The sequence below is a fragment of the Equus quagga genome, chromosome 2 (assembly GCF_021613505.1).
Source record: "Equus quagga isolate Etosha38 chromosome 2, UCLA_HA_Equagga_1.0, whole genome shotgun sequence".
Lineage (NCBI taxonomy): Eukaryota > Metazoa > Chordata > Mammalia > Perissodactyla > Equidae > Equus > Equus quagga.
Genome location: NC_060268.1, coordinates 71505315 through 71649493, shown reverse-complemented (window position 1 = coordinate 71649493; position 144179 = coordinate 71505315). Strand labels below are relative to the sequence as shown.

At 40.9% G+C, this 144179-nt stretch overlaps 2 protein-coding genes and 1 long non-coding RNA gene across 7 annotated transcripts in view; 1 reads left to right on the top strand and 2 right to left on the bottom strand.

The window, feature by feature from the left end:
- LOC124235404 (uncharacterized) overlaps positions 1–16974 on the top strand; it is a 75059-nt gene extending 58085 nt beyond the window's left edge. Inside the window, exon 4 of the long non-coding RNA XR_006887463.1 lies at positions 14805–16974. This is a non-coding gene — a long non-coding RNA (uncharacterized LOC124235404). The remainder of the gene's footprint in view (positions 1–14804) is intronic.
- Positions 9127–44493, bottom strand: FAH (fumarylacetoacetate hydrolase). The gene is made up of 14 exons (XM_046653299.1): positions 44284–44493; positions 39894–40004; positions 38601–38722; positions 38042–38091; positions 33877–33967; positions 28942–29039; positions 28774–28826; positions 26209–26308; positions 25332–25462; positions 23356–23431; positions 21136–21182; positions 19158–19259; positions 18253–18370; positions 9127–9325 (listed from the first exon to the last, which is right to left on the bottom strand). Exons 1-14 carry the CDS (start codon positions 44362–44364, stop codon positions 9246–9248), a joined length of 1260 nt encoding a protein of 419 aa, XP_046509255.1. The 5' UTR covers positions 44365–44493; the 3' UTR covers positions 9127–9245.
- A 14412-nt stretch (positions 44494–58905) lies between these two features.
- ZFAND6 (zinc finger AN1-type containing 6) lies at positions 58906–137109 on the bottom strand. 5 transcript variants are annotated; one of them, XM_046653301.1, is made up of 9 exons: positions 136951–137108; positions 97049–97209; positions 80881–81004; positions 72911–73081; positions 71568–71676; positions 70580–70680; positions 64489–64533; positions 61205–61318; positions 58906–59823 (listed from the first exon to the last, which is right to left on the bottom strand). In XM_046653301.1, the coding sequence occupies exons 4-9, from the start codon at positions 73062–73064 to the stop codon at positions 59675–59677; spliced, it is 672 nt and encodes a 223-aa protein (XP_046509257.1). In that variant the 5' UTR covers positions 73065–73081; positions 80881–81004; positions 97049–97209; positions 136951–137108; the 3' UTR covers positions 58906–59674. The 5 variants fall into 5 exon arrangements, with proteins under 5 accessions (XP_046509257.1, XP_046509259.1, XP_046509258.1 ...); XM_046653303.1 differs by lacking the exon at positions 80881–81004 and having other exon boundaries at positions 136951–137109; XM_046653302.1 differs by lacking the exon at positions 97049–97209.
- Between the last annotated feature and the right edge of the window lie 7070 nt (positions 137110–144179).

Genomic DNA, 144179 nt, shown 5'->3' with positions numbered 1-144179 from the left:
GAATATGGTACCTCCAGGAAACACATCTCAGCTCTAAAGACAAACAGATGATCAGAGTGAAGGGATGGAAGATGATACTCCAAGCAAATGACAATCAAAAGAAAGCAGGTGTAGCCATACTCACATCAGACAAAACAGACTTCAAGACAAAAAAGATAAGAAGAGACAGAGATGGGCATTATATAATGATAAAAGGGACATTCCAGCAAGAAGACATAACACTTATTAATAGATATGCACCTAACACAGGAGCACAATCATATATAAAGCAACCATTACCAGTCTTAAAAGGAGAAATTGACAGCCACACATTAATAGTAGGAGACCTTAACACCCCAGTTATGTCAATAAGGACACATTGGCTTTAAATGAAATACTGGACCAGGTCGACTTAATAGATATATAGAAACATTCTATCCAGAAACAGCAGAATACACTTTCTTCTCAAATTCACATGGAACATTCTCAAAAATAGACCATATGTTGTGAAACATGGCAAGCCTCAATAAATTTAAGAAGGGTGAAATCATATCAAGCATATTTTCCAACCATAATGCTATGAAACTAGAAGTCAACTACAAGAAAAAAGCTGAGAAAGTCACAAATATGTGGAGACTAAACAACACGCTACTGAGAAACTGTTGGATCAATGAAGAAATCAAAGGAGAAGTCAAAAAATATCTGGAGACAAATGAAAATGAAAGCACAATATACCAAAACCTATGGGATGTAGCAAAAGCAGTACTAAGAGGGATGTTTAGAGTAATACAGGCCTACCTCAAGGAAGAAGAAAAATCTCAAACAAACAATCTTACACCCTACCTAGAAGAACTAGAAAATGAAGGACAAACCTCAAAGTCAGTAGAAAGAAGGAAATAATAAAAATCACAGCAAATAAACAAAATAGAGACTAAAAAAAAAACAGTAGAAAGGATGAATGAAACTGAGAGCTGGTCCTTTGAGAAGATAAACAAAATTGACAAACCCTTAGCCAGATTCACTAAGGCAAAAAGAGAGAAGGCTCAAATAAATAAAATCAGAAATGAAAGAAGATAAATTACAATGGACACCACAGAAATACAAAGGATTATAAGAGAATACGATGAAAAGCTATATGCCAACAAATTGGATAACTTGGAAGAAATAGATAAATTCTTAGAATTATACAACCTCCCAAAACTGAATCAAGAAGAAATAGAGAACCTGAATAGACCAATCACAAGTAAAGAGATTGAATCAGTAAACAAAAACCTCCCAAAAAACAAAAGTCCAGGTCCAACAGCTTCTCTGGTGAATTCTACCAAACATTCAGAGAAGATTTAACACCTATCCTTATCAAACTCCTCCAAAAAATTATAGAAAACAGATCACTTCCTAACTCATTCTATGAGACCAACATCATTCTGATACCAAAACCAGACAAGGACAACACAAAGAAGGAAAATTACATGCCAATATCACTGATGAACATAGATGCAAAAATCCTCAACAAAATATTGGCAAACTGAACACACAGCAACACATTAAAAGGATCATATAACACGATCAAGTGGGATTTATAGCAGGGATGCAGGGATGGTTCAACATACACAAATCGATCAATGTGATACACCACATTAACAAAATGAGGAATAAAAATCACATGGTCATTTCACCAGGTGCAGAGAAGGCAGTTGACAAGATGCAACATCCATTTATGATAAAAACTCTCAATCAAATGGGAGTAGAAGGAAAGTACCTCAACATAATAAAGGCCATATATGACAAACCACAGCCAACATGATACTCAACAGTGAATAACTGAAAGCCATCCCTCTGAGAACAGATGCCCACTCTCACCACTCCTATTCAACATAGTATTGGAAGTTTTAGCCAGAGCAATTAGTCAAGAAGAAGAAATAAAAGGGATCCAAATTGGAAAGAAAGAAGTGAAACTCTCGCTGTTTGCAGATGACATGATCCTATACATAGAATCCACCAGAAAACTTAGAAATAATCAACAACTACAGCAAAATTGCAGGGTACAAAATCAACTTACAAAAATCAGTTGCATTTCTATACACTAATAATGAACTAGCAGAAAGACAACTCAAGAATACAATCCCAATTACATTCGCAACAAAAAGGATAAAATATCTAGGAATAAATTTTACCAAGGAGGTGAAAGACCTCTACAATGAAAATTATAAGACAATCAAAAGAAATCAAAGAAGACATAAAGAAATGGAAAGATATTCCATACTCATGGGTTGGAATAATAAACATAGTTAAAATGTCCATACTACCTAAAGCAATCTACAGATTCAGTGCAATCCCAATCATAATCCCAATGGCATTCTTCACGGAAATAGAATAGAGAATCCTAAAATTTATGTGGAATGACAAAAGACCTCAAATAGTTAACGCAATCCTGAGAAAAAAAGAACAAAGCGGAGGCATCACAATCCCTGACTTCGAAATATACAAAGCTATAGTAATCAAAACAGCACAGTACTGGCACAAACACAGACACACAGATCCATGGAACAGAATTGAGAGCCCAGAAATAAAACCACACATCTATGGACAGCTAATCTTGGCAAAGGAGCCAAGAACATACAACGGAGAAAGGAAAGTCTCTTCAATAAATGGTGTTGAGAAAACTGGACAGCCACATGCAAAAGAATGAAAGGAGACCATTCTCTTACACCATACACAAAAATCAACTCAAAATGGATTAAAGAATTGAATGTAAGACCTGAAAACATAAAAGTCTTAGAAGAAAATATAGGCAGTACTCTCTTTGACATCAGTCTTACCAGCTTCTTTTCGAATACCATGTCTACTCAGGCAAGGGAAACAAAAGAAAAAATAAACAAATGGGACTTCATCAGACTAAAAAGCTTCTGCAAGGCAAAGGACACTATTAACAAAACAAAAAGACAACCCACCAATTGGGAGAAAATATTTGCAAATCATATACATGACAAGGGGTTAACTTCCAAAACATAGGAAGAACTCAGAACTCAACAACAAAAAGACAAACAACCGGATCAAAAAATGGGCAGAGGATATGAACAGATATTTTTCCAAAGAAGACATACAGATGGCCAACAGACACATGAAAAGATGTTTGATGTCACTAATTATTAGGGAAATGCAAATCAAAACTACAATGAGATATCAACCTACACCTGTCAGAATGGCTATAATTAACAAGACAAAAATATAACAAACGTTGGAGAGTATGTGGAGAAAAGGGAACCCTCTGCTGCTGGTGGGAATGCCGCCACTATGGAAAACAGCATGGAGATTTCTCAAAAAATTAAAAATAGAAATACCATATGATCCAGCTATCCCACTACTGGGTATTTATCCAAAGAACTTGAAGTCAACAGTTCAAAGAGACTTACACACCCCTACGTTCACTGCAGCATTATTCATAATAGCCCAGACATGGAAGCAACCCAAGTGCCTATTGATGGATGAATAGATAAAGAAGATGCGATATATATCTATATTTATATATACAATGGAATATTACTCAGTCGTGACAAAATCATCCCATTTGCAACAACATGGATGGACCTTGAGGGTATTACGTTAAGTGAAATAAGCCAGAGAAAGACAAATACTGCTTGACTTCACTCATATGTGGAAGATAAACAAACACATGGATAAAGAGAACAGATTAGTGGTTACCAGAGGGGAAGAGGGTTGGAGGGTGGGTGAAAGGGGTAAGGGAGCACATACATATGGTGACAGATAAAAATTAGACTATGGGTGTTGAGCACAATGCAGTTTATACAGAAACTGATCAATAATAATGTACACCTGAAATTACACAGCTATAAACCAATATGACCTCAATAAAATAATTGGAAAAAACCCAAAGAGGCAATATTGCCCTTATGCCTGGGTGAGGGGTTGGCGGGCAGGGGGTGGGGAGACCTTCCCTGGGATCCATGCTTCAGAGGGCCCAGCATATCACAAACACACAGACACAAATTAATGTATTCAAGATGAGAGGGGCCCCGCTATACCTTGGGACTCAGCCTAGTAAAGCCCTATGTATCCTCTCTTATGAGTAATACTATCCAGGCCTCAGGGGGCCACCTCTTCCCATCTCTGTGCTATGTCCTCAAAATAAAAGTGACCGTGAATGCTATGCAGGTCTGTGGTGGGTCACTGCCAACACTGGAGATGGGCACTCCTCCTGCAGGGAGGGCACAGCAGTGGAATTGCTTATGTAAGAGAAAAGACGGATTAATTAACTCATTAAATACTTCCTCCTAGCATGAAGGCAATTGATTCTTGCCCAAACCAGTGTCATTTCTCAGTTGTACCAGATATTCATTTGCTTGCTCATTTTCCAATTTGTGGTTCTGGGAGGTACTCAAAAATTAGCGTGGTATGCACATATACCTGCACATGGCACTTAGGGCACATTTTGCAATATTAACTAATTTCTGTTAATTTATATATACATAGATCTCAACATAGCATAAATGAACAGGGATACTAATTCTTTCCTTCGGCAACTAGACGGGCATGGAACACCAGGGTTATGAATCACCTTATTTTTATAAAAAGTATTTAATGGGATTTAATTAAATTTTGAAAAATAAATTCAAATGTTTCAGCTTGATTTAAATAATGTGGGTATGAAATGTTAATGTTCTTTAATTAAAATTTTATCTTGCCTTTTAATTTTAATAGATAATTTTGAATATTGTCAAGGTAACTCTGAAAATACATATAAAATAAACTTAGTTTTTCAATTTTTAACATTTAGAGTTTGATGAAAATATTTATATTTTGTATACTTTGAGTATAATACAATCTACTTTTTAACCATTTAGATTAGTGTCAATAAAACCCAAATTATGTGAAAAGCTTAAGACAGGATAATCAGTGATTCTAATGAAATTAAGGCAAAAAATAAATTTAAAAAATAAAATTTAAAAATATATAAACCAATTCATGAATTTGTAAGTCATCCTAACACTCTTCAAGTGCCACGATAGTTAAAAAGTTATACTTAATATTTTGACAATTTTCAATCATATAAAAACCATAGCTGTGCAAATATTTTTCTTTTGTAGTTATGAAAACACATATGTCCAGGCAGGAGAATAGAATGTATTTTATTTAACAGTCGACAGTTTGACTTTCTATCTCTTAGATATTGACCCGTGAGTGGGCCTCCACGAGTAGTCTTGGCTTAGGCCCACAAATATTAGGGGTGGACCTACGAATATGACATAATCCCTGTCCCCAGTGATGTCCCAGATCTCCATTCACTTATTCGACAAATATACATTGAGTGCCTACTATGCACTAGGTAGGCGCTGCGCAAGGTACTAGAGAACTTTCCATGAGCAACAGCTGACTCTGCCTCAGGAGCTTAAAACCTAGTGAAGGCAGACCCTGCTCAGATCATCACAGACGACAAGGGTCTATTTATCTCCCGGATCAAGTCCTCAGTAGACACAGAGATACGCCATCCAGACCCTGCTTCGAGAAAGGACTCAGTGTTCCAGCTTTTGGGTGATGCTGTTGGCAGACAGTCTCAAAATAAGACTGGCCCCAGTCTAAGAGGAGAAAAAAACAAAACACACTCTTCAGGCAAGCATCCACTTGTCGCCCATCTCCCATAGGTCAGTGGTTCCTTGAGTCGCTTTCTGCCTCTCTGCAGCGGGAGGGAGAGCACAGAGAGAGGGATACTCAGGAAACAACTTCGTGCTGTGGAACACAACCCTACCACATTAATTTTTCCGGGGTTGTTAAGTTTCCTTCCAAACTAAAGGAAAAAAACCTAAAAATATCACCACTTTTGAGATCCATTTTGGAGTCAGGAATCTTTGAGATAATATTAATTATGATACTTAAAATCCTAAAGTTCCCTTGTCCTCAAAAATGTTGTGTTGACCCCAGTTTAGCCTCACCCTCCGTAGAGCTGTACACACGCAACAGGCGTTTCAAAGGCAAACCAATGTGCGCGGGTGCAGGGGCGGGGGAGCCCCATGCTGGAAGCAACGAGGCTCCTCTCTGCAGCAGAGACGGGGCTCCTGGCCCCTGGTCCCCGGTGCCTGCCCGGCCTAGGGCAGTGGAGTGCACCTGTGTCCAATCAGCTCCCCTGATACCCTCCGATATAACCTCCAGCAGGCCCCATCCTGCCAGAAACACCTCCTGCTGGAAGGGTAAAGCTTACAATGAATTCTATTCTCGATTGCATATTCATCCATTTATACTCATCACGGCCACTGGTTAACGACAGGAATCATAAATGAAACATGAATTAATAAGGAAGATATAATGATAATTATGGCCAAGGTGCCTTGGAATGCTCATCACCAGATCTGTCAGTTCCATCTACCTGGCCAAAATGCCTCTAGTTCTTAACATACCACTGTTAAAAAGAGAAAATTAGGCCATGAAAGTCATTTTTTGTCTATTTTATATCATTACACACAGATAGGTTTCAATAAACTCGGTTCCCAAACTAAAGACCATTAAATTCACTTGTCATCTGGGGCTGGCAGTGGCATCTCTGGAAAACAAACAGGCTCATGTTGGTGAAGGTCAGGGCAAGTAATTGTTGGAGAAAGCCCAGGCTGGACCCCTATTAACATCCATTACTTTAGTCTCTACCTGTCCTGCATGTGTCTGACTCCAGGGCCCAATCCAGTGGGTCTTCCCAGCATCACAAGCCCCATTAAGCGTATTAAATGCAAAATGAGGGGCTAAGTGTGTGATCTCAATAGCTGACATCAGCATTCTCTGGTGGCAGTGGGGCCAAGTGGATTAATAATGACCAAATGTCTTTGCCCATGACCCAGACACCTCTAGTGAAGCTCTGCTGTGTGCAGCAGGCTTTTAGCCACATTTAGGTGAGGGCTTCAAGGAATAGCAGATGGGTGACTTGTACACACTGATGCCGGGAGACAGATGTAAGGGAACAATCTCAGAATGCAGGATGGAGAACCAGGATTACAGGGGAGTCAGCAAAACAGAGGTGCCCTGGGAACAGAAGCCCCCAGGAACTCAGAAAAACTCCAGAGGCAGCTTTAGCCTTCCAAATTCAGAGAATAAGTGTCTAGATCAATCTTATCTAGATAGTAGGAGTCTGGGAGGCCCTGGTGACACCTGCACTATAAGGATTTCCACTGAAATCAGGAAAGCATTGGAGAATATGGCCCAGGGCACAGCTCCATGAAATAAAGACAGCTGTGCAAGAGCAGTTCAGCCCCAGAGGGCCATTCTTCCCAGCCTGTGTGTGGCAGAGAATACTAGTGCTCCCCAGTGTTCGTTCTCCCCTTCTTTAGCAACCAATCTCAGATGTTAACTGGGGAACCAATGTGTTCAGCTAAAAAAAATACATTCCGAGTCTTCCTTGCAATGAGGTGTGGTCTTATGACTAAGTTCTTGCCAATGAAATGCAAGACGAGTGTGGTACGGAATACCCAGGAAGGCTGATTATGGGACCTAACTCAGCTGATCCTTCTGCTCTTCCATCCCTCCAACCCGTATCTCCTTAATATCTCTTTCTACAGGCCTGGAACTTGGGTGTATTGGCTGGAGCTCCAGCAGCCTTTTGTACCACGAGGTGACTTTGAGAATGAAAATCATGTGTTGAGGATAAGGAGCCTGGATATTTAATGACACTGTGGAGTTGCCATACAAACTCCAAACTTCCTGGCCCCAGGACGCTTTTATGTGAGAAAGAAATACCAGCCTCCTTGGATATTCCAAGAAATGAGAAGCATGTTCCATGCTCAGGGCTTTGCACTGGCTGGTACATCAGCCTGGAGCACTCTCTGCTCAGGTGTCAGTCTGGTTTGCTCCCTCACCAACTTCAACTCTCTGGCAGAAAAATACTAAGAACCTAAGGCACTAAGTCCTTCTCTGACCACCCTATATATGACGACATCCATGTCCCCAGTGGTCCAGAGAACTTATCACCATCTGTGACACTGTCTGTCTTTTCCTTGTCCGTTTTCTTAGTATCTGTCTCCTTCCTCTAGAGCAGAAGCATCACAAGGGCAGGGGTTTGGGCGATTCTTTGCATTGCTGCACGTTCTGTGCCTAGAACAATGGCAGAGAAGGCACTCAGCAGAGATTTACTGAATGAAGGAATCGTGTAATCTGCTGGACAGGCTCTGTGGGCTCAATCATCCTGTCAAGCCCTGGCGAGGGGTCCATCAGATCCAAGAAGGATCACTGGGCACCCTCTCCTTCTGTGGTCACCAGGAACCAGGCTGGGACGAGGACTGCCTGTCTGCAGTGAGTGTGGCAGAGGAGAGGGGACAGGGCTCACTCTCCTGACTCTGGAGGCTTGCAAGGGGAGCAAAGCTAGCCCCCGGGCCCATTTCTGGCCACTCACAGTTCAGCTGTGTGCAACCATGACTCGGGGGCCCTGCTCAGGGTTTATAACATGCTAACACAGCTATCGGGCCTTTGAGCCAAGTCTGTACTCCATGTACACCCAGCAGTCAGCCCTAAGAAATACTTGCTGTATGGGATACTGGGATGGGCGATTTTATGTGTCAATTTGGCGGGGCCAGGGTACCTGGATATTTGGTCAAACATTATTGTAGATGTTGCTGTAAAGGTATTTTTCAGATGAAATGAACATCTTAATTGGTGGACTTTGAGTAAAGCAGATTATTCTCCATAATGTGGGTGGGCCTCATCTAATCAGTTGAAGGTCTTAAGAGCAAAAAGACCAATCTCCTCAGAGGAAGAGGGAATTCTTCAGCAGACCACCTTTGGACTCAAACTGCAATTCTTCCCTAGATCTCAAGCCTTCCAGCCCACCCTGCAAATTTTAGACTTGCCAGCCTCCCCAGTCACAAGAGGCAATTCCTTAAAACAACTCTCTATGTACACACATCCTATTGATCCTGTTTCTCTGAGGACCCTAATTCTAATACAGATGCCATTCTTCTTCCATATTCCAAGGAATACTGGGAGGCCTGGGATATCTGATGAGAATGCCCCACACAGACCATCAGCCTCACTAATAAAAATGAGTAAACAAATTAATGAATGTCTCCCAAGGAAGCAACACACACCTTGACTCACTGGATCAAAGGAAGAACACACGTGGACATTGCACACTACAACAGCGCAGGGCTCAGAGCATGGAGACAGAGTATGATGGCTTTATTTATTACTGAATGAACCAGACCTACAGACATAGAGGGGGTCCCTGGTCCCCCAGGGGGGCTTGAGCCGTTCAATTCCAGGACAGCAGAGAGATCTCACACTGGCAAGACAGCAGGTAGCACTTTTCCAGCACACTGGCCAAAGCCGATGCGGTAACCGTCCCCCTGGCAGTGCCCTAGAACAGAAGAGGACAGGGGTCAGCCACGAAGCTGCTGGGCTCACTGGAACCAACACCCAAGTGGCTGCAGTATCAGACAGCACACAGCTGGGCCCGAGGCAGGAAGGCACCATCAGAATGACCACCACATATTTTAAACAGAATAGCCCTCCCAAGAAGGTAGGCAGAGCCACAGGGCACTTGAGATGGAGCTCTGGGCCAACCCTACGGTCAGGGTCCCTCGGAAGCACTGCAACGATGGCTTGATGGCTTTCCTGACACGTGGTCAACTCTTCCCATGTGGGTTTGAGTTCAGATCCTAGGTGTGCTAATTAGTCTGAAGCCAGACTACATGAATTCAAAGCCTGGCTCCACCACTTACTGACTCCACGACCTTGGGTCCCCCGAGAACTCAGTCTCCTCATCTGTGAAATGGATCTAACGATAGCATCCACTGTGTGGGACTGTTGCAAAGATGATATGAGAGAACTCCAAGAACAGTGCCTGGCCCATGGTAAATGTTCACTGAGTGCCAGCTCTCACGACAATTATAAGCTGGGTGACTGGGGGCAACTTGTTTAACTTCTGAGCTCCGCCTCATCATCTGCAAATGGGAATAATAATCCTTATCTCCCAGGCTCGTGAGGATTAGATGAAAGATTTGGGTGAAGCCCCCAGCATGACATCTCTCACAGAGGAGTTGTTCAACAATCGTTAGTGTCCTTCATTCATTTCCATCTCAACAAAAGTGATGGAAAGGTAGAGAGGAGGAGCTTGTCCCTGTCTTTGAGGAGGGTCCACATAGTGGGAGCAGTTGGTCTCAACAAGAGTTAGAGAAGAAATGTCTCCAAGGTGCTGGGAGAGCAACATGGAGGAGACAGGAGAGAAAGGAAGGGACGTCCGAGCTGGGTCTTGACAGGTGGGTAGGAGTTCACCAGGGAGGACACAATGAAAAGGGCATTCAGACAGAGGGAACAGCATGTGCAAAGGCATGGAGACCCAGGCAAGACATGCATTTACTGCATTTGTTCAGTGAAGCTGTCATGCAGGGTACCCTAAGAAGCCATTAAGGAGTTTGAACCTGATCCTGAGGGCACTGAGGTGTCACAGAGGAGTGTTCAGTAAGACAGTGAAAGCTATGTTTTACAGCTATACTTTAAAGAGAGCTCTCTCTGGTGGCCCTGGTGAGAAGACAGATAGAAAACACACAGGCTTATCAGTGTCGGATGCTTCTCAAGGGCCCTGGGCCATGTGGAAGCTGGTTGAGGTGATGGCCAGGGCAGTGCTGAGGCAAGGGTGACCAGGCCCACCATGGACACGAGGGACACTGCAGGGGAAGGGATGCCCATGACCTTGAGTTACATGAAAATGCCACCAGAGGGCCAGCCCCGATTGCCTAGTGGTTAAGTTCGGTTGCTCCGCTTTGGCGGCCCGGATTCAGTTCCTGGATGGGGACCTACACCACTCGTCTGTCACTGGCCATGCTGTGGTGGCAGCTCACATACAAAAAGAGGAAGATTGGCAGAGGATGTTAGCTCAGGGTGAATCTTCCTCAACAACAAAAACAATACCACCAGACTCCCTCATCTGCCGGAGACAAGCCCTAAATCTGAAGCAATGCCTTCTGTTACCCACTGTGAAGAGGAAAAAACAATGAGATGCAAGACTCCAGCAACCAAGAGAAAAAAATCAAAGCTCACTACTGAGAAGACTCGCAGCCACGAGAACACTGAGACCAAAGGCAGATTTGTGAGATAAGGTCAGTGACATCTCAACAAGCCCTCCCAGTCAGCAGAGGGACAGGCTGTCTTGGGGGCCCTCACAGCACCCCCATCTCAGCAGCAGCTTACTCCACCCGTCCCCTTCCTCCACTCCCCCACCTGCTCAGTCATCTGACTGGTCCTGCTCAGGCTGCTCTGACCACCGGCCTTCTGTGGGAAGGCAGCAGCTTGGACACCACAGCAACATCCCCAAACCAGCCCCTCACCCTCCCGGGCATTGCCAAGGTGCATTCCTGTGCCCGGGGCACTGACTCTCAACACTCAGGGTCACCCTGGGTCCAGAGCAACATCCTTGTCTATTCTGTTGCTTGGTTTCATTATTTTTCTGTCAGTCACTTTTGAATCCCAATGCTCAGAAACATCCATAACCCTGGGCAGAAAAACCCTATTAAAGCAAAACCTGGCAGAAATTCATTAATCTATCAAAACGACTAACTCAGAGCTGTAGCATTTTTATAATAATTATATTATTATTATTGAGGAACATTAGCCCTGAGCTAACATCTGCCACCAATCCTCTTTTTGCTGAGGAAGACTGGCCGTGAGCTAACATCGTGTCCATCTTCCTCTACTTTATATGTGGGATGCCTGCCACCACATGGCTTGACAAGCAGTGCTATGTCCGCACCCGGGATCTGAACCCGCGAACCCCGGGCCGCCAAAGTGGAAGGTGCGAACTTAACCGCTGCGCCACCGGGCCGGTCCCTGCAGCATTTTTAAAGAGCCTTCTTTCCAGCATGCTGCAAACACTGATGGGGTGTCCTCTTCCTCCCCCACAACACTGGGTGCTCTATCACTCACTACTGCTCCTTCCTGCCCTGGAGTTACAATGGCATCACCACTGCACCTGCCTACTTCCTGAGTACAGACTCAGGATTACATCATCTCACTTCCCAACCAGCCATCCTGGTAGGTAAACCTGGCCGCTGTTTCCTCATTTACAGCTGGCAAGGCAGATGGCCTAGACAGGGTTTCTCAACCTCAGCACTAGTGACATCTTGGGCCAGACGATTCTTTCTCATGAGGGGCTGTCCTGTGCACTGTAGGATGTTTAGCAGCATCCCTGGCCACCACTCAGGGACAGGCAAAATTGTCTCCAGGTATGGCCAAGTGTCCCCTGAGGGTCAAACCCGCTCTGTTTGAGACCTCTGGCCAAGAGGATGAAGGGAGCTGTCCCCCTGCACCCAGCTGAGCAGGGGTTCCAGACTCTGCTCTCCAGGCTCGGGAGGAGAAGCCAGGGGACAGGTGCATTCATGCGGGGACAGAGAGTCCCGAGAGGTCAGAAGACGAGGAAAGTCTGCACCCAAGTCAGAGCATGTCACTGAGCCCTGGACAAAGGGGAGAGCCAGCTCCTAGCCTCTTAGGTTGGGCTCCATCAGCTACGGAAATGGAAAGTATAAGTGTACCCACCTCCTCTGGAATATTAGCCCCACCGTCCCGATGTCACCGCCCCTTTCCTGGAAACTGACCTTCACCCTACTCCCCACTCCATCCCACCAATGGGAATGAGAATCCAGAGCTACAGCCCAGTTTCCAGCTTCCCAGACTGCCACACCTGCAAACACATCAGGGCGCACACCCTCACCTCACAGGGGGAGGAGACCTCAAGGCCAGAGACATGGGGCGAGACCCAGGTGAGTCAGTGGCAAAGCCAAGCCTGAAACCAGGGGTTTCTGTGCCACCAGAGCTTCAGGGGAGTCCCAACTGTACAATGTCACTAAACAAACTAAAGGAAATGATCTGGGATTATTTGGGGAGGTGAAGGTGGTGGGCTTTGCATCCCAAAGGACTTGATTGCATTCCAAGGATACCACCTGCTAGCTGTGTGACTCTGGTCCAGCTACTTAACATCTCTGAACCTCCAATGGTTCATCTATAAATGAGAAAATAGTACCATGGGAATTAAATGTGATAATGCATATAAAGTGATGTGCACAGTACCTAGCACACAGCAAGCACACAGTAAATTGCTACTGCTGTGTTACTATTATCTTTATTGTGGTTTTTTTGCGTTTCAGTTAAAAATTACCGGTCAGTAGGTTTAGGTTAGACTTCTGGTCAAGGTGGGGATCTGATTCCACACATTAACTCTTTCTTTCTCTTATACTCCTATGGAAATGGTCAAAGAAATATAAATACAAGCGAAAAGTCTGTAACAATACTAAACACAAGGAAGGAGATCCTAGAAAGATGGAACTGGTGCTGGGCGTGAGAAGACATGGAGGATTAAGACAAGGGGGAAGGGCTGGAGGGCCTCCAGGCACCAAGAACAGCAGGTACGAATACCCAGAAGTGGCAGGAAGCTCTGTGTCCTGTAGATGGAGAAGGACTCCCTGCCCAAAAGGTTGGCCAAGGTTGGAGCACAAGAATAGATACCATTCGTTGGGATAGGGGGCAGGGAGGGTGAGCAGGAGTTGAGAGAAAACAGAGACCCACAGCCTGAGCCTTTGGGGCCCCAAAGGGGTAGTGTGGCTGAATTAATGGGGCCAAGACCCCTCCCCACAGCCACATGGGCCACTGTCCACGGTCCTGGATGAGAAGGATCGCTGCTTCTATGCCCTGGGATTCCTGACCAGCCTTGCCCAGGAATTCTGAACCAGCCAAGGGAAGCAGTGATGGTGGGGAGAAAAAAAGGAGGAGATCTGATGGAAGATGCCACCACTGAGAGACTGCAGAAGAAAGGGGAGATTTTTGTTTGGATACTGTTTCCAAATAATTTCAGATACCAAGAAGAAGCCACAACTACCTACAGCTACCAATACATCAACTATCAGAAGGAGAGCGAGAAATGCACGTACGGAGCAGTGCTGAGCAGTGTAAACGTCTCTGAGAACAAACACATTCTTGCAGGTCCCAAGCTGAACACCAGATGGGGAGAGAGTGAGACTGGGGGACGGGTGGGTTACATCAGAGTGCTCAGAGATTTTTGTTGGTGTTGTTTGTTTGTTTATGTCACCTTCTCTTACTGAAGATTTTGTGGTTTTTGGACTCTCAGAAATGAGAATCACATTGCACCACAGAGAGACGAGATGACCTGATGGTTTAGGGGCAGGGACTCTGGAGCCCAACCTCCTGGGTTCAAATTCTGGCCTCCACCATTTATCACCTATGAAATCCTGGGTAAATACGAATTTTTCTTGGCCTCGGTCTCCAGATTTGAAAATTGGGGATAATAGAGAACCTTCCTTGTAAGGAATATAAAATGTATTACGTGTAAAGCACTGAGAACAGTGTCTCAGAATAGAAAGTGCTGCATGTGTCGGCTGAGGTCAGTACCTCTGAAAGTTCTATCACATTTCCAATGGTTAGAAATTGATCTGAATAGTCACCAACGAGGAGAGAACAGGGAGATGATATGGTGGCATCTGAGCAGGTACAGTCAGAGAAGCAGGACAGCCAGGAAAGAGCTGCAGAAACAAGTGTGGCTTTCAGCAGGAAGGCGACTCAGCAGGGCCAAGTGCCCAGAGAGGTCATGGAAAGTGAGGGCGCAGCACTCCACCAACTCTGGTTACCTCACTGAAGGTCACACAGCTGACGTATGGACTCCATCTGGCCGTTTCCCCACTAACCCTCTCCTTCTCACAGGTAAGCAGAGCTCAAATCTCACTCAGAGTTTTCAGTCATCCCCTTCAGTATGAAATCTCTCTTTTTTCTGTTTATTAATATAATTTATGGCTCTTCTATTGCCAACTTACAATTCTTCATTCTTGTTCCAGGGGATTCCACCAGACTATTCCCATTTCCCTCTTCACTTGCCAACATGTGCTTCTTCAGATCCAAGGAATTGCCTTTCCCTGAATGTCTGTCTCTGCCTGGCCTCCATAAATCCTTCTGGAGCAAGGCATTGTATAAACAAACAAACAAGTAAGTGGCTCTCACAGCATCTCGGCTCCTTTCTCCTACCTTCTCTGGTTCAAACACCAAGAACACACGTGAATTTCATCTGCCCAAGTTATCAGCCTGCTTTCTTCCAGGCCCTGGACAGCTGCTAAGTATAGAATGGCTTAGTTGGGGCCTACATTACAGTGACAACAGAGAGCTCAAGCCACAGTTTTCTCCTCAGCCATCCCATCTCCTTCCTTCCTTTCCTCAAACCAAAACTTCAGAAAGTGCTTTCCCTCAATCCATAGAAGCATGACTTACGGCCTGCAGTAGGTCTGTCAAGCACTGCAGAAACACTGGAAGCAAAACTAGCAAGAGAATCAGAAGGCCTGAACTGCATCCTGGCTTCATCAGTGTGTGACTTTCAGCAAGTAACCTACCTTCTACCAACCGAAGCTTTTTACTCTAAAATCAGGGCAATGATACCCTACCCAGGGGCCATTGTGAGTATAAAATAAAATAATGGAAGTGGACATGCCTACAACATGGTTGGCCCCTAGCAGATATTCAGTAAATATTAGTCAAACTGGGATTAGAAAGGGTATGATGAGGCTGCAGAAATGGCAGGGGCAAAATGGGTACTTATTGATTAATTCTGGGTATCCTTTGCTGCTGTCTTGAGCTCTGCCTACATCTTCTCTACCAAATCCACTTTGTTTAATCAACCAACTAACAATCACGCTGAGCACCCACTATGTGACTGGCACACAGTCAGACTGCAGAGGGATGTAAGGCCTGAATCCTGCCCTCCAAAAGCTCTGTGATAGGCTGAATGATGGCCCCCAAAGATATCAGGTCCTAACCCCTGAACCTGCGAATGTGATCTTATATGGTAAAGCTTCTGCAGATGTGACCAAATTAGGGATCTTCAGATGAGGAGATGATCTGGGTGGACCCTAAATGCCATCACAAGTGTGTCATAAGAGAGAGGCAGAGGGGGATTAGACAGACAGGAGGAGGAACAATGTGAAGATGGAGGCAGAGATTGGCGTGATGTGGCCACAAGTCAAAGAATGCCAGCAGCCACCAGAAGGTGGAAGAGGCAAGGAATGGATTCTCCCCTAGAGCCTCTGGACGGAGTGTGGCCCTTCCCACACTGGAGTTCAGATTTCTGCCCTCTAGAATTGTGAGAGAATAAATTTCTGTTGTTTTAAGCCAGCATGTTTGGGGTTACTTGTTACATGCACCACAGGAAACCAATGCAAGCCCTTAGTCAAGCATGAAGACAGCCACGCATACAATTAACCAGGATTCGGTGTTCTAAGTGAGTTGCTAGTGGAGAAGACAGGCAAACTGATTCTACCTGAGTGACCAGAGAAGGCACTATTTGGGCTGACCCAGAGTTAAGTCCAGAGGTATGCAGGCAGCGGAGAAGGCAGGGTTAGGTACTAGAATGAGGCTCAGTGGTATGGCCGAATCGGATGAGGCAAGAGTGTGAGGCAACAGGGAGCCGTGAGAAGATGTTGAGCAGAAAAGGAACAGCAGGAAAGCAGACCTGAAGGATGATTTTCCAGGTACCATGAGCAGGATGATTGCAGGGGGCTGAGGCAAAAGCTGTTCTAACAATCCAGGCATGGTAGGATGGTGGTGTGGAGCAGGCCAGCTGCACAGACATGGGAGGATGCTTTAAAAGGATGCTCAGCAGGCTGTGCAGATGGAATAGGTCCAAGGTTCCACCCTGCACAGCAGATAGTCAGTGGTACCAAGGGAGGGTCACGGAAGCAGGGGTGACAATAAGACATACAAGGGGAGATTTGCGGTCAGCAGGGAGAGAGCAGGACATGGAATGTGAGTGCAGAGGACAGGTGCTCCCTTGCCCTTAGAGGGCAGACAGGTACCACTGATTCATACAGTTCATGTAGGGACCCCCATTAAGAGGGGCTCAAGATTCTGGGCCTTCTAAAAAGTAGGGTCTAAAAACAGCAATGACAATAAAGAAAACAATGGGCCAGCCCTGTGACACAGTGGTTGGGTTCAGTACGCTCCAACTTCAGCGGCCCAGGTTCACACATTCCGATCCCAGGCACAGACCTACACCATTTGTCAGCCATGCTGTGGCAGCATCCCACATTCAAAAAATGGAGGAAGATTGACACAGATGTTTGCTCAGGGTGAATCTTCCTCAGCAAATAAAAAATAAAAATAGGGGGCTGGCCTGGTGGTGTGGTGGTTAAGTTTGCGTGCTCCAGTTCAGTGGCCTGGTTTCACAGGTTCAGATCCTGAGCGTGGACCTACACACCTCTTGTGAAGCCATGTTGTGGTAGCATCCCACATACAAAGTAGAGGAAGACTGGCACAGATCTTAGCTCAGTGACAATCTTCCTTACCAAAAAATAAAATAAAATAAAATTTAAAGAAAGAAAACAAGATTGTCATCAATTTTAAGTGCTCACAAGGTAACATACACTCTATTAGGCACTTTAGACAGTATCAAAGAATCGGGGTTCTGAAGATAAGCTGCCTAGATGGGAAACTTGATTTCATTACCTACTGGCTGCAAGATCCTGGGCAAGCATTTAAGCCCACTTGGCCTGTTTTCTCATCTGTAAAATGGTGCAGTAGTGAAAACTGGAATATAATTCCAGAAGTTCAGAGATGGCATTTGTCTTGTTCACCACTGGAAACCCTCTACGGGACCCATAGGAGGAGCTCAGGAAATGTTTACTGAAGGAATCCACTGGTTCATCTCATCCTTACCACTACAGTGTGAGGTTAAGTATTGCACCATTAACTCCATTTTAAGGAAGAAGAAACTGAGTCTCAGAAAGGTTAAATAACTTGATGAAGGTCACACAGCTGGTGGGGGATCTGGGAGTCTAACTTGAGTCTATCTGACTCAAGAGAGGGCTACCGACTGTTAAGGTCCCTTCCTCTCCAGCAATAATATGTGGTAGGCAAAGTGGTCCCCCAAAGGTGTAAGGGGTGCCCTAGCCTCCTTGGAATGGGCTGCTGGGAAACCTCAGTCACTAAGTCAGCCCAGTCATAGGACACAGGGTCTCTGCACTAGAACAAAGGGAAGCTGCCACTATTTTATAATTTCACCCAGGGAGAAGGAGACAAAGCAGGACTTCTGTGATCTTTTTGGTCCGGGGAGACTCAGATTTAAAGTCCCTGGTGGCCAAGGCCGTGGTGAAGGACAGAACAAGCAGACACAGACCTGGAAATGCCAAAGTGGGGATGATTTAGGACAGACGGCTTCATGGCCAGATGGAAGCCGCACAGTTGGAAGAGTGCACAGCAGGCAAGGAGAAGACGATGCCCACAGGGTTTGGCCCTCCTCACCTGTTATGATGACTTCATCCCCATCCAGCAAAAACGTCCTGGTATGTCCATTCCCCAGCTCTATGACTTTTGTTCCCTTCCAGGACAGCTCCAACATGGAGCCAAAGCTTTCTGGCTCCTTTGTAAAAGGAAAGGGAGGAAAGTATCATACGTATTTATGTGTTGGTGAGCTCCGATGTGGACAGTGCTTAGCAAGGCCTGGGAGCCCCAGTTTGGGGCAGGGGACCTTCATGCCCCTCAGAGACCCTGCCTTGGTGAGACCACCGCAGAAATGCTGTCGATGCTCTGTACCCTGCCCCTGTTCACTTTGTCAGGATTCGGGGAATGTCAGACCAGCATGGCCAGGTCCCTCTGCCAGGCCCCTGCCACTCCGGAGGATGCAGTTTACCCAGATACTGTTGGGCCTGACCCCCTCCCACTGAGAAGAGATTTCCCATCGAACAAGAGGCTGCAGTTAGGACCTTGCAGGAAGTGAGTGATACATGTGCCACCCCAAAGTCATCATCTCTTAAGGTTCTGAGACTACCACGGGCTTTCAGTGGCACGAGGTGGTAGGGAGGAAGGGCCTTAGCAGTGGCACCATCTCATTCTGGGAGAGTGCAGTGTGAGACGGTGACAACGAGATACTAGGGTCGTTTCCTGACTCTCCCCCACACATCATTCTGACCCTCCTCTAAGTAGACAGTCATAGCCTCCCATTCTTACACCAGTATCTTTAACTCTGAATTTGGAAAAGAAGCCCGTTCTGCACCCAGAGATGGATGAACCCATGAGTAGGACAGAGTTGGAAGATATCCCCACCTCAGGCTGGACTCCCTTCTCGAAGGTGAGCTGAGGGCCCTGTGGTCTGGGTGGGGAGCAGGCGTGCACTACATGGGCAGTTCCCAAGGCAATCGGATACTCACCGGCCCGCTGATGGTTCCAGAAGCCAAGAGGTCCCCGGGCCGCAGGTTACAGCCATTGACAGAGTGGTGAGCAAGCTGCTGCAGCATTGTCCAGTACATGTGCTGAGGGCAAGGGACACAGAGGTGGGGACGAGCAGTGGCGGCCTTGTCCCTGTCTCCCTAAGGCAGCTCACACAGCCTGCCCTGCTCACAACAGCCTTCCTTGAGCTTTCTCCCAGGCTCCCCCAGCTGGCTCTCCCAGGTCCCGTAATAGCAACAACAAGCTATCCCCCTGCAGTTACCCAGGGACCTTCCCCCACCTCTCTCCCAGCCCCTCTGCTCCTTCCAGCCCTCCCCTACCACACCTTCTCCAAGAAGCACTCCCTGAGCAGCTGACCTCACTGCTCAGACACTCGATCTGCAACATGCACATCTGTCCATAATTATACTCTGCCCAGCGAATACCCTTGAGTCCTAAGTTGACATGGTTCCAGTCCTCATCATAGCATAGCCTTCTCATGAGCAAAGACCTCACTTGCATTCTCCCACCCTGGGCCTTGGAACAGACATTGGGCAATGGATCCGAATGATTCAAACAGGATGTCAGAGCAGGCCAAGGAATGAAGGAGCACTAAGGGAGGTCAGGCTATGGGGACAGGGGGGACAAGGCCCATGTGCCCATGGAGAGGCTCAGACGAACGCACGCCAGCGCCTCTCCAAGTCCACAGCTTCTTACATCGGCACTCCCAGAGCTACACGCCCAGGTGAAGGAAAACTTAAAAGTGGATTCTTGCCCAAGAGCCCACTCCAGGAGACCCCTTTATTTCTTCTTACTAGCCTAAGAAACCCAGAACAATGTTGAATTAGAGGAAAACTAGAGGAAATAGGAATAGATTGATTCAGAGGATGTTCGAATGGTCAATAAACACATCAAAACATGCCCATTTGCATTAGTCATTAGGGAAGTGCAAACTGAAATCACAATCTCCCAGAACAGTTAAAACAAAAAAGCAAACACCACCATGTGTTGACCAGCATGTAAAGCAGCCAAGCAGCCGAAATGCTTATACACTGCTAGTGGGAGTATAAATTGCTACAACGCCTTTGGAAGTACTCCTAGGCTGAGCATATACATATATATACTCTATGACCCAGTGATTCTCTTCCTGGATATCCAGCCAATAGCCATGTGCACATATATATGCACCAACAAACGTGGGCTAGAATGTTTACAGTAACTCTACAATAGCCAAAAAATGAACACAAGCCAAATGTCCATCAAGAGTAGAATGAATAAATCAGCTGTGGAGTATTTATACAATGGAGCACAATACAGCAGCGAGAAAAATGAACTGTCACTACAACCAGCGACATAGCTGAATCTCACAAACAGAATGTTAAAAACAAGAGAAGCTACACAGAAAAGAATAGGTACTGTATGATCTCATTTCTGTAAAACTGAAAAACAGAAAAAATTAATGTATGGTAATAGAAGTCAGGCGAGAGGTTACACTTGGAGAAAGTGATGAAGTGACTAGAAGGGGGCATCAGCAGGTGGCTGAGGTCCTGGAAATATCTCATTTTTTGATCTGGGTGCTGGTTGCACAGGGATGTTGACTTTGTGAAAATTTATCAAGCTCTACACTTATAATTTGTGCATTTTCATCTATGTGTGTTTGAATTAAAAGTACACTTAAAAAATATAAGTCACTCTGATCAATCCAGCCCCTTGGCAGGACAGGAAAAGCCAGAGGCTAGACCCTTATAGGGAAATCTATTATTCCCTAAGAAAAGCACTGGCCATGTCTATGCAGCCTTGATCTGGAGGGGTCTCTCACCTCATGGTGTCTTTGGGAAGGAACAGGGCATGGAAGTTCCAGGCCCCCATGCTGACCCACCAGCATATCCCACAATGAATGCTACTCCCCTGTTCCTGCCAGGAAGAAAAATCTCCCTCTCTCCCTCACTTCCAAGCAGTTTGCCTAGCTTCAAAGCTTACCTTAAAATTGGACCTGCATATGGTAGCCGGCTGGCTCATTCCTTCTCCTGTTGGAAAGACAAGTAACACTGACAAAGAGACTTAAAACCATATCAAGGAGGAAAGAAAACCCAACCTGTAAGGTGAATTGTTTTGTGGCCTAAGCTTCCAACATGATTTCACTCAGAGTACATGAAACAACAAGCTCACAGGCCATCAGAACTGGGAGACTTCCACAGAAATGATCTAGTCCAGGGGTGGCAAACAGATGCACACAAGCCATCACTTTCTCCTCCCACACTCATGGCAGACAGCATGAATTGATCATAGCACTTGTTTCCTCTGAATTCAAATGTAGCCTCAGAATCCTTCTTAACACAATGATCCTGGCAGCCAATAATCAACTAAAGATAGTGCACAAGTTGAAACCTATTTGCCATACCCACAGGAACCCTTTGCACAGCTGGGGCCATCTGTCCCCTGCCAAACTCCTCCAATGATGGGCAGTGTGCTCCTTCACAACTTATTTCAACAATATTTATTAAACACTCACTACTTGCAAGGCACCAGGCCCCTGCTGTACCATTTCTGAACAGTGCTAATAATTAGAAATCTCTTCTCCCCCAGAATTGGCCTCTCCACTTTGGCCCTGGCTTCCCCTCTGAGGCTGCACAGAAAAGGTGTGCTCCTTGGCCCCATATAAGCTCAGAGACCCCAAGACTGCTCCTGCCCATATGCTTTCACTCAGATCCCCACTCGGAACATCAGAACTCCACATTCAGGACTAGAGCGGGGAGGAGGCCTTAGAAACATCCCTGCACTTAGTCCTCCTTCTTCTAGGTCTTTCTACATCTCTGGACACTGCACTTTCTCGATAATCTTGTCCCTCTCCCAATAGTGCACAACCCTGGATGCTTCCAGGTTTCCAGGCAGGAGGAAAACAAGACAGAACTGGGCTCCAAAGAGGCATTTGTGAGTGTGAGGACACTAGCCTAGAACTTAGGACACTTGGTTAAAGTCTCAGCCTTGCCATTAGCAAGCTAAGTGACGCAGGATGAATCTCTTTTCCTCTTTGAGCCTCAGTTTCCCAAGCTGTAACATGAAAGAGTGGGGCCAGCACAGTTTTCCAGAGGGCACGATGGCAGCTATGAGGCTCTTTCTCACAGCCCTTTCCTCTATGGAGCATCCTGCTCCCATGGGAGACAGCTCCTTCCTCCTTCTGGAGGACACTGAGCCTGCTTCCAGGAATCACCTCCATGAAGGGCCAAGACGCCGGAAGTGGCAGTGAGAAAGCCACAGCAGAGCCTGATGTATAGACAGGACAAAAGGAGGAGAGAACTCCAGGAAGGAAAGAGACTTGGCCAGAGTGCAGCGCAGGGGCATCTGTGTGGCCCCCAGGCAAACCACTCCCTAGCCCTGAGGGTCCCCATCAGGAATGGAAAGTGACACCTGACTCTTCCTAGACACAGGTGCTGCTCTGGACCTTTACGCGAGTCGACTTCCTTAACCCTCACAACTGTGCCATGACATCAATGTCATCATTATCCCATTTTACAGACGATCAACTAGGGCACAGACAGGTTCAGTAACTTGCCCGAAGTCCTAAAGCTGGGCAAGGGCAGAGCCAAGACTTGAACCCCAGCCACAGCCTGCAGAGCCAGGCTCTTTATCACTAATGCTCCACCGGCCTATTAACTGATGAGCTAAGCAGCCTCCGGGGGATGTGGGCCCTGTCTGCAAGGCTCTCAGAGCTGACCCATGGTAGGGTAGTGGGGACTGGGAGTGCTGGCTCTCTGTGGCCCCAGAGGGCAGCACCAGGCTTCCTGTGGGCAGGTCCACAAAGACAGGCTTTCCAACAGGCACTGGGTGAAATGTGCCACCCAGGAGGTGAGGGGTCGGTGGTGGCATGTGAGCAAAGGCTGGGTAGACCCTGGGTGGGGAGGCTGGAGAGGCCATTCAAGCACAGGATCCATCCAGAGGTGCCCACTCTATGCTTTCTGGCCCTAATAGTTGAGAGCTCAGTGATACAGGGGTAATGCCTTGTGGGCCCAGTGTGGCTCCCTTTGAGTGCAAGGGTGTCCCTTCCTTCCTCTTTCCTTTATAAGAGCATCACATGTCTCCAAGCTGCAGCTGGCGACACCCATCACCCACCCCAGTAACTCAGGGGCCATCCAGGCAATGGCACCTGGGCATATGTGCCCACCAAGCCCTTGGACACATCCTCCAACTCCATGACAGTACCTTTCAGGGCAACAGAGAGGTTGATGTCGAATGTGTAAGGCTGGTCATGGCGGAGGTATGGCAGGGGTCTGGGGTCCTGCAAGGGCAGAGCACAGCACAGAGGGGTGCTGACAGGTGGGCTGAGCTGGCCCAGGCTGGGCCCCACAGCAAACCAGTTAGGCCTAGGCACGGAGGACCCAAGGTAGAAGGAGTGTTCCCTCTCCAGGGACCTAGCACCGTGGCCCTGACAGTACAAGGGGAGGGTGGTCATATGTGCCAGGCTCCAGGAAAAGAAGCCAAAGGAGGGGCATCAGCAGGTCAAAGGCAGGGCCAAATCAGAGATGTCCCAGAAAGACGGGGGAGCGGGGTCGCTGGGGAAGGTGGGCAGGGGGAGGACCAGAAATGGGGAACAAAGCAAGGCCTGTGGGGAGAGGCCTCTGGGGCAGCAGAAAGGGAAGGCGTCCCCCAGAGGCCACAACCCTGCCCCGTGCTGGGCCCAGCTGTGGAGGCAGTTTTGATGGCTAGGCCAGAAAGTCTGCACTGAGGGAGGCCAAAGCAGTGTTTGCCCTTAGTGCAATACCTGCATCACTAGTGGTACATGAGATACTTTTGGTGATTTTATTTTAACAGTTATGTGTTTCTTTTTATGATTAACTTGGTGGCTACTGATGCCAGGAGAGATATAAAGTTCCTTTTCTAAATACATGATTTGAGTATTAAAACGGTAGCTGCTTGAAAGAAAAACATTAAATAATAGTTCAGAATTGGCAAGAGTAGAGAAGGTTGCACATAAATGGAATTTGGGAAGGGCTGGGAAAAAGGGAGAGGGAGCCCAGAGATCCTTGGCAAGGGTAAAGCAGTGCCCCAGGGATGGAGAAAGACCCGGAGGGAGGATGGAGCCTGGAGGGGACGAGCCTTCGGGGTGCAGCAGCAGTCCAAGTGGTCCGTGGGCCAGACAAAGCTGTGAGGGTGGGATGCAGAAGAAGTGACAGGCCTGGACTCACCAAGAGGGAGAAGACTGAAAATGATGGGAGGTGTGCTGTGGCAGAAGTGTGAGAACCCCGCAGCAGCTTCATGAGGAACTGGTTTGTGGGAAACGAGTCCGAGCTTTTAGCACAGCAACATGAGAAGACAGTAGGGCTGAGGGGTGCGGAGGGGAGTGCGGGATGTCTGGGTGCAGGAGACACACATGAGATGGGGATGAAGGCCACCAGGGAGGTGAGATGCTCAGGGGACGGTGTGGAGGGAGAAGAGTAGATGGCTGAGAACTCGGCTGGTTCTGCCGAGTTCTGCCCCCACATGGAGGACAGAGTCAGACTGGAATATCACTGGGCTCTGGGAGACATAAGAGAATCGGAAGAGGTCACATGCCAGAAGCCAGGGGGAGAGAGTGCCTCAGAAGAGTAGGGGGCGGCCAGGGGGTCCAAGATGAAGAGGACATGAGGCCACAGCAATGCCCAAGGTGAAGGGCAATTTGATGAGATCACTGGCGGTGATGGGATGGGGGTAGCAGCCAGATTGTGACTGGCTGAGGAGTGACGGGTTGTGAGAAGCATGGAAAGTGGTGCAGGGAACAGGAGGACCAGGGACCAGCACCCAACTGGTTGCCTGGCTCCACAGTGCATTCTATAAGTTGGGCTCCAGGGGGTGCCATTCACACAGAACACAACTTGATAGGGACCCAGGAAGTTGTGCCATGTGATGGTATTAGCAGAGACCCCTCCTTGTGCCAAGTGGCCAGTGACCCTGGCCTCAGAGGTTTCTAAAGGTGACAAACTTCTGTGCTTTCCCCAAGAACTGCACAGGGGGCAGGGAAAGCACAAGGCAGAATGATTGACCTCCATGTCTGCCTGGAGGTCACGGCAACGAGGACCCCCAGCACGTGGGCATGCTGGAGGCATGGAGCTCCCCTCCAGACAGTCTCCATGCTTGATGAGCAAGCAGCCTTAGAGACAGAGGGGCCTGGGCTTGAACGTTCCTACAGAGGGCGTGCTTACCTGCTCCAGGTTGGGCACAGCAAAGGGCATGAGGGCATCCATGGGTACCACCCATGGAGAGATTGTGGTTCCAAAACTCTTCCCGAGGAATGGCCCAAGAGGGACATACTCCCACTTCTGAATGTCTCGAGCTACAGGAGAAGGGCAGAGCACGACTTACAAAGGCTGACCAGGGTCTCACCCTAAGGCTCCCTCCTCCCCCTGACCATGAAGCATAGACATCCAGCACAGCCCTCCTCCACAGTGCTCTGGTCCCAATCAAGGTGCCCCAGGACCAAGGGGCCACAGCATTCAATGCCAAGGACAGAGGTCCTTTGAGATCACTATGCCAGGTTACAGCAAAGAGGATGACCAAAGGGCATGCAGGCTATTTCCCCATGAAGGAGCTGGAAGCTCATCCTCAGACTTGGAGGCAGACACTTCCTGGGACTTATGGCATGGGGTTGATGCAGGCTTGGAAACTGGGCTGTTTAGTTTGAAATTTTAGCTCAGCAACTAACTGAAATCTCTCTGTGCCTCAGTTCCTCAACTGAAAAATGGGAATAATATTACCAGTACATTGTAGGGATTCAGCACAGGGCCCAATACATAAGTGATCATACATATTAGCTATGACGTCAGTCTTGTCCCTATTCAACTTGAAGAAAACTGGAGCTCAGAGAGGGGAAGTAGCTGGCCCAAGAGCTCAGAGCTAAGAAGTCTGTTTAATACCCATGCCCACAGTCTCAGCCACTGTACCACCTGCCACCTTTGACCAGCACCAGACCCAAGAAACCATCCACGGCTTCTGGGAAAGTGTCCCAAATATCCAGTCTTCACCTAGAGCAGAGCGTTCACAGTAAACTCAGGCTCAGGATGCCCAACATCCCATAATTACCACTCCAGTCGTTCATAAGGACCATTCCAAAAATGTGCTCATGGGCCTTGGAAATGGGGATCGGCTCTCCAAATTTGTTCCCAGGACCTACAAAGAAAGCCTGATGTGCAGAAAAGTTGATTAAAATCTGGGGCTGACCTGCTGCCCCAGGTCACTTGCTTGGAGGGCAAAAGTCAGGCATTTTCAAACCAGGGCCAGGGACCAGGACAGCCACAGGGGGCCTGGCAAGGCTACAAATCCACTGCATTTCTAAGTCATGGACTGCCCCCAAGTGGACAGACAGCCATCTTGGGAAGGTGGTGAACAGGAGTGTGCCACTGCCTGCCCAAGGCCCTCCTCGCATGTCCCTGAACCCCACAGCAGCCGCCTCGCCTTCCCACAGCATGTCCCACGCCACTCTGCTCTTTCCCCTTCCCCTGATACAAGCTCTGCATTTTAAGATTTGACAGCTACCTGAGGCTTACGAAAAATGAAAACATCGGGGTTTGTATTCACAACATGAAAAATCAAAGGCTGCCTCTGTAATATGGCAAAAACAGCCTGATGGGGCGTACTCCACACCCTAATCCCCTGCCCGCCCCACTGCCTCTGAAGAAGAACATATTCACACAATGTCCATGCACCAGGAGAATATCTAGACATCACTGGGGGGAAAACTTGGGAACATAACTGTCAAAAGGACACAAAATCCGCTATGACATTTGCAAAACGTGAGTCACAGTTTTATTTGTTCTGTGACAGTGTTTAAACGCTGCTAATTTTTCATCAAGGCAAAAACAAAAACCCCCAAGGGCACCATCAAGTGCGGATTACCCATGCTTTCCACCTTCACCGTTTCTCCACACTCCGCCTTTCTGTGTTGTCTTTGCCCGCCCCTCTGCACCCCAACAGGAAGCAACGTGGGTGAGGCACCTGCCTGCAGAGTCCTAAGTTCTCCCAGAGAGAAGGCCCTGCCCCAAACCAGGGCCACCGCCCCACTCTGATGCATCTAGGCTGGGAGACCTCCTCTCAGGGCGCATGTGGTACCCTCCCTAAGGAAGCAGGAGGCAGAGGGCTGGCTGGAATGCCCTACTACTGGGGGACTATTGGCAGTGCCCACCCATTTCCCTCCTCTGGACTGAATCCAAAGAAATCACCGGGCAGGACTGGAGACAGGAAGCTCCTGCCTGCTTCAAACCAACCTGGATTCCCACTGCCACAGCCTAACCAGGTGGCACACGGCCCCTTCTCCTCCAGCTGCCACGAGGAGACACTCAGTGCTTCCCGAGGCATCACCTAAAACCACGAGTGCTGACTGTGGGAAGCCCCCTCCAAATCAGCCTGCTGGCACTTCCCACACTGGGCCTGGCTCCACTATCCGGCATCCGACGACCCAGCAGAGATTGAAACACTGCTCATGTTTGCAAAGTCCTCCCCTCCAGTTCAGCTCCTCCTTCCTATCACTTTCCTGGTCCCCTCACCTTGGGGGCTTCCCAGAGTTCAGCATCCCTCTTAAAACGCAGCATAAGGGATCCTGGAGGTGATGGAAATGACTGGATCAACGTCAACATCCTGGTTGTGATACTGCACTGTGGCTATGCAGGATGTTACCACTCGGGGAGACCATGTGAAGGGTGTCTGGGATCTCTCTGTATTATTTCTTACAACTGCATGTGAGTCTATAATTATCTCAAAAAAATTTTAATTTTAAAAAATGTGCAGCCCTGAAATAACCAGAGTTCTGAGGCTGTGTGGACCCAGTCACAAGTGCAATGGGGCTAATATAGTTGATTCTTGCTATTAGTAACAACTGTATTCTATAAAGTCACCATAAACAATGAATTAGCAAATACAGACCCATTGCTCCTAGGGGAAATACAGGGTGAGGTTCCTGTGAGCCCCTGGTCACATATTTACAGCAAGCGATCAACCTATAACCTTGTTTTATGTGTGTTTGTGTTTAAGGACATCCCATTTAATACACATTGCTGATTCATTAACACAAACTGACAGCTACCAGCAATGTAACTCATGCCTGAAGGAAGCTTATCTAACACACATATTTTCTGCCAAAGGGCACATCATAGCCTTCTTATGCTTATGAACACTACACAGCACTTAAGCACTATGCTTGGGGGGCATTTTAAAGAGCAAAATCACCAACAAAAAGAACCAAAATGCAAAATAACATAGCACTAAACAGACAGAGAAAAGGACACGTGTTTACAGCATGAGAGCTGAAACAAGAAGGCAGAGGACGGCCTTGTTCCACTTCAGCTGGGAACACACACACAGAGTGATTCAAATTTTGTGCCACTCTTCACATGTGAATGACCCCCCAGAAGCTATGGGAGTACTGACTTGGAGGTTGCAAACTGACTTTAGCAAGTAGGTAAATTCACAAATACAGAATCCATGAAAAAGGAGGATCAACTGTCCTTCCAAGGGCCACGTGGGGACACAGAGATGCCATTAATGTGACTAACAGGGGAATGGTCCATTGTTCAGGGCAATCATCCGAGAGAGCTCTCCTTCTGTAATGTTTATATAGATCCCATGCCAAAAAAACACTGAGGTACAGCTTACCATTTCCAATTCTATGTCCAAGAGTTTGCAGGCACCATATACAGGAGGCTTAGCTGGAACACCAGAAAAAGAGGCTGTTTTGTCATGTTGTGAGTATCAGGCCATGGAACTCACTGCATGGGGACACAGAGCTGGGCACTGGCGGTGCCTGGGCAACAGGGCACTTACAGTCATCGGGTCTCATCTGTCCCACGGGCCTTCGGATTGGGGTACCAGACACCACGACAGAGGAAGCGCGGCCATGGTAGCCCACTGGCAAGTGCAGCCTGATAGAGGAAAGTGAGAGAAGGCAAGCATCAATGCTGTTACATGTAAAAAAATAAATTTAAAAAAACTTTTTAATTAAAAACCAAAAGGAATCAATATATATACATCGTTCAAAAACTGAAAGGTACTCCCCAAGTGTCCATCAACAGATAAACGAGTAAGCAGAATGTGGTGTATACATACAATGGAATATTGCTCAGCATTAAAAAGGAAGGAAATTCAGACACAGGCTACAACATGAATGAACCTTGGGGACCTTATGCTAAGTGAATAAGCCAGTCACAAAAAGACAAATACTGTATGATTTCACTTATATGAGGTACTTAGAGTAGTCAAGTTCATAAAGACAGAAAGTAGAAGGGCAGTTTCCAGGGGCTGGGGAGAGGGGGAATAGGGTTATTATTCAATGGGAACAGAGTTTCATCTGGGAAGACGAAAAAGCTCTGGAGATGGATGGTGGTGATGGTTGCATAACAATGTGGATGTACTTAATGCCACCGAACTACACACTTAAAAATGGTTAAGATGGTAAATTTTATGTTATGCGTATTTTACCACAATTTTAAAAAAATCAAAAGGTACTTCAACAGTGGCAAAAAGCCAGACTTTCTCCCATCCTTGTCTCCAGTACCAATATGGTGCTGAGGCAAATACAGGCAGAATAACAATGACAGTTACCATGCACATACACAGCACTTAGAGCACGCCGGCACCACACGGGGTGCTTTTCCTATTGTTTCCCTTTTAACACGCTCTTCACAAAAACCCTGTTCAGCAGGTGTTATCAGCCAGCATTCAGCAAACTTGGGCTCAGAGAGCATCCAAGGCTTGGCTGAGGTCACCCAGCGTGAAGCACTGGTGCTGGGATTCAAACCCACGTCTGTCTGACCCATGTCTGCCGCTTTCCTCTGTAGCCCCCTCCCTCCCTACTACAATGGGACCCTGGGACTAGGTCATAAAGCTCAAACCAGAAGAGCCACCCAGGGCAACAGGACACTGCCAAGTGCTCTGTTTATCACACAAACATGGGAGAGGAAATGAAAGAGAAACGCATTCCCAAATATCAAAACACATTATAAAGCAATTTAAAATAGTATGGTACTACTAGGAATGGGCCAACTCAACAAACTGAGACCCATGGTAGGGGAAAACTTAGTACATGATCAATAAAAATTGATAAATGTTGTTGCACAAGATAAGTCAGACCCTGGAGTAGGCTGAATGGTGGTTCTCCAGAAGACATGTCCACGTCCCAACCCCAGAAAATGTGAATGTGACCTTATTTGGAAAGGGGTTAAGTTAAGGATCTTGAGATGAGATCATCCTGGATTATCCAGGTGGGCCCTAAATCCAATGACTAGTGTCCTTATAAGAGACAGAAGAGGAGAAGGCCATGTGAGGACAGAGGCAGAGAGTGGAGTGATGCAACCAGCAGCCACCAGGAGCTGGAAGAGCAAGGAAACAGACTGTCCCCTACAGGCTTTGGAGCGAGTGAGGCCCTGACAAAACCTTGATGCCAGCCTTCTGTCCTCCAGACCTGTGACAGAATAAAATTCTGTCGTGGTAAGCCACCCAGTTCATGGTAATTTGTTACAGAAGTCCAGGAAACTACTACAGACCCACACCTCACATCATACAGGAAATTTCAGATGGATTATAGATTGAAACTTTTACAAAGTAAGGCTATAACAAGTACTAGGGGAAAAAACCAAGAAAGAACACTTGGGATGGAGAAAGACTAAGCAGGACATAAAAGTAAATGTCATAAAGAAAATGATTGACATGTTTGACTTTATAAAAATTTAAAACTTCTGTATTAAGAAAAACAGCAAACAAAGTAAAAAGATGACACCCTGGGAGAAAATATAAGCAATGCATTACAACAAAGGGTTAATTTCTATTAAATATAAAACACTCTTCCAATTAATGAGAGAGAAATGACTGCATAGAAACCTGGCAGAGAGTAGGCAAGAGGACCTGTGAAAGAATATCAAAAACCTAGTGATGGTTTTGCCCCTGGAAAAGGGAATCGGATGAGGGGACAGAGTAGCAGGGTCGTGCTTTGTTCCCACTGTTTACGTTTTGAAATAAAGGCATTTTGTAAATGCCTTTTGAATTCTAGACCATGTGCATGCACTGACACTTTTTGTTGCTTTTAGTTTTTAAGATGTTTGAAAATTTATTTTGCAATATTTACGGTATACAAAAAGATATAATAACACAAATAACCACACAGCACCAACAAGCTAAGGAAATATCTTTGCTAATCTGACGAACTGCCCCTTTCATCACCCTCCCTGATCCTTCCTTCTGCTTCCCTCTCTTTCTGCCCCTCACCCCAGAAGGAGTCACCATCTGGAATTTGGTATCCCTCATTCCTCCATATATCTATACACTGTTAGTATTGCGTAGCTTTTTTTGCATCTTTGTAGATAAACGGCAATTTACTATGCATTTGCCTTGTATTACCTATTCAAAATAATTTATTTTGCAAAAGACTGAGGTAGATTTAAGTTTATTTACACAGAGTTATGTCAATGATAAATCGAAGTGAAAACAGCAAATGCCAACATGGTCATGAGTATGTGCACATAACCTGCAGAGCAGTGGAGGCGACACGGCCAACTACGGTTTACAGTAAGCGCCTCTAGTGAGTGAGCCCTTCTCTCCCCCTTTCCTTCTCTTTATTGCATTGTTATAAAATACGACTATAGACAATTACATTACACATAATTATTCAAACAACACAGAAGTTAGTCAGCTCTCCCCAGGCAGTCACTCTCCCGAGGCAAGCACAGCTGGTCTGGAGTCTATTATTTTGCACCTTTCTCTGTGTTCATACCAGCCTATGCAAATATGGTGTGTGTATGTGTCCACGTATGTGTGTAGATGCATGTATGAGTATGTGTGTGCCTGCATGTGTGTGCACACGTGTGTGTGTGTGTGTGTGTTAGGCTGAATAGCCCCCCAAAGATATCCAGGTCCTCATCCCTGGAACCGGTGGGTGTTACCTCCTACGGCAAAAGGGACTTTGAGGATGTGATTAAGTTAATGATCCTGAGATGGGGAGATCAGCCTGGATTATCCAGGTGGGCCCTAAATGGAATCAAAAGGATCTTTGTAAGAGGGAGGAAGAAGGTCAAAGGATGAAGTGGGAGACGTGATAACTGAAGCCAGAGGCTGGAGTTATTTGAGAAAGAGCTCATAAGCCAAGAAACATAGGAAGCCTCTAGAAGCCAACAAAGACAAGAAAATGGATTCTCTCCTGGAGCCTCCGGAAGGAGCCAGCCCTGCCAACCCCTTGACTTAAGCCCAGGGAGACCGATTCTGGACTTCCGGCCTCCAGAACTGGAAGAGAACATATTTGTGTTGTGTTAAGCCACCCAGTTTGTGGAAATTGGCTACAGCCACAACAGGAAACTAATATAGTGTGTACATGCATATATATTTTTTCTATCTTTTTATAAAAATGAGAACTTGCTTTACATAATACCTTCACTTAATATATCCTGCACACTCCTTTTGATCCTAAATCTTTCTTCAATAGCTACAAAGCATTTCATATTGTGAATAGACCACAATTTTTCAGTATTCCTTCACCAGTAAGCAGTCAGATTGCTTCCAGCTTAGGGCCGTCAGAAAGACTGCTAGTCAACATTGCTCTTGAATACAGACATTATTTCTGTAGGACAGACGCACGAAAGTGAGACTGTGGGCCAAAGGGTATGAATATTTTAAATTCTCAGTGTTTTACTTTCTGTATTTTCTGTTTGGGTTAATCACAATAAGCATATATTACCTTTCTAATAAAGGACATACACACAGAGCAAAAACGGCACAGCCGAGGCACCTTGCATCAAATGTCACAAGAGAAGGCCTGTTTGCCCTTACCCTGCAGAAGGAGATGGGCTGCAGCTCCCCCTGTTGGCTGGGAGCCTGCACAGGGCCAGAGTCTTGAATATCTGCCCACCTCCAGGCCCAGATTCAGCCCAGCCCTGTTCTGAAACCTTGGCCTTGTTGCTTAACTTCTCTGGGTCATAACCTGCTTTCTCTCCCCTTCTTCCTTTTGGTTGTAATAGGCATTTTCCCTCCTGGCACAGCCTATCTAAAACACTCACCGAAAGAGGAAAAAGCCTGTCCCCCAGCCCAGCTACAGCATGTGGCTGACAGCACCAAGCCTAGGGTGTGCACCTGCCACTGTGTTCTCAGTAACTGTCACATCCAGAGGATAGCACAGAAGAAAGGGGCAAGGATTTCAGGTCTATGTTCTTGGCTCAGGCAACGGCCCTGACCTCAACCTTCTTCTCTGAGTCTGTTTTCCCTCCTGTGAAATGGGGCTAGCAGTCATGGCCTTGGTGGCCTCACAGAACTACTATGATGATCAAATAAATGAATGTATGCCACATTTTGAGCAGACCACATTTTGAGAGATATACAGCACTGGGAAGCACACTTGAGGATTCTCATTCACCAGGAAATGCTAAGTGTAGAGAATGCTAGGATTTAAGATTTACAGATAGAATAATAATACATGGCTTACAAATGAAAGAATCTGGAAGAACCTTAGTGACTCAGGGGATCTAATTCCAATCTCTGTTCTCTAGAGGAAGGAGTTTAAAGGGCTTGTCCCATAATCCCACAGCAGGTCCAGCACCAAGCTGAGAAGACCAGAAGCTGAGGTCGCTCTGCCTTCAGAAGTTGTAACATCATGGTCATTACTGTTTTCCCCGCCAGTTTACTTTAACCTAAGAGGGACTTGGCAGTTCCTAGGACAACATGCTGCTGGAAACGGAAAGACAGACTTTGAATTTATCCATACGGTGGTCCAGGACATACCAATTTGGCACCAATGCATTTTCCTTGCCCCTGAACATGATTCCGACATTTGTAGCATGCTGCCAAGAGGAATAGAAGTCCGTGTAGTCACCTGCAGAGGAAAAATACGAGATCCCATCAGTGACCCCGATGCCTCAGGAAGGAGATGGCATGGTTCCAAAGATTGGGGCAAGAGAAACAAGGAGGAGGAAGCAACAGTGCAAGCTTCTCCTGCATCCCTGTGCTGGGGGTTTGGCAGGCAGGGGCCATGAGTGCACACCCAACAACATTCGCACTGTTCAAAGCTTGGCACCAAATGTAACACAAATGAGCCTCACTAAAGATTCGATTTTAGAACTCCCAACTGAGAAACACATAAGAAATAAGGAAACAAGACTTTCTGAAACAGACAGTGGAATCTGAATATGAAATGGCTGATACCTCTCCCCTTCCTAGGCTTCCCACTTCACCACATCCAACCTATGGGCTCCACTTATCACACCTTTGCTTTAGCTGTGCCTGCCACCTGGACTGACTTCTCCCTTGCATCTGTGTGTCTGAATCCTGGCAACTCTTTGAGGTCCCCTCCTCCATGAAGCCACACGCCTACTCTCTCTAGCAGGATCTCTCCTCCTCCGAATCCCCTCATCTGATTCCTTCTTGGGGCAGTCTTCATGTCCCACTGGTGTTCCAGTTATGTGTGTGCGTATCTTGACTCCTTTGCTAAACTGTAGCCACTTCAGAGCAGCCCCAGCTCAGGCCTCATTTTGTTTGACTCTCTTTCAGTGCCAAGAACAAGGTCTCAATCACTGTCTTGATTATGAAGAACGAACTGAGAGGTATGCAGGCTGCAGGCACCATCTCCCATAAGGAAGTGAACTACTAAAATATGCAAGTTGGGACAGTTTGTCTGTTTATCCTCCTAAATCTCTCCTCCAAAAAAATGCAGGGCAAGCCATACCAACAGTCTAGACTAGCAATGGAAGCGGTGAAGGATGAAGAAAGAAGGAAAAGTATGGAGTCGAGTGGAGCAGGGAGCACCCTGAGCCTTAGTCGCTGCTTCCCATCTTCAGTCCCAAAGCACAGAGATAACAGCTGTGATACTTTTTAGAAGAATAAATCCATAACAAGAAAACAAGAAAGGGTGCCATCAGCTAATCAGAAATTATAAGAAATCCCTGAAAGACAACCGGCTTGCCAAAAAAAAATAGCAAGCCTCTTGATTGCTAAAGAGGGAAGAGTGGCTGAGACAGTGCAAGGAATTCTGCCCCCGCCCCGAACCCCTCCCTTTACCCAGCTTTTTCCAAGCAGCCAGCAGCAGCAGACTTCACCCAGGGGGAAGAGCCAGTCCAGAGAGCAGACACAATGCCTCCGGAGGGGGGCAGCCCTCAGAAGAAAGAGCAGCCCCACAGCCAGGAAACAAATACCAGAACTGCCCACCAGAAGCAAGTCCTGCACCTTTCCTGGGGGCTGGCTACAGGAAAAGCTGCATCCACAGACATGCAACGGAGGAGTTTTGCAGACAAATAAAGATGAGCACAAAACCCAGAATCACCAGGAGAGTCCTCACCGTAAGAGGTGCCAATTCAACTCAGGAAAGAAAGGAAACAGAATTAATGGAGAGACCAGAAGGAGCTAAAAAGAAGCACACTTTAATGTACTTAATAAAAAAAGGATGTTGCATCCATGAATCAAGAACAGGTCCTTTGTGAAAAAATCACCTTGTATCTTGAAAACGAAAAATGGAAAGTGACTAGATTGTGCCCATCTCAGACTCAGGGAGGGAGGTCCTAGGCTCCTGTCTGCCCTCCTCCCCAACTGGGTCAGCCCACCTCGGTTCCTGACATTTGATGCTGGACATATAGTCCCCTCAGCCCTCTTGTAGGATGGAAAGCATGTAAGACTCAGAAAATCATTTACAGACACCTAGAGAAAATGAAAAAAGATCCTGTGTTCTAGCCCCTCTCTTAAAAGCAGAAACATAAAAATGATTGGGTCTTATTTCATTAAATCATGGATCTGAGGGCCAGAAGGGGCCTGGTTTAAAACTACACCTTCAGGTAGATAATTCATATTGTTCTCATTTCATAGATGAAGTGAGGCCCAGAGACATTAAACAACTTGCCCAAACCTACATCTGAATTCTGACTCTGCTGTTTCCAGGCTGTGTGTGGCCTACGGAAGGTCTCTTTGCCAATCACAGGCATATCATCACAGTAAGGGAAATAAGATATCTAAAGTACTTATCACAGTGCCTGGCACATATACGAGGTCCAAAATACAATTCCTTCCTTTGCCCCCACTGGGAGTCATGCTGCAGTTCCAGGGCTATTTCAACTCAATTTCTCTTTTGAGAGGAGCAAAGCAGACTCAAAGATTGAATCTTTTTCAAATAACAAGCTTTCAAAAAATTACAAGAATGTGTCCTATAAACTACAAAGTGCAGTATAAGCATCTATCACTCCAGCATTTACTTCAGAACAACACAGGGCTGCATTTTGTAATAAGACCCACCTGCCCCGGCGGGAGCCCAGGGCAGAGCCAACACAGCATTTCAGAGCATTCCTGCCAAACTAAAAAAAAAATGTTACAGTTTCTGCCTCTGTTGAAACATACACGTTTTCAATATATATGTACAAGTCTCTATCATGATCACTTAAAAGGGGTTGGAGAAGGTGGTGTCCAGGCCAGGCTGTGAGGCAGAGAGAGAGGAAAGCCCAGCCCCTACCCTGGACGTGCTCACAGACTAGCTCAGGGGGCAGGGCATGTTATTCCAAAAGACTGAAAATGATGTGGTGACAATGTTGTGTACTTGACACCATTGAACCGTACCATTAATATGGTACATTTTACATTATAACTTACCACAATTTTTAAAAAAAATTTTAAAAACCTCCTTAACTATAAAGCTTGTTATTTAATTAAAAAATACACATATGAAAAAATAATATAAGGGAAAGAACGTAATATTGAGGGGCAATACCAGTTGAGATAGACACAAGAGACTTACATACAGCATGATTCCATTTGTATGCCATTTCTAGCAGAGGTAAACCTATGGGGATAGACAGTGGTTGCCTAGGGGTGGGAGCAGGAACTGACTGCAAACAGGCACGAGGGGACTTTTTAGGGTGATGAGTGTTTTAAAATGGGATTGTGGGGATGGCTGCACAATGTGTTGACTAAAGTTCATTAAACTGTATACTTACAATGGGCGCAATGTAGTATATGGAAATTCTATCTCAGTAAAGCTCTCTAAAAGGACGGATGGTTTAGAAAGAAGTTGAGAAAACGAAGAACACAGAGAAAGGAGATGGAAGGGGAAGAAGAAAGGAAAGGAGGAGCAAAGTCCTTCGTCAGGGAGCCAATTGATGCTGAGTAGAAGGCAAACGATTCTTGTCATACTTGGGTTTTGACCTGAGCTATGTGCTTCTGAGCACAGCATTTGAACTGTTTCTAATTCTCAAACCCTTAGACGAGAGTCAGCAAATACTGAACCTGGTGTCCTTGTCTTTTGGAAGTAGATTAGCTACAAGGAAGGCCTCCGGAGGCTGTTCTAGGATAAGGACCACAGAAACGGGGGCAGAAACAGCAGGAATGCCTACCAGGACCCTAGCCAGAAATCCTGTCTTCCCAAAGGGGCTGTCAGGACCAGCCAGCCTCTCAGCACACATGTGCCCAGGAAACCAAGCAGGCAAGCACCCCGGGGGCTGGTGGACAAGGAGGGAGGAGCCTTCTGCCTCAGCCTGATTCTGCCTCTCTCTGCTCCGGGCTAAGAGAGTTCGGACAACTCCAATTTCCTGACTGAAACTCCAAATAGACACACTGCCAAGGGCTCAAACTGCGGCTCTTGGGACCCTCTGGCCTCTTCAAAGCTGCTGACTCATGGACTGAGCTGAGATCACTTTCCCCACAGTCTTTTGGGAAAAAAGAGTGATTTGCTGTGCAGGGAGGCATGTAGCCAACCGCAAATTTGAGCAGCCAGCAACTACCCTCGGTGAGAGGTCTGGCCTAAATTTAGACACGGCCTGAGTCAATGCCTGGGTCAGTGATTGGGAGGGGGTAACAGCTCCAGAACCCCTCCTCTGTCACCTCCCCCACCAGGAAGCAGGAACCAAGCCAGCTGGCCAGCCATCCTAGCCCACTAAGCTGCTCCGTGCATGTCCTAGTATAGAGATGTACTCACCTATGGTGGCTGGAAGATGCATTGTGGCAGAAGCCTGGGGGGTGAACGCACTGAAACACAGAACCAGGGACTTCAAGGTCAAGCAAGCGGCAAAGCAGGGTCCCTGCCCTGGTTGCCCACCCGCAGGTTCAGCCCAAACCATCCCAGAATCCTGCTGACAATCTCCAGTGAAAGCTCCTGGCTGGCCTCGGGCCAGGGCTGGGCTGACTTGGGCCACACTAGGGAGGGTGTCCACCCACGAAATCTGAGATGCCTCTTCTCTGCCTCTATGTTTCACTCTAGGAAACGGGCTACATTACTCCTACTCTAGAAACCAGACAATGACACAGACGATGCTGATGAGGAATGGCTGAGAGAGTAAGGGAGTGGGCAAGTGGGCCTGACCTGGCCACTCCAGTCCAGGGACAGAGGTAATCCCAGTCAGCCCAGAGCCCTCCCACCAATATGCAGCCAAGGCAGGGGCTGGATGAGGCCAAGGCAGCCAAGTAGTGACTCAGAGCAGCCCTGACGACCACAGTGTCCTCTTCTCCCCGCCCACCAACATCCACGTGCTCCTCACTGCTTCCGAAGCTCCGTGTCATCTCTGAGCCTGGCTTGGCTGGCAGACAGCAAGTTCTGCAAGAATCCTCTTGCCTCCTTCCAGGCAGCCTGACCCAGGCCCATGAAGCTGTTGAGAGTTGGCTAGGACCAAAACAGGAAGAAAGAAGACAATGCATGGGAAAGCCCTGGGCAGAACCCCTCCTGTCAATGGGAGAAAGGCTGGCCAGCAGGCCAGAGCCCCTGTCAATCATCTCCAGTTCAGTCAAACTGACAGACCTTTGCTCCTTAGTTCTGTCATCTGTTCATCAAATTGAGGAAAGGCATCACCTTTCCTGGCGGGGCTTCATTCCCTCATGGACTTGCAGACAATTGACAAAACCCAAGAGCTGCTATCTGAGAGAGCTCCCCGGTTAAGCTTGGCCAGGCCTGCAGCTGAAGGTGGCTGCGTTCCTCCAGTGGAGGCACACTCCAGTCTGCAGGGCTATCGTGGCCTAAAGCGATCCCCTTCAGATAAGTTAAGAAGAGGTTTCTTAGGCAGAGAGGCATGGCAGAAAAATCACCTGTGGATTCTAAAGGCCAGAGTTCCAGCCCCAGCTCTTCTAGCCATGTGACCTGGGAGAAGTGTGTCTCATTTCACTGCTCAGGTCCTAGTCTATCTAAAGAGGATTCCAATTCCTATGCCAGAAGGTTGCTGAGAGGACTGAAGGAGAAGATGTGTGTAAAGCTCCTGGCACATAGGAGGTGCTCAATAAATATCACTCTCCCTCCTGACCCAGGGAATGGGAAGACACATATCAAAGCACCTGACCATTTGCAGGGAAGTCAATTCACGTCCATCCCACGTGGACGTGTACTTCAGGCTGACTCCTAAACGGTGGCAACAGAGATGACACTTGGGGCAAGCTGTCCATTCCTCCCAGGCTGTATCCAGGCTGGAGTGCCAGGCACATGCTCCTTCCCTCAGAGGGCCCAGCAGCTGCCTCATACAGTCAGACGATCAGAGTTTAATGAGGAAATTAACCAGTTCTTGGAGCCTTGTCTCAGAGAGGCTGGGAAAGGCCCAGGACTGCAGGGAGATTGACACTCTTTCACTCAGGAACCGCCCCCCACCCCCCAAGGTGTCCCAAGGCCACCTCCTGTCCTGGTAGACATCTTGTCTGTCTCAGAACAGCCCCAGCCTTATCCAAGTAAAGTCTCTGAGACCTCTGAAGGCACTACCTTTATCAGAAATGGAAGGCAAAGAGCTTTTTTTGGGTGGCATTTGCAACAAATGCCACTGAAATCTGGGGCAAGCCATGTCACAATGTCCTACCTGATCGAAGACATCCTGGTGTTTGGAGAGGACAGGCCCAGTGAAGAGGTCCTTAATGACACTGAGGTCCAGGATCTGGTCACCAATGGCCACACCAATCCTCGGTTTTGGCTGAAGGAAGACGGCATGGTCAGCACTAGGAAAACCCTTGGACTGGAATTGGCTGATTTACACAGAAAGTCTGTCTATTTAAGAGCCCATGGGTCCCCCTTTAGATGGCCCTCTAGGGAGAAGGACTGAGGAATTGGATCCTTAGCATCATACCCTAATCCCGCTCCCTTTGCCTCCCAATGGGCTTAAATTGGCCCATATTCTCTGCCCAGGCAGAACCTAGTGTTATCTCTGCCCCTAGGATGAGAAGGAAAAAGAATCTTTGTTTGCTGAATGGGAAATAAATCAAACACCCTTTGGAGTGCGGAAGGTGTAGGTGGCCTAGTCCAAGCCCTTATCCAGGCAAAGTCCCCAGCAAAGTTCCTCAGGTCTTGTTAAATGCCTCTTGTGATGAGAAGCTCACCACCTCACTGTAGCTGGATTATTTCTCAGACTTAACCTAGGCCTTCATTCAGGGCAATTCTTTTGCATAGCAGAGCAGAGAGGGCCTCGTGCACAGTGCTGAGGGCCAGGGGCTTGGATTAATGAGCTCTGCTGTGGCTCAAACAGAGCAGAGCTCAGGTCATGAGGGAGCACAAAGCCAGAATTCTCAGAACGTGCAGGGAAAGTTCCTTTCTGCATCATAAAATCCCAGCTTCAGTTCTGACTATGAAGATGTCTCAAATATTTGGCAAAGCCGAGCCTGTGCCCCCATGACCCTGAACTTTGCTCGTCAACAAGGAACCTGAGAGCTCGTCTGCAGACTTGACCTCTTGGGGCTCTGTCTTGAGCCTGCCTTCTAGCTCTCCTGAATGACCAGCTTTGCCATTTCAATTCCAGGGAGCTTAGATGTGGGATTAGTGACTGGCCTTCTCTCCATAGGCTGCTCATTTCTGCGGGCTGAGAGAAGATGGCCATCTCTCCATGCACATCAGCCCCTGTGACCAGGAGTAGACAGAGCCACACCTCCACCTTGCCCTGGGACCCCAGGCAGACCCTGCTCTAGGGGAGCCTGCCTGGAGAGTCTGGCCACTCACTTCCAGCTCTACTGCTCAGGGCCTCAGTCTCCCCCTCTGGAAAATGGCAACTGCTGTGAGGCACAAGGAACTGGGCCACCTGGACCCCAGAGCTGCTCACTCAAGGGATACGCCAGGCAGAGCCCGGGCCATTTTTCAGACCACAGCCCCCACACCAAGCAGAAGGCAGGAAGGAGCCACTGCCACTGAACAACCTCCAAGACCTAGTCACTAAAGTGGCTGCCTGCTTCCTCGGCTGCAAGCAAAGCCGAGAAATAAAGCCAAGAAGACGCCTTTGTGCTCCAAACGGTGACCTGAGGACCCCGAAAAATAGTCTGTCTGAGAGTGTGAGTCCCTCTACTTTAAATGTCGGAAGTTATTTTCTTCAGTGCTAGACGAGAAGGGGCTCCCGGCCAGCATCCAGCATTCCTGAGTTCCACCTGCTCTGTCACTCACCATCCTATCACTTTGGACAAGTCCCTGGCCCTCTCAGGGCCTCAGGTTCCCATGAACAACTTGAGTGAGACAAACTAGGAGAGATACCCCATTTGTCTAACTTTAAGAGAATAAATGTGCACTGCCTCAGTTCTATAACATTTGGTCACATCTGATAGAGAGTTGTCCAAAGGAAAGCTTTACCCAGCTCCAAGCTGGACAAAGAGGGAAAAGTATCAGGCTTGGATGGTGACAAATGTGGAGTACAACCCCAAATCTGCCTTACAGGCTGTGAGACCTGGAACAGGATTTTTAGCCTCTCTAAGCCTCAGTTTCCTCATCTGTAAAATGGGGACACTAACACAATGGCAGGTTTGTTGTGAGAATTCAATTAATCAACATCTGTAAATCCCTCATCACGAGGGTAGATATTTATTCAGACAAAACCATTCACGGAGCACCTGCTCCAGCCCGGCCACACATGAAGGCCACTACAGCGCTAGGGACAGGAAACAACCAGGTTCCCGGCAAAGGAAACGTAGGGTGTGGTGACAGATAACGACCATGGCTGGGGTGTGGGGTGGGGGGGGGGCCTTTGGTGAGCACGCTTAGTGGACATCTCTGAGGAGGTGACATTTAAGCTGAGTCCTGAAGAGTGAGAAGGAATCAGGTATGTATAGAGCAGAAGAAAGAGTATTCCAGACAGAAGGAACAACACATGCTAAGGTCCTGAGGCAGGAAACTGCTCTTAGAATATTCTAGAAACTGAAAGGCAGCCCCAGTGTGCCCAGAGAGGGCAGAGAGGCAAGAGGCAGAGGCAGGGCCAGATCACAGAAACTTTAACAACTTGGCAGTCAGCTACAGACTACCGCAGTCCCTATATTTCAGAAGTCATTGTCCCTGTCTTCACAGAGAGAGCCATTATACTTTCTACCAGTCCATGAGCAACCCAAGATGGAGGGAGGGTGTCTCTTGTGTCCTTGATCCCCAACTCCCAGCCCAGGGTCTGACCCAGAGATGGGGTTCACAAGCACTTGCTGAATAAAAAAAAATGAATAAAGTGATTGCTGGATTAATTCACTATTGTTCCACCCAAATTATAAAGGGCTGGCTGCCAGCATAGGGGACGGGGACGCTTTGCCTTGGCAACCAGACCAGCCTGAAGAGGCAGACACCACCCTTAGGATGTCCAATACCTGCAATGACAGATTCAGGCAAGGCCTGTTCTGCTTGAAGGCCCTGAGCTTCTGGAATGCCAACAGGGCCAACTCCCCACTCCCAGCACTTCCTTCGGCTGGCAGTAGGAAGGGACTCTCTCTCCCAGACCTCCCTAGTGGCTGTTACTAATTCTAATATGACACATTCTAATCACCCTCTAATACGAAAACAGCAGCAGCACCATGTCTGAAGGTCACTAGCCACACTCTAAGGGGCATTAATTCCAGATTCCTCTGGGAAAGCAAGCCAGAGCACCCCACCAGGCTCTCACAAGTGTTTTCATCTAATTGCTTTGTACTCCCAGGAAAGGTGAGGACACAAGTGCTGAGTGCAGAGTGTTAGAGTGCAAAGGGAGGGCTGCCAGCAGAGAGTGGTTGGTTAACACAGGTTAAGGTTTAACTTGTCTCTTATTTGTATCTGTGTCCCTCTAGGGAACTGAGTGTTAATTTTTTGTGTGCTTCCAACATCTGGTCAGGACTGGCAGTTGTGAAACCACACAGAGAGTCTGCTAAAACAAGGTCTTTTCTGGAGCCAGGCCCACAAAAGGCCAGCCAGTTAGGGCCAGTGATCAGCCATGGGGGCAGGGAACCCCCTCTCCGGGAAGGGGAGGACTGCCAGGAGCTCCATTTAGCAAACATTTCCTGAACACTGGTGGGTGCAAACAGATTCTGAGGTTCTGTGGTTTACAGAGCTGAGTGAGGAGTGCACCTTTAAAGTTGGGAGCAGAAATCTAAGCAAAAAATACCACGAACAAATCCAAGGGAATCTGCTTTCTCCATCCAGGGACCTTCTTATACATTTGTTGATAAATCCCCAATTTTCAAAGATTTCTTTTTACCAATCTGACTACTAAGTGAAAGTACTAAGTGAAAGTTCATCTCTCTGCCCAAAAGGGCTTCTTCTGATTAGCAAGGGAATGCCAGGGATCCCACACCAGGAACTGAAAGGATTTCAGCTGCAGGCAAAGAAACTTGCCATCTTAGATCCCATAGCTCTACTGCCAGCAAAATGTGCTCATCCCTCTAAGCTACTAAAAATACTAGGGTCAACTAATACTTCCCGGGTTCTAGGCTTAGGAGCTAACCTGAGAGATGAACCAGCCATAACGTGGTGTCTTGTGGGAAGGAAACACCCCAATAACTGTGGAGTAGGCAGAAAGATCGTGCACTTCAGAAACTCGTCGGTAACAATAATCGAATTTGCTCTGCTTGCCTGGAAGGGAGATTTACATATTTCATTTCATTTTGCACTTAATTCTCATACAAACCTGCAGAAATTAAGGCTGAGAGGTTCAATAACTTGCACGTTTAGGAAGGTACCGGGCGGTATTCAGACCCACACGTCCTCTCCACCATCGGCTCAAGAGAAAAATGGCCCCTGCCTCCGCCCCGCCCCCATCGCACTCCTCAGGGCGGGAATACGAGGCGAGGCTCCCCAGGCCCCAAATGACACCGGGGGTCTTCGCGAGAGGCGTCTAGCAGGGAAACGACGGGCCTGACATCCTACTCGGTCGGGTGCTGGCGAGAGGCGGCAGGGGTAGGCGAAGGCCCGAGGAGGGGGAAGGTGGAGTGAGGGCCCGGGGGAGGGGACGCCCTCCCTCCCCGCGCCCAAGGCCGAGCGCAGCTGCTCACGTTGCTTTTGGTGGAGAAGACGCCGTAGGGCAGGTTGTGGATGGGGAAGTCTGAATCCGCGGCCACCGGGACGAACGACATGCTGGCAGGCACGAAGCAGGGCGGCGGGCTACAGGCAGCGAGCGGGACTGGACTCGGCCGGGGCGGCGCGTCTGGATCGCGACCCCTGCAGACTCTGACCTTTCAGGCCCGCCCGTCTAGAGCTCTCTGGGCGACAGAGAAGGACCCGGACCGCCCCCTCCGCGGACCCCGCCCCTCCGCGAGATCCCGCCCCTCCACAAGACCCGTCCGTCTTTGAGCGCCCTCTTCCCGGAATCCACCTCCCGGGAGACTGTCCAACTTCCACTGCAGGACCCTCGGTCCTACGGAGAGCACTCCCCAGCTTGGCATTTAAGGCTCTGCCCTGGGTGGACTCCAGCCTCTTTTTTTCCCGGCTGCGTGCCCTGCTTTTCAGCTTATCAGAATTTTTGTCGATTTCCTACACATAGCAGACACTGTCACCCCAGGCGCTACCTCCCGGGCTCGGAAGAATACTTCCAGTCGCATCCTTTCTGCCTTCATAAACCATGCTAATCCGTCAGCTATGACACTTCCACCCTATCGGTGAAAAGAACAATTGTACCTGTTTGGAAGGCTCAAATGAATGAGAATTAATCTTCTAATATGTATAACCCACCTGTTTATTCCACATTCCAGTGTTAAAATGACGTTGACAAGCTATTTGACCTTGGGCAAGTTACTTTATTTCTGCCAGCCTCAGCTTTCTTCTCTGTATAATGTTGTTGATAATAGTTCCTACTTCACAGAGTTGATAGGAGAGTTGAATTAATTGTGGATCGCTTGTGCCTGGCATACAGAAACTATATATGTTTGTGTGTAAAGAGAGAGGGAGGGAGAAAAGAGAGGGACGGAGAAAAAAAGGAAGGAAGGGAGAGGGGGAGAACAAATTTACATCTTAATCCTCTTTCCAATGCACGTGGTTCTAACTAAATGGACGAAGATTTAAGATCCACCTCTGGCAGTAACTGTCTTTAGCCTTGGATAAGTTAAAGCTCCAGTTAGGAGTTTTCTCATCTGTGAAATAGAGGTAGTAATTAATAATACCTACTCAAGGATTCCTGTGATGGTCAAATAATGCCTGGCACGGAATTTGTGATCAATTAACTATATTTCCCCCAGGGACATGCAACAGAAAGTCAGCCATTCCTTTGTTTCATGGTTTTGCTTTTCTTGATGAAGAAAATCAAAAAAGGAGAGAACAGCACTATAAAGGTAAAGCAGTAACCACTGATTGGAAATAAGTTTATAATATAAATGCAAATTTCTTAGAAATCTAAAAATTATTCTTGTAAAATTATAAAAGTATAGGCTGCACAATGCCTACCAATACACGAACCAGTATTTGAAACAAAGTTTTGATTAACTCGCTTTAGTCATAAGTTAATGAATTAATGGATACACAAGCAGAGCTGACTGAAAATAAATATGAAAACAAATTTAAGCCAACATCCTGGAAATTATTCTTTTTTTTTTTTTTTTTTGGAGGAAGATTAGCCCTCAGCTAACTACTGCCAGTCCTCCTCTTTTTGCTGAGGAAGCCTGGCTCTGAGCTAACATCCGTGCCCATCTTCCTCTAGTTTATACGTGGGACGCCTACCACAGCATGGCTGCCAAGCAGTGCCATGTCCGCACCCGGGATCCGAACCAGCGAACCGCGGGCCGCCGAGAAGCGGAACGTGCCAACTTAACCGCTGCGCCACCGGGCCGGCCCCCCTGGAAATTATTCTTAAACAACATTTGAAAGGTTGCAGAACCATCCCAAGTTTGTAAAAGTAACCCTTTCCCTTCAAAACATTTTTTAATGAATAACAACAATAAACAGGCAGAAAGACCTAAAACTAAATAAGTTGCAACTCCTTTGCTGCAACGTCTTGCCTCATTTCACCTCTTATCTGCTGTCCTCCTCCCTAAATGTTTAAATCATCGTCATTCTTCAAAGCACACATTGTCAACAACCAATCCCAAGTCTCCAAGCAGTTCCTCCCTATCTTCCTTCTTCTGTCATCACCTCTAGGACAACTCTGCCTTTTCAACAAGATCAGCAGTAAAGTGTGTACCAAATAATTTGTAATTAGAATACAGTATTAAAATTGTGAGTGACTAATGTAAAGAAGAAAGAGGAGGAGGAGGTGAGGAAGGAGAAGGAAGGGAAGGGAGAAGAGAAAGAAAGAGAATGATGGGGAAGGAGGGAGGGGGAGAGAGAGAAGAGGAGAAAGGAAGGCAGGAAAGAAGGGAGGGAGGGAAAAAGGGAAGAAGGAAGGGAAGGAGGAAGGAAGAGAAAGAATGTTAGGGCCGATTCAAGGTGTTGTCTGTAATGACTCATGTCCCGTCAGCTGGACTTGTTTGAGCCGATGTTGCAGCCAGGACGCTGGGAACACACATGAGAGCACTGTCTGTGTGAGTGCTTCAGGCACACTTTTAACCAGCTAGGATGACATGGGATCCTAGCATAGCTGGAAAAGCAGTCAGCAGTTGGGCAAAAGTTCCCTGACAGTTCTTGAGGAATGGCCCAGTGAATGCAGGGTTAGGGAGGCTGCCCTGCAGTTTGGCTTGGAGAGAGGAGAGGCTAGAATCTGGCAGGATAACATGAGATTAAAGGGCCTGAAACCAGAAGGCCTGAGATGTGGGATATTGCAAGTAGGGCAGGCAGCTGAGCTCCACTTTCTAGGCCCTGAGATGACTGAAGCTGACCAGTGATCAGCCTATAAGGGGCTCAGTCTTGCCCAGTCTCTTGACTCTCATCTCCCGTCCTGAGTGGCCCTGCCAAGACTTCAGTTTTGGTTAAGTCTGCCTTGGGGAGAGAAGGAGGGCAGTCTCTGGCAGTGGTAGGTGATCTGACTTGTTTTGGTAGGTTCCAGAAAGGGAAAAAGAGGAGTGTTGCCCCCATGGCATGGAAGATACAACAGCACCACAGCAGCTTCAGTTCCTCTTTCACTGAGCATGTGCTGTGTGAGCGATGATGGGCCAGCAGCTTCCAGTGAATACAAACAAGCTAATGAAAACCTGGATGATAAAAGCCCTGTAAAGAGAAAACCGAAAACATTTTTGGGTGAAGTGGATGGGGCAGATGTGTGTGTGGGAAGGGGTGTGGGCATAGGATAGTTGAAGGGGGAGTAAGATTTTGTAGTTTTAAAATAGACTTGCCAACCCACTAATTATATGTAATGTCCAAAAATGCCAAAGCTGTTCTCTATTTGGAAAAAAACATTTGAAGTAACTTGCAAATATACTATATTTTCTTTTGTTACTCCTTTTTTGGGAGGGGGTGTGTTGACATTACAACAATTATAAGAATTTTAAGGAAAAAACCCCCATAATCCACCATCCTACAGTCTTCGCATCTTCATGTTATTTGTTCATTCCATTTGTGTGCACATGATTTTTGTGAACTTTACATAGAGGCAATTTTTCAGTCTTTGCCTACATTTTTCTCCTGAACATTTTTCTTGGCCAGATAGACTTCATTATTATCATTTTCACTGGCTAAAGAAGTTGCAGTGTTTTAGATGGTAATCATAATGAAGCAGTGAAGATGTGCTTGCACAATGTTCTTCCTTTTCCTACACTGTTATCTGAGGGTAAATTCCTGTGTCAAAGGGTGTGGACGCCTTCAGGAGGAGGAGTCTTAGCACCTCCATCACTAAGGGCTGGTTTGAGCCTCAGCAGCACCAAATCTGGTGCCTCCCTGGATGCTAAAACGCAGCACACTAGAGGTTCCAGCAGTTGCACTGCAGGCCTCATTCCACAACCATGCCCTGCGTTCCTTTACAGGAGAACTGGGAAAGGGCTTCCTGAATCCAGGGCACAGATATCTTGCAGGGGCTCCAAGAAGCTGACAAATGCCATTCAGATAAGCAGGACATGGACACTGCCTGCACTGGGAGCAGAGTGGGGTGGCCTTTTTTTGTGCAATACTCCATTCCCCTTCTCCCCACCCTACAAATTTCAGTTGCACTTGAATTACTTGAGTCCAATTCCAGGGTCCTGTAAATGTTGAGCCCCTTTGAGAGAACAGAATGTCACTCATGTTTGTGCACATAACATATTTTCCTCTGATGCTAAAATGTATGATATACATGCTAAACACATGGTGTCCACTATAAATGTGTACAATAAACATGTCTGAGCACGAGCCTTAAGAAAAGATATTTACCCCACTGAAGCGTTTGGCCTTTATCACAGTTCCTTGTTTTCTTCACTTCCCTGAAACAGAGCCAAGCGAACCAGCTCAACCAGGGCTGGGTTTTTTGTAACATAAATTTTCTTCCTGCCCTCTTTCAGTTTGTCTTTTGTCTGCTTTAACTGTTTCAGGTACTACTGTATCCATATTTTGATGGAATACTGCCTCAAAGCCATTTTGGATTTAAGCTGGATCTGAATGACCCATAAACGATAAGCAGCATGTTAAATAGAGTATCATTGACAATTGACTTAGTAATAATATACAATGAGTTTTCACTTACTGTTAGGAAAGCACAGGCAACTTTTCAGATTCTTCTTTTCTGTAATTTCAACAAGGTACTTATAACTTTATTTTGCTTTCTTGTAAGAATACATATTGAAGAGTTTTCCCACCAAACTTTTCCTTTTACCATCTGAATTTTCAGGGCCTTTTTGAGCTAGAGCTGCGGGTCCTACCCTGTACCCAGAAATGCAGAGAAATCATGACACTTAACATGTTTATATTTATATATTTAACCTGTTTGGTGTAGTTAAATAGATAATTCTCAGTGCTTTTCTCTGTCAACAGTAACTGCACACTAAAATACATCTCTGCTCCTTCCTAAGATACTCCAGGAATATAGCACCGAGGTTAGGCCTGCTTATCTCTCACCTAAGCATTCCAGACCAAAAGCTCTACTCCTAGTCTGCAATCTGCCTTCCCTGCTTATTATTCCAAATCCCCCGACCCCATCCCCCTGTGCTGGACAGACCAGGGTAGTCCTGAATCTTCAGGGTTTACCATGCGTGCACTCCCTCTTGAGGGGAGTGGCCCAATCTGTTCTTTGAGCCTCTGCAGCACCAAATTTGTTGGTGCTGCAGGGGCTCCTGCTGGTATGTTCAGGGAAATCAGCACAGCTACCCTGGACACAATGCACTGGGTTAGACCATCGCTGTCTAATAGAATGTTCTGCAATGATCAAGATGTTCTCTATCTGTGCTATCCAATCTGGAGCCACTAGAGCATTTGAAATGTCACTAGTGAATGAAGAATCAAAGTCTTCATTTTATTTACTATTAACTGCTTTAAATTTAGAAAGCCACATATGGCTAGTGGTTACTACACTAGACAGCACAGCTATATACTCTGCTGTCTGTAGTGGTGTCCTATGGCCCTGAAATTTAACATGACTTTTTTCTTTTTTTTAAGTGAAAGATTTGCTGTGTTACCTAAAAGTAGACCAAACCAGAGAGCCAGAAGAACCAGTCCAAACATATCTATCTTCTGCAGGGGTTTCTACAGAGTTGTCTGATCCTACCATCAGAGGAGAGCCACTTTGTGTTTTTGTTTAACTAAGACACTTTTTTAGAGCAGTTTTAGGTTTAAAGAAAAATTATGCAGAAAATACAGAGTTCCCATATACCCCCTAGTCCAACAGTTTCTTCTATTATCAACATCTTGGACTTGTATGGTAGATTTGTTACAATTGATGAACCAGTATTGATACCTTATTCCTAAGTAAAGGCCATGGTTTACATTAGGCTTCTGCTTTGTGTTGTACAGTTCTGTGTTTTGACAAATGCATAATGTCATGTATCCACCATTACAGTATCATATAGACTTAGTTTCACTGCCCTAAAATTCCCCGGTGCTTCACCTATTCATTCCTCCCTTCCTCCACCTGAACCCATAGCCACCACTCTTTTTACTGTCTCTATAGTTTTGCCTTTTCCAGAATGTCATATAGTTGCCAGCCTTTTAACACTGGCTTCTTTCATTTAGCAATATACATTTAAGGTTCCTCCATGTATTTTTGTGCCTTGATAGCTCATTTTTTTTATTAAGATTATGATAGTTTACAACCTTGTGAAATTTCAGTTGTACATTACTGTTAGTCATGTTGTGGGTACACCACTTCACCCTTTGTGCCCTCCCCCCGCCCCCCACCTTTCCCCTGGATCAACCGATCAGTTCTCCTTGTCAATATGTTAACTTCCACCTAAGAGTGGAGTCATACAGAGTTCGTCTTTCTTTGTCTGGCTTATTTCGTTTAACATAATACCCTCAAGGGCCATCCATGTTGTTGTGAACGGGATGATTTTGTCCTTTTTTATGGCTGAGTAGTATTCCATTGTGTATATATACCATATCTTCTTTATCCAATCATCAGTTGCTGGGCACTTAGGTTGGTTCCATGTCTTGGCTATTGTAAATAACACTGCGATGAACATAGGGGTGCATGGGACTCTTGGAATTGCTGATTTCAGGTTCTTAGGATAGATGCCCAGTAATGGGATGGCTGGGTCATAAGGTATTTCTATTTTTAACTTTTTGAGAAATCTCCATACTGTTTTCCATAGTGGCTGCACCAGTTTGCAGTCCCACCAACAGTGTATGAGGGTTCCTTTTTCTCCACAACCTCTCCAACATTTGTCACTCTTGGTTTTGGATATTTTTGCCAATCTAATGGGTGGAAGGTGATATCTTACTGTAGTTTTGATTTGCATTTCCCTGATGATTAGTGATGATGAGCATCTTTTCACATGTCTATTGGCCATCCTTATATCTTCTTTGGAAAAATGTCTGTTCATGTCCCCTGCCCATTTTGTAATTGGGTTGTTTGATTTTTTATTGTTGAGTAGTGTGAGTTCTTTGTATATTATGGAGATTAACCCTTTGTCGGATAAGGAGCTTGTAAATATTTTTTCCCAATTAGTGGGCTGTTTTTTTGTTTCAATCCTGTTTTCCCTTGCCTTGAAGAAGCTCTTTAGTCTGATGACGTCCCATTTGTTTATTCTTTCTATTGGTTCCCTCATCTGAGGAGTTATGGTGTCCGAAAAGATTCTTTTGAAACTGATGCCAAAGAGTGTACTGCCTATATTCTCTTCTAGAAGACTTATTGTTTCAGGGCTAATCTTTAGGTCTTTGATCCATTTTGAGTTTATTTTGGTGAATGGTGAAAAAGAATGGTCAATTTTCATTCTTTTACATGTAGCTGTCCAGTTTTCCTAGCACCATTTGTTGAAGAGACTTTCTTTTCTCCATTGTAGGCCCTCAGCTCCTTTGTCAAAGATTAGCTGTCCATAGAGGTGTGGTTTTATTTCTGGGCTTTCAATTCTGTTCCATTGATCTGTGCACCTGTTTTTGTACCAGTACCATGCTGTTTTGACTACCGTAGCTTTGTAGTTTGCTTTGAAGTCAGGGATTGTGATGCCTCCGGTTTTGTTCTTCTTTCTCAGGATTGCTTTAGCAATTCGGGGTCTTTTGTTGCCCCATATGAATTTTAGGATTCTTTGTTCAATTTCTGTAAAGAATGTCATTGGGATTCTGATTGGGATAGTGTTGAATCTGTAGATTGCTTTAGGTAGTATGGACATTTTAACTATGTTTATTCTTCCAATCCATGTACATGGAATGTCTTTCCATCTCTTTATGTCATCATCAATTTCTTTCAAGAAAGTCTTGTAGTTTTCATTGTATAGATCTTTCACTTCCTTGGTTAAATTTATCCCAAGGTATTTTATTCTTTTCGTTGCGATTGTGAATGGGATTGAGTTCTTGAGTTCTTTTTCTGTTAGTTCACTGTTAGCGTATAGAAATGCTACTGATTTATGTGTGTTGATTTTATACCCTGCAACTTTGCTGTAGCTGTTGATTGTTTCTAATAGTTTTCCTATGGATTCTTTGGGGTTTTCTATATATAAGATCATTTCGTCTGCAAACAGCGAGAGTTTCACTTCTTCATTGCCTATTTGGATTCCTTTTCTTTCTTTTTCCTGCCGAATTGCTCTGGCAAACACCTCCAGTACTGTGTTGAGGAGGAGTGGTGAAAGTGGGCACCCTTGTCTTGTTCCTGTTCTCAGAGGGATGGCTTTGAGTTTTTGTCCGTTGAGTATGATGTTGGCTGTGGGTTTGTCATATATGGCCTGTATTATGTTGAGGTACTTTCCTTCTATATCCATTTTATTGAGGGTTTTTATCATAAATGGCTGTTGGATCTTGTCGAATGCTTTCTCTGCATCTATTGAGATGATCATGTGGTTTTTGTTTCTCATTTTGTTAATGAAGTGTATCACGTTGATTGACTTGCGGATGTTGAACCATCCATGTCCCTGGTATAAATCCCACTTGATCATGGTGTATAATCTTTTTGATGTTTTGCTGTAGCTGGTTTGCCAGAATTTTGTTGAGGATTTTTGCATCTATGTTCATCGGTGATATTGGCCTGAGCTCATTTCTTTTCATCACTGAACAGTGTTCCATTATATAGATGTACTGTAGTTCATTTATCCATTCACATACTGAAGGACATCTTGGTTGCTTCCAGTGTTTGGCAATTATGAATAAAGCTGCTAAAAACATTTGTCTGCAGGTTTTTGTGTGGACATAGTTTTTAACTCATTTGGACAAATACCTAGGATGCAATGGCTGGGTCGTAGGGTAAAATTATGTTTAGCTTTTAAGAAACTGCCAAACTGTCTTCCAAAGTGGCTGTACCGTGTTGCATTGCCACCACCAATGAATGAGAGTTCTTGTTGCTTCACCTCCTCAGCAGCATTTGTTGTTGTCATCAGTATTTTGGATTTTAGCTATTCTAATAGGTATGCAGTAGTATCTCATTGTTGTTTGAATTTGCAATTCCCCAATGACATATGATGTTGAGCATCTTCTCATTTGCTTATTTGCCACCTGTATATCCTCTTTGATGAGGTGTCTGTCATTCAGGTCTTTTGCCCATTTTTAAATTGGATTGTGTTCCTATGGTTAAGTTTTAAGAATTAATTGTGTATTTTGATAAAGTTCTTTATCAGATATGTTTTGCTAATATTTTCTCCCAATCTGTGGCTTGTCTTTTCATTCTCTTAACAGTGTCTTTTGCAGGGCAATTTTTAACATTAATCAAGTCCAACTTACAATTTTTCCTTTCATAAGTTGTGATTTTGGTGTTTTATCTAAAGTCATCACCAAACCTGAAGTCACTTAGACTTTGTCTTATTTTATAGTTTTAACTATAGTTTTATAGTTTTGTGATTTATATTTAGGTCTTTGATCCATTTTTTAATTTTGGTGAAAAGTTCAAGGTCTTTGTCTCGATTCATTTTTCTGCATGTGAATGTCCAGTTGGTCCAGCACCATTGGTTGAAAAAAGACTCTTTTCTCCATGAATGGCATTTGCTCCTTTGTCAAAGGTCAGTTGACTGGATATGTGTGGGTCTGTTTCTGTGCTGTTACATTCCATTAATCTGTCTATTCTTCCGCAAATACGAGTCTTGATTACTGTAGCTTTATAGTAAGTCTTGAAGTCAGGTAGTGTCAACCGTATGACTTTGCTCTTCTTCAATATTGCGTTGGCTATTCTCAACCTTCTACCTTTCCATATAAACTTTTGAAATTTTTGTCAATATCCACAACTTGCTAAGATTTTGATTGGAATTTTGTTGAATTTATAGATCAAGTTGGGAAGAACTGATAATATTGTCTTCCAACAATGAACATGGAATAGCTCTCCACTTCTTTAAATGTTCTTTGATTTCTTCCATTACTATTGTAGTCTTCCTCACATAGGTCTTTTTTTAGATTTATACTTATTTCACATTTTTGTTGGTGCTAATGTAAATGGTGTGTTAATTTCAAATTCAGATTTTTCGTTGCTGGTGATTACAAAATTAATTGGCTTTTGTATATTAACCTTGTATCCTGCAATCTTGCTATATACACTTATTAGTTCCAGGGTTTTTTATGTTGATTCTTTGGGATTTTCTACATGGACAATCATGTCATCTGTGAAGTTATTTTTCTTCCCAATTTGTATACCTTCTTGTCTCACTGCATGAACTATGAATTCCAGTACAATGTGGAATAGCAGTGGTGGTGAGAAAGGACATCTTTGTTCCTAGTATTAGGGAGAAAATAGTTTCTCATCATTAAATATGATGTTAACTAGGCTTTTTTTGTATATGTTCTTTAGTTAGTTGAGAAAGCTTCTCTGTATTCCTAGTTTTGAGAGTTTTCATCAAGCATGGGTGTTGGATTTTGTCAAATGCTTTTTCCACATCTATCAATATGATATTTTTCTTTGTTAACCTATTGGTGTGATTACATTAGTTGAGATTTTCAAATGTTGAACCAGCCTCGCTTACTTGGAATAAATCCCACGTGGTTGTGATGTATAATTAATATTGTTGTATTCAATTTGCTAATATTTTGTTGAGGATTTTTGCAACTATGTTCATAATAGATGTTAGCAGATTTCTTATAATATCTTTGTCTGGTTTTGGTATTAGGATAATGCTGGTCTCACAGAATGGATTAGGAAATATTCCCTCTGTTCTTACTTTCTGGAAGAGATTGTAGAGAATTGGTATAATTTGCTCCTTAAATGTTTGGTAGAATTCACAGTGAAACCATCTGGGCCTGGTGCTTTCTTTTTTGTAAGGCAATCATTATTATTTTTTGAGGAAGATTAGCCATGAGCTAACATCCACCACCAATCTTCCTCTTTTTGCTGAGGAAGATTGGCCCTGAGTGAACATCCGTGCCCATCTTCCTCTATTTTATATGTGGGACACCTGCCACAGCATGGCTCGATAAGCGGTGCCATGTCCACACCCAGGATCTGAACTGGTGAACCCTGGGCAGCCAAAGCAGAGCATGTGAACTTAATCCCTACACCACCGGGCCAGACCCTGTAAGGCAACCAATTATTGATTAAATTTCTTTAATAGATACAGGCCTATCTATTAGATAATCTATTTCTCCTTGAGTTTTGGTAGATTGTACCTTTCAAAAAATCAATTTCATCTTAGTTATCAAATTTGTAGGCAGAGTTGTTCACAATATTCCTTTATTCTTTTAATGCCCATGGGATCAGCAGATAGTGGCCCTTTTCCTTTCTCAGAGAGCCACTTTTCAATATTAAAAGTATGTCAGTGGCCTTTGGGGACTCCAAGAGGCTACCCTCTATAAAGGTTTCCACATGTTGCTAAGGTCTTTTGTTGGTTAGAGTCTATCCATCTCTTATCTCTACATTCCTGACTTTCCATTCTACTGGCTCTCTGAATTACTCTTGATGCTGTTAATAAAAAAAGGAGAAACACAAGGGCAGGAGGCCAGTCTTTGAAAAGATATTAACAAACTACGTAAGTTCTTTCCTAAATTCCCAAGAATGTCTATTTAGATGTTCTAGAAACTCTATGAGAAAAGGGGAAGTCTAGCCATCATCAGTTTAGTATAAATTGTCTTCACATTGGGAAAAACATCTTCTGAGATATGTGCTTAAAGGAATAATTTCAAGACTGCACTGCAGAAAGTTAGCAGTCCAGGAAAATTAAGGGAAAGAACACTTTGCTAGACTTGAACATAGAAATCTCAAATTAGCCCATGAAGACCAAAGAACAAGATAATTTGTGATTTACGGTATTAGTATTTAGGTGTACAGTAAACCTGAAATGCTCTGTGTGAATGGATTTTTCTGACAGTTTTAAAAAAAATAATTAGAAATTGAATGGTGAGGCCAATTCCACAGCCATTTCATGCATAACCTCCAATTTCAAAATGCAGTCATCAAAATTGCTTTATAACTAACTTTTTCAACACTTTGGACTCCAGGTACAGAAAACTGGATTTATCATAATCCTCGGTTTATGACACCCTCAACACTGGTTCACATATGGCCTGATATTAGCTATGTCTAATATAAGCATTCCGAACCTACAATCAGAACCTACTTACTCTCAAAAATGTTGAGGCCTTGACCATATGGTACCACATCCCATGCCTCTTCTTATTTAAGGGTATCATCCTGAATTTTCTCTTCATCACTACTCTGCTTCCTCTTCATATAAAATACATCTATACGACTTGCAAAAAAAAGCGTATTTTATTAAATTTTTTATAGGTGAGCATGTTACATATTTTGAGATGTTTTTTGCTTACTATACTTCTATTTTGTTGTGTCACAGGGATCATTAGTTTTGATTACCATATAATAGTCCACTGTAAGAATCTATCACATTTTATTTAACTATTCTTCACTGGGGACTTAGGTTGTTTCTGGGTCTTTGCTTTTGTAAATAGTGCTATGAAAATTCTTATACAGGTCTCTTGTTATCTATGTGCAAGTTTTTCTTGGGTATACACTTAGGAGTGAAATTTCTGGATTATGGTATATGTGAAAGTCCAACTTTAAAAACTAAGGCCAAACCTTCCAAGGGATTGAACCACTTTTGGTTAACACCAGCAACCTATAAGAGATTATGTGGATCCCAACACTAGACATTACCAAACTTTTAAACTTTTAAATTTTAAAGTATAAAATGGTATCTCATTGTGTTCTTCATTTACATTGTAACTTCTCCCAGTTTGTGACTCATCTTTTCACTTTCTTTGAAGAAAGGTATCTTGCAGTATCTGTTGTTGAATAGAGCACCTCATTTTAGTAGACAAACTCATCAACACCACTTTCAGTTAAGGCCTTGTGTCTTAAGTAGTCCCTCTCTATCCCAAGGTCTAAGCAGCAGTCACCTTTACTTTTTTTTTCCTGAGTTTTAAAATTTTGTCTTTTACATTTAAGACATTTCTTTCTTTTCTTATGTCTGGTGTGAGATAGGGATCAATTTTCACCTTTTCCCATACAGATAACCAATTGTTCTAGCTCTAATTACCAGACAGACAGACTCCTTTCCCCAGTGTGGTGTGCCACGTCTCTCTTATACCAGAATTCAGTCCATGCATGGTTCTTCTGGGTAATCTAGTCTATTCCATTGGGAAATCTGTACATCCCTTAGCAAATATCATGCTATTTTAATTAACATTGCTTCATAGTGAGTCCTAACATGTGACAAGTGCCCACATCCCTGCTCTTAATTTTCTGAAATGTCCTAGCCCTTCGCTTTCTTTTACCTTTTACTTTAGAACTGCCTTAACAAGCTCCATTAGAAAACCTGGTGGGATTTTGAGTGGACCAGCTTTGAATCTATCGGTCTATAAATAACATCTTTATGATAATTGTCTTTCTAGCATGAACATGTCTATTTATTTTGGTCTTAGTTATTATGCCGAAATAATGCTTTAGAGTTTTCCTAAAGAGGTCTTTGACATATATTGTTAATTTTCTAAGTACCTGGTATTGATACTATTCTAAATGGTGTTTTTTAGTTATGACTGCTGTAATGAAATGCAACTGGCTTCTGAAAATCAATGTTGTATCTAGCTACCTAACTAAACTTTGTATTTCTAGTACTTTCTCTATAGAATTGGGTTTTCTACAAAAACAAACATGTAATGTACAAATAGTGTTTCTTCCTTTCTACTTCTTATGACTTTGTTTTGACTTACTCTATTTTCTAGGATCTCCAACACAATTTTGAATGTAAGTAGTGATAGCAGGTAGCCCTTTTAAAAGGGAATGAGTTTTTTTCTTTTTGGAACGTGCTTGCTTTTTTGTTTGGTTGGTTTTACATAGAAACTATCAGCTTAAGGAAACTCCTTTCTAGCACTAATTTATCAACAGTTTTTATCATAAATGGATGTTAAACTCTATTATATACGTTAACTGAATCTATTGAGATTGTTATACAGTCTTCTCTTATTTTAATCTGTTAATGCGATAAATTACATTTACAGACTTTAATCCTAAGCCATCATTACATACTAAGATAGAACACACAAGTAGAGTAGTAAGTAAACAAATTTAGGGAGCTGGCCCCATGGCCAAGTGGTTAAGTTTGTGCGCTCCACTTCAGCGGCCCAGGGTTTCACTGGTTCAAATCCTGGGTGCGGACGTGGCACCGCTCATCAGGCCATGTTGAGGCGGCGTCCCACATGCCACAACTAGAAGGACCAATAACTAAGAACATACCACTATGTACTGGGGGGCTTTGGGGAGGAAAAGGAAAAAAATTTAAAAAAAAAACAAATTTAAACCTATAAATTTATATTGTAAAATACTGCTTTCATCTGTTTTACATATTTCATGTTGAAAAAAATGGTTGCTGGCAAATAAGTTTGAAAACCACAGGACAAATGATCTTGAGGGTCTTCCTACTCCAGAATTTTCTAATTGCCATGTTTGAATTATGCTCTTTCAGTTTCTCTAATCTTACCAGAAAAAGAAGCTTTTACTAGATGCTAATTCAATGAGAGAGTACAGAACAGAAAATCAGGCAAGAAAATATGACATCCAAGTGATAGAAAGAAGTTCCTGGCTTTAAAGAAACGCTGATATCTTCAATTTACAGGAATGTAAGAATACAATTTATCATCAAAAGATTAGTCATAAATAGATACAAGACGAATGACAGTAGTACTCTTACAAAATTAATAAAGTAGAAAACCAAAGGACCAAAAGTCGAAATTAACTACCAGAAAGAATATATAGAAAAAGTAACACAAGGGAATGCTACGGTTTTCCTTTTTATTTAATCAAAGACTGGTGGATAAACATAAATACAGCACAATTACTTCAGATCATTCTTCATATTGTATATACAGACTGATGAACGTAATGTGAAAGAAACCTGCAGTCAGCAATGAAACGCATACAGCTTTTCCTTTCCCTTGCTCAAAAAAATTTAAAAACACACAAACTTAGAATCTCATCAGCACACACTCCCTTGTGACAAATGATTCAGACATAAATAGTGGGTACAAAGAAACTATACGCTAACATATGTATAACCTTTGTTAATGAAAAAACAGAAGCAGCCATGATGATTAAGATACATTCAGTTACTGATAACTAGTTGTGCCCTCAAGGGCATTATCGAAAGAGAAATCATGCTGCAGAGAAAAAGCTATATATACATACACAATGAGAAAATAAACTGCAAGATCAACGCATGCATGTTTAATACTGGGAAAATCACAACCCTCCAAAATTTCTCCATATTTGTTATAAAAGCCCTCTGCACTCAACTAAAATTAAAATGATCTTAAAGGATAATACTTGTAAAGTTTACTTAAGTCTTTTCGGCCACAGAAACTGCAATGGAAATAAATGTTCAGAGTCATTTTCAAAACAAAAACAAAAATCTATTCTTCTGATGACATGCATGATTAAAAGTTCTATGCAAGATACATTGCTCTACATTCCCAACGACTAGGAAAAAAAAACCTCAAGTCAATTTTTAGTTTGCAGATGGTCAAAGGATTTTGTATTCCAGCAGGAGTTCAAATCTTCTGGATCTTTTCACCAACAACTACTGGATTTTCTTTTCTGATTTTCTCAGCAGCATCAGCTTTGTAATTGTAAGAGCAATTGTGTACATCTGAGTAACGGTGCACACCACAGTAAACATTTCCACACCGGCATTCAAAGCCTGAAAATGGATTAACACACATATGTGAGTTGATGGAAGGTCTAAGTATTAGCTCCTCAGCATAATTAATGGGAAAAAGATCACGTATTTAGGGCAGCAATCTAAGAATCACTCTAAACAAGCAGTTTCATGACCTAGTAACGTTCTCAAAATTCACTACCTGATAGCTCCATTTCTTGTTCCTATATGCAAACATAGGTTTGTACCCCAGCAAGGCATACCCACTTCTCTGAGCTCAAGTTTTTCCACCTGTGACACGGCCACAATTACTTCCTATAAAAAACTGGATTGCTAAATTGAAAATGTGAAAACATTTCTCGAATACAAATACTACAATAGGAAAATAAGCATATGCTTAGAACGCAATCTTAAAATTTAATTAAGAAAGACGAAATGAAATTTCTGACAGAACTGTTAACACACAACACAGTATCCGTATTACTTTCCTTAGGTAACCTCCACTGGAGATGCTGACTATACTTTGGCTGAGTGATTAAGTGCATGGGATCTAGAGTTAGGTTGCCCAAAGCATGAATCTCCTTACTAACATAGGCAAATTACTTAACCTCTCTGAACTCAGCTTCAGCTGAGTTACAGCTACATTCCCCATTTATGCTCCCTGAATATGCCTTATTCTTTCCTTTCTGAGTTTTCATTCAAGCTATTCTTTCTGCCTGAAATGCAGAGTTATAAATCCTCCCTATCCTTCAAGACTCAGCTGAAACGTTCTGCCTTCATACATTCCTTTAAAGACCTCTACTCCACACTTCTCTTATAAAAATTAATTCTCCTGTCCCTGAATTCCCAAAGCAATCTATCTGACTGCACTCAACGTACTTTCTTTACTAAATACCCAAGTAGTCTTTTGAACATTTTTTTCTCCCTCTCTTAATAACAATACCATCTAAGAGCTCTGTTACATTAGTCAACGTATACTCATTACTTATTGTGAGGCAGCACGAGGCTAATCACCTTACATGTATTAACTCACTGAACCCTCGCAACAACCTATGATTAGCCATTTTATACAAAGTATCTCACAGCTCACCAAGTACTTAAATATTCTCTCTCATGCACATTTTCTGGCTCTTTGAAGGCAAGAGCCACATCTTTGCCCTTTCACAGCACCTGGCACACTGACCTTATTTGTCTAATATTCTCAAACTCAGCTGAAATGAATTTTTAAAAGAAAAGCTATTCATTTAACTTTTAGGTATACAATTAAAGCTACTTTTATTTCTTCAGGAAAATTCAGAAACTGATGCATACCCAGTATTAACTATCATGGGAATAGAAACAATCTTAATTGAAGCCAGTAATAGTAAGCCATGAGTTATTTTAAAACAATCTTAATTTTAAACCATTTGATTTAGGCCCTTACCAGTAAGTCCCACTTTCTTCCTGCACATGAAACAGCGATTCTTTTTCTGTTTTGGTTTATCAAGAGACTTGCTTTGCTCTTCAGATGGCTGCTGTGCTGTATCTGATACTGAAGCTGACAGAAATAGGAAGGTGGTAAAACTTATTCAGTAAGATTTGATATTTGGTGGTGGTTGTCCCCTGACCTCCACTGATCTGTTATTCAGAGAATAACCGAGAACTTTATCTATTAGCATGGAAAGATGCTCACATTAAGTTACAAAGTAGTTTATACAATATTACCCCCTTTTTGTTAAATGTATGTACGTATATATGTATGTATACATACACACATGCAGATCTAGAAAAATACATTGACATGCTAACAGTAGCTCTAGAAAGTGCTGTATTTTCTAATTTTTCTAAAAATTATGTATTTGACCAATAAAAGGCACGTGCGCATGCATGTGCGCGCGTGCACACACACACACAGACACACACACAGACACAACTTGGGTTTCTAAGAGAACGTATAAGAAAATGGCCATGTGTAAACTTCTAAATATTGCTGGGGTCAGAGCTATGTAGATTTCTCAGAGAACAAGGAAAAAAAAGGCTGAAACCAAGATTCAGTGGAATACTAAGTATGTTTAAAATTCTCAGAATGTTTCAAATAATACCTTTAAAATGCTAGGAATAAGATAAATTTATTAAAATGTTATAATTAGACAATAAATTGCATTAACGTAGTGAAATCAAGGCCAGCTGCAACAAGATTCAAGTCAAATTACTGCCCGTACATCCTAAATAATGTGACCCCCTCCCTCCCGTCACTAACTACCCTGGCCTTCCTGAATTCTATCACCAGAGTAGAGTCCATAAACATGACCTAGCAGACATGACATCTTGCTCTAAAAACAGTCAGTGGCCTGCCACAGATCAAGTTGATATTTTGTCACCAACCAGTCCTTCAGGAATCTACTGCTCAACCAATCTACGGGGCTATACTAGGCACCTCTGCTCAGACTGTTACCAATTCAAAAGGGCTTCCTTTCTCTCCTTCATTTCATCTAGGTCCTCTTTTTCTTTTTTTTATGATTAAGCTCAAGTATCCCTTTCTCCAGGAAACTCCTGTCTCTGCAGCTTTTCATTCTAATTACCATTAACTCCCTTAAAAGTCTCTACCAAATACTGGGCACTTCACAAGAGCCCCCTTTTCAATCCATGCTTCAGATATTGCATCTAATCATCTGCCTTAAGTGAAAATCTAATGATGTGCCCCCCAACGTTTGAAGTTCTTTGATGACTTCCCACTACCCCCCAGGATGAAGTCCAGCGGTGCTTCATGATTTTTCTCATCCTTCTTTCTCTAGCCTTGTCTCTCACCATTCCTCAATAATACTCCATGCTTCAGTTGTACTGAAGTATCTATAGTATTCCTGAACATACCAAATTCTCTCTTCCCTCTGGGCTTTTGAAAAGTTGTCCTTTCTATGTGGAACACTTTTTCCATGCCTTCTTGTCCCTCTCTTTATCTGGCTAAGTCCAATTGTCTTTCTTGTTTACGCTTATATCAACAACACTTACTCCATTCCCTTCCCCACAACTCAGAATAGGAAACCCTACTATGTGCCCCAATTGCACTTTCCACACTATTATTAATTGCCTATTTGACTTGACTTAGCTTTACGTGAACTCTTTCAGGACAAGAACCTGTCCTTTTCATCCCTGTTACCAGTGCCTAACCCAGTGCCTCCTATCACACAGCAGGCACTCAATAAAGATCTGTTGAATTGAATTACTGAATTACTTACCTTTTGTATTTATGTGCCCTGTTTCCCCAACTACACTGTAAGCCCGTTGAGGAGAGGGATGGTATCTTATTCCCTTTTTGAATCTCCAGCACCTATCATAGTGAACTACACATAGCAGATGCTCAAACATTTGGTATAATGGATTCTAAGCTGCTTATGTTAACATGTTATCTCATATTTTAAAAAAACATGACAAAAGGCAAAATTCCACAAACTAACAAGTAAATATGCAAGAATGAAGAACCCTATAACATGATTACTGCACCTAAACATTCTGAAGCTAGATGGGAGACAGTTCTACTAATATAAACATTTTATTTTTGAAACAGAATATGGACACATAAAACCTTTTATTTTTAATAAATATCTCTAGAATGTAAGCTCCATGAGGCAGGGGCTGAATGTCTTATTTATTGCTTTTTATCCCCAGCCCCTAGAACAGTATCAGATAAAGTTTAGCTTTGTGTAAAGAGCTCAAAAATAGTTTAACTTGAAATCAGGAAATCTACTATATTTATTGTCTTTGAAATCTATAAGCCATAATGTCTAACCTGTTTTCCCAAGAGTCTGATATTCAAATAAGCAAATATAAATAATGCTTTAATGGCAGTAACAACGCTACCACAAGATTACAATTTTAACGAAACTGGCTGTAACCACTGAGACACAAACTTTGAATGGTATCTGGAAATGGAGAAGCGTGGAAATACATTTATCTGCTATGCATAGAAATGCTACTGCATACCTCAACAAAGACATTTCACAGTATGAACCCCAGAGATCCGCCCAAGGGAAAAGGTTTCTTTTTAACTAAGGCAAATGCACAACCTTTAAACTTAGGGATCAGTTAAATATTGGCAATGTAAATGCTTTTTTTAAGCTAGGGCTCAAATTTGAGGCTGATCAATGTCCACTATATCCCCATTAGACCAAGGTAACCTCAGCTTACCTTAAACTAGTGGCTGTCAGCCTGAATTTAAACATTCACCAAATGAATTCATGGGCAAGATGACATAGTACTCTGTAAAAGTCTATGATACCCAGAAATTACCCCACTTTCCTGTTTATATATGAGATTTAAGACCAAAGCATGATTTATCAAACTCTAAGTTATGTAAAAGGAAACAATTAAATCTTTTATAAGGGCCGTATACTGGATTAAAGGCCAAAAGATCATAATCTTATTGAACTTGAAGCCAAAATATGGACAGTTTCCTCAGAACTAGGCAGCTTTTCACATTCTGAAATGAGAATTGGAAACAGATCACCTGCTTGTTAATGATTAAGAACAGGCGGCTGCCTATGTTGCATCCACTGGTCCTAAAGGTCTATTTGGGAGGCCAAAGCAATGGCATAAAAGCTGTGAAATAAACTGTATAGCACTTGCTAACTTAATTTTTAATGGGAATCCCAACTAGACAAAGTCTGTTGGCCACTACTTTTAAGATACTTCAAACAACACCAGGCAGGTAAAATTAGTTTAACTACCCACATGGAGGATCACATTCAAGAGGAACAAGGCCCTCTGCTCTGGGTCCTGTAAAAAAAGAAAGAAAGAAAGAAAAAAGTACACAAATATAACAATGAGTACACAAAACTATTTAGCACTATCTTGGTTTGGAGGCATAGTCATACACATGGTAAAAAATAAAACTGAACATAACATGACATTTATAGGTAACCCCCAAACATTACCTTACAGTAGATACAATATCTCTGTCATGTATACCTTCCTCAGAGTCATGACAAGTCTCCTCATTCAAGGATTAGACTAAGCATTTTGAGGGGACTATTTCTGCTCACCATTGTACTCCCAGTGCTGACAGAGAACAGCTGTTCAACAGTTACTTATTGAATGAGTGTACACTTTTACAATGATCCATTGCGATAAAATTCATTTCCTTTTTCTGGACCTCATTTTCTTATATGCAAAACAAGAAGTTGGACCAACTGATCTTTAAATTATTCCTAGTTCAAAAATTCTTTACAAAATGAGAAAAACTTAAAAATTCAAGAGAAAAATAAGCCTGTATAGTAGCAGGGTCCAAAAGAAATATAATGAGTCATATATTTAATTTTATATTTTTTAGCAGCCATGTTAAAAAGTAAAAATAGATAAAAATATATTACCATATAAAATGTAATCAATATGAAAAATATTTCTGAAATACTTCACATTTTCTTTGGTAATAAGTCTTCAAAACCCAGTGTATATGTTACACTTACAGTGTAACTAGCAAATAAACATGTACTAAATATCTAACTTTGGACTAGCCACATTTCAAGTGCTCAGCAGCTATACGAGGCTAGTGGCCACCATCCTGGACAGGGTAGCTCTGCAGTGAGATCAGTTTTTATTAGCAGCTATCTGGGGGGCAAGAAACTCTTAATCTTCTCAAAAAACAACTTTGTGTCATCTTAAAAACCAAACAAACAAAAAGGAGCCAATCTTCAAAATGGCTCGCTACCTTGACCACTGATAGAAACAAATACCTTAGGGATTTCCTATGATCTGGTTCTAAATCACCTTTCCAGCTTTAGTTCCAACATATACTTGCCAGAACTAGCCACCGCAGCAGCTGTTGTTCTATTTCCCAAATTTCATCTTTTCCTACCTGTATGCTTTTGCTCTCACAATTTTTTCGCCAGCAAAAAAGCCCTCTTCACTATGCCTATCTTTCATATAAACGGAATCATACAGTATGTGGCCTTTTGTACCTGGCTTCCTTTATTTAGCATGTTTTCAAAGTTCATTCATGTTGCTCTATGTATCAGAACTTCATGCCTTTATATGGCTGAGTAACATTCCTCTGTGTGGATATACCATACTTTATTTATCTAATGATCTGCTGATGGCCGTTGGGGTTGTTTCCACATTTTGGTAACTATGAATAATAATGCTATGAAGAGTCTTACACAAGTTTTTGTGTGGACACATATTTTCAATCTCTTGGGAATTCGGAATGGAATTTCTGGGTCATATAGTTACATCTGTTTAACTTTCTGAGTTAACTTTTTAACTGCCAAAGTGTTTCCCAAAGTGGCTGCACAATTTTACATTCCCTACAACAATGTGTGAGCGTTCAAATTTCTCCACATCCTTAACAACACTTGGCCATTTATATATCTTCTTTGGTGAAATGTCTATTCAAATCTTTTATCCTTTTAAAAATTGGGTTGTCTTTTTATTGTTGAATTGTAGTTTTTTTTATATATTCTTACCACATATATGATTTATAAATTCTTTTTCCCATTCTGTGGGTTGTCTTTTCACTCTCTTTATCATGTCCTTGGAAGCAAAAGTAAGTTTTTAATTTTGATGTAGTTCAATTTATCTATCTTTTCTTTGGCTGCTCGTGCTTTTTAGGTGTCATATCTAAGAAACAATTGCCTAATTGCCTAATTGCAGGTCATGAAGATTTACACCTGTTATCATTTGAAAGTTTTATAGTATTAGCTCTTACATTTAGGTGTCTGAAGTATTCTGGGTAGCTTTTTGTATATGGTATGAGGGAGGGGTACAAATTCATTCCTTTAAACGTTTCAGCATTGGGGCCAGCCCTGTGGCCAAGTGGTTAAGTTCATGTGCTACACTTTGGTGGCACAGGTTTGCTGGTTTGGATTCTGTGCCCAGCCCTACACACTGCTCATCAAGCCATGCTGTGGCGGCATCCCAGATAAAAGAACTAGAATGACCTACAACTAGGATATACTCCTATGTACTGGGGCTTTGGGGAGGAAAAAAAAGAAGATTGGCAACAGATGTTTTCTCACCAAAAAAAGCATACTTAAAAACAAAAAAAGGTAACAATCTAAAAAAAAAAAAGTCCCAGCATCATTTGTTGAAAAGACTATTCTTTCCCTATTGAATGATCTTGGCACCCTTGTTGAAAATCAACTGCCCGCAAAAAGTAGGAGTGTATTTCTGGACTCTCAATTCTATTCCTTGATCTGTGTAACTAGCTTCATGCTAGTACCATGTAGGCTTGATTACTGTAGCTTGTATTCAGGTTCTGAAGTTGGGAATTGTTAGTCCTCCTCCAACTTTGTTCTACCTTGTCAAGACTGTTTTGGCTGTTCTCACCCACTCGTTAAAATCAGAACAAATCTCGAATTTTTAATCTGGACAGCTTTCCTAAATTAGTCCAAAGGGACTGTTTCTGATTGTTCTGAACCACTGATTTGACAATTCAACTCTGTGTAAAGTGAGGAACCCTCAGAGCTGAAAAGAGTCTGAGAATTATAGTTCACTCTGCCACTCAGGGCAGCAATCCCCTCTACATTGTTCCTGACAATAACTCTAGCTTTCCAGAATGTTTCAGTGATGGAGAGCTTACCACCTTAGTATGTGATTTCATACTACTGTTGGAAAGCTTCAAGATTCTCTTATCCTAAGCCTCCTAGAACTCCCAAGTCACTGTTGCATTATAAAGAATAAGAACATCCTTTGTAGTTTACAAAGCTCATTTTACCTCCATTATTGTACTGACTTCTAATACCCTATAAGGTGGACACGGTTATTATTCTCCTTTAAAAGTAATGAAAACAAGGCTTAGAGTAGTGGGGGGTGTCAAGATATGAAAACAGAATCTCTGAAACCAAATTCCATATTCCTTTTACTATGTTCCAATCTTTGATGGACAGAGAGGTCAACAGAAGTTAAGCATTTTGTTCAATAAGGCAATCAGGCAATCAAATATGATAGTTTAGAGCGGACCAAAACACTTAAAAGTTTTTTTTTTTTAAAGCTAGCTTTTGTGAACTGGAAATCTGACATTCGTAAGTGACACTGTGTAAGTGAGGTACTGCTATTTGTTAAATTAAAAAGCATAATTAAATGAGAAACATGCTGTAATATGCTAAATCCCCAATTAAACATGAGAATAAAATGAAGAATAAAAATTCTTCAGAGCCATGTCTTTGGAGCCACAAGGACAAAATGAAAGCAGTATCACCCACCTGGTGGCAACATATCCTAACTATAAGCAGGATATCTACTGAGAAAAAAGCTACTTCAACGACACTATTCTGAAAAGTCCAATAAAAAATGTTAGGAAATTCTGGCTTAGGCACACAGCTGCTACTCAGGTACCCTCTTCCATCTGGGGTGGTCTTCCTATCTAAATAAATTTCCCTTGAGGGATGCAAATAGAGTAAAAAGGAAGAAAACATATATCTGGGTAGGTCACCAAACCAATTGATCCTACCCTGTGAAGTGAGAGGGGCTGGATGTGGCAAGAGGAACACATACATCCACATCCCAGTCCAGGAAGCACCACAACTGTCTAGGAGAAAGAATACTGGCCTACAGTCAGGTGCCTGGGTTCAAGTTCCAGCTCAAATGACCATAGGACTTGAGTCAAAGACTTTGTCTCTCTCTGTCTCTTTTCATCCATCTATCAAATAGACGGAAAAAAAATTCTCTGCGTGTGTTCCTAATAAACAGGAAAATCACAAGCACATTTATGAGTTATGAGTGTATGTATATATATATATAGACACACATATTTGTGTGCATGTTTATGATAAAAAAAGACATTAATTCAATAGTATAAGTAAGATATTTTTTAAAACCAAGCTGTTAAGAGATTTTACATATTGAAAACTAATGCTCTCAAAGTCAGATGAAACTTGCACCTGATTTTTTCAAAGATTCTGCTATGCTGAAATTATGAATGCTGGTTTTTAAAGATACTTAAAAGTTAATACTGGTTTAACCTAAAAGTCATTGAAATCACACATGACAAAAGGAGTCTATAAATTCTTAAAACCCCCTACAACTTTTCCTAACATGGTATCAAGACCACCTTTTGCATTAATGTATTCAGGGCTAGGTGGAGAAAACTATGTTGTTCTTTATTTACCATGAATGGTATAAAAGCATTTCATATTATGATACGTCACCAATTTATAATCTTCACTCTTTGTCACACTTGTACAATAACTGCTATTGTATCCTTGAGCAGCATACAGTTTTTCACTACCAACATTCTAAAATTTGTTCTATCATAAGACAAAAGTAACATTTTCATGATTAGCAGCCTGTTTCCATTCTTCCTTACTTGGCCATCTCTCAAAACTGCTAAGCAACCCTTGCTTCTTGAAATTCTCCCTTGGCATCTGTAGCCGAAAACTAACCAGGATCTAGATGACTTCTTCCTTTCCCCTTCGCTGACTCATTATCCTACTTGCTCTTCTTGATTTTAAACTCTCGTTTTTCAGCCTGTGCCAAGGACGTCCAAATCTTAGACATAAATACCGATCAAACATTTAAATACCTATTATCTACCTACAATTTCCAATTGAGCTCTTTTAGTTTTGAAATTTGATCACTTCCAACTTACTATATCTAAAATCTTGTCTAACAATATTCCTTTCTTCAGTCTCCTTGTTTAAAGCAATCACATCATTGCCACTGTCATAAAATTGAAAGCTTTAACACCACCCTTGTCTCATTTCCCATGTCCAATGGATAACTACATCTTGGGAATTTTTCTATTTCTACTTTAAAAATATCTCTCATTTCTGCTCTTCCTTAAACTTGTCTTTTTAACTAAAAAATTAATTATTTGCTTATAATATTTATGAATTTATAATAATATGCTGGATGGAGTAGAATACTTATGACCAGGATAGTATATTTTCTTGCTATAGCAAAATCTACAAATAGTAAAATTGTGCTAATCATTTCTTGGGCATGATACCAGAGCAAGGGGAATTACCTAGCTTAACTACATTTAAACTTAAGCAAACTAAAGATTGCCTGATATATCTGTTGCCACCCTGTGACACCATGTACAATGGAAGGTTTCACTGGTCAGAGCATCTTCTCTCTTTAAATCATTCCATAGGCAAAATGACACAATGCTCATCCTTGGGCTTGTCTTTCCAGAATGTCCTTCTTGAATTAACACATTGTTTCTACACACTGGTAGAATATAACTAATTAAGCATAGATTATTTAACAGCCTCCTGAATGCTTCCTCTACTATCTCTGTCCACTAAGAAAGCCTTCATACACATTTTCAAGTCTTCCTAGATCACTTTGATCCACATAATGGAGATATAAAGAGCACAGGCAAGAATAAGAGGCACTATGCCGGAGACACAAGTAATTGAATGTGACTATTGTGCTGTAAGTCACAGATGGGGAAAGAGGGGTGACTGCTAGTCAAGTTAAATAGTCTCTTAGACAATCTGAGTCATAAAACAAGAGATTTCTCTCAAGCCAGCAGCCCCAGTTTGCTTGGAGATGAAGTACTATTTAGATTAAACTGGCCAAAATAGCAAAAGAGAATAGAATACCACCACTCATTCATTTAATTCTATTTCTCAAAGTAAACAAATTCTAAATTTTCTATGTTTATGCCAATGATATAATTATATATGTGAGAAATGACTCCCAACATTTCAGTCAATTAAATACTTGAGAATATAAAATATTCTGCTCACAAAGAAAACAAATAGAAAATTATGTATTTTAGGCAGGTAATTTAAAAAATATACGCAGCTAGGACAGGGCCTGGCCTGTGACACTCGAATGTTAAACAAATGACAAAATACATGCTAGTTCATTTGCAAACCTTGCAGGTCTTCTGTTTCAGGTATTGCTTTGTCCACAGATGTACTGTCCACTTGGGAAGATGCTACAGATTCTGATAAAAGTGACTGATTTGATACAGGGCTAGAAAAGCAAATATATTTATAGATTTTAAAAGGTGATCTCTATGTATGAATAGTACCTAAAATGACATAAGAAGAGTTCAACATATCTAAGTAGATCAGTAAGACAAGAAGTAACACAAGAGATACTTTTTTATAACTTAGACATAACCATAGAGCTTTGAAACTAGAGACCAATTTGGACCAGAAGTTTATTTCTTTGGAAATAAAGGAAGTGTGCGTGTGTCCTTTGTGTATGAATTCGCTAAATGAAAATTAGCATGCTAAAGATCTGCTTAAGGGACCCTAAAACGAAGTTGTAAATGATATACTGGCATAGCAGAACTGAACATTTCTTATTATGAACTGCAAGAAGGAACTACAGAGTAGAAACTTAATATTTGTTTCCTAACAACAGAATAAAAATGAAACAAATATTTCTGTATTTTCAGGCTTCTAAATGATGTGAATTCAAAGTTAAAAAGGAAAAAATACATTACAATACAAATAAATATGAGTATGACGTCATGATATTGAATAAAGAGAATCTGTGACAAGACTATTTTTTTAATACAAAGTACTAATACTTGCAAAATAAGACTATAATTAGAAGAACTTAACTTCAAAAGGACTTCAGGGATGGGTCAGGATAGATTATGAGGAAGAATAAAGGAAAAGCTGTCTAAAAAGGAAATCTGAGACTTAAAAGACAACCTCCCACCTCCATTCCAATGTAAAAACAATGAAAAGCCCTTTTTAACTTGTCAGCAATAATAATGAGACAGATACAATTTTAGGCCAATTAATTCTAAAGTGACTTTATATAGTTTTCCTTAATAGAATTGATCAAATAAATATAGTCTTTATTTTTCATTAGCTTTCCAATCAAATTCAGAGACTACATCTTACCTTGGCTGCACAGATGAAGACGTAGGGTCTAACGTTGACTGAGCTTCTGGGACACTGTCGTTTGTGCACTGAACTGGTAAAGATTCAGACAGACTACTGACAGAAGTTGCTGTAACAGTACCACATTTCACATTACAGATTCTGTACTCTGGGCAGTCCAACACTTTATCTCAAACAACCAAGATCAATTTTCCACAAAATATAGTAAGGAACATGCTGACTTTTAGTTTAAAATTTTTCAATAGTTGTCCAATGAAAAAATGTTAATTTTAAGCAAGAAGGAAACCATATACAAATTGTATATATTAATAAACTAAACTCCTATTTCTCAGGACTCAATATCACGCAAACCCTTTAATTAAAAAAAAATTTCCAAGTACTAGTGTACAAATGAGTTATTTAAAATAAAAGACAACTTAGCAGTAAGGGAAACAGGTTCAGAATTAAAATCCGTGCTCAGCACATTGGGTTATATTATTTTCCATGTTTTTTGTAAGGCAGAAAGATAGCTGATGATTTAATCAAAAAAAGCTTATATTCATCTGATCTCAGCCTTAAGAAAATTTGAAGAAGTTTTGATTAAATGGTTTTAGCTTTTGGCTTAAACATGAAAGCAGTGACGAGAAAGACTCCACACCAAATTTTAAAACTAAGTAACAGCCTGCACTTTCATTAACCACAAAAATCTATACATTTAGGCATTAACCTATACAAAAGTATCCTAGATGAATACTATTAATACTTTACTTTTGTAAAGCTTACAATCCTCAAGATCATTACACAACTACTGAGACAAACGCCCACCTCAATTCCAAGAGAAACCTTTCACACAAAAGGCATAAAGAACTCAAGTGAACTAGGGTTGAACATCCCTTATTCTGAGTCAAATTGCCACATCTCTCCTTTCTAGTGGAGCAAGGCTTTGGCTAAAGTCAGCTGTGGCTATCTATAACCCACTCTGTCCGTCTACAACTATTTTGGCTTCAAAACTCAGATAAAAGAACCAACGTCCTCTTATAGTCCCCACTGCCTTACACCTTACTTTCCAAGATAGCTATACTATATACTTGAAGTATGCCTCGATTTTAATAAGACAATAGAATTCTGTAGCACAGCAAGTAAGACTACAGAATGGATTTATAGTAGTTATTTTCAGTGGGGAAGGATACTCTTATTTCTGTTTCCCTAACACTGAGAATCACAACATGTAATAAAAAATTTTCCTGATATGAATACAGTAATATAACTACAATGTGAGAGCAGAAAAAGGTATATTGGGTACATTGTGCTATCCAAGTGTAACTCAATTATGAATACTACTATGTTTTAACAGAAATACTTACCAGGTGGGCTTATTCTACCATTACTACTATTCTGTCTTTGAAGATGTTCTTTATAACATACTGAACACATGCCATTTGTACGAGGGTTTCCATAAAATCCGCAGCCAGTAGAACAAAGCATAGGCACTTGGCTGTGATTAGTTTCTTGAGCCATGTTCCTCTGTCACACACCTGAAATTTACATATAATTAGCAAAGAACTCAGATACACACTACAATCATACATTATGTAAACTTGCTTTACATAAGAAAGGAAAACCCACATACACTTCCCCCTTAAACCATTCTATGCAGCTGTCTCAAGACCTAGGGCTAAGATAGAGAGAGAAAAAATAAAGACCAAAAGGATACAAACTGAACTTTTATGTCCAACCCACTCTACACAAACAGGTTTGTACTGGCTCAGAAAGTATAAAGATCTCCTAGAGAGGTATCTGTTCTGAAGACTCCACACTATCAGAATCTTAAGGAAAATCTTTTGAGTCTAGTTCAGTTTGGACTCCTAGTAATAAGAAATATAAGTTTTGCTATATGTTACACTATTAATTTCTAAGCATTTAGACTTTTGCTCAAAGTTCATGTTTTAACTCATATAATTTATTCTGTTTAAAAACCATGTAACATAATATCAATGCTGGTGAAGAAATGGGCAGAATGCTGGTAAAATGAGAAACTGGTTCAACCTTTTTGGAAAGCAACTTAGCAATTCACCTTAAGAGCCTTGTAAAAGACTGCCCTCTGAACTAGTCATTCTCCTACAGGGGTCTTGAATAGAATAACTAGGGTATAGTCAGAAAAGAAAACAAAGGATAATATACAAGATGGGGCTGGCCCAGTGGCCGACTGGTTAAGTTTGCGTGCTCCGCTGCAGGCGGCCCAGTGTTTCATTGGTTTGAATCCTGGGCGCGGACATGGCACTGCTCATCAAACCACGCTGAGGCAGCGTCCCACATGCCACAACTAGAAGGACCCACAACGAAGAATACACAACTATGTACCAGGGGTCTTTGGGGAGAAAAAGGAAAAAAATAAAATCTTAAAAAAAAATAAAGATAATATACAAGAGATGTGCTTCACAGCATACTTATAATGTTGACAAATGTAAAATAACTTAAACATCCACCATTATGAGAATGGATTTTTTCAAAAGTTATGCCGTCATTACAAATATCTTAGGAATACTCCCTGAAGGAGAAAAATGCTGATGTAATGAATGAAAAGACACAATATGAAATGTATATACAATATACTGCCAATTAGGACAAAAAAGAGCATCTATTAATCATCAGAAAGAATAGGAAAGAATATATCCAAGGATGGCAAAGCTAACGGTGACTTTTCCTCTGATTTGTACCTTTTCAGTACTTTTAAAGTCCTCTTAAATGAAGATACTACCTGGCTAATTTGGAACAAATTATTTGTTTATTTATTTTAGGAAGATTAGCCCTGAGCTAACATCTGCTGCCAATCCTCCTCTTTTTTGCTGAGGAAGACTGGCCCTGAGCCAACATCCATGCCCATCTTCCTCTACTTTATATGTGGGACGCCTGCCACAGCATGGCTTGCCAAGCAGTGCCATGTCCGCACCCAGGATCCGAACTGTTGAACCCCAGGCTGCTGAAGCAGAACATTCGAACTTAACTGCTGCGCCACCGGGCCAGCCCCTATTTTCTAAAAGTATTTAAAATTTAAAAAACTAACAGGACAGAGGAACTGTTTGGAGACCACATGAAGGCAATAATCAATTACAGCAGATGGAAGAACCCCACGTGTCATTTCTCCCATAAAGCAAGTGGTTCTTTGGCATGAACAACATGACAGAATAACAGGTTCTTTGATATAAAAAAAACAAAAAACCCTCCTCAATGAAATGAAGGCTACTCCAAAATAAGTTCATGTATGTTTACAGATGAGTCTATGTTCAAAGATCATGAAGGAGGGGGCCGGCCCGGTGGCGCAGCGGTTAAGTTTGCACGTTCCGCTTCTCGGCGGCCCGCGGTTTGCTGGTTCGGATCCCGGGTGCGGACATGACACTGCTTGGCAGCCATGCTGTGGTAGGCGTCCCACGTATAAACTAGAGGAAGATGGGCACGGATGTTAGCTCAGAGCCAGGCTTCCTCAGCAAAAAGAGGAGGACTGGCAGTAGTTAGCTAAGGGCTAATCTTCCTCAAAAACAAAAAAACAAAAAAACAAAAAAAACAAAGATCATGAAGGAGAAGACCATCAAAGGAGGACAACGTTTTGCCACTAAAGTCTCCTTGAATTGATAAACACTAAAGGAAAGTATTCACTGTTTACCATTAACAGATATTTTCTTCACCTAAATCATTTGAAAAGACTGTTGTGGGTTGGGGGGGATTTAACGCAAATTTCAGAACCAAGAGCAATAATGCATTTGACCAGATTATAAAACAAAGCAGTAGGCTTAGCATTTGCCTTTAAAATGAAATGTCCTAAAACTGCTCAGAATATTTAGACCTTTAGCCTAGGAATACAATTTGGGAGTTTAAACAAACATCCTTCTTACTCCATGATGGCAAGTCATTTCAGAATTCAATCTTTGCTGCTCTGCTTTATAATACATGACACTTTAGGCACCTCCCTCTCCTTCTGTTCTGCAATATACATATCAAATAAAAAAATAATGATGGGATAGAAAAGCTAACATTAAACAAAACTTCGTTGAGTTTTTTGGCCTACGTTCCTAGAGATAGCATGCGTTTGGTTTTTGGTATCAGGGTAATTGCTCAAGGTCATGGAAGTAGCTAATAAGTGATGGAGCTGCCATGATTCAGTAGAGGTAGTCTGGTTCCAAAGTCCATGTTCTAAATCAGTGATTTTCAAAGTGTGCTCCATGAATCCCTAGGGAGGTCAAAACTGTTTGCACACTAAGGCTAGCTAGTTATCTGCCTTTTTCACCACGCTGACGTACGCACTAGTGGTGCAAAGGCAATGCTGGGTAAAACACCTGGAGCCTTAACAGGGAGCCAAATTAAGACAGTGGCACCAAAATATACTACTAGTCATATTCTTCACCACCACACTCTCACAGTAAAATTATTAATTTTATTAAATCTTGACCGTGAACACACACATCTTGTTAATGTTTTGTGACAAACTGGGAAGTACACAGAATGCATTCCTGTTGCATAAAGTATGATGACTGTTTGAAGAAAAAGTACTTGTGCAACTGTTTGATGCAAGCTGATCAAGTCACCTTTTTCATGGAACACGTTTTTTATTTCAAAGAATGACTGACAAACTATGGTTATTTAGAGTTGTGTACATGCAGACATTTTCACAAAAATGAATGAAGTCAGTCTGTTAATTCAAGAAAAACAGCTAATCGTATTTATTGGCAAGGACAATATTCAAGTGAAAAAAACCTTGACAAGTAGCTCCAGTTTTTAGTTTCTCATAAGATCAGTGGTGATATTAATGATATGTTAGTAGTTGGTACTATATATGAACATTTGGAAGATCTGCAGAAGTCAGTGAACCCAATATTTTCCAAGCGACCAAAGTACAACAGTACAAAAGTACTCATGAACAAAAGATAACTCAAAGCGAAGGATAGGTCAACGAATTTTAAAGTAACAGGACAAAAAGTTTTTATATAGTTTGAGATTCTACACTGCAACTAACCCTTTAAGAAACTACAAATTGTCAAGTTTTGGTGTAATATCAAACAGCAACCTCTATTGTCTGAAAAGGTTATGAAAATACTCCTTCCTTTTCCAACTACATATCTGTATGACACTGTTTTTTCTTTCTAAACACTGTAAGAGATTGAATGCAGAGGCAACTATGAGTATCTTGCTGTTTGTTATTAAGCTAGACCTTAAAGAGATTTGCAAAAATGTTAACAATGCCTCTTCTCTCACTAAACCATAGGTGGGAAAGGTAATTTTGCATAAACTATTTTTAAATAAATTAATAAATATTTTGTAATTTTTCTCAGCCTTAATTTGAAATATGATAAATACCACTAGATATAACACACATAAACAAAAGTTCTTCAGAGTACTCATTAATTTTAGAGACTATAAAGGTCCTGAAGCCCAAAATTTTAAGATTCCACTGCTGTAAACTATGAGAATCAATGCAGGCAGTTATCACCTCAAGGGAACAAACACTGACTCTTTAAGGGAAGGGAGCACGAAAAAAGATTACTCTTTATGTATAAAACACAGATATATATACATAATACATAATTAGATATATAGTATATCTGTGGAATTAAAATTTTATGAAGGTGGGAGGCTGATTAGGAAAAAAACTGTTTAAAAAGACTCTTTAGCGGGAGGAACAAAGAAAGATTAAGCAACACTGTTCTAAACCACCAACCCATTCTATGCTGCCTATTAATGACATTAAAATGATATAAGAAAAGAAAATTAAAGGAAGTTTCTCCACTGGTACTGATAAATTTTTCAGTATATAACTGGCAATCACAAGCATCCAGAAAAGAGAAATATTCTATTTCTATAAAAACTCAAGTAAATGGTCACAGATTAAAAGCACAATATGACCACCACGCCTTTAAAGCACAGTACCTGCTATTGAACAATAAGATTAAAATTCAAAAATATGTAACACTAGCAATTTCCCCAAGCCAAACTGCCCTGCGCAGTAGCAAATTAACAATGATTCTTACAAGAGCTTTCCTATTGTAAAAAACTATCATTCAGGCAGACAAAAAACACAAAAGGATTTCACGGGTTACTTAGAAAAGAAAAGAAAAAAAATCAACCTTATTTATTCATCTTTAGACCACTAAATGTACCTTTCCATGAAGATTCAGAAAAAAAACAAAAATCATAAAAGGGTATCTTAGTACATCTTAGTGGCAAAGATAGGGTAGCTATGGAGAAACTGGAATTCTTGCTTTCCTCTTGCTACTGTACCTTTTTGTTGGTAAACAATTTGCAGGGCCCATCAGTCTGGCATTCAGGAAGGAAATGAGGGAAGGGAAGAGAATGAGAAGGCAGAACAATTCTTTAATTGCTATATTGTGAGATTATAATGCTACAAAACCAAGGAGGTAAAGAATGAGATTACCAGACATAAACAGAAAAATTGATTATCATGGTATAATAAAAAAGCCTTATGAATTGCAGAGAATTCAGAAAATGTGATTTCTGATTCAATAACATTCATAGTCAATCAAAACCACAACCAATTGCCGTCTCTACCCCCTCGGTTACTACTTAACAGTTATTCAGAATTTACTATGGGCCAAGAACTGTTTTTGTGGTTTATTTATATTATTTCACTTAATTCTCTCCAGAACCCTATGATGTTGGTGCTATTGATATCCTCATTAAAAAAACGAGGAGAGAGACAATCGAGGAGACTTAATAACTTGCTCAAGGTCACATATCTAGTAACCAGTTGAATCAGTCTTTTTCTTTACCTAAAAAACGAAGCGAATGATGTTACCTCATCTTGTCCCTAGCAAATCTGTAATTTTGTGAGCATTCATAAATTCTCACTTTTTTCATTTAAAGACAATTTAAAATTTCATTCATTCAACCTTAAGATATTATGCAGCTTTGGGGGCTGGCCCGTGGCTGAGTGGTTAAGTTTGCATGCTCTGCTTCGGCGGCCCAGGGTTTCGCCGGTTTGAATCCGGGGCGCGGACATGGCACTGCTCATCAAGCCATGCTGAGGCAGCATCACACATGCCACAACTAAAAATACACATCCATGTACCAGGGGGCTTTGGGGGAGAAAAAGGAAAAAAATAAAATCTTTAAAAAAAACCCGAAAAAAGATACTATGCAGCTTTAATTAGCTTAACCAAGCTCTTCAGAAAATTTATTTTTCCTTTAAGTCTTTTTACCTAAGAAATTCTTATTAGCATAAAAAATTCAAGATCAAATATTGTAAGACTGCAAAGAAAATTCATTAGCAACTATTAAAATCCTGACCAAAAAACAGCAAGGAAGGAATGCAACACAGACAATTGTAACTGCAAATACATGTCAATTAAACCTATTTCCCTCTGCTTCATTCTCTCAAGTCACCAAGTTCCAATAATTTTCATTTTGAAATGTCTCATTCTTTTCTCTTTTCCATTCCAATTCTGATTCTCATCATTTCACACCTGGGTTATTTTAACAGTTTTTTTCTTTCTGTTTTATTGTCCCTCCTAACAATCCATTTATTTAAATTCTCCTAAAACACCCGCTGCTCATCATATTACTTCTGTTTTAGTTATTGTCCCAGAAAGGAGCACTAGACCTAGCATTCATGCTCTACATAATTAACCCAACCAACCCAATTTCCCTACAAAGTATGCTGTGTGAAAAGAAAATGGGCTTGGGGTCAGATTGGCATCCCAGCTTTGCCGTTTTTATTACCAATAAGCGCCTGGACGTGTTACTAAACCTCTTGAAGTGTCAACTTCCTAAGAGGGCACTTGTATCATCTATCTAACCAGATTAAATAAGATAATACAAAGAGAAAGCATCTAGACAGTGCCTGGGACATTAGCAGAAACTCAGTTACTGCTCTTACTCTGCTTTTCCTAAAAGCGCGGTCCTTTGCTCCCACCTGTGTGAAACAAATCATACTCATTGCTGAAAACAAGCTGGTAGTTCATGCTGCTCCTTCCTTAGTAAATGCTATGCAATTCTGCACTGTGCCTATAACAATTCTATCTACTTCAGGAATCAGCTTAAATTCTATTTCACCTAGGTCCATTTCTGCCCACCTTGATCTTCTGCTGCTCTGTATTTCTAAAGAATCTGTATGTACCACCTTTTTGGGGCCCCTAAGCTTATCACTACTCAAGTGTTTTACAGGTAACAGAAGTTATTTCCCAGCTATACTGTAAGTTTCTTCTTCAAATCCCCTTTATGCCTAATATGAATTCCACAAAATATTTTGTTGAATAAACACATTTCATTATTGTTTGAAGTACTGATGTCAGGCAAAAAACAGTTATTTTCCATTGAAAGGGGGAGAAAACAGACTGAACAAAAATGTTTCACCCCACAGTACTCATAATTTATATACTGAAACAATCATTCTGCAAGAATGACTAGTAGCCCAAGCCAGTTATAAATGCATATATTTTTTTCATTTCATTGTTTTTCTCCCTCCTCCTAAAAGAAATAGGGAGGAAATATAATTTATAATGACAAGTTAGTCCACAGAAGTTGCAAACTGGCAAATGAGTTAAACCTGATCCATAGCCATGTCTGGTTAGCCAGTAAAGATTAATTTTTTTTAAATTAGTTGTTAGCATTCAAGAAATGGGGAATATCACATAAAAATTCCAGATTTCTTGCTTCTCTTGAAAAATAGCAAGACCTGACAACAGTGGACTCCTGTTCCCAAAATTAAAAGCCATCAACTAGGACCCCTCTCAGACAGAGCCTGTACCTCCAATTCAAGAGCACCTTCACTTTCAGTTACCTGACTAATCTTAGAAGCATCAGAGTTTTTAATTCCTAGCTTAACATTTATGACCTTTTCAATTGGGAATCTTTACTATTAATTTCAAAAAGAGAAAATATACACATGTTGAGTTAAATAAGAATACACACTAAACAGTGAACTAGTACTGCATGCACAAAGTGATAATGCCTACCTTTTTAAATCACTGGAAAACCATTCAGAATTGGTTAATCTTTGTAATTGTATCAAATAGAGATTCCCAGAAAAGAGCAAGGTAGAATTTATGGTCTATCCTACTGTAATTTTTTTTTAATAATAATTGATCAAAAGAAGAATACTCATCCTGGCAGAGATGCTTTAGACTAGTATTTTCTGGTGGCATACAGTAATTTCCCATAGAGTTCTGAGCATCTGGATCTACCAGCTATCATATGAGCAATACATGTAGGTTCTGGGGGTCAAGAACCTTTGCAGAGATGACAAAAAAAATCCAGGAAAGTTCATATAGCAAACAGATCAGAAAGTATAAAACAACATAAAACACTTGGGATGAACGCTACTCACTCTGATAAAAGTATAGGGACTTTGGATTAGGGTTCCTACTGTACTGAGGATGCTCTGTAGTTCTCTCTCTGTATAGTAGTCCCCAGTTCCCTATGTCAGGTTGTCTTTTCTGCTGTTGCTTGGGCTGAAAGACAAAAAGGCGCGAGTCTAGCTAACATGAGAATAACATCTTCGGGGATACTACATATTCTTTCCCAGCAAGTAATTAATTCATCATTTCCAGTGTACTAGGTTATATAAAAATAAAAGACTCCAAAGTTAATTCTAGTAAATACAAACCTCACTTTCCCAGTTACTGCTATAAGGAAAGTTTTCATTGACTAGTATAATCTATCTCACAAAAAGAGGCTACTGTATATTATTTGCAGCTGAAGAAGACAGGTTTTAGAAAAACTCTGATTGGCATTCCCATCTTAGATGGCTCTCATTTGTTCCATTCTGCCCAAACATGCTTAAATCAGGGATTGGCAACAACTTTCCTGTAAATGATCAGACAGGAAATATTTTAGGCTTCACAGGGCATACAGTCTCTGCTATAACCACTCAACTCTGCTGTTGTCATGCAAAAGCAGTCACAGACAATATGTAAACAAATGAGGATGGCTGTGTTCCAATAAAACTATACTTATGACCATTAAAATTTGAATTTCATACAATTTCCACATCAGAAAGTGTCACTGTTTTGATTTTTTCCCCAACCACTTAAAATGCAAAAAACATTCTTAGCTCATGGGCTGAACAAAAACAGATTGTGAGCCAAAAGTCTGCCAACCTCTGGATTAAATAAGCAAATGACTTTAGTGTAATCATCACTACAGATGATGCAGGGAAGCTATGTACACATGGGACTCAAGTATAGGTAGTATTAACTGTGGGATTCTCTCATCCAAAGCTGAATGTAAAGTATTATTTGCTATTGCTAAGCAGCTTCATCTCTTAATTAAGTACATGTTCATCACCCAATAAGGGGAAAGGACTAGAAAAGACAATCTCATCCAAACCTGTATCCCCAGGCCTGGTTTATACGGAGAGTTACAGCTATGACGTAAAAAATGACAGTAATGCTCTTGGTACAAACCTGCCTCTGTTCAGCACATTGCTTTCTTCTCAACAAGGCTAAATGAATCCATGATGTCTTAATAATTATAAAATCATTCAGTAACTAAACCTGGAAGGTATCTGTATTCCTGAAACTGATAGGTTTTCTCTGCCTAGTACATTTTCCTTTCTCACTCTTTCAGGTAACAGAATCTCTTTTTCTTATGTGAGGACATTTCATTTGCTTTGGGCAGGCCTCCTTCTCAGGGCCAGACCTGTCTCAGGAGTGGGCACATGATCCAAGCGTGGGCATGTGACTCACGGGCCAATCAATCAGTCCTCCCTCAATTTTACTGGTACTACTGGGAAAGGAGGCAGACAATGTTCTGGGATTACCAGTTGTGAAGACAATACAATGTAAACCTGGTGCTGCTGGTGGCCATCTTTGCCACAAGGGAGGAAGAGTCCATTCAACAATTAAAATAAGGTAGGCAAAACCAAAATGGGTAAGGAGGAGAGTGCTAAGACAAAGACGGGTTGAACTCCTGCGTCCACCTTGCTGAGGACAGATAGCTCCACCCCTTAGACTTGCCAGTTATGTTTATGTGAGACAAATTCTGGTTTTGCTTTAGTTTGGTTTGAGTTTCTATCACCTCCAGTGCAAAGTCCTTAGTAATATTAGAATCAAATGCTAAACATTGCTCTACTAAAACTCTCAAACCTAAGAGAATAACCAATGCATATCAAAATGAAAGATACTCCACGAGTTCAATTGAGATGTCCTATAGCAAAGAAACCTACAAAAGAAACCAATAAATCCTATTCTTTTACTTTTAACATATAAAAGTACACAAGTCACAAATGTAAAGCTTAAATTTTCACAAATTAAACCCAACTGTGTAACTAGCATTCCAATCAAGAAACAGAATATCATCAGTACCCCCCAAAAGCTTCCTCACACTCTTTTCAAGTTATTACCCTTTCCCCCAAGGATAACCACCATGTTGACTTCTAACACCTTACATCAGCTTTTCCTGTTCTTGAACTTTTATAAATGGAATTACACAGTATATACACATTGTGCCTGGCTTCTCTCAAATTGCTTTTGAGAGTCAACCATGCTAACCAAACTGTAGTCCATTCATTCTCATTCCTATCTATTCTAGTCCACTGTATGAATAAACCACTACCCATTCTAGTGTTAATGGGGATTTAGGAACTTGCCAGTTTATGACTATGACAAATACTGCTATTATGAACATTACTGTATGTGTCTTTTGAATAACATACATACACATTTCTGCTTAGTATAGACCTAGGAGTAGAAATGCTGGGTCATAGGGTATGTGTATGTTCACCTTCAGCAGATACTACCAACAGTTTCCCAAAGTAGTTATACAAATTTACTCTCTCCTGGCAACTTAAGAGCCTTGGCAATGTGTGAGCATTCCAGTTACTCCATATCTCACCAATACTTGTATTGTCTGCTTCATTGGGCTGAATGGTGGCCCAAAGATGTGTCTACATCCTAATCCCTGGAATCCGTGAACATGATCCTATACGGCAAAAAATGTAATTAAGGGTCTCAGGAGGAGGAGCATACCCTGGATTATCCAGCTGGGCCAAAGATGTAATCACATGTATCCTTATGAGAGAGAGGCAGACAGACTTTTGAGATAGACACACAGAGGAGAAGGTGATGTGAAGACAGAGGCAGAGACTAGAGCGACGTGGCCATAAGCCCAGGAAATGCATGCAGCTACCAGAATCTGGAAGCAAGGAATGCATTCTCTCCTGGAGCTTCTACAGGGAGCGTGGCACTGCCAACACCTTGATTTCAGACTTCTGGCCTCCAGAACTTTGAGAATAAATCTCTTGTTTTAAGCTGCCCAGTTTGTATTAATTTGTTATTGCAACCCTAAGAAATTAATACATCAGCCTTTCTACTTTAAATATTCTTATGACAGTGCAGTGATATCTCATTGCAGTCTTATAATTTTCATTGCCATTAAGAGTAAGGCAGCTGAGCACAACTGCATATGCTATTGGCCATTTGGGTCTCCTCTTTTGTTAAAGTTCCTATTTAAGTTTTTTGTGCATTTTTTCTGTTGGATTGCCTTCTGCTTATTATATCTTCTACTCTGGCTGTCTTTCCCTTTTTAACGGTGTCTTGAAACCAAAACACCTTACTCTAAATTTTGATAACAATTTTCCTTTATGGTTAGTTATGTAATAAATCTTTGCTTACTTCAAGGTCATGAAGATGTTCTCTACTTTTCTTCTACATTTTATTATTTTACCTTTCACATTTAGATCTGCAATCCATCTAGGGTTTTTTTTAATATATAAAACGAGGTAGGGATTAAGATTCATGTTTTCCCCAATATGGTTATCTAATTAACCCAAAACCATTTATTGAAAAGACCAACCTTTCCCTATTGCACTGCAGTTTCACCTTTGTCCACACACTGGGTACTATACACGTACGGGTCTTTTCCTAGATTCTCAATTCTTTCCACTGGTCTACCTGTTTTAAATTACTATAGATTTTGGATCTCTAGTATCAGCTTAGGTTGGGATATCTGGTATCAGTTTTATTCTTCCTCAAGATTGTGTTGCTTATTCTTGACTCTTTGCATTTCCATGCAAATTTTAAATTCAGTTTGTCAATGTCTATTAAAAAAGAAAAAAAAAAAAGACCTGATAGGATTGTGTTGGACACATGGTGTTTAATCTACAGGGGTACAAACACAGCAAAATATTCCTCAATTTATTTAGGTCTTAAGTTCCCAATAATGTTTTATAGTGTTCGTGAAGAGGTCTTACATGTCTCTTGCAGATATCTGTAGGTATCTGATTTGTTAAAATCGACTATATGTAGTATCTTTTAAAAATCTCACTATCTGTTTGTTGCCAGCTTCTAAGGTGTCCCCCAATGATCCCCAAGCCTCTTAGTATTAAGTTCCCTCCCACATTTTATCAGCATTGGTATGGATGATCAATAAGAATACTGTGGAAGCGATGGTGTGTCACTTCTGAGTCTAGTCACAAAGACATAGTGGCTAGTGCCTTGCTCTCTTCTCTTGGATTACTCACTCTGGGGAAGCTGGCTACCATGTCGTAAGGAGAGGTCCACATGTTGAGCAACTGAGGCCTCAGGCCAACAGCTGTATAAGTGAACTTGGAAGCAAATCCTTCAGCCCTGGTCAAGTCTTTGGATGACTGCAGCCTTGGGTGACAACTGGACTGCAAACTCAAGAGAGACCCTAAGTCAAAACCACACAGCTAAGCCACTTCTATATTCCTGACAAAAACTCTGAGATAATAAACGTTTGTTGTCTTAAGCCACTAAGTTTTGGGGTAATTTTTATGTAGCAATTAATAACTAATATAGTTACTGGTATATATGTATCTTTGCTTCTGTTCTTGTCCTCCTATGGTCTATTTTCAATACAGCAGCCAGTGATCATGTTAAAATCTAAAGTAAATCACACTGCTTGCTTACTCAAAATCCTCCAGTGGCTTCCCAATTCACCAAGAGTAAAAGCCAAATTCCTTACCATGACTTGAAGGCTCTTCATAATCTGGTCCCCCATTACCTGACCTCCTCTCCTACTCCTACTCCTCCCTGATCATATACACTGCCAGGTATGTTCCTGTCTCAAGGCCTTTGTACTGTCCGTAACCTCTATGCTCCAGAAATCCTTATGACTAGGCTCCCTCACCTCCTTCAGGCATACGTTCATGTCATCTTTTCAGGGAGGACTTCCCTTACTACCTTATTTAATACTGCCCCCAGCATCCTTTATTACCATTTCCAGTTTTTTCTTCAATACCCTTATCTCAATCTTAATTTACTATTAAATTACACTTATTTTGTTTATCGTCCCTTTACTAAAATGTTACCTCTGTAATGGCAGGGATTTTGTCTATTTTGTTTACTAATGCTTAAAATAATGCTTGGCACATGGTACGCATTCAACAGCTGTTGAATGCATGAATGAAACTGCACTGCCACCTTGCCAGCACAGAACCTGTAGTAGCCAAGTATTTACCCCAAGGCAAGAAACTGGAATAGGCTCTTTTTAAAGAAACTGAATTTGTTATTTGAGAAGAGATCTAGGTGTGTCAGCAGGGGCTGCTACATGTGGTTACACAGTTTGTGCACTGAACAAAGATGTTTGGCCTCATGCTCCAAGCTTTTGGGTATTTTTCCCAATTCACTCCACTCAGAAAGGGGTTTATTTAGCAATTCGCCTAATTTAGCATACCAAACATAGTAATTTTATAATTAAACTTAAGTTGTAGTCAATTTTATGGTCCCAAACTGACCTAGGTGCCATATCACATACCTTAAAGAATCAGACATAGCTATCAGCTGCACAAGGTAACCCAATATTGTTTGCTGCAAAAGGGGGGACCCACTCAAATTTTCCCAGTGGTTTCCACATTGATGGGCTTTCATTCACTTTTCTTTTCAAAAAGACTAACATAAGATAAGATCTATATATGCAAGATCCATATATAGATCCTTCTTTTTACTCCCTCCTCTTTGACCTTAAAGCTTATAATTCGACCATGCAGACTTCACCTCCCTGCCCTAGGGGAGGTGAGAGATCTCATCTCCTAAGGCAAATCTCTAACTTAGTTTCCAATATTTGTAAATGAATGTCTCTCCCTGATTTCTTCCACTTAATATGGTCATTCTCCCATTCTTTCTCACCATTCACCAAGATAAACTCAAAATGGATCAAAGATGTAAAGGTGAGACCTGAAACCCTAAGGCTTCTAGAAGAAAATGTAGGCAGTACACACTTTGACAACAGTATTAAAAGGATCTTTTCGGACACCATGTCTTCTCAAAGAAGGGAAGCAATAGAAAGAATAAACAAATGGGACTTCATCAGACTAAAGAGCTTCTTCAAGGCAAAGGAAAACATAATTGAAACAAAAAAACAACCCACTAATTGGGAAAAAATATTTGCAAGTCATATATCTGACAAAGGCTTAATATCCATAATATATAAAGAACTCACACAACTCAACAACAAAAAATCAAACAACCTGATCAAAAAATGGGTGGGAAACATGAACAGACATTTCTCCAAAGAAGATATATGAACATGAAGATATATGAACATGTGCCAATAGGTACATGAAAAGATGTTCATTATCGCTCATCATCAGGGAAATGCAAATCAAAACTACACTAAGATATCACCTTACACCCATTAGAATGACAAAAATAACTAAAACTAATAGTAACAAATGTTGGAGAGGTTGTGGAGAAAAAGGAACCCTCATACACTGCTGGTGGGAATGCAAACTGGTGCCGCCACTATGGAAAACAGTATGGAGATTCCTCAAAAAATTAAAAATAGAACTACCATATGACCCAGCTATCCCTCTACTGGGTATCTATACCATATGACCCAGCTATCCCTCTACTGGGTATCTATCCAAAGAGCTTGAAGTCAGCAGTTCCAAAAGTCCTATGCACCCCAATGTTTACTGAAGCATTATTTACAATAGCCAAGACATGGAAGCAACCTAAGTGCCCATCAACAGATGATTGGATAAAGAAGATGTGGTATATATATACAATGGAATACTACTCGGCCGTAAAACAGAACAAAATTGTCCCATTTGCAACAACATGGATGGCCCTTGAGGGAATTATGTTAAGGGAAATAAGCCAGATAGAGAAGGACAATCTCTGTATGACTCCACTCATATGAGGAATTTAAAAATGTAGACAAAGAGAACAGATTAGTGGCTACCAGGGGAGAGATGGGGTGGGGGGTGGGCACAAAGGGTGAAGGGGTGCACCTACAACATGACTGACAAACAATAATGTACAAGTGAAATTTCACAAGATTGTAACCTATCATTAACTCAATAAAAATTTTTAAAAAAACAGGGTCATTCTCTAAACTTAAATGTCTTCTGTTCCCATCAAACTTTGTACAACACTTTTTCTACAAATAACTGGCTTTACTATTAACTTTATTTAACAATATTTGTATATTGCTTAATGTGCCAAGCACTGTTGTAAGCACTTATAAATATCAACTCCTTTAATCCTTGTAACAATCCTATGAAACAGGTATTATAACCATCCTCATTTCACAGATCAGGAAACTAAGGCATAGGAAGGTTAAGTGAATTGCTCAAGGTCACACAGCTATTAAGTGATGGAAGTGAGAGTCAAGAACCTGGAGAGTCTGGCTGGATTCCATGCTCTAAATCAGCAGTTCTCAAAGTTTATCTGTGGGCCCCTGGGGATCTCTAAGATCCTTTCAAAGATCCAGGAGGTCAAAACTATTTTCATAAAAACAAGAACTTGTTATTTGTCTTTATCTCTGTGTTGACTGGCAGTATAAAAGCAATGGAGGGTAAAACAGCTGCAGCCTTGGCACGAATCAAGGCAGCAGCACCAAACTGTACAAGTAGTCACTGTATTCTTCATCACTATACTCTCACAATAAAAAAGCCACTTTCACTTACAAATATTCTTGATGAAACAATAAAATCATTAATTTTATTAAATCTTGATATTGATTACATTTCACTGCATTCTTCCTCTCTGACCTAATTCTGGGATACTGGCACCCATTCAAGCTTCCTCTCCATACACCCCAAAGGGAAGTCCACCCTTGGACAGAATCTGGGCACACAGCTCCCAATCAGTTTCCCATTTTAGGGACAGGCCGACTAAGGAAATATACCTGCACAAATTCAGAGGAAAAGAACTGATAGCTACTTATAGTAATCAATATCATTCTTCAACATGAATTGAAATATAAACAATGAATGAATATGGAATGGTGGGAACTGATCCTAGAAAGAGAGTAAGGCCACACCATGAAGGCTTGGTATCCATGCTAAGGAATCTAAATTTAAACCTGTAGGCAATGGGGAATCCTATCATCCTAGAATGGAAAGGAGGGTTTAACTAAACACTTCACTACCATTTTTTATATATCTCAGGTTGTTTTGAAAAGGATTCAAGGTGCCTTTAAAAAAACGCTAGATGAGGGGGCCAGCCCAGTGGCATAGTAGTTAAGTTTGCACGTTCCACTTCAGCGGCCTAGGGTTCACTGGTTCAGATCCCAGGCGTGGCTCATCAAGCCATGCTGTGGCAGCACCCCACATACAAAATATGGAGGAGCACTGGCAAAGATGTTATCTCAGGGCCACTCTTCCTCAAGCAAAAAGAGGAAGATTGGCAGAAGAAGTGAGCTCAGGGCCAATTTAATATTGTACTTTTCTAGCCCAGTAAAGTTAATTAGCTTCTTAGCACTTTTCTCTATCTGTTTGGTAGAAGAGTAATATAGCACACAAAGAATCATCTCAGAGAAATGGAAATTGGGGACCTATTTACCATCATGCAATCTCCCCCAAATCCTCTGTGGTTTTAAAAGCTTCTCTCTTTCCTAGTGTGTCCTTTCTGCCTAATTTCATATTAAAACTCTAAGTTTCACTAGTATGTTCTAAGGCTGTGTTCACCTTGATTTTGCTTTCCTTCTTCCTTTTTCTTTTTAAATTGAGTTCATAATAGTTTACATTGATGTGAGGTTTCAGTTGTACGTTATTTCTTGTCTGTCACCACATAAGTGCTCCCCTTCACTCCCTGTGCCCACCGCCCACTCCTCTTCCCCTGGTAACCACTGAACTGTTTTCTTTGTCCATGTGCTTGTTTATACTCTACATATGAGTGAAATCATCTGGTCTTTTGTCTTTCTCAGTCTGGCTTATTTCACTTAGCATAATTCCCTCCAGGTCCTTCCATGTTATTGAAAATGGGATGAATTTGTCTTTTTTATGGCTGAGTAGTATTCCATTGTATATATATATATATGCCACACCTTTTTTATCCAACCATCACAGTGGATGGGCACTTGGATTGTTTCCATGTCTTGGCTATTGTGAATATTGCTGCAATGAACATACGGGTGCATATGTTACTTTGGATTGTTGATTTCAAATTGTTTGAGTAGACATCCAGTAGTGGGATAGCTGGGTCATATGGTGGTTCTATTGTCAGTTTTCTAAGGACTCTCCATACTGTTTTCCATAGTGGCTGCGCAAGTTTGCACTCACACTAGCAGGGTATGAAGATTCCCTTTTCTCCACACCCTCTCCCAGATTTGTTACTTTTAGTCTTAGTGATTATAGCCGTTTTAACAGGTGTAAGGTGGTATCTTATTGTAGTTTTGATTTGCATTTCCCTGATGATCAGTGGTGTTGAACATCTTTTCATGTGTTTATGGGCCATCCGTATATCTTCTTTGGAAAAATGTCTGTTCATATCCTTTGCCCATTTTTTTGATCGGGTTGTTTTTTTATTGTTCAATCGTGTGAGTTCCTTATATATTATGGAAATTAACCCCTTGTCAAATATATGATTTGCAAATATTTTCTACCAATTGGTGGGTTGTCTCTGTTTTGATTCTAGTTTCTTTTGCCTTGTAGAAGCTCTTTAGTCTAATAAAGTCCCACTTGTTTATTTTTCTCTTGTTTCCCTTGTCTGAGAAGACATGGTATTCGAAAAGATCCTTTTTAGTTCGATGTCAGACTGTACTACCTATATTATCTTCCAGGAGTTTTATAGATTCAGGACTTATCTTCAAGTCTTTGATCTATTTTGAATTTATTTTTGTGTATGGTGTGAAATAATGGTCTACCTTCATTCTTTTGCATGTGGCTGTCCAGTTTTTCCAACACCATTTATCAAAGAGATTATCTTTTCTCCATTGTATGCTCTTGGCACCTTTGTTGAAGATTAGCTGTCAGTAGATGGGCAGTTTTATTTCTGGGCTTTCAGTTCTGTCCCACTGATCTGTATGCCTATTTTTGTACCACTACCATGCCATTTTGATCACTATGGCTTTGTAGTACATTTTGAAGTCAGAGACTGTGATACCTCCAGCTTTGTTCTATTTTCTCAGGATTGCCTTAACAATTCAGGGTCTTTGGTTAGCCCATATGAATTTTAGGATTCTTTGCTCTATTTCCGTGAAGAATGTCACTGGGATTCTGATTGGGATTGCATCGGATCTGTAGATTGCTTTGGGTAATATGGACACTTTATGTTTATTCTTCCAATTCATGTGCACACAACCTTTTTCCATCTCTTTGTCATTTCTTTCAGTAATGTCTTACAGTGTTCACTGTATAAGTCCTTCACCTCCTTGGTTAAATGTATTCCTAGGTACTTTATTCTTTTAGTTGCAATTGTAAACAGAATTGTATTCTTGAGTTCTCTTTCTGTAAATTTGTTATTGGACCATAGAAAAGCAACTGATTTTTGTAAGTTGATTTTGTACCCTGCAACTTTACTGTATTTGTTAACTACTTCTATTAGTTTTCCGATGGATTCTTTGGGGTTTTCTATATATGACATCACATCGTCTGCAAACAGTGAGAGTTTCACTTCTTCACTCCCTTTTTGGATTCCTTTTATTCCTTTCTCTTCCTCTGGCCAAAACCTCTATTACTATATTGAATAAGAGTGGTGATTGTGACCATCTTTGTCTCATTCCTGTTCTCAGGGGGATGGAGCTCAGTTTTTGTCTGTAGAGTATGATGTTGGCTGTGGGTTTGCCATGTATGGCCTTTATTATGTTGAGGTAATTTCCTTCTAACCCAATTTTGTTAAGAGTTCTTATCATAAATGGCTGTTGGATCTTGTCAAATGATTTCTCTGCATCTATTGAGATGATCATGAAGTTTTTATTCCTCAATTTGTTGATGTGGTGTATCACATTGATTGATTTGAGGACACGGAACCATCCTTGTGTCCCTGGTATAAATCCCACTTGATCATGATGTATGATCCTTTTGATGTATTGCTGAATTTGGGTTGCCAAAATTTTGTTGAGAATTTTTACATCTATGTTCATCAGTAATATTGGCTTGTAGTTTTCCTTTTTTGTGTTGTCCTTGTTAGGCTTTGGTATTAGAGTAATGTTGGCCTCAGAGAAAGTGTTAGAAAGTGTTCCATCTTTCTGAATTTTTTGGAATAGCTTGAGGAGGATAGGTATTAAACCCTCTCTGAAAGTTTGGTAGAATTCCCCAGGGAAGCTGTCTGGTCCTGGGTTTTATTCTTTACGATGCTTTTGATTACTGTTTTAATCTCTTCCCTTGTGATTTGTCTATTCAGATTGTCTGTTTCTTCTTTGGGAGGTTGTAAGAGTCTAAAAATTTATCCATTTCCTCTAGATTATCCATTTTGTTGGCATATAGTTTTTCATATTATTCTCAGTTCTTTGTTTCACTGGTCCTCTCTACTGCCTTTTTGTTTCAATAGCATTTATTTCTGCTCTGATTTTTATTATTTCTCTGCTTCTGCTGACTTTGGGCTTTAGTTGTTCTTTTCCTAACTCAGGTAGGTGTAATTTGAGATAGCTTATTTGGGATTTTTCTTGTTTGTTAAAGTGTGCATTGAGATGAATTTCCCATGTAATATGACTTTTGTTGCATCCCATATGAGTTGGTATGGCATGTTATCATTTTCATTTGTCTCCAGATATTTTTTGATTTCTCTTCTAATTTCTTCAATGATACGCTGCTTGTTCAACATCATGTTGTTTAATCTCCACATCTTTGTCCCTTTCACAGCTTTTTTCCTGTAATTAATTTCTAGCTTTATAGCATTATGTTCAGGAAAGATGCTTATTATTATTTCAATTTTCTTAAATTTATTGAAGTTTGCCTTGTTTCCCAACATATGGTCTATCCTTGAGAATGTTCCATGTGCACTTGAGAAGAATGTGTATCCTGCTGTTTTTGGATGGAGTGTTCTAGATATGTCTATTAAGTCCAACTGGTTTAGCTTTTCATTTAATCCCACTGTGTCCTTGTTGATTTTCTGTCTGGATGATCTATCCATTAATGTGAGCAGAGTGTTGAGGTCCCCTACTATTATTGTGTTGTTGTTAATATCTTCTTTTAGGTTTGTTAATAGTTGCCTTATGAACTTTGGTGCTCCTGTGTTGGGTGCATAGATATTTATAAGCATTATTTCTTCTTGATGGAGTGTCTCTTTGATCATTATATATTGGCCCTCTTTGTCTCTCTTTACCTGGTTTATCTTGAAGTCTACTTTGTCTGATATAAGTATTGCGATACCTGCTTTCTTTTGTTTGCTTGGAGTATCATCTTCAAACCCTTCACTCTGAGCCTGTGTTTGTCAGTGGAGCTGAGATGTTCCTGGAGGCAGCATATTGCTGGGTCTTGTTCTGTAATCCATCTTGCCACTCTGTGTCTTTTTATTGGATAATTCAATCCATTACTGTTTAGGGTGATTATTGAGGTATTAAGGGCTGAATGCTGTCATTTTATCACTTGTTTTCCGGTTTTCCTGCATTTCCATTGTTTCTCCTCCTGTGTGTTTCGCTCTACCCATTGAATTACGTAGTTTTTTATGATGTGTTTCTTTGTTTTCTCCTTATTCTTTGTGTCTCTGTTCTTTTTCGTTTAGTGGTTACACTGAGGTTTGTATTCAGAATCTCTGTATAACACTGTCCATTTTCTGATGGCCTCTTATTTCCTCAGTCGAAACCGATTCAGTCCCTTTCCTCCTCCCCTCCAAAGTTGTTTTTCTCATATCTTATTCCATCTTGCATTGTGAGTTTGTGGTTAAAATGACAGGATTATCTTCGTTTTTGGTGTTTTCTTTCCCTCTAGCTTAATGCTATAGTTGAATATTTGCTATCTTACTCTGATTCTGTCTACCTGTTTATCTCCTTACTCTGTGTTTTGCGACCCCTTTCTCCCCGTTTTGTCTCTCCCCTTCTTTTTCTTTCAGGTATGAGGGTGTTCTTGAGGATTTCTTGTAGGGAGGGTCTTGTGACTAGGAACTCCCTTAGCTTTTGTTTGGGAAAATTTTAACTTCTCCTTCATATCTGAATGATATTTTTGCTGGATAGAGTATTCTTGGCTGAAGATTTTTGTCTTTTAAAGGTCTGAATATGTCATTACATTCTCTCCTAGCTTGTCAGGTTTCTGCAGAGAAATCTGCTGGAAGCCTGATAGGGGTTCCTTTGTAGGTTATTTTCTTCTGCCTTGTTGCCCCTAGTATTCTTCGTCATTCATTTTTGCCAGTTTTACTACTACATGCCTTGCAGTAGGTCTTTTTACATGGACAAATCTAGGAGATCTGGAAGCCTCTTCCACACAGATGTCCCTCTCTTTCTCTAGGTTTGGGAAGTTCTCTTCTATTATCTCTCTGAACATGCTTTCTGCTCCATTCTCCTTCTCTTCTCCTGGAATGCCTATAATTCTTTTTTTTTTTTTTTGAGGAAGATTAGCCCTGAGGTAACTACTGCCAGTCCTCCTCTTTTTTGCTGAGGAAGCCTGGCCCTGAGCTAACATCCGTGCCCATCTTCCTCTACTTTATATGTGAGATGCCTACCACAGCATGGCGTGCCAAGTGGTGCCATGTTTGCACCCGGGATCCGAACCGGCGAACTCCGGGGCGCCAGAGTGGAACGTGTGCACTTAACCGCTGTACCACCAGGCTGGCCCGCTATAATTCTTATGTTGCATTTCCTCATTGAGTTGGATATTTCTCGGAGAAATATCTTCATTTCTTTGTAGTCTTAGTTCTCTCCTCCTCTGTCTGGAGCATTTCAACATATCTATCTTCAATTATACTGATACACTCCTGTATGAAGTCCACTCGCGCACTCAGGGAATCTGTATTTTGTTTTATCTCTTCCATTGTGTCTTTCATCTCTAATATTTCTGATTGATTCTTCTTCATTGTTTCAATCTCTTTTGTGACATAGGTCCTGAATTCGGTGAATTGTTTCTCTACATTCTCTTTTACCTCTTTGAGTTTTTGGATGATAGCCATTTTGAATTCATTGTCATTTAGACTACATATTTCTGTGTCCTCAGGACTGAATTCTGGGTGCTTGTCCTTTTCTCTCTGGTCTGGAGATTTGATGTAGTGTGTGATGTTGCTAGAGGTAGGCTGGGTCTTACGCATTCTGATCTTAGTCAGTTACAGTTACCACCTAATGCCACCAGGTGGGGGTCGAGAGCAGCATATTCTGAGTCCTCCAGCCTCAGCCGATATCTCAGGCAGTGGAGCAGTGTGGGGCTGGTGGGTGGAAGGGCGCTTTCTCCTGTATGCACTCCAGGCTTTCTCGATCAGCTCTCGCTATCTGGTCTCCCAGGGTGTTGGCTTGATGAGGTCACCCATTGCAAAAGCTTTTGCCTGTTAGAGGGCTTCCCTCTAGGCTGCAAGCATGCTAGGGAGCCCTTGGTGAGCTCATGAATGAGTGATCCCTTTCCCGTTCCTTCCGTCACGGAACCTCCCTCGGTCATGATCACAGTCTTTAGAGGAGGAAGCAAAGTTCTCTCTTATCCCATTCCAGCTCCTCTGAGCGGGGCTCCAGCCTCTCTGCCCTCCATCGTATGGCTGCATATCTCTCCAACGTTTTTGTGTTGTTAGGATGTCCTCTGTTGGAGTATGGGTGCCCCTTTTTGTCGTATGTTGGAGGGGAGTGAGTCCCAGGCAAATTCACTCTGCCATGATGCTGACGTCCCTCTTTTTTTTTTGAGGAAGATTAGCCCTGAGCTAACATCCATCTCCAACCCTCTTTTTGCTGAGGACGAGTGGCCCTGAGCTAACATCTGTGCCCATCTTCCTCTATTTTATATGTGGGATGCCTGCCACAGCCTGGCTTGATAAGTGGTACACAGGTCTGCACCTGGGATCCAAACTGGCAAACAGGAAGCGAAGCACGCAAATTTGACCACTATGTCCCTGGGCTGGCCCCGAATTTTATTTTTGACACTAATTTAAAGAGATGAAGGAAGAGTATTGGAGTACAGTAAACAAAATAGTAGCACCAAATTAAACTCAGCTCTATAACTGAAATGCCAAATGACTAACTGGAGAGTTAAATCTCATACTCTAGACCCTAAAACTTCATTAAAGTGAGACTTGTCATCATTAAACAAGGAGATTACATATTTCTTCTTTAGAGCAATTGAAAGATTGGGAACTAGATAAGCCCTGGAGACTCACACAGTGCTATTTATCTTCTGATTAATCCAGAAAGGAAAAAAACTGGGCAAACTGAAACCTCGAGTTTTTAACTGCTTTTGAATGCAACTACATATATCTCCACTTCTGCCATGTACCCTTTGACTACTTTCCTAAGAATATCCATATTCAGTGTATATTCTTCATATACTTTCTAAATATCTTCTCATTCACTGATTCCAAAGACAGTCAATTTTGATTTTCCTTCAGCCAATACATTTGTGATGTGAAAGAGAAAGTAAGCTTATCTTAGTGCAAATAAGATTCCTTCTACTCCATGTCTCCCTAAACAGTTAATAAGAGTTTATAAATGTTTATCCACATGCTCATCATTTTGCTGAAAGCAACATCTTATATTTTAATCATCTCATCCATACAAACCATACATTCCTCTAAGGGAGTAGGGAAAAAATCAGACCCCTCCAACTGATTCTTGAGGTGGTAACTTTTAGTAAAAGAAAAAGAATTTTTTTTCTTCAATATGTATTTATAAAGCACTTTTAAAAAACAAAGTTGACAAGTTTAAAAGACTTCCAACTGCATTTAGGTATCAAGAGTTCCTTTATTTTGAAGTATATGCTCTTTCTGATTAAACAGAGCTATTCAAAAAATTATTAATTATAATTTAAATTATTAAATTATCTTCAAGAGCAATTTTCTATATTAATATATAAAATTATATTCCCCAAATACATTTTTATCACTGTTTGGCCAAAACATTACTTTAAAAAGGCAGAAATCAACTGCAAAATAAACAGCAATCTAAGCAATTATAATCTTTTACTTCACAATAAGATTAGTAACGCAGGTTCCAATGCTTAGAGTAACTCTGAAAAAAGATGCATGGTCACTAATAATATTTTAGTTATTAAGTGTTATTCTCAAAAACACATTATAAATAAAAATCTACCTCCCACTCCACCCTCAGTATCTTACCCACCAGAAAAAAACAGACCCTAAAACATGCCTCATCATGATGACTTAAGTGTACCTTCAAGCACTTTAGATTTAAAAAATTTTAAGTTACTATGCCCAATTACATAGGGTTACAGGCTTAAGTCTACTCACACAGTTGAGGTTGATGAGCAAACAGCTGTCCTGTATCTTGAGACTGACATTAGCTTCCTGCCTTCCCTATCCTCATAAGCAGCTACTTATAGTTTGAGTTTTATGCAAGAAAACATTTTAAAGCCTTCAGTGTTTTACTGCAGCAGACTTCAGATTCATTCCTGTAACACATTTAACATGAAACAGAGTTGAGACAGTTAAAATTAACTATGTACATTTTAATTGTATGAAACTCTAAGGAGTATTTTCACTATTATAATAGCTACATAAAACGGGCTGTGAGGCAAAATTAAGAAATAAAAACATTTCATTTGGTATTAGACACCAATAGATAACATAACAATGTGTAACTTTAACATACAGATTTTTCTTCACCTGGCCACAAGCTAGGTGAGCAAGGATTACTTTTCATAATCAGTTATACCCAAAGGGAGCAAAACTAGGTATTTTCCTATTTTTCTAAAGGTTAGCTAATTTATCTAGCATAAACAACCACCAACTAAAGAAGAACTTTTACAAACAGTCAGTCAATGGGGTGACTTCAGTGTCCTAAGAATATCCTTTGGGAGCCTCCTGATTGGGGAGAATGAAATTCTTGGTCCTGTTGTGACAGGAAGAGGAGCCCTATTTCTGACACTTACTATGAAGGTTTACAGCACACTTCCCACAGATTCAATTTCCTATAGACCATTATTGCCACAGGTTAATCAAGTGTTAGAAGGCTTGTCTGGAAAATAAAGCTGCGTTCAATCAAAATGTCCTAGAATACCAGGATAACTACTTTTCCCCAACATGTACAATATTGGCCTCAATTTCTATAGTAAATTTTAGGAAAAGCTTTAGGATTTCAGAGTAAATTTACTATTTAAATTAACAACATGGTTTAAAAACACCAGGAGAAATAGCATACACTCAAATATCACTGATTAACTTTTAAAGCATTATTTAATGCTGAAATATTTATTGCAACATTTGCTATGCTATAAAAGATGACCAAAGGTTTTAGGATTCATTCAAAATAATTCAAAGGTTTCTCTATAATCTACTTATTGTGTACATGTAAATGGTTTAAGAAATAATTCAAAATCTCATAAAGGTTGTGACTTAGAGTAACTTTCACACAAGTTAAAATATTTGTCCAAGAGTCTAACTGTGCTTCAGGAGAACTTACTGAAACTTTCTTATTTTCACCACAGGTTTAAGTGAGCCCAGAGTACAACACAATAGCCAAAAAAAAATTTGCAACAATCTTGGGCTATAAAATAGATGCGTGCTTTCTATATAATAATTATTATTAGCTAATGAGAGATCATGATGTAATAGCACCCTGAGAATTTTACATGCACACTTAATCTTCATTCCACCCTAAAAGGCAGGTACAATTATGACCAACTCTTTACAGATTATGGAACTGAAGTTTGGAGATATTAAGAATTTGTTTAAGATCACAGAGCTAGTAAGTAGCAGAGAGAGGACTTGAATCCAGATTTATTTGTCTCCAAAGCCTAGGCTCTTATGCATGAAACTAGATTATAGGCAGCAGCAATCAACTGTACTGATCAAACCATGTCTAGAACTGTTATCTGGATTTGGGACCCTATGTTAAGTGAGATATTGATAAGTGAGTGTTATCACGAAGCCAACAGGACAGTTATAAATTCAGGAAAGCCATCTCTTACAAGAAATGACTGTTAGAAATGGGAGTAAGTAACCTAGAGAAAAGATAAAGAAGAATGTATTCTGAAGGGCTGTTAAAGAGCAAAAGGAGGAGGCTTATCTCACTGGCATAAAAGTACAGAATTTGAAACAATGTGTGCAAGTTTCAGAAGATAAATTTCAGCTCAATACAAAATATTTTCTAATGCTAAGGAGTCCAACAGCTGGAACAGACTCCCTCCTCTATCACTGAGTTTGTGTAATTAAATATTTGACCCTCAATCACCACAGTAATAATCAATTTAGGTAAAATTAACAAAGAATGTTAAAATTCTTTGCGGATGAAAGTTTATAAGGAATAGTATATATTGAGTCGCAAACTATCTCCCCACAAATTACTTATTAAGAAAGGAAAATAATAACTTTTGAGTGGAAGCACCTGGCAGGTACATTAACCAAAAGATCAAAGTTAGTATTACCAATAATGGGACAAATGGACATGTGCCTCCTGATGTGATGCACTGAGGAGCACACATCACTAATGTAGAATTCCTGTCAAAACTACCTTTCCTAAAGTTAATCCCAAGGACACATAAAACAAATCCAAATTGAGGGAGATTCTATAAATAAATGGTCGGTCACTCTTCAAAAATGTCAAGTCATAAAAGACAAAGAAAGGCTAAGGAAACGTTCCTGATCAAATGAGAATAAAGAAACATGACAACTAAACACAATGAATGATTCTAGGTTGGATCCTGGACTAGGAGAAAAATTATTAAAGAATGCTATTGGGAAAAAGACAGAAATCTGAACATGGACTGCATTATTATATCAGTGTTAAATTTCCTTAATCTGATAAGTGAAATGTCCTTGAAAATATGAGATTGCCCATGTTCTTGGTAAATATACATCTAAATATTACAGGGTAAAGGAACATGATGCATGCAACTTAATCTCAAACAGTTCAGAAAAAAATAATATGATAAAGAATGAAAGAGCAAAAGCGGCAAAATGTTAACAATGGGTGAACCTTGCCAAGGGGCATTTGGGACTTACTTGCATTACTAATGAAATTTTCTATAAATTTGAAACTATTTCACAATAAAGCCTGAGAAAAATAAATATTTGAACCTGATGTTCTAAGGATTCCAAATACCTAACAACAACAAGCAAACCGTATTTCCTTTCTTATCTCCATACATTCAAAATCCAATCCAACAGCAATTTAAACTGATCTGTGATTACCTATTCAATGAATTATAAGAAATAGTGCTCTCGTTTAAAACATCAAATGCGAGTGCTAAATGAGGTGTGCCATTCCACTAACAACAAGGTGTGACTCAGCGGATCTGAGTCAAGTGAATGTCTGCCTCCTCCCAACCTTGTTATTCTATTCCAACCTTCCCCAAACAGGACTGCAGTTAAAAACACAAACTTCTCCAATAGAGCACTGCCATTCTTCAAATGGGAATGCAAAAAGCGTCTCCTTGCTAACAACTCCAATTTAAGCTAATTTCTGGTTATGCCAGGGAGCATAGCAGAACCAAAGCAAGAGATAACGAGTGATCAATAATAAACAAGAAAAATACTAAAAAAAAAAAAAGTCACCCCAAACAAACAAAACTCTATAATGCCAATAAACAGCCAATGAACCATTCATTTACTACAACAGAGCACCTGGAAAACACAAAATAATGTTAATCACTGAGAGACTAACACACAAGTGGATAATACAAAACATTTCAGTGGTATAAGACCATAAAATAAAGAGACAGAAGAAAGAAAAGAGGGAGGGGAAAAATGAGAGAGGGAGAATATGAATGAAAGACAATACGCAAGAAAGGAGAAAATCCTGACAGTCACACATCACCATGCTAATTTCAAGTTCTCCTTCCTCTCCTGTTTATATATTTTCTTCCACATTTTAACTTCGGTTTATCGTCTATTGTCTTCCACCTCACCTGCTGTAAAAATCAGTCTTTGTAAGTACACCAATTATTTGCATCTTATGCCCATACTCCATTTTTTTTAATGGTCAAGAGGCCCAGAACAGTAGTCTCTCTATCAGGAAAATCTCACAATTCATCTTGGAAAGGAGCAAAATGATAGAACACATCACATAGCTCATAGCCTAACAGGAGGAGGAAGGAATTGGAGGGGGAGATAGCCAGTAAAACTGAAGAGCCAGGCTCGACAAAGTTGACCTGGGAAAAAGAGATGCATTTTAGTCTCCTATACTGATCTGTATATACTCTCTACTGTATATACTCTCTATTAGGCATAAACTACGCATGGCACAATACTTAGTGGTACTTTAGCTAATGCCAGATCAGGAGCTCTGTTACTGAGCTGCGGCCTTCTTTCAGAAGGGCTTTATATCAGATTAGTTTTTGTAACCCAAAAGCACCAAACACTACGTTGTTCAAAGAAGCCATTTTAATTTGAATAAGTACTTGTAGAATGCTCAACTGTAAAACAAGAAAAATTGTTTTATCCCAATCCCAATCCCTGCCTTCTCTCTCATTTTCTTAGGTAGCATGTCGTCAAACCTTCTACCCCACCAGATCTATTTACCAGCTCACCAAATTTTTCCTCCAATCTTAGCTCAAACTCCAATTCGCTGAATGCTGCAGGTAGATGCTGTTGTAATAAAAAGAGTGAGAATAACCCACACTGTGAATGAGAGACTTGACCAACTCAAACCTAAAATTTAAGCCAATTTTAAACCTAAAATTCCCAATTTTAAGAAATATGGGATGTGTATATGGGCATTTCTATGTATACATACATAATATATTTGAGAGGGCAGGGAGTGAGTTTTCAGGTACCCTTTGCTTCTAAATCAACCCTTGGCTAGACTGCCAAGGAGATTATAACATAAACATGAGTCAGCAAATACAGCTCACTTCACAGGCTTCACTAAATCATTAAGTCAGATCAACATGGTCTACAGCTGAATTTCCAGCAAACCCCTAATATATAACATTACACATCATAAACCTTTGGGGCCGGCCCTGTGGCTGAGTGGTTGGGTTCGTGTGCTCTGCTTCAGTGGCCCAGGGTTTTGCCAGTTTGGATCCTGGGCACAGACCTAGCACTGCTCATCAAGCCACACTGAGGCGGCGTCCCTCATGCCACAACTAGAAGGACCCACAACTACAATATACAACTATGTATTGAGGGGATTCGGGGAGAAAAAGCAGGAAAAAAAAAAAGAAGACTGGCAACAGTTGTTAGCTCAGGTGCCAATCTTTACAAAGAAAAAAATCATAAACCTTTATCTGTAGCTTCTACTGTATTTCCTTTAACTCAAATTGTACTATGTAGGTCCCAACTCTGAGGAGAAAGGAGATGATATAGAAAGAAATGAAAAAAGGCTTCAAACAATAAAACTTAATATAAGGTAGAAATAGTAGGGGCCAGGGGACAGGAAGTGTTTCAAAACAGCCATGGTTCAACTAGCCCATTCAAAATTTAGTATATCTTGTAAAGGCGAGTTTAATAAGCAATACTATTTTAGAAGAGGTTTTAGTTAAGAGAAAAGGTAGCTTTTTGGGAAGGGCAGGGGGAAATAAAGAATAAAATAAAAGTATAAAGAATAAGAAAATAATAGTAGGCAACTCAACTCTACCCCAGCAATAATTTTCACCCTTTTGGTTCAATATAGATTTTGCTTTTTCTTTTCTTTTTTTTTTTTTTTGAGGAAGATTAGCCCCCAGCTAACTACTGCCAGTCCTCCTCTTTTTGCTGAGGAAGCCTGGCTCTGAGCTAACATCCGTGCCCATCTTCCTCTAGTTTATACGTGGGACACCTACCACAGCATGGCTGCCAAGCAGTGCCATGTCTGCACCCGGGATCCGAACCAGCAAACCCCGGGCCGCCGAGAAACGGAACGCGCAAACTTAACCGCTGCGCCACCGGGCCGGTCCCTCAATATAGATTTTTCTATCTTCCCCACCAAAACTAAGAAACAAAGCCTTACATTTAAACTAGAGGAAAGGTCCCACTCCTAGGTTTTACACACACGTCCACAAAAAGACGTGTACTCCAATGTTCACAGTGGACTTATTTATAACAACCAAGAACTGGAAACAATCCAAATGCCCAACAAACACTGAATGGACAAATTGTGATGTATCCACACAATGGAATATTATTCAGCAATAAAAAGAAAGGAACTACTGATGAACATAACAACATGGAATCTCCAAATTATTATCCTAAGTGAAAGAAGACAGATACAAAAGACTGTATAATGTATGACTCAATTTAGATGGAATGCTGCAAAAATCAGCTAAGACAGAAAGCAGATCCAGGGACCAGGGGTAGGAGGCGAGATAAACTCCAAAGGGATACAAGGAAACTATGTGGGGTGATGGAAATGTTCTACGTCATGATTATGGTGGTGGTTACACAACTGTATTCATTTGTCATAACTAAAACTGCACACTTAAAATTAATAATTTTTATTGTACACACATTTACCTCAATAAAGTTGATTTTTAAAACTGATAAAATAGAACAGAGTGGAAACAGCCATTTTGATTCAAAATATTACTCAGAGTTATATCTATGCTTGGTATAGGATAAGTATTACAAGTTTGAGTTACACCAAGAGGAACCACATAACTGATGACTTCAAGTTTCTGCAAGTATCAATTTTCCACTAATTATTTTTTATCTTAAAATAATTTTCTAAATAATTATCCTTATTTAGCTATAAGCAGAGAAACAAACTTTTCCCTTTCTTACTGTCCTTCTATGTCCACTTCTTACATCATTTCAACATCTTGAAAAGGATTTGGTACCTTGAACAAGATCAATTTGGATTTTTTTTAATTACACATTATTTAACAATAAGCACAACGCATGAATTGGAGCTTGAACACAGTCATCACCAATTTTTAAAGCTGTATGAGTAGGGCAGCTTATAATTCTGACAAATTCTACTAAATATTATTTGCTAGTCCTAGATTTTAAGTGTAATTGACATTAAGCAATTTATTGCATATCAACAAAAGACATCTCCCAAATAAAGGCAGATTAGCTTATTCCTTTCATCAGGAATCACCTCTGAATGTTTCCGAATTCTTCAGAAAACACAGAGAAAGCAGTTTCCCCACACTTCCTTGCTCAATCATTAAAGTTATGTTACAAAATAATTCATGTTCCTAAAGAATTTTCAATTTCTAAGAACGCCCGTTTTTTTAAAAAAGTCCTTCTCTGGAAAAGATTAGTAACTAGTATTCAAATATAAAACCTAAAGATTAACTTATAGTAAATTGGGTAATTTGAGGCCAAGAGACTTCTTTGGAGAATTTAGAAGTATTTTTATGAAAAATCACAATTCATTTAAAACATTTTTACTCATTTACCACAAATAAAATGCTCAAATTAGTTGCTATGTTTTTTAAGCTTAGCCTTTCAATTTAAACAATTTTTCTGAATTCTATTAGTATAATAGTTATATCAATGTTGCCAAGATAAAATACTCTAAACACCTTCAATGAACCCATTCACTCACTGCTGACTCATATGCAGAGCCGTGAGGGATACTAAAACATAAGACACAAATCTAGCCTCAATGAGTTAGGTGGAGTCCTCCTCCTTTCTTAACCACTTAGAAGTTTGAATAAATTAAATGTTACTACCCATCTAATAAAATATTAATATTGAATAATATGTTTAAATACCATGTTCAGTTTATTATATTCTGTTGAGAATACACAATTAATTAAAAAAATTTTTTTTTATTTTAGGAAGATTAGCCCTGAGCCAACTGCTGCCAATCCTCCTCTTTTCACTGAGGAAGACTGGCCCTGAGCTAACATCTGTGCCCATCTTCCCCTGCTTTATATGTGGGACGCCTACCATAGCATGGTGTGCCAAGCGGTGCCATGTCTGCACCCAGGATCCAAACCAGTGAACCCCGAGCCGCCAAAGCAGAATGTGCCAACTTAACCGCTGCGCCACTGGGCCGGCCCCTAAAAAAGATTTTTTTGCAACAACCATCAAACCATTTTTTCCCCTGTAAATTCTCTTGCATTCATGCTGGTTAATAGCTATCTTGCACATAAAAACTACGTGTTGCAAGTGAGACATATATATGGAGACAAGTAACTTCAAAAACACTAATACAAAGCACATGTTAAGACACAAGTCACTTTCCCTGGTCAAAGTTAGGTCATGTAAGTCAACCCATTACATTCGATAACACAATTTTAGGAGCCATCTGTCTTGCTCACCACTATATTTTTAGTACCTGGCACACCTGCATAGAACAGGCGGTCTAGGCACTCAAATGTTCATATAATTGATTTAACACTTGACTTGCATTTATCCACATCACAAAAATAAATCCTGAACCCCTATATATCAATTATAGGAAATATCTAGTCATCATGTAAAAATCAAATTACCAGAGTCTTTTCCATCTTTAATTTTCAGAATCAGTCAGAGAATTCTTTAACAGTGCAGAACATACTAATCTGGTTTAAATTAGCTCCTTTCCTCCTTCCAGGCCATTAAATAGTCAGCAGATTAATCTATGACAATCTAAAAATAGCATGCCAGAAGACAAGTCCCTGTTTAAGACTCTCTAATTTGTTCTATATTCTCTTCAAGAATTTAACAGCACCAATGGTCACTTAAGAAAGATATAAAAACTGTACTGAAGTACAATCGAGGTAGTCTCTTTTCACATCATTAAAGCATTCTATGTGTATATTTTCACTACTTCTAATGCTGGAAAAAGCACCAGTAATTTGACTAATTTTCAAGTCTCCCTTAATTAGGAAAAAAGTATACAGCATATTAGCTTTAAAACTACTTAGGAGTCAACACTTGAATCTGCACTGACCTCGTTTCAACATTACATAGAGATCACTTTGATAATCTAAGTTCCTATGTTAGTGATACCTGACATAATTTGTTTGGCAGGCCTAAATCCCTCATTCCAAGATCAGGCTTTTCTCTTCTGTTTCTCTGTGTAGTTATAAAAAGCAAAAAAACTGGGGGCCGGCCCAGTGGCACAGCAGCTAAATTTGCACGTTCTGCTTCGGTGGCCTGGGGTTCGCTGGTTCAGATCCTGGGTGTGGATATGGCACCACTTGGCAAGCCATGCTGTGGCAGGCGTCCCATGTATAAAGTAGAGGAAGATGGGCACGGATGTTAGCTCAGGGCCAGGCTTCCTCAGCAAAAAGAGGAGGATTGGTGACAGAAGTTAGCTCAGGGCTAATCTTCCTCAAAAAATAATAATAAACAAAATAAATTAAACAAATAAGAATTTTAAAAAAAGCAAAATAAATTGCTAAGCATCATACTCTTCGAAGCCATTTAGCATTTGGCTGAAAATTGTTTCCACTTCATCAACAATGGACCCCATAATAGCTCCTTACTTAGTGGTTTTAAATCTGCTGGATGAGTCAACTGGATCCAACACTGGCTTCAATGTATTGCTAGGAAGTTAAAGTCCCAATGACTTGGCTTTAAGTCAGCCAGAACCAACTACCCAGGAGAGTATGATTCAAAATGTCAAGAGATAAGCAAGTTTAAAAAGTCAAGAGCTTTGGGACTGGCCCAGTGGCATAGTCAAGTCTGTGTGCTCCAATTCGACAGCCTGGGGTTTGCAGGTTTGGATCCCAGGTGCAGACCCAGTACCGCTCGTCAAGCCACACTGTGGCAGCATCCCACAAAAAAGAGAGAAAGGTTGGCACAGATGTTAGCTCAGCAACAATCTTCCTCAAGCAAAAAGAGGAAGACTGGCAACAGATGTTAGCTTAGAGCCAATCTTCCTCACCAAATAGAAACAAGAAAGTTTTTCTGAATCCACTAAACATGGATTTCCCTATATAACCTTTACATCAATGTTTCTCAAATACATGGATTAACAGCATCAGAAAATTGCAAACTCCTAGGTCCCTCCCTACAACCTAATGAATCAATTTCTCGAGGCTGAGCCCAAGGATTAGCACTCTCTAAACAAGCTCCCAGGGATTCTTAGATTCAAGTTTGAGAACCACTACTTTAGATACACACTGGGAAATACTATTTTAGCACAGAACCCAGTAAGTACATATTTACAGCTGAAAGAAAATGGTTTCAAATTACTGTAATGGTGATAATTTTAGAATAATTTAGGTTGCTTAAAATTAAGTCAAAGGATCCATCTCAAAAGAAATCTGTTAAAAAAACACTGGTTTCCCACTATAAACTTTGGAGAACCACCATTTAAAATTTTAGCAAATGCTTTTTGTTGGCTAGGCATAAGAAAACGTAGTCAGTACTTAACTACAGTAGCTGGTAGGTAAACAAGTGGCTTTACCTTTTTGCCATTTAGTAAGCATAATAACTAAAATAAGGGTAGTAGTAATATAGAGATTTCCTAATCAGATACTGGGGCAAAAAATTTATGAGTAAAATTAGGGGGAGGTGGAGGTTAAAGTACACAGTAGGAATTAATCAAGATGAAAAGTCTTAAACTAAGACAGTACTCTACTCCTGGGGTGATAATGGTCCATTTCATATGCTTTGCTCTGAATTCCTGGAGACGCATGGTGGTAGAACAGAAAAAGAGCACAGAAACTTCCAGTTTCAAGATTAAAAAGTTTCTCTGAAAACTCATGCAGTAACAAGATGAACAAGAAATAGGAATACAAACTGTATCTTCAATGAAACATGAGACAACTGTAATCCTGAACCACAACCTATTTATGACATGGTGAGTGAGTGAAGGGGATGGTAAATGACTTAACAAAGGGAAGAAAAGCCAAATCTAAGTAATTGGTTGAAGGGAAAGGGGTCAATATAGCATGAGCCATTTGCCCTAAGGAAATCTGGAAGTTGTTAGGAAAATGAAAGTTTGTATAAAGAAAATTTAGATCTCCCCTCTACTCATCAAGCCCCCACCAAAATGAAAGAGTTCAAACGGCAAACAGAAAAGAAGTTTCTTAGGCAAAACAGTAGTGCATGGAAATAGAAGAATTGGAACCACTATTTTTCTGAAAGTCTCCTTGTAGTAAGCATTGTAAGCACTTTATATACATTTTCAAAATTATCATAGGTTTAAGGGGTTATACTTTTTAGCATTTCATATTTAAAGCATGCACACAGTACACACCTCTCAAAATCTTGGAGATACACATTTAGCTCATTCAATTTATGGAAAACGTGTGCTTTATAATCAAATGGCAAAGCCAATCCTCACTGACCTCACTCCAGTTTGGGCACCACAGCTATAGATGAACTGGTCATATAGGACCAAATGTAGTTGTATAACTAAGGTTCTTTCATATCTGTGACATAAAGTGGAAAAGCTGTGGCAGCTATGGGGAAAAAGAAGAGAAAAAGAATAACTTGAGAAGAGAATAAATCCCTGGCTTCACTCTCTCTGCCTCACTTACTTCCAGAGGGTGAGGACCAATCCACATGAGAATACTGTCAATGCTGTCCTCCTACACTAATAGCAGAGACCAAACAAGCCCTACTTCACGAAGAGGGCTATTTCTCATAAAGAACTGAGAATTTTATAAGTTTTTCCCTGGTTTCTTCCTTTCTTCATAAAATAGGTAACATATGCAACAGGTACACAAATGTTTGACTTCACAGAACAAACTTACAATATATCTACTATGACTATATTATTCCTTGATGTTCATATTTAGCAGAGAATGAAAACTTCTATGGTTAATCTGGTTTCTTTTCATCCTTTTTCTAAACTTCTAAAAAACCAACTATTATGCAATAAAAGTTTCCACCAAAAAGACGAAACACCCGAGATTGAGGTGACGTCAGCAAAATGGCAGAGTGAGCAGTTTTCGCTGTCTCTCCCCCTTCGAATTTACAACTAATTGGACATTCATCAGTCAACAAAGGCTATCCACACAGCATCTCAGGACACCCGAGAGACCTGTGCTGCTATAGATCGGAAGGCGGATGGACTTCTCCCTGGGAGGAGGTGGAGATAGGCGAAAACTCTCTGACCCCCGACCCCCAGACAGACTAGTACCAGCAAGAGACTTTCTTCTAGTGGACACACTCACAGCATCGCCACACACAAAGGGCAGACATGCGTGGGTATCGGTGGAGCAACAGTGGAAACAGGTGACTACAGCCCTACCTAAAACCCCCGCGATTGCCCCTAAGCCCAAGGGGAAAATCCACTGTCCCGCATAAGTGGCAGGGAAAGCCTCTACTTGCCATTAGCAGAGAGACCCTGCCCAGCATTCAGAATGCTGGGAGGCTCCCAAAGAGGAGGATCCCAGGCAGGGCAGCAGCCCACCAGCCACCTCTGATTCACGGACTCCGGCTGTGTCCCAGAGGAGGCAAGAGACACCCAGTGTGACTATGTGTGAGGGTGGGGGCGCCTTGGAGTCCCAGTCGCCCTGCTCCATGGTCCAGGGGGAAAATCCATGGTCCTGCACCAGCGGGAGGGAAAGCCTCTACTCGCCATTAGTGGAGAGACCCCTCCCAGCATTCAGAACACCGGGAGGCTCACGGAGAGGACGATCCCGGGCAGGGCAGAAGCCTGCCAGCCGCCTCTGACTCACAGACTCCAGTTGTGTCCCAGAGTGGGCAAGGGCCACCCAGTGTGACTGTGTGTGAGGGCGGGGGCACCTTGCAGTCCCACCTGCCCTTCTCTGTGGTCCAGGGGGAAAATCCACTGTCCCACAGCAGCCACAGCAAAAGCCTCTGGGCAGCATTAGTGGAGTGGCCCTGCCCAGGAATCACAAGGCTTAAAGACCCTGAGGCACAATTAGCAAAGCTGGGTGAGCTAAGCACAGACTGCAGTAGATACCCATAGCTCTGCTGTGGCCCATAGTGGACAAGTGAGATCTTGCGGGCCCTGACAGTGACAGAGCTGTGAATATAGGTGATCCTGTTCCCAGCTGCTGGGAAAGCCCATAGCACTGCTGCAGACCCTACGGTGGGAGCGCGTCTAGGAGGTCTGTGACCAGCAACCTGAGGCCCCCTTGCAATTGTCCCCACAGCTGACAAGGGACCTCACAGGACCATTGTGACTATGAGGAAGGGCCCAGGTCCAGGCAGCAACAGCTGACATGGATCCTGGTTGGTGCAGATTAATAAACAGCAACCCTCCCCCCTCTCCAGTAGAAGCAAGTGGAAGCAGTAACTAAACTCTACCTCTATGCAGAGGCACAAATCCACGTCATAAAGCAGTAAGAAAAAATATATTAAATCTCCAGAACAGAAAGAAAATGACAAGTACCCATAAAAGAATCCCAAATACAATGAAATCTACAAGGTAAATGGCAATGAATTCAAAACAGCCATCATTAAAAAACTCAACGAGTTAAAAGAGAATACAGATAGAAAACTCAACGAGGTCAGGAGCTACGTCACAAAAGAGCTTGATAGCATAAAAAAGAACCAATCAGAAATACTGGAGATGAAGAACACAATGGAGGAGATTAAGAAAAATCTGGACTCTCTGAACAGTAGGGTTGATAATACGGAGGACAGAATTAGTAATTTGGAGGACAGGAATATAGACATGCTGCAAACAGAGGAAGAGAGAGAGATAAGACTAAAAAGAAATGAAGAAACACTCCGAGAATTATCCGACTCAATCAGGAGATGCAACCTAAGGATTATAGGTATCCCAGAGGGAGAAGAGCTGTTCAAAGAAATAATGGCTGAGAACTTTCCAAACCTGGGAAGAGAGATGGAACTCCATGTGACAGAAAGTGAATAGATCTCCAAACTTTATCAATGTTAAAAGACCAACCCCAAAGAATATAGTTGTGAAGCTTGCAAAAGTCAATGACAAAGAAAATACTAAGGGCAGCAAGGCAGAAGAAAATAACCTATAAAGGAACCCCATAAGGCTGTCATCAAATTTCTCAGCAGATACCTTACAGGCTAGAAGAGAGTGGAATGACATATCAAAACTGTAAAGGACAAAAACTTGCAGCAAAGAATACTCCATCCAGCGAAAACATCCTTCAAATATAATGGAGAAATAAAACTTTCCCAGATAAACAAAAATTAAGGGAGTTCATTGACACAAGACCCCCTCTACAAGAAATGCTCAGGAAGACAGTCATACCTGAAAAATCAAAAGGAAAGGGGCTACAAAACCCAGAGCATAGGAGATATGTAGAAAGACAAAATCAGAAAGTTGCAGCTCGCCATCAGAACAGATTGGCAAAACTTAAGTGTAACATTAAAAATAAAAGGAATGGAAACACCAAGAAAAAATATAATCTTGTCATTTTAACCACAAACTCACGACACGAGAAGGAAGAAAAAAAAAAATGACAATAACCTAGAAGGGGAAGAGGAAAAGGACGGAACGTCTTAATCTATGGAAATAAGAGGCTATCAGAAAATGGACTATCTCATCTATGAGATGTTTTATACAAACCACTTGGTAACTACTAAACAAATAACAAGAAGAAAGACACAAATTACAAGTAAGAAGAAAACCAATATAGAAATCTACCTACCTGAATTAGTAGTCCAAAAATCATGGGACAGGAAACGAAGGAAATGTAAAAGAACCAGAAAACAAGTGATAAACTGGCAGCAGTAGGCCCCCACATTTCAATAATCACTTTAAATGTAAATGGATTGGACACTCCAATCAAAAGACACATGGTGGCAGGATGGATTAAAGAACAAGACCCAACAATACGCTGCCTCCAGGAAACACACTTCAGCCCCAAAGACAAACAGAGACTCAGAGTGAAAGGACGGAAGACAATACTCTAAGCTAATAATGAACATAAGAAAGCAGGTGTCACCATACTTATATCCGACAAATTAGACTTCAAAGCAAAACAGATAAAGAAAGACAAAGAGGGGCAGTTTATAATGATAAAAGGGACACTTAACCAAGATGACACGACAATTATAAATATATACGCACCCAACACAGGAGCACCACAATTTGTAAAGCAACTATTAACAAAACTAAAAGGAAACATCAACAACAATACAATAATAGTAGGGGACCTCAACACCCAATTAACACCAATGGATAGATCATCCAAACAGAAAGTCAACAAGGAAATTATAGAATTAAATGAAAAACTAGACCAGATGGACTTAATAGATATATATAGAACACTCCATTCAAAAACAGCAGGCTACACATTATTCTCAAGTGTGCATGGAATATTCTCAAGGATAGACCATATCTTGGGAAACAAAGCTAGCATCAACAAATTCAAGAGGGTTCAAATAATATCAAGCATCTTTTCTGATCATAATGCTATGAAACTAGAAATCAACTACAAGAATAAAGCTGGGAAAGGGGAAAAAATGTAGAGACTAAACAACATGCTACTGAACAAACAATGTATTATTAAAGAAATTAATGAAGAAATCAAATATTATCTGGACACACATGAAAATGAAAATACGCCATACCAACTCATTTGGGACGCAGCAAAAGCAGTCCTAAGAGGGAAATTCATTGCAATACAGGCTCACTTAAATAAACAAGAAAAATCTCAGATCAGCAATCTCAAACGACACCTAACAGAATTAGAACAAGAAGAACAAACCAAGCTCAAAGTCAGTAGAAGGAGAGAAATAATAAAAATTCGAGCAGAAATAAACGATATTGAAACAAAAAAGACAGTAGAAAGGATCAATGAAACTAAGAGTTGGTTCTTCGAAAAAATAAACAAAATTGACAAACCCTTAGCCAGACTCACCAAGAAAAAAAGAGAGAAGACTCACATAAATACAATTAGAAATGAGAGAGGAGAAATCACAACAGATACCACAGAAATACAAAGGATCATAAGAATACTATGAAAAACTATACGCCAACAAATTTGACAACCTAGAAGAAATGGACAAATTGTTAGACTCTTACAACCTTCCAAAACTGAAGCAGAAAGAAATAGAGAATCTGAATAAACCAATCACAAGTAAAGAAATCAAAACAGTAATCCAAAACCTCCCAAAAAATAAAAGTCCAGGACCAGACGGCTTCTCTGGAGAATTCTACCAAACATTCAAGGAAGATCTCACACCTATCCTTCTCAAACTATTCCAGAAAATTGAGGAAGAAGGAGCACTCCCTAACACATGCTATGAAGCCAACATCACCCTGATCCCAAAACCTGACAAGGACAACACAAAGAAGGAAAACTACAGGTCAACATCACTGATGAACATAGATGCAAAAATCCTCAACAAAATTCTGGCAAATTGAATACAGCAATACATCAAAAAGATTATACACCATGATCAAGTGGGATTTATACCAGGGACAGAGGGATGGTTCAACATCCGCAAGTCAATCAACCTGATACACTACATTAACAAAATGACAAACAAAAACCACATGATCATCTCAATAGATGCAGAGAAAGCATTCGACAAGCTCCAACAGCCATTAATGATAAAAACCCTCAAATAAAATGGGTATAGAAGGAAAGTACCTCAACATAACAAAGGCCATATATGACAAACCCACAGCCAACATCATACTCAACGGACAAAAACTGAAAGCCATCCCTCTGAGAACATGAACAAGACAAGGGTGCCCACTTTCACCACTCTTATTCAACATAGTACTGGAGGTGGTGGCCAGAGCAATTCAGCAGGAAAAAGAAATAAAAGGAATCTAGGCAATGACGAAGTAAAACTCTCAATGTTTGCAGATGACATGATCTTATATATAGAAAACCCCAAAAAACCAATAGGAAAACTATTAGAAATAATAAACAGCTACAGTAAAGTTGCAGAGTATAAAATCAACATACATAAATCAGTAGCATTTCTATACGCTAACAATGAACTAACAGAAATAGAACTCAAGAACTCAATCCCATTCACAATCGCAACGAAAAGAATAAAATACCTTGGGATAAATTTAACCAAGGAAGTGAAAGATCTATACAACGAAACTACATGACTTTCCTGAAAGAAATTGATGACGACATAAAGAGATAAAAAGACATTCCATGCACATGGATTGGAAGAATAAACATAGTTAAAATGTCCATACTACCTAAAGCAATCTACAGATTCAACACTATCTCATTTTGTGAAAGCAATCGGACAATGGGTCCTGATAACCCATTTCCTACAAAGGGATATTCAATTATCCTGAGAAAATTATCAAAATTATTAGAAAAATAAAATATAGCTTGAAGTTTAGTCATAGACCTAATAGCAACATCTAGATTCATCAGAGATTCTTGTGATGCTCCCTTATCATTTACACTTTCTCTAGTTTCATGTCCATCCTATTTGTCCCATTCTCTGATTAAAAAAATCACCTAATAGGTTACTATACACATCTTACTGACTGAAAAGACAATATAATACTAATGAAATCTTACTTTGCAAGCATCTCCTGAACAGATTTCCAATAACTATGTGTGTACTAAACTCACTTTCCTATATGTTCCTGACCAATAAGCCTAAACACTGTAGGTCTCTTAAAATGGTTTAGGCTTAAATAGACTTAAAGAGAAGCAGAGTGCTATTAATACTGTCAAGACCTGAATTCAAATTCCAGCTCTGTTTCTTACCAGCTGGGTAACCTTGAACCTCCAATGCCACCACTTTACTGCCAAAGTAAATACTCAGGCAAATTGCATGATCAGACCACTGTTAGATCAATAAACCAATGGCTCTCCATTACTAGGAGAGTATGTTCTGTTGGCCTGCCTATCCAACCTCATTCTCCTGCCATTCTTCCTCATGGGGGCCTTGAAGCTCTAAGCTTCTACACTGTTAATCATCTCCTTACATATGCTTTCTCTCCAGCTATAAGGCCTACCCTATCCACACCCCTTTTACTCAATCTGGTTAACTTTTAGTATCTTCTAATCATAGTGCAACCACTTTTTCCTCTATAAAGACTTTTCTGACTCACTCTTTGCTATGAGATATGTATGTGACATGTATATCACAGGTTCAGATCTCGGACGTGGACCTATGCCACTTATCAGCCGTGCTGTGGCAGCAACCCACATACAAAATAGAGGAAGACTGGCGCAGATGTTAGCTCAGGGCGAGTCTTCTTCAGCAAAAAAACAAAACAAAACAAAATTGGTCTCTTTTTTCCTTCTATCACTAAACATTTTAATTCTCTGTGTATGTTTCTCCAAGATACCCTAAGTTCCTGGCATAGCACCTATGAATTTGGTGAATATTTATTTGTGGAATTTGTTATCGTGGATAACACCACCAACAGCTCACAGGGACAGCAGGTTAAAAATAACATATGTAAAGAAGAAAACATGGTACATAGCAGGTGCTCAGTCCACCTTCATTTTTATCTACTTCATATCCAGTTCAGAGGAGTTTTTATAAAACCAAATTAAAGGAGGCCAAGATAGATCAATTGATTAATAAATTTCTATGAAGCAATTCTGATTCTGTGCTCACAGGAAATCAAAGAACCAGAAGATGCAGACTCAGAAAGGGGAGGTGGAGGCATGGTCCAATGCTCACAAAGCCCCTAGAGAACAGGGACTCTATGAATTCCTATCATTTAACACTCACTGAAATAAGAATGAATAATCCTTGCTGTATTCCTCTGTCAATCTCTCTTAGCTTTCCCAGGAAGTTATGTGAAGGTGATCTTAGGATCACAAACCCAAGATTCAAGAACGTTAGTAAAATTACTTAGATTACCATGGAGCTTCAAAAACAATCCTGGCAGTCTCCCTGCCTTGAACTTCTCTCTCTCTCTAATAAGCAAATCTGAATGGGAAGACCATGCTCTGGTGTCAGACTCCCCAATTTGAATAAAGGCTCTGCGCCACTTAACCAGCTGTTTGTCTTCTGCCAAGTGGTCTAACCTCTCTCTGCCTCAGTATCATCATGTGTGAAACAGGGACAATAACAACACCCATTTCATGGTATTGTTGCGAGGACTTTAAAAGTTAATGTGGGAATAGAGGGTAACCTCCTCAAGTTGATAAAGAACATCTACAAAAATGCTACAGCTAACATCATTCTTAATGGTGAGAAACTTGAAGCTTTCCCACAAAGATCAGGAACAAGGAAAGGACGTCCCCTCTCCCCACTCCTTCTCAACATCATTCTGCACTAGCTAACACAGTAAGAAAAGAAACAAAAATAGAAGGTATACAGATTGAGAAGGAAGAAATAAAATTGTCTTTCTTCACAGATAACCTCATTGTCTATGTAGAAAATCCAAAAGAATCAAGCAAAAAACTCATGGAACTAATACATGATTATAGCAAAGTTGCAGGATATAAGGTTAACAAACAAAAGTCAAATGCTTTCCTATATACCAGCAATGAACAAGTGGAATTTGAAATTAAAAACCTAATACCATTTATGTTAGCATCCAAAAAATGAAATACTTAGGTATAAATCTAACAAAATGTATACAATCTATAGGAAGAAAACTACAAAACTATGATAAACAAAATCAAAAAGGAACTAAACAAATAGAGAGATATGCCATGTTCGTGGACGGGAAGATTCAATATTCTCAAGAAGTCAGTTCTTCCAAAATTGATCTATAGATGCAATGCAATCCCAATCAAAATCCCAGTGGCTATCAAAAAACTGATTCTAAAGTTTATATGGAAAGGCAAAAGGCTCAGAATAGCTAACATAATAATGAAGAAGAAGAAGAGAGTTGGAGGACTGACACTATCTGACTCTAAGGTCTAGCATGAAGTACAGTAATCGAGACCGTGTCATACTGGCAAAACAAAAGATAAACAGATTAATGGAACAGAATAGAAAACCCAGAAATAAATCCATATAAATACAATCAACTGATTTTTGACAAAGAAGCAAAGGCAACACAATGCAGCAAAGACAGTCTTTTCAACAAATGGTGTTGGAAAAACTAGGAAAAACTAGACATCTACATGCAAACGAATGAATCTAGACACAGACCTTACACCTTTCACAAAAGTTTACAAAAAATGGATCATAGACCTAAATATAAAACACAAAATTATAAAACTCCTAGAAGATAACATAGGAGAAAACCAAAATAACCTTGGGTATAGCAATCACTTTTTAGATACAACACCAAAGGCTGATCCATGAAAAATAATTTATCAGCGGGACTTCATTAAAATTAACCACTTTTGCTCGTGAAAGGCAACATCAGGAGAATGAGAAGACAAGCCACACACTGTAAGAAAATATTTTCAAAAGACACATCTGATAAAAGATCCAAAATACACAAAAAACTCTTAAAACTCAACAAAAAAATACAATCCGATGAAAAAGCAGACTTAACAAACACCTCACCAAAGAAGAGACATAGATGACAAATAAACACTTAAAAAAGTGTTCTATATCATACGTCATCAGGGAAATGCAAACTAAAACAACAGTGAGATACCACTAGACACCTATGAAAATGTTGAAAATCTGGAACACACTCAACATGAAATGCTGGCAAAGATTCATTGCTGGTGGGAATGCAGAATGACACAGCCACTTGGGAAGAGAGTTGGTGGGACTCTTATTTTGTGAACAAGCAATCATAGTCCTTAGTGTTTACCCAAAAGTATTTGCACGTGGATGTTTACAGCAGCCTTATTCCAACTGATAAAACTCTGAAGCAACCAAGATGTCTTTCAGTAGGTGAATGGATTAACTAACTGTGTCAGACAATGGAATATTAAGCACTAAAAAGAAAGCCATGAAGGGCCAGCCCCAAGGCATAGTGGTTAAGTCTGGTGTGCTCCACTTTGGTAGCCCAGGTTCATTGGTTTGGATCTCGGGCGTGGACCTACACCACTCGTCAAGCCATTCTGTGGTAGTGACCCACACACAAAATAGAGGAAGACTGGCACAGACGTTAGTTCAGGGCTGATCTTCCTCATGCAAAGAAAGAGGAAGACTGGGAATAGATGTTCGCCCAGAGCCTCCTCACCAAAAAAGAAAAAGAAAGCCATGAAAAGACACAGAGGAACTGTAAATGCATATTATTAAGTGAAAAAGCTACATACTGTTTGATTCCAACTACATGACACTCTATTAAAAAGGCAAAACTATGGAGACAGTAATAAGATCAGTGGTTGTTAGGGGCTGAGGAGGAGAGGGCAGGGATGAACAGGAGGGATACAGAGAATTTTAGGACAGTGAAAATACTCTGTATGATACTATAACGATGGATACATTTCATTATACATTTTCCCACAACTACAGAATGTACAATATCAAGAGTGAACCCTTAATGTAAACTATTGACTTCAGGTGATAGGAAATCTCTGTACTTTCCTCTTAATTTTGCTGTGAACCTAAAACTGACCTAAGAAAACCGTCTTTAAAAAAGTAGTCAATGTGTCTGATACAGTGTTCAATACATGAGCTGCAAATATGAAATTAATCTTCCTAACACTGTAGTCAGCCAGCCCTAGTGGTCTAGTGGTTAAGATTCGGTGCTCTCACCACCATGGCCTGGGTTCATTTCCCAGTTAGGGAACTATACCACTGTCTTTTGGTTGTCATACTGTGGTGGCTGCATGCTGCTGTGATGTTGAAAGCTATGCCACAGCTATTTCAAATACCAGCAGGGTCACCTGTGGTGGACAGGTTTCGGCAGAGCTCCCAGACTAGGAAGAAGGACCTGACCATCACTTCTAGAAAAACTAGCCATGCAAACCTATGAATAGCAGAGGAGCACTGTCTGACATAGTGCTGGAAGGTGAAAGGATGACACAAAAAGACTGAGCAGGGTTCAGCTCTGTTGTACACAGGGTCACTAGGAGTCACAACTGACAGCACTAACAACAAAACACACTGTTGTCACCACTTCTCTGCAATAGTTCATCGCTGCTCACAATCACACCATTCCCACATCCAGAGTATCCCTCACCACCTCAAGAATCCCAGGAAGTAGGAGTTTACTGGACAAGTGGGAAATTATACGGCATCTGCTGAACCAGGAAAACTTCAGTGGGAGCATCTAGAGTCCCTCTCTTTATTACTCTTTCCACTTTACCATTTCAGGATTGTCCCTTTTCAGGTGAATAGAATAAAGCTTTTGCCATTCATACATACACACCCACCCACATATACATACTTACATAAATAAGGCTCTCTGTCACCAGGGCAGTCCCAAACATCTTTAATCTTCAAAGGATGTCTCAGATTTTTCTTTTTCCAATTTCCTGATTATCCTAGCTTACAGTGATCTTTCTCCCTGCAAAGCTTCTACAGCCATCACTTATAACAAACTGCAATTTGGCACTCAGTAATATATAATACTGACTTACAGGAAAGGAAATTACTCATATCCCTCAACTTAACCAAACAGTAAGTGAACTTTCTTTAGAAAAGGACCAGTCTTTCAGCACTTTGCAAACTCACCTGACTAGGTGACTAGGCCTGACTACCTGACTAGCCTCTATGCACACAGCTCAGTAAGAAATTTGCTAATTGAAACAATTATTTTAGCAATTAATGAGATCTTTTCAGTGTAGGTTTTCACTTTAAATAATCTGCCAAGAATAACTTTTCCTACTAAAAGTGAATCTATTTTATTAAGTTCTATAGCTACTAAGACTTGGTATTCATTGAGAAATAGATACACTATATCTTAAACAATTACCTAAAAATTTACAAGCAGTTGTAACCATAGGGCCATTTAGAGCCAGTTCAAACAGACCCCATCACTTATCAACAAAGTGATTAAAGACTGTCCTTCAGAAAAACTGCAAAGTCACGTAGCCACGGCATGGGCAAAAGAAGATATTGTGACCTGAAATGACCATGGAACCCAAGATCCTCCTTCTCACAGAACCCAAGGAGAGGACACAACCAGAACCTGAAAGTTGGATTCTTATCAGAAGCGAGAAGTCCCTCATTCAGGAAGATGTGGTGTTAAAATTCCTTTCCCACCTCATCAAAAGTGTTTAGAATCCCATCATAAAACTGTAGAACCTCATCATAAATGTTTAGAATCTTGTCATAAATGTTTAAAACCTTATCATAAACGTTTGAAGCCCACCAATCAAAACCTGTCCCTTCAGCATTTCCACGTGCCAGCCTATTCTCCCTACCTCTTAAATTTTGCTCCAAATCCTGAATCAGGCCGACAGATCTGAGAGCACACAGCCCTGTCTCCCTGCACATGGATCTTGCAGAATAAAGCTGATTTCTCCCCCAAAAGCTGATGCCATAATTAACTGGTTTTTTATTTATGTGCATCAGGCAAGAGAACCCCAATTTTGTGCGGTAACAGTGATTGTACATTCTATTTATCAAAGGTAAGAAACAGATTCTTTTCAAATTATATTATTTCATTATTATAATATAAACATTATTATAACATTCAGAATCTATTAAATGAACCATTATTTTCCTTTTTTTTTTAAAGACTGGCACCTGAGCTAACAACTGTTGCCAATCTTTTTTTTTTTTTTTTCCCCTGCTTTTTCTCCCCAAATCCCCCCAGTACACAGTTGTATACTTTTAGTTGTGGGTCCTTCTAGTTGTGGCATCAGCATGGCCTGAGGAGTGGTACCATGTCCGGGCCCATTATCCGAACCAGCAAAACCCCAGGCCGCTAAAGCGGCAGCGCGAAGGTAACCACTCGACCACAGGGCCCCTGCATTTTTATTATTTTAAAATACAGCAAAGATTACTTTGGACAGAATATGCCAAATTAAAACCTTTGAGAGTAGTATGGCATTTCCTGCCTCTAAAAAACTTCAATGGTAAAACAAAACAAATCTTCTGTTTTTATAATGGGTAACCAAGAATCTTTATTAAAAGTTTATAATTACATTAATTCTCAACTATAGTTAAGACTTCAACCCTTTTAAAGAAACGAATATTTACCTAAATTTTCAAAAGTTCTATCCATTTGATCTTTTTAACACCAAGTTGTTTTCAAAGCTATAGATGAAAAAGCTTCCCTTTTTTTGGTCAAATGAAGGTCCTTTTGCCTTAAAAATACGTGGGGGGAGGGGTTTGGGGGGGCTGGCCCTGTGGTCAAGTGGTTAAGTTCTTGCACTCCGCCCAGGGTTTCGCTGGTTCAGACCCTGGGTGCAGACCTAGCACCGCTCATCAAGCCATGCTGAGGTGGCTGGCATCCCACATAGCAGAACTAGAAGGACCTACAATAGAATATACAACTATGTACTGAGGGGCTTTAGGGAGAAGAAGAAAAAAGAAAAGAAGATCGGCAACAGTGTTAGCTCAGGTGCCGATCTTAAAAAAAAAAAAAAAAAAAAATTGGAGGGGGATAGTAGAGAGAGATAGAAAAGAAATGAAAATGGTTCCAAATGAACTGTTTTTCAGTTTACCTCAATCTTTTTAGTGAGATTAGCTGCAGTAGTTTTTAAAATTTTATGACATAATATTTGATGCAAAAGAATATACGTAGCCCATTTCTCTACCTGTAAGTTACTCAGTAGCTTATTTGACTTATGTTCACAGGTAGATGTTTTATACACCTGGATGCAAAAATGAACACAAGGTCCAGGCAAATAGCTACTTAAGGAGGTCATCTGCATTTCAAACAGCTCAGATAAAGTGCTTTCACACTTTGCCTAATCTTTCTCTTACAGAGCTTGGTTCAAGCTTTCATTAAATGTGAGGAATTCAACAGCTCTGAATTCAAAACTAATCACATATTTTAAACTACCTTTATTTTTCCTATGTTTCATTCTTTTATTGTCTTATATTCTGGGGATGCTAAACATCATATCTTTTTTGCAGTGTTCCAAAAAATTGTCTGAAATGCTTTTTAAAAAATGTTTTCCTTAAAGCACTTTCAGACTTAGGCAACAAGTTTTGAGCATGCCCTAGAAAGAGGAACTGCAAATGGTTAGAGGATGAAATGAAGTGGTGTGGGGAAAAAAAGGATGGAGTTAAGTAAGCAGAGGCCAGCTTAGGAAGGCACATAGTCAGTGGTTAAGAGACAGGACTTGGTCTGGCAAACTTCAGTTCAAATTTTGCTAGTCATTTACCAGCTAAGGCAACCTTGGACAAATTAGGTAGCCTTTCCAAATTGTCTCACTTATTTAAATGAGGGTTAACAACACTTACTTCTTAAAGTTGTTTGGGGGCTACCTTGGACAATTTTTAGCACAGAATTAGCTAGAATTATTATTCATCCTCCGTAGTTAAGAAAGTTCAAAGGGCAACAAGGAATTACTCAAGAATTGTAAACAGAGAAAGACGCACATGACTGCATAGTGAAGAAAGTATTACAGAGCTAAAACTGGAAGAGAAGATCAGTTAGGAGGCTGTTTTAGTAATCTAAATGATAAACCACAGTGAGGTCTGTGTTAAGATGGTGAGGGAAAAAAATGGATGGATTCCTGAGATATTACAGATTTAAAATTGACAGGAAGTTGTGACTAACTGAAGGTGAAGGAGAATAAGAATCAGAATGACACCCGGTTCTGGTTAGGATTGTAGTACCACCCACTACTGCGACAGGAGGGAAAAAAGGATTTGAGGGATACTGGTTGAGAGGACAAAATAAGCAGTTAAGTTTAGCTTTGTTAAGTTTAACAGAGGTATGAAAGAAACATTTGTGAGCTGGATGAATATGGGTCTCAAGTGCAAACAAGAGATCTGGATTTAAGATAGGCATCTTAGAAACACTAATGTATATCAGATGTTAACTGAAGATATGGGATTGCAGACTACACAAGAAGTATAGAGTGAGAAGAGTGTTAAGGTCAGAATCCAACAAAATTCCAATAATTAACGGCTGTAAAAAGAAAATATTTGCAAAGGACAGAGATCACAAGTAGGAGGAAGCCCACATAGGATCATTAAACTCATGAGAAGAGTTTCAAGAAGGAAAGTGCTAAATTTTGTTGAGAAATCAAGTAAGTACTCACAAAAATTCACGAGGGGGGAGGAAAGGGGCGGGGGAACTACCCAGGGTGCTCATACTGGGGAGGAAAAAAAAAGATATAAAGAGAGAGATGGATCTGCTCCCTTCCACCAAAACATTACTGGGGCCGGCCCGGTGGCACAGCAGTTAAGTGCGCACGTTTCACTTTGGCAGCCCCGGGGTTCGCCGGTTCGGATCCTGAGTTCGGACATGGCACCACTTGGTAAGCCAGGCTGCGGTAAGCGTCCCACACATAAAGTAGAGGAAGATGGGCAAGGATGTTGGCTCAGGGCCAGTCTTCCTCAGCAAAAAATAAAAACATTACTAACCACAAAAATGTTTCGAGTTCATTTTCCTAATGACATCCACACACAGAAAATCAGATTCACTCGAACAGGTTCATAGACACATCAGTAAATAAGCACTTCCTATGTTACCAAGAAAGAAATTAACTCCTAAAACATTTACCTACTTTCATAAAAATGCCATAGAGGAGAAACATTACAAAACTGTAAAGTCCTCCTATTATACAGAATAAAGAGACGTTATAAATACTAAGCCACTGATTCTAGGTTCTTTAAAGTTTCACCGACTTACTGCCCATTAAAATTTTTCTTTATGTTATTAGAACAAAAAAAACCCCCACTGCATTCCCCTTGAATGGAGACTAACAATAGAGATTTTGAATGCACATTTAATAGCCCCTCTAGATTACTTTTTTCTCCATTCCAAAAGATTAAAATAGAGCTATCACTATTTGTATCTTGCCTCAGTATTAGGTCCTTTCAAGAGTTTTCTTCTCCCTCTAGAAAACAGGTTTCTACACTCCAAGTGAAACCAATGTACTAAAAGGATACTTCCCAGTTTTGCCAACCAGAGACCAGTACAGCGGAGATACAGAGAGAAATGACTAAAGGTTACTGTTTCCCAAAATTCTAGCGTTCCCAGAGTACTAGAAAAGTAGGTAAACCTTTACTTTGGGTATCCATTAAAATGTAATCTACAGCCAAACTTGAAATGACTTTCACCAAAAGTGTTATATTTAAAATTATCTTCACCTTTACCTGGTAGCAATAAAGATTAATCTGCTAAGAAAATTAAATACATCTTCTTAAATTCAAAACATAGAAATATTCATGATATAAATATTTAAGCACCAACTCAAATCTTAAATACTCAAGTGAAACTCAAAACAACTGTTCTATTCATGAAGAAAGGTATTTGTATAAATTCTGACACATCTAGCAAATATAAATGCATATAAAATGTATTTCATAAGAATTATTTCACTAATTAAAAGTGAGGAGCTCTAAGTTTTTCTCTTCTAAATGTTAAGAATATCAAAGTATCTGGAAAAATCAAACTCTTTAGCCACGACAAACAAAATACACACACACAAACCTTTCCCATGAAACAAACACAATGGCCAACATGCCAACATTAGCTCTGAAAGTTAGATATTAAGTTATCAGTAAATTGAAATAAAAATTTACAGAAAATAAGTTCAATTATTTAAAATGCAAAATGAACTAGACTATTTAATTCGAGATTATACAGCTCAACTAACGGGTGCATCAATGAGTTAGAGCCTACCCATCACTTACCTGTTTAAATTTAAACTAATATTTTTAATTATCTTGAATTTTGCTTTAAAACAATTTAAGTTTATTCTGCAATACTAGTTACCAAGTTCATAACCTGAACAGTTACAGCCTATTCCATTTAACAGACTAGCTGGTAAAAGTATACATAATCACCAGTTATTGCCAAACAAGGAATGCTCTCCAAGACAAACAGAAACAACACAGGGCTAGTACCATTACATGTGTGTACAGTCATCTTCTGACCTTTAACTGAAAACCTATGAAATACTGGAACAGCGCTGCTATACCATTTTAAAACCTAGATCTATACATACTAATTCTGTTTCTATATTGTATAAAAAAAATCAGAAATGCACATATAGTGACAAAGACTATTCATACCTGTTCAGAGACAAGTATTGTTAACCGACACTACTCCAGCCCCCTCTCTGAAAATGTTTCTGATATATTTTCTTGGGAGAAAATACTTCTTCTGATATGTGCTTACCAGAAGCAACATGCACCGAGGAAAGCTGGCCTGAACAATGCCAATGCAAAATCTTAAGCCCTGTACTTACTGATAGCAATACATATAACAAGTAAAATACTCAACAAAGATCTAATTGCTCACTTAAGTGGGTAAATATTTTCCCAATTCCCTTCAGCTTTTTTAATGATCAGAAAATGGATTTAGATCCATCTACATCTTGAAAAATGGAATTTAAGATAGACTATTAGTTTAGGCAAAAACTAATCAATAAGTTAGAGAGCTTCAGAGCTACACTTTAATAGAACATTTCAGGGACTACCCATTAGAGAAATTTTGAAGCACGTCCTGCTGGTAGCAATATAAATTGGTATAACCTTTTTGAAAAGTAATTTTGCCACTGAAGCGTTCATATCCTTTGATTGAGATAAACCCAGTCCACGGGATTTTTCCAAAAGAAATAAATCTTTAAAAACAAAAAGAGGGAAATATTTTAAAATTTACACACACAGGTCTGTTCAATACAATATCATTGAAAATGATGAAAAATTAGAAACAATCTAATTGTAAAACAGGCAAAAGACTAAGCAAATCAAGGTCCCACTAACCTAGGACAATTATATAGCAATGGAAATTAAAATAATTTTAACAACAGATGGTATAGTTTAGTGAAAAAAAATGCACTTGTTTACTATTATGGGAAAAACACAAGAATATGGTAAGGTATAGAAATGAAGAGGAAAAAATGTTAAGACCACAACACAACGATCTTCTTGTAGGTATATGCGTGACTTTTCTTGACTTTATTATTATTATTATAGTATTGTTTAAGCAATAGATAAAGCAGAATAGCATTAATTCAAGAACTTTTGCATGATCTGGAAGAAGTAGCACAGCAAATGCAAATATACTAGCTGAAATGCTTAGCTGGCATTTGGGTTGATTATTCAAATAAACTTTTATACCTTAATTTCTATAAAATCTAAGAGCAACAGTATAAAGAAAACAGTCTCTAAAGAAAACTTCTGGTACAGAAACATACTACAATTATTTCATAAGTAGAAACGCTGACAGATTCAGATTTTTTTTTAAGTTTTGGTAGCCTACTTATAGCTCTTAAAAATATAAATCCATTCTTATTTCCTGTTTCAAAAGGGTGTTACTTATCTCCACCTTTGAAAGAAAAGAAGTTTGAATGAAGAAAGCAGTTTTTACCTTGCTTTATATAAAATGAATCAATGATCTTTTGAAAAACAAACCTAAAATTATGAGCATATTAAAAATGCCAATATATTGCTAAATTTAAAATACAGTTAAGTGAAAAAGGGGGTGTGATGGGAGTAAAAAAGAAAATTAAACAGCTGGCATTTCAAGTCTTTAAAAAGGATAAATTTAAGCCCACCACATTTATCTATCTTTTAGCAACTTAGTAACATCGTAAGTTTAAGGAAAATGACATATCAAATAGATCTTCTCAAGATGTCATTTATAAAAACTGACAAATGACTGCTCAAATGTCCAATCCAAAAGAAAAGCCTGTTACTGGAGATGATTTTGATTCAAACATGTTTTAATGACACTGAAATTCTGGTCTAAAAATAATGATAAAAGAAAGTCAAGTTTGATTCTCTGAACACCTATTTCCTGTCCAAACAGCCCTTTTGTTCTGCTTCTCTGCTTAATTTTAATGTTCAGTTTGCATCAGAAAATAGCAACAATGACAAAATCTGGCATACACAGAAGCATAAAGGAGCAAAAGTGTAAAATAAAGAATCATTAAAAGATTAGAACAAAAATCCTACCAACAAAACCTCCACAATTTTCTGTTTGCTTCACCTCAGATTAACTTCACTTGGAGCTGTACTCCCAAGCAACCAAACCTGAATACCAAGCTCCTCCTTCTCCAATTCTAGTGGCTCAACAGTAAAATCTCCTCCCAGTTAGTGAAATTGATAATTGTGATTGGATACAGCTAATATCCATTATTTTAAAGAACTTTTCCTTGCTAGCAGGTTAGGTTAAACACACTAAACTCCCCCTGGATAAGCTGGTTTCTTAAAGAAACAGTAGGTAATGTGTCAGTTTTCCCATCATATACTATTTGCTTACTCTTTTATCTAGGTAGCAAAGAAAGAAACTAACACCACTGAAAATCTCACAGAAGCTTTAATTTGCAGTTCAGTGACCAACAGTTTAAAATACAAGGCTTTTAACCTAAGTCATTTAATATTTTTACAGAGCTCTGAAAGTGAAGCTATGCTTTATAAAGACTCCTTTTTCAATAGAGTTCATGGTTTGCCTGAAAATTTTAAAACAGCAACAGAAAAGCCATTGCAAAATTTTGCTAAAAGGAACAAAACAATATTTTCTCTAAGACTTAAAGACCATACTTAAGTGAAAATAGCACTAAAATACAGAAAATTTTAGTATAAACGCAGAAAATTCATTTCTAAGCTATCAAATTCACTGATAACACGCTCTCAGTATCACAAGAACAGAGTAAAATTTTCAATGACATTTAAGATTGATTTTTCTACTTAAAAATGAAGAAAAAAACGAGGCAGAAATTATTTCTATACCCCCTCATTTATAGGTTTGATGTTGTGTTTTGCCAAGGTTAATGCTTATCCATTGCAAATGGTCATCTATAACACAAAAAGGCAACTTGTTCTGAAGACGGTATCTCCAGATATAAAGTTTAGAATGGTTTAAGTTTTATTTTATTTTTAAATTATTGTTGTTTTTCAAAAGAAGGGTAGACACTATTTTTCACCCTACTTCACAGTATTAAGGTGGCATGGGCACCCCAAGGTGTAGGTGTATACTCCTCTTAAAATGCTAAATTACATTATATGTTATTTTTACTACAGAGATTCTAAAGAAATACCATATAGGCACTTGGATTTCTAAACCAACTGTATACATTATTAAGTTTCCTATATTTTGCTACATGCTTAATTAGAACCGCTTATGTTTTAGTAGCTTGGCCCATCAAATATTACTATGACATTAATTATTATCTGATTGAATAGCATTAACTTGTTCAGTAATTTTCACCTCTACCAAAAATTTTGACTGATTCATAAAAATAAATTAAAAATTAAAGAAAATTAGCGTGGCTTCGTCTTAAAATATATTTTCAACAAGTTTATATAAAGAGTTTTAAATTTAAATTTACAGTTTTCGAAGTTCAAAATCTTGCAAGCATTTTTCCTCAAAGGAAATTCATGTATTACAACAACACAAAGCCAAAAACTTGTTTTGAATACAAAGAGAAGTCTTTGTAAGAAACTGAAAATTCACATAATTGGAACTAGACATGAATATGGAGTAACACCCTGCAGAAGTCCAAACAGCTGCATAATCTATTATGCCTTTTAAGTGGACAAACTGAAAGAGCCAATTCACAGTCTAGTCCCAAGATCCTTTGCAAGGATTCACTGCTTTGAACGCCCAGTACTTCCCGAGTCAAGTTCAGGTTTTCTCCCACTATGTAGACACACTTGCAAAAAAAGAGGAGTAGGAGCAAAGAAGAGAAAGAATACATAATTTTCATTACAGCCTAAAACTCGAAAAAACAGGCTTTAGATGGCCAAATTTTCCCTAACAGGGTTATGGAAAAAGAAATGGTAAACATTCTCATCTTAAAATTTGGCAAACATAAAATCAGTAGCTATGAGAACCAAATAAACCTTTGCTCTCACATCAATTTTTCACTTCAAAATTAATTATTTGTATAAAACAGACACATATTACATACACTAATACCAAGACCACTCTCAACTTATAACTAAAAGAAAACAGAGATATGGACTCAGCTATTACAGATTGTTCCAAGATCTCCAGAACCTACCTCAAAGAACTTCAAGGTGATAAATATCATTTTATGTGGCTCACAGGTTCAAATTAAGGGTATTTTATCCCACTTCTAAATCAGTTGCAGAAGAAAACAGCAAAAATAAATAAAAGGAAAGCAATACCACAACCGAGATTATTTGAAAACAATATTGCTTCACAGGAACAAGGAGTCTGCAAAGGCTCCAAGCTCCCTGATTGCATGTGACAATATCACTTTTTGAACATCAAGTATTCAAAGGATGTGTTGTACATTCTTTGACAGAGCTCAGAGGTTTTCTCAAACTATGAAGTGAAAACAATTCAGAAGAGAATAAGCCACTAAACAACAACTTGGTCTCACTTCAGTTTTGATTAAAAAGACCTTATATAATAAGAATACTTACACTATTAGAAATAACTTTTGGTACGTACAGAGCAGGGTGAAAACTTCCTTATAATTTTAAAGGACTGAGAATAGCTCAAACTAGTCTTCCTACAACAGAAGTTTATCCTTCGCATTAGCCCTGGGCACTACAGCCCTGGGTTTATGCTGCAGCTGATGAAAGAACCACCCTGACACTAGCAAAACATGACTGGGGTCACTAAGGATCAAGTCAGAAAATCACCACCTAACGGAGAAAAAAAATAATTAAAAAAAATATTTCCCTGACAAATACACATCGCCTACAAAAGTGAGTTATGTATTTGAGTTTGCAACTTCTGATGTGTATCTTTTAAACCATTAGGGGAAAAAAATACAACGTGAGTATAGGGGGTAGGGGGAGGGTAGTAATGGCCCATTCAGCAAAATACTAAACACAAAGGAAACATTAAGGAAGGAAGCAGATCAGAAAGTATAAACCAAGCTGAGAAAAGAGACATCTTTCTGTAAGACAGTAAATTGCTTTAAGTCTAAAGGGATAAACAAGGTCTAATAAATGTAAATTAAAAAGGAAGGGGGGGCAGCACGCCCGGGGGCAGTGGCTGAGTGGTTAAGTTTGCACACTCCACTTTGGCAGCCCAGGGTTTTGCAGGTTCAGATCCTGGGCGCAGACATGGCATGGCTCACCAAGCCATGCTGAAGCCCTACAACTATGTACTGGGGGGCTTTCGGGAGAAGAAGAAAAAAAAGGAACAGGAATCACAATATCAAGATCAAAGTATAAGTAAAGGAAAAAGCATTCATAATCCTCAACGATTAAGATTTAATAGTCATAAATTTTCATCTGCCAAAACATACCACAGATCATCTAAGTAAACTGCCAGACATAGAAAAATGACAGAAAACTGATTAGTAGACTTTAAGTTCCCTCTCTCCTTAGCAGACTAAGCCAGAAAAAAATAAAAGGAAGATAAGAACACAAATGATCCATGCTAATTATTTAATAAGATTAATTTTTTATATCACTATCAAAAGAAAAGCTTTTCTCAACAGTCATAGATTTTTACAAATGACTGTCACAAACAAAACAATTTTGAAAAGCAAAAGTTGAATAGGTAACATTCTCTAACGATTATACAATAACTTTCAAAGTTAACATAAAAGTTTATTCCTTCATCAAACCTTGTGAACAACTACTAGCTGCTGCAGATGCCATGGGGAACTGTCCCTACCTCTGTAGAAACTTATGGTCTAGAGTCAGACTAACGCTGTTCAACAGGAATATAATGGGGAGCCACATGCAATTTCCAATTTCCTAGTAGCCACATTAAAATAAAGTTAACTTGTAATAATATATTTAACAGAAAACATGTCAAATAGCATTATTTAAATATGTAACCAATATTTTAAAAATTTTTTGTACTAGAAATCAAGTTCATGTTTCATACTTACAGCACATCTCAATTCAAACTTGCCATTTTCAACAGTCAGATGTGGCTACTTAAATTTAATAAAATATCATAGCTATTAGCCACATGATTATTTAGAAATCAAGAAAAACTTCCCATCATTGCAAAAGACTCTGTATCTCTGCTGTCCAATACAATAGCCGCTAGCTACATGCGGCTACCGAGCACCTGAAATCTGACTAGAAAGACTGAGAAATTGAATTTTTAATATTATTTAATTTTAAATAACCACAAGTGGTTGGTACCTACCAGAATGGAAAGCACAGCTGTAGAGGAAGAAATAGACACTAAAACAAATCACATATACTTAATGAACCACAGTTGTTACAAGTGTTTACAAATATGAAATGATTAAATGTAGCCAATAGAATGACTTAACTTTGGTCAGCATCAAGGAAGGATTCTTCAAGGAAATCACAATTAAGCAAAAGTGGACAGCATATGCAAAGTTCTCGAGCAGGAAAAACTGAAAATGCAATAGAAATAAAGGAGGAAAGTACCAAGGTGCAAAATAATCTAAATTACTTGTAGAAGACTGATTTGGATTACAGAATCTAAACAGGACAGGAAGAGGGAAGAGAAGTCAAAGCAGCCCTACCACTTGGAAATAATAAAAATTTCCCAGATAAGTCTTGCAATAACTTCGTTTGTTTCACTCTCCTCACTCCTTAAACTCCAGTCATTCCAATCTCCTGTCAAATCCTAAATCAAGCCAAGCACTTTGAGTCCCCTTTGTGCTAGCAGCTCCCTTCACATGGGAAACTTCCCCCTGCTCTTTCTTGATCTCAGAACTCAGAACCACAATTCCAATCTTCCATGCAGGACAAGATTTGGGGCAGAAATCTGGTTTGAAGATGGAGGAGGGCCTTGAAATTGTTTCCAAGGCAATTTTCACAAAAAAGTTTACAAGAGAAATTCAGTGTTTCAACATTTTTTAAAATGTACTGACAGAGTGTGGAAGCTAAAGTAACTCCCTAAACAAAACTCACTGCCACCACTAAGCTTAAACGTCACATCCTCAGAACATCCAATTTACTTCCAATCTCTATTAGCACATCATATTTCTTTCCTTCCTAGTACTTGTCCAAAACCTGAAAATTCTTTATTCATTGGTTTGTTAATAGCCTAGCTTTCCCAACAGACTGTAAACTCCATGAAGGCAAGGACCCTGTGTCGTTCATCACTGTATCTTCAACTTAGCAGAGTGTCTGGCATGGAGCAACAGTGGAAAGAACAAAAACTGCAACTGTGGGGATTTTTTAAATACATATATATAACAAAAATATTACACGTTAAAACTTAAAGAACACAGATAAAACTATACTCAAAAGAAAACTTAATGGCATTAATTTTTTTATTACACACAAAATATTAAGTGTAGAAATAACACTATCATTTTTTTAATTTAAAAATTCAAAACCAAAAACAACCTGAAGACTCTAAGGAATCAATTAAAAAACTTAAGGACTAACAAAGCAAGAACCAAAAATTTGGGGGGGAAAAAGGGAGGGGGAGACTCACAATAACAAAATGAAAATACATCATTACTCCCAGTTACTAAAACAATGTGCACTGGTATCAAATCAATGGTATTGAACAAAAGCTAGAAAGAAGCAAGTACGTATGGATTTAGTATATGGTAAAGGTAGCTTTATTTCAAGGCAACAAGAAAAAGATTTTTTTTAATGGGGCTGAAATAACTGATTAACTATTAAGGAAAAATAAGAGAAGTTATTTCACTTCAGTCAAAATAAATCCCAGATGAACAGAAAGAGACATATGTGAAAAATTAAACCATAAAAGAACTAGAAGAACTTATCTGGGTGGGAAAACCCATTAAATATGAAAATACGGTAGAAGCCATAAAAAGAAAGTATTAGCCTAAATTTCTTGAAAGGTTAAAACTCTTTCATGTTTTAAAAAAACAACTGTAAGCAAATAAAAGGCAAATGGAAAGCCAGGAAAGATATTTGTAGTATGTGGCAAAGGGTTGCTATCCTAAATATATAAAAGGCTAAAAAGGGTATCACAAATAAAAAATACTACCCAAAATGAGTAAAAGACAAACTAAAAGATCCCAATACCCATATCTCTGTTCATCATCATAATTAATTAAAGAATTATATAATAAATCTTATGAAAAGGGAAGGAAGGCAGGAAAGAAAATACTCAGTGTTGGTAAGGATATGGAAGAAATGGATATTCTCTCCTATTTTTAGTCAAACTTTATACTGGTTTGGTCAACTTTATATTATGTTAGTCAAACTTTTAAGACAAGATTTGGAAATATTTATCAAAAGACAAAAAAATGTTCATATGCTTTGACTCAGCAGTTATAAGACAGACTTAATCCTAAAGAAATGAGAAAGACATAGAAAGATTTAGCTCTTAAGATGATCTTCACCACACTCTAATAGTGAAAAAAGAATAAAGTTACACACAATAGGTGACTGGTTAAGTTATAGTACTTTTGTATGATGAAATGGTATGTGCCCTTTAAAAATCTTTTTTTTTTTGAGGAAGATTAGCCCTGAGCCAACATCTGCTGCCAATCCTCCTCTTTTTGCTGAGGAAGACTGGCCCTGAGCTAACATCCGTGCACATCTTCCTCTACTTTATATGTGCAACGCCTACCACAGCATGGCTTTTGCCAAGCGGTGCCACGTCCGCACCCGGGATCTGAACCGGTGAACCCCGGACCACCGAATCAGAACGTACACATTTAACTGCTGTGCCACCAGGCCAGCCCTAAAAATCATATTTTTAATATATGAGGATCTAATGGTAAACATGAGGAAATCCTTGCCCTCCAGTAGTTTACATTCAAGAAGGGGATAGAGACAATAACCAAAAAAATCTTATGACATGATAGGTTCTGTAAAGAAATGAAGCAGGATAATATGGTAATCAGGGAAGGTGGCCTGTGAAGGCATCTCTGAAGGAGTGATATTTGAGCAGAAATATGATTGAATGTTGCAGGCAGGAGGAATGACAATTTTAAGAGAATCAGCGTGGGTTGCGCAAGAACCCCAAAAAGGCCAGTATAGCTGGAGGTGTATGAGTCAGGGAGAAAGTGGTAGGAGATTCGTCCATGAAGCTGGCAGAGCCAGATAGTCTAGACCAGTACCATCCAATCGGTAGCCACAAGTCATGTGTGGCTACTGAGCACTCGAAACAAGGCTAGTCTGAGATCTGTTTTAAGTGGAAACACACATCGGAGTCAAAAAAGGAAAGTAAAATATCCCGTTAGTAATTTTTATACTGATTATTTGTTGAAATCATGATATTTTGGGCTAAATAAAATGTATTTCACCTGTTTCTCTCTTTTTTTTGTAAATGTGGCTATCATAAAAAATTTTAAATTACTTATGGGGCTCTTATTTGTGGTTCCCGTTATATTTCCAATGGACACTGCTGGTCTAGGGTATAAGTATCATAGTAAAAAGTTGAAATTTTATTTTGTGTATTGAAAAGTCATTAGAGGGGCCAGCCTGGTGATGCAGCAGTTAGGTAGGAACGTTCCGCTTCGGCGGCCCAAGGTTCGCCAGTTCGGATCTGGAGTGCGGACATGGCACCACTTGGCAAGCCATGCTGTGGCAGGTGTCCCACATATAAAGTAGAGGAAGACAGGCGTGGATGTTAGCTCAGGGCTAATCTTCCTCAAAAAAGAAAAAGAAAAATCATTAGAAGGTTGTGAGCCTGAGAGTAAAGTAATATAATTTACACGCTTAAATGACTGTTCTCCACAGGAACAATGAATAGACCACAAGGGAGTGAAAGTTGATGCAGGGATGGCAGTTAGATGACTACTATTACCATCTTATGCACAAGAAAGATGTTGAGATGGATCATATTTGGAATAGGTTTTGAAGGTAGAGGCTGCATAATATTGCTCAGAATTCAACTTTTAATTGTTTAGGATATGAAGAATATACACAAACAGAAGGACTGAGGGGTACACCTGCCAAAATGTTAACAATGGTTATTTTTTCTTTGTAACTTTCTATTTCTTCTGAAAGTTTGGGAGAAAAAACCCCAAAACACAGTGCCCTTAAAATCAAATACAAAAATGAGGTTTTTCTAAGCAAGATAAAACAGCCCTACCGAAACAAAGCATTGTGATGTGTGTCTGCAAGCTACATACCCTGTTAAAAAACCAATCAACCCATCTCTACTCCCATGTCTCTAAACAAAAACAGGTTATTCAAAGTTCTAAACTCGTATTACTTACACACACACACACACACACACGTGCATGCACGCCCACGCACACACACCATTTTCAGGAAGTTAATACTGCTCCCTTATTTGTCACTGCATTGCTATTAGCATGATAAAACAGATGGCTCGAGAAGCACACCTTGGGGCACTCCCAAATCTGAGGCTAAGGAAGTAAAAAGGACTTAAATGTGTCGTTAACATATCTTGATAAATACACAACACACATCTTTCTGCAGAATGTTCCAAAGGACACACTCAATGTAATTCCACAGAAAAACACCTTGATCCTAATCCTTTTCCTTCAAGTTTCTGCCATTTGATAGGTGCTTCCCTTAATTGAAGTCTGCAAGACTGGAAGGATAAACTCAGGACACGTTCCTTTTACATGAGTATGTTAAGGCACAAGAGAAGTTTTAAGTAACTTGGCAAAGATTATACAAAAGGAGGAGGGATGGATACACAGAGTGATTTATTTTACATACAATCAAGTGCTTTTTCCTACTATATTTACATTGCATTGAAACACTAGATAGCAAATACTGCCTGACTTCTTACAATGTGATTTCAATGGAAAAGACTCACTATATACAGATTAACGGGATTCTTGGTTTCTCACACAAATGTTCAAAAACTATGAATCAATCACTATGGTTATGAATCTTCCATTAAAACATAAAAGAGAATCCTAAAGTTTTTCATTCCTCTTGTTTCTAGTATTTCAATCTATTTTACTCCTGATTACCTAAAACTTTCTAACGCCTCCTACATTGTTTACTCAAGAGACACTCTTGCATTTGGACACCAAGAGCCAGGAAACAAATGTTCATGGAGCACAGTTGGTGATAGCAAAACAAAATAAAAAAAATAATCTAAATGCCCATGAGTTATGGAATATTAACAGAATTATACAGCAATGAAGTGTCACACCATCCTCATAAAGCTCCAAAGAAACCTAAACACATTGTTTGAACATACAAATATATGTGATGAAACTAGTTTAAAGGCCAGGGAATGATAAACACAAAATCGACTAGACAGGAATGATTCCCTCGGTCAGGAGAGGCAGGAGCACAGGACAGAGGTAAGTTTTGGAAGTGCGCCAGTTCTTGTTTGAGGGGAGGAGTCAAGGATTTTCATCACGTTTTCTCTCTTTATACTATATGGTGTTATGTATTCTTTTGTGGTATTAAATACATCTTTTGAATACTTTTTTTGCTTTTTAAAAAACGGTTTTATTGAGCTATAACTGACATACAATAAACTGCACATACTTAAAGTGTAAAATGTGATCAGTTTTGACACATACACAGATCATCGCTAGAATCAAGATAATAAATAACCCACCAACCCCTAAATTTTCCTCCTGTACCTGGGCGAGTTCTGCCTCCCTTACATGTATTTTAAAACGTTCAAAAAAAAGATAAAAGACAACTTGTTTGGGAAATTTAAATGTGCGCATTTTGCAGAAAGAGAACATTTTCCACTGAAGCCCTGGAGTAAGAGTAATTCGGCCAGGTCCTAAAATTGGTAACATAATTATTACATAACTAACCTTAAAAGTTTATAGTATTTCACATAAAAAAAAACAAATTCCGAGTTTGATGTGAAAGAGGAATTTAATCCTCTTTCTCAGAGCATCAAAAACTGCTCAGTTTTTACTGGCAACTTTAAATAAAAGTCGTGCGTAACACTGAGACCTTAACTTGAACTTCTTCACATTGGTTAACCACTTTCTAGCTGTGAAGATCAATTATCACAGCGTTTTAACCGTGTGGCTTAGCACAATATTTCAAAATAAAATTAAAATAATTTTAAACACAATATTCTTCTGTACTTGTTCACGTAGGGAGACGCAAACTTGAAAGTACGGTTTCAAAGGAGAGAAAGCACGCCCCGAAACCGCGAGCACGCCAACAGGAGCAGCGGCAGGCGCCGAACCCGCCCCCGTCCAGTCCGGGGGGGGGGCGTCCCCTCCTCGCCGGTGTGTGGAAACACGGCAGGTGGAAAAACAGTCCAAAAAGGACCTCAGACCCGGAGGATGCGTTCTGGTGACAGGGACGCGCCCAACGGGGCTCGCGGCCCCTCCGAACCCCATCTCCCAACTGCTCAGAATGCGGCCAGCGCGGCGTCCCCCGCGCCTGAGGAGAAGAGGGTCCCGACCCCGGTGCGACACTCCCCGCGGGAAGCCGGCCCGGGGCCGCGGGCGCCCGGCGCGCGTAGGAAGGGCCAGGCCGGGACCCTTTCGCCCCTCGGCACCCAGCAAACGCTGGGCCCGGGCGGGCGAGCCGGCGACAGGCAGCCGGCCTCCCACCTGCTGCGCCTGCCGGGCGGCCGGCCGCCCTCCGCTTCCGGCTCGCGGCGCCGGGAGGGGCCGGGGGCGGGCCTCGCCTCGCCTCGCCTCAGCCGGGTGGGGGAAGGGAGCGGAGGGGGAGGGGCGGCGCTGGGCCGCCCCGGCCCCAAGAGCCGGACTCCTCACCTGGCGGCGGCCCTCTCCGCCTGACGCGCTGCCCGCCGCCGCCGGTCGCCGCCGGTGAAAGGGGCACAGGTGAGGCCACCGAACCCCTGCTCGCTCCGGCCCCGCCGCCGCCAGCCCCTCCGTCCGCTGTTTATTAAACTTTTCTGTTTGGTTGTTCGGCCTGTGACGCGACCGCGGGGCAGAGCTCGGGGATTGGCCGGCGCCTGGCGCTGACGCGGCATCCCCCGCCCGCAGCCTAATTATTACCGGCCCGGGCGGGCCCGCGGGCCGCAGGAGGTGGCGAGGGGCGGGGCCGAGGCTCGGAGCGCACGGCGATTGGCCGGGGCGGAGCGAGGGGAGGCGCTCCTCCGCCCTCTCTGCCGCCTCTGTGCTGTCTTTCGCCCGCCCCTTGGGGCTCTCCTTCCGCGGTCTCTTTCTGCCGCAAGGCTGCGGGAACTTGGTTGGAGTTGGGGCTGACGGAGATTCAAAGGTCTCGGCTATAGGTTCAGGTCCCTCAGCGACTTCGCAGGGCGTGCTGTGTTCCGGTCCCGGATTGAGGCTCCAGAAAGAGTTGCGCTCCACCTGCCAATTGTGTAAGAAGGAATTCTGAGATCTCTCCACATGAAACCCCCTACCACCAAGCGCAAAGTCCGAGCTCTGGGTACGTGCCCGAAGGCAGTACTCTGCCCAGTCCTGAGCCTGGTCTTAGAAAGAGAAGCATGAGTAGAAACGCACGGGCACACGTGTGCCAAGCACGCATGCATGGGCACACACGTCCCCACCAGCACCGGGTTCCCACCCCTTCCCAAAGCGCGTGTCCAGTTCTCAGCTGAGTGGTGCAGGCCGCGCTTTGCGCTCCAGCAAGGGGTGATGAGAATGGCTTTCCCAAAGTTTCTCAGCCTTCGGGTTCGCGTGCAGCAGAAGCAAGAAGTACAAGATCAGGCATAGTTCGAGGTCACTCAAATCTGCCATGAGTGAGAGGTTCGGTTGGGGCCGACAGGTAGGAGGCAGACTGAGTCCTGAGGATCCTGTCTTTAATAGTTGTTTAATAGTTAATAGTTGATGTTATGTTCATCAAGAATTTTTTGCATTAATTTTGATGTTTAAAAAATATAGTATTAAAATGTTACTTATCTTGGTTACTGAGCTTTTTGGTGCCCCTTTAAAGTTTACTCTTGAAGTGAGTTTCTCACTATCCTCACCCGTGTCAGATCTCATTTGAAGAAAGGAGATTTTGATGTGACTGACATTGTAAGGGTTAGGTATTTTGCAGTAGACCTTTGGGACAAGAAGTGGTTAATTGTAGAAGAGAGGATAGAGGCCAGAAAGAAGTCTCCAAGGAGGAGATGGCATTCGTTTTGGGCACTGAAGAGTGCATAAGCATGCTGGGAACAGAAGGAAACACTTTCCTGCTCTCCTAAAGAGACTGGAAGATGCAGTTCAGGGTTTGAAGAACAGAGTGTGAGGTGTTGTGAGGTGACAAACGGATGCTTCAGGGGCATGGCAAGGAATATAACATGTAAAGTTGAGTCCAGTGTAAGCAATAGGAGAGGAACTCGTAAACTAGATGGTGCTTGTCCAGAGCCTAAAGGTATTCGAAATGTGTTGTTAAAAGACATTCAAATTTAATTTTAAAAACATACAATGGGCTAACCCAACAAAAGAGGATTTTACCAAGGATATCATCTCTGGTAATGGAGACCAGTTATAATGGAGACTAGATAGTTTGAGGCAATTATTATAGCTCTTAAAAGCCAAATTGAGTAGTTGACTTAGTGGGAAATGGGAAGCCGTTATAGAAATATAAGAAAGGAAGGAAATAGTAAATTATAGCAATTTGGTGGATTCTTCTGATACTAGGAATAATTTTGCAGCCTGGGGTACTTTCAACTGTTCACAATCCTCTTGTCGTTGGATAGAAGAACTATATGGACAGAATTTAGGATTGTGGCCAGGATTCAAATCCTTAACTCCCATAGGAGTCAAGAAAGCCTTCACCAAGGAGCAGGTGGTTATACTGGGTTTTGAGGGATGAGTAGGAGTTTGGTAGGGATAAGCAGAGAGTACCTGCACTAGGTGAGGTCATGAACAGGGCTGGCAACTGAATGAAATGAATGTTAGGAGATGGGCAGAAGCGTGGCCGTGAGTTGACAGAGCTGCTTGCCTGAGTATCTTCTTCAAGTGCAGTACCCTTTCAACATTTTTAAGACACTCTCTCAACATGATGGTGGTTTAGACCAGTGGTTCTTAAAGTGTGATTCATGGGCCCCTGGGGGTCCCTGAAACCCTTTGAGGGGGTCTGCAAGGTCAAAACCATTTTCTTTCTTTCTTTCTTTTTTTTTTTTTTTTTGAGGAAGATTAGCCTTGAGCTAACATCTGCCAATCCTCCTCTTTTTGCTGAGGAAGACTGGCCCTGAGCTAACATCTGTGCCCATATTCCTCTACTTTATACATGGGACGCCTACCACAGCATGGCTTTTGCCAAGCGGTGCCATGTCCGCACCCGGGATCTGAACCGGCGAACCCCAGGCCGCCGAGAAGCGGAACGTGCGAACCTAACCGCTGCGCCAGCGGCCTGGCCCCAAAACCGTTTTCATTATAAGAGTCGTGATTTGCCTTTTTTGCTGTCTTCTCATGAGTGTATAGTGGAGTGTTCCACAAGCTGCGTGATGTGGTGCTGCAAAAGACAGTGCAGAAGCAAACAGGAGACTCAAGCTGTCTTCTGTGAAGCCAAACGCGAGGAAAGAGATGTGTGAAAACGGGACACGTTGCCGCTCTTCTTACTGACTTATATTCTGGAAACTATAGGAATTTTTCGTTTTTGAAATATTCTTCATGTTAACCTGTAATAGGTTTGTTATTGCTTTTTTTAAATGAATTAATAAATATTTTTAAATGTCTCATTCTTAATTTCCAATACAGGAAATATTGATAGATATAACCCACATCAACAAAATTGCTTTGGGATCCTTAATAGTTTTTGAGCATAAGGAGGTCATGGGACCAAGACGGTTGAGAACCTTTGATTTATATGCCAATGAAAAGGTCATTAGAAGAAGCATGATTAACACAAGTCTGTGAGAAGTTTTTCTAAGGGTACTTCCTCCCCCGCTAACCAGAGCCTCAGATTCTGCTCTGGCCCCACCCCTCCCTGGCCAGTCCCCCCTTAGATTAGAAGTCAGTGGGCCCTTGGAGACATATTGAAAAGGTAGGCTGGTGGGTGGATTAATACCGCCAAAAATTCTTTGCAAGTTCCTTGCTTTAAAAGGTAGAGTCTATTTCCCTACCTCTTGAATCTGGGTCAGTCTTGTGACCTTCTTGAATCAACAGAACATGGCAGAGCTCACACCCTTTGTATCCCCAAAACCTCCACGCTGCGAAAGACCATGTGGAGTGAGAGACCCAACTGAACAGGATCACAGCTTCTCCATGAGAAACCCCAGGTAAGAGAGCAGAACTGCCCAGTCCACCCACAGAATTGTGAGAAATAGTAAATCATTTTAAGGCACTAAATTTAGGATGTTGCCTATGGAGCAATAGACCTTTGATAGATTTAGGGACCAACTGGCTAGCCTCAAATGCAAAAGTTTGTATTTTATCTCCTACAAACACTGCCAGGGTTTCTCAACTTGGCATGGTTGACATTTGGAGCCAATAATTCTTTGGAGGGGGCTTCCCTGTGTATTGTAGGATGTCTAGCAGCATCCCCAGTGCCACTAGATGATAGTCACACCCCCACCATCCACTTGTAACCACCAAAAATGTCTCCAGACATTGCTAAATGTCCCCTGGGGGACAAAATCAGCCCCAGTTTAGAACCGCCATTTTAGGCCAAACTATTCTGAGAATGAGAATCACCTGCGGGCTTATTAAAACTAGATGCCCAGGCGCATCCCCTAGAGATTCTGATTTACTGTGTCAGATTATGAACCTGCCATCTGAATTGTTAAAATACTCCAGGTATTCTTATTGGAGGAGTTTGAGAACTGCTCGAGTTGGAATGGGGAGCCAACAGAATTTGGACCTGCTCAATTTGTGTTTTAGGAAGATCCTTTTGGAAGCAGCTGGAGGATCAAGTGTCTCGGGTGTGGGGGATGTAGAGAAGAGAATAGGAGTTGGTGGCTTTTGCTTAAATTCAGGTGAGAAGTAATAAGAAGGTTGTACAGTTGAGTGGTGGCAGGAGTACATTTCAGAGATATTTCTAAGACAGAATCAGTGAGATCTGTGACTAATTGGATGTTGGGGAGGGGGAGAACTTAAGAAAAAGATGAGTCAAAAACTTTTATACTTCAACTGATAGCTTGTAAGTGAAGAAACTCACAAATGGGATAAAATATTTGCAAATTATGTATCTGATAAGAGACTTGTATCCAGAATATGTAAAGAAGTCTTACAACCAAAAATGAAAAGACAAATAACACAATTCAAAAATGAGCAAATGATTGGAATAGACATTTCTTCAAAGAAGATACACAAATGGCCAATAAGCAAATGAAAGGATGCTCAACTTCATTAGCCATTAGGGAATGCAAATCAAAACCACAAGATACCATTTCATACTCACTAGGGTGGCTATAATCAAGAAGACAGACAATAACATGTGTTGTCAAGGATGGAGAAAGTGGAAGTCTCGCTCGTTGGCAGGAGTGTAAAATGGTGTAGCCCCTTTGGGAAACAGTTAGCAGTTCCGCAAAAGGTTAAACAGAGTTATCATATGACCCAGTAATTCCACTCCTAGGTATATACCCAAGGGAAATGAAAACATATGTCCCCACAAAAACTTGTAACAAATGTTCATAGTAGCAGTCGTCAATAATAGGTGAAAAGTGAAAACAACCCAAGCGTACATAAACTGATGAATGTATTGATAAATAATATGTGGTACATCCATATAATGAGATATTATTCAGCCATAAAAAAGAATGAAGTACTGATAAAACATGGATGAATCTTGAAAACACTATGCTAAGTGAAAGCCAACAGTCACAAAAGACCACATATTGTATGATTTCATATTTATGAAATATCCAGAATAAGCAAATGTATAGGGACACAAAATAGATTAACGATTGCCTAGGCTTGGGTGGGGGGTGGTTGGAGGAAAAGAGGAGTGACTACTAATAGGTATGTGGTTTCTCTGGGGGTGATAAAATGTTCTAATCTTGATTGTGGTGATATTAGAACAACTCTATGAACATACTAAAAAATACTGAATCGTATCCTTTAAAGGGATGACTTATGTGGTGTGTGTATTACATCTCAATAAAAGTGTTTCAAGTTTTTTTAAAGAAAGAAAGGAAAGGATGAGATTCTAGCTTTAATACTGGAAACATGGTGTCACCATTAGCCAAAATTGGGACTACAAAATGCAAGAATGTATTTGGGGGAAGAAAATGAGCCTTGGACATACTGAATGCCTCTGATGCACAGACACTGGATATCCTGGTCTGGAGCACAGAGGAAGGGCTGGGGATAATAATGCTATTAAAATATCATTTATTGAGCATCTATTATGTGCCTATGTTATAAGTGTATTGTTTACATACAGTGCCAATAAGAAGTGTTATGTACACAAGTTGGTGAGTGGAGGGCCTTTCTCTCTTACTCCCTGCTGTATGCAAGCACTTAACAACACATTATGGCAAAAAGTCGGCACACAACATTCACTGGATGAATACAAATGTAGTATCTTTTTTTTTTTTTTGAGGAAGAGTAGCCCTGAGCTAACATCTGCTGCCAACCCTCCTGTTTTTGCTGAGGAAGCCTGGCCCTGAGCTCACATCCATGCCCATCTTCCTCTACTTTACATGCTTGCCAAGCAGTGCCATGTCCACACCCAGGATCTAGACTTCTAACCTAGGCGGGGACTGGCCAGGGAGGGGTGGGGCCAGAGCAGAATCTGAGGCTCTGGTTAGCGGGGGAGGAAGTACCCTTAGAAAAACTTCTCACAGACTTGTGTTAATCATGCTTCTTCTAATGACCTTTTCATTGGCATATAAATCAAAGGTTCTCAACCGTCTTGGTCCCATGACCTCCTTATGCTCAAAAACTATTAAGGATCCCAAAGCAATTTTGTTGATGTGGGTTATATCTATCAATATTTCCTGTATTGGAAATTAAGAATGAGACATTTAAAAATATTTATTAATTCATTTAAAAAAAGCAATAACAAACCTATTACAGGTTAACATGAAGAATATTTCAAAAACGAAAAATTCCTATAGTTTCCAGAATATAAGTCAGTAAGAAGAGCGGCAACGTGTCCCGTTTTCACACATCTCTTTCCTCGCGTTTGGCTTCACAGAAGACAGCTTGAGTCTCCTGTTTGCTTCTGCACTGTCTTTTGCAGCACCACATCACGCAGCTTGTGGAACACTCCACTATACACTCATGAGAAGACAGCAAAAAAGGCAAATCACGACTCTTATAATGAAAACGGTTTTGGGGCCAGGCCGCTGGCGCAGCGGTTAGGTTCGCACGTTCCGCTTCTCGGCGGCCTGGGGTTCGCCGGTTCAGATCCCGGGTGCGGACATGGCACCGCTTGGCAAAAGCCATGCTGTGGTAGGCGTCCCATGTATAAAGTAGAGGAATATGGGCACAGATGTTAGCTCAGGGCCAGTCTTCCTCAGCAAAAAGAGGAGGATTGGCAGATGTTAGCTCAGGGCTAATCTTCCTCAAAAAAAAAAAAAAAGAAAGAAAGAAAGAAAGAAAATGGTTTTGACCTTGCAGACCCCCTCAAAGGGTTTCAGGGACCCCCAGGGGCCCATGAATCACACTTTAAGAACCACTGGTCTAAACCACCATCATGTTGAGAGAGTGTCTTAAAAATGTTGAAAGGGTACTGCACTTGAAGAAGATACTCAGGCAAGCAGCTCTGTCAACTCACGGCCACGCTTCTGCCCATCTCCTAACATTCATTTCATTCAGTTGCCAGCCCTGTTCATGACCTCACCTAGTGCAGGTACTCTCTGCTTATCCCTACCAAACTCCTACTCATCCCTCAAAACCCAGTATAACCACCTGCTCCTTGGTGAAGGCTTTCTTGACTTCATTGGCAAAATTAGGATTCCTGTCTTTTGTATTTTCACACGCTTTATTCCTCCTTCTGCAATAGCACTTACCATGTTAAATTGAAATTTATCAGTCTGTATGTTTCCCTCCTCTCTAATTAGACCTGAAAGTTGTTTTTCTGAAGTTTGATTTTTTTTTCATGTTGCCGTGAGATCAGGGTGTAAATTGGTCCATTTCCA

Coding starts and splice junctions, on each gene's coding strand:
- ZFAND6 (XM_046653303.1), bottom strand. CDS start 73,064: ATGGCTCAAGAAACTAATCACAGCCAAGTGCCTATGCTTTGTTCTACT. Junction 71,677..72,910: donor TGGTAGAATAAGCCCACCTG/GTAAGTATTTCT, acceptor GTACTGTTACAG/CAACTTCTGTCAGTAGTCTG. Junction 61,319..64,488: donor TCTTGAATGTGATCCTCCAT/GTGGGTAGTTAA, acceptor TATTTCTGTCAG/CTTCAGTATCAGATACAGCA.
- FAH (XM_046653299.1), bottom strand. CDS start 44,364: ATGTCGTTCGTCCCGGTGGCCGCGGATTCAGACTTCCCCATCCACAAC. Junction 28,827..28,941: donor ACAGATGAGACCCGATGACT/GTAAGTGCCCTG, acceptor CTGGTGTTCCAG/CTAAGCCTCCTGTATATGGT. Junction 23,432..25,331: donor CTGTGCCCAACCTGGAGCAG/GTAAGCACGCCC, acceptor CTGCCCTTGCAG/GACCCCAGACCCCTGCCATA.